Raw genomic sequence first — 144,179 nt, 5'->3', positions numbered from 1 at the left:
TTGAGTTCGGGGAGTGTGCCGGCAAGATACTTGCATGGAAAATTAAATCTGTCCAGGCATGAAACCACATCAAGCAGATTATGGTGGAAGGGGAGGCTTTGCCACGTTCATCTAACTCAGATATTGGGTCGGCATTTCGGGATTTCTTTCAAGCAATATATACTAACGATACCATTGAGGATCCCGAGAGCAGGAAGAGATGGCTTGAAAAGATCTGTCTACCGAGCCTTACTAACGAACAACAGGTAGGCTTAGACAAAGAAATTACCGAAAAAGAAGTTAGAGATGCAATCAACTTCTCCAAATCTGGAAAGGCGTCTGGCCCAGACGGCCTCCCAGGAGAACTATATCAGGCACTCTCCGAGTCTATTGTTCCAGTGTTGGTGAAGCTTTTTAATAACATTCTTGTGATAGGCGATCCCCCCCCTCGCTCTTGGAGTGATGCCACTGTTGTCTTAATTTTAAAACCTGGGAAAGCTTCAACAGATTGTGGCTCATACCGCCCTATTTCACTTTTAAATAGTGACTATAAAATATTTGCCTCAATACTCTCAAAAAGATTGGGGGCAGTAGTGGGTAATATTATTCACAAAGATCAAAAGGGCTTTATTCAAGGGCGCCAATTGGCAGAACTTACCTATGACTTAATAGGTGCTATTGATATCGCTTCTGCCTTTTCCCTCCCATTGGCGGTTTTAACATTGGACGCAACTAAGGCCTTTGATCGGGTCTATTGGCCATATCTTTTGGAGGTGTTAAATAAATTTAACATAGGAAAAGGCTTTCGTAAGGTCATTGATTTGCTGTATAAAGCCCCTATGGCCAGACTACTTGTTAATGGTATATTGACTGACTCTTTTGCGATTACAAGAGGCACCCGACAGGGTTGCCCCCTCTCCCCTCTCCTGTTTAACCTTTATATAGAGCCATTTGCACAGGCACTTAGAGACGATTTTAACATCGTCCCGTTTAAATTTGGAGAGTGGGAGAGGAAGGTGGCCCTGTTTGCGGATAATAGCTGGGTTTTTACAGCTGACCTTGATACAGCCTTTTCCAGTATCGTTACACGGGCAGAGGAATTCGGGGCAATATCGGGGTATGAAATCAACGCTAACAAGTCCAAGTTAATGGCCTGGAATATGGAGACCCCACATCATGACATTGTCACTAATATGAGGTATCTTGGTATAACAATAACTCAGAAGCTAGAAGATATCCCGGAAGTCAACCTTAAGCGCATATTTAAACAATGTCAAAAACAGCTCAACTCATGGCTGCATCTCCCTCTAACAATCTTGGGAAGGATCAACTTGGTTAAAATGTCCATCCTCCCGAAGATAACATTTCTTTTTAATTCAATACCACTTGCTTTTGATATAAAACAATTAGCTAAATGCCAAAGTATAATAAACTCATTTATCTGGAAGCACAGAGCAACTAGGTTAGCCTGGAAGAAACTTAGGCGGAAGAGGGAGAAGGGGCGCGTGGCATTTTACCAGATTTGCAGTATTATGCTTGGGCATTCCAGCTGACCCACTCTCGAATGCTGCTGAAAATGCCAACTGACACTGCGGTGGGAGTAATGTATCGGGCTATGTTAAGGGGATCCGACTTGTCAGAATCTGGTTTCTTGTTTAAATTTGGAGACCAACATTTTTTTAAAAAGGTTAAATTGAAGACCTTACAGGGAACCGGGCTGGGCTATTTCTCAACAAGGGCACCACTATGGGATTCCCTGGGCACTCCTGCATGTCTCCGTGACTCTCTGAGTATTCCGCTGAGAGAGTCTGGGCTTTTGACGTGGGGAGACTTGTTAAATGGGCCAGTCTTGCTTTCTTGGGAGGATCTTCGTGAGGTTGTGGGTCCCGGCTTATCTAAGTTTAAATATCTCCAATTAAATAGCTGGTTCCACTCACAGCTTAAAAGCAAGGTTCCCCTTGGGAAAGATAGCAATCTAGAAGATCAACTGGTAGTAAAACCTAGAGGGAGAAGAGAGATTTCATTATGGTATTGGGCCATAGCAGAGGAAGTGGATGGCGAATTTACATTAGCTGATGAACTATGGGGAGCACAGCTGAATAAACAGTGTGACTTGCTGTGGAGGGAATCATTTAATACTCTCTATAGAATAGTCAAACCTGCTTAGCTTAGGCGTAATCACATTTTCACAGCCCATAGAGCATACCTCTCCCCCCTTAAACTCTCGAAATTCCAGCCCGGAAAAGTCTGTAACAAATGTGGTTTCCCAGAAGCATCAGACACACATATGTTTAAAGACTGCCCCTTTTTATCTGAATTTTGGGATAAAGTAAGAACATCTATGGAATCAATCTTGGGAACCCCTTTGATTATCAGTTTACAGATTATAATCTTCGGCCTGGACGATAATATTGTTGGCCCAGCAAAATCACTGCTTTTCTACGCAATGCTTCTGGCAAGGAGGCAAATATGCAAGTATTGGACAGAACCAGCAGCACGGACGCATTCAGAATGGCTGTCTTCACTGTATGAAGTCTCCAAAGTTGACTTGGCCAGATCCTGTAATAAGAACAAATTGGCATTTTGGGACCTGTTGAGAAATAGGCAGTAGGGGTCGGGGTTTTTTTTTTTTTTTTTTCCCCAGGTCCTATGATTATGCCTGTATTGCTCCTCGGACTTCCTTAAAGGGTCTCCCGGTTATACTGTCCGACAGGTTTTGTGATAACCTAGATGGAGTAAAAAATTATTTTTCCCACGTGCCTCCCCCGAGTAAGTGAGTGTCTTTGGTTGTGGGCAGTAAACAACGAGAACACCAGGACACGTAAAGAAAGAGGGAGGTTACTTCTTTTTGTTGTTGTGGGGATAAGGCAAATGAGGACACAAAAAAAAAGGGCTGCACAAGTGCCTGCAGCCCTTTCTGTATTTTCAAAGGCCCCAGGGGCGTAATGTGGGAGCACACGCCCATTGCGCCCCGGGGCACTTTCCATAATACAGCCCAAAATCTGATATTAATGAAACTAAACTTCACTGACATTTTTATAATGATCCTTTGCCCTGGGTGGATAGCACAACATAACCAACTTAGTTATCTCAGATTTCTTAATGGAATATCAGACCTGAATGAACTCTACCTTTAAATACAGTGAAATTGGCACAAGTAATATTTAGAACACACTTGGGGCCCTATTAAACATAGGGGGCACTTTCCCTGTATGCGCCACAGCACACCCTAAAACAGGTGCACTTGACGCAAATAGGGAAAGTGTGCCTTATTACATTGAATGCACTGCCCCCAGGTCAGCCATGAAGTCATGCTGCCCTGGGGGTAGAGCATTCAAGTGAAAAATGAAGCAGCTTTGATGCAGCCGCTCCTTGCTTCACTGTGCAGGCAGCAACCTATCTGCACTTTTAACAGGGAAGAGAGATCCACTTGCAGGCGGGTGTAATGAGTGACTGCACCTGCCTGCCAGGACATGCCTGGGGGCTCCATAGGACTCCCTTACCCCCTCCAGATTGCTGCGATCAGGGCGCACACTGACAGTGCGCAACCTGACAGCTTATTTGCCTCCTTGCCCACGTCTATAATATGGCACTATATGTGCAACAGTACTGTCTATATTACAGAAAGGGCAGCGCGAGCGTCTGCAGCCTTTTCTGTAAAACAAAGTACTCTGGTAGCGTGCAAACCGGGCGCACATGCCCGTTGTGCCTCCAGGGCACATTACATAATACAGCCCTTGGAGTAGCACGCATAGTGGATCATGCCAGCTACTTGATGATCGTAAAGGTAAACATTATCTCTTTTGTGAATTGAGATAGGCTTCCCTTGCATCTATGGTGGTCTTGAAAGGACTCTTTTACAATCAATAATGTAAATAATCTAGGCCAACTTCAAAAGCTATTTTGGAAACCACTTCAACAATCATGTGTTCATTGAACTGTTTCGCTACATCAATTGCGATTTAAATTGTGATTTTCAAATAGATAATGTGTATCAACATGGTCAATAGAGTGTAGTATGAATGTGTGATGAATGAATGTAGTTAGGATGTTGTTTAATTGGTGGTCTCTGTAGGACTAGATTTATTATGTGTTTTATATGTATTACTATAATTAAGAAGTCTGAATAAACATTTTTTTTATTTTTCTAATCATTAGTGTCACTATTGTTTATTCTGACATGTTCTGAGAATTTTTTATATTTTGAAGTTGCCCTAAATTATTTACATTATGTATTTCCCTGTCTAGGTGAACTTCACATTAGTACCAGGGGGCCCCTTTTCTTTGCAGCTCTTTTACCATCAATCGCAAGGTTTCAGGTTAGACCTTCAAGGTCCGCAGTCTGATTTTGTTTATTTTACGTCTACTGCACTAAACCACCTGAACAACATAAACCACTATAACATTTTAGATGTGTCTTTGTCAATATATTTCTTGTTGGAGCATTTGAATGAAAGGAAAGGCAACTGAGATGGACATCTCTGCAAGTTTGTTAATGGACCGTGTACAGTTCATTAAAACTGTCCAGAATTCAAAGAAACAAACCAAGATTATTGGCTTGTGAAGAGTAACTTGTAAATATGCATAACTCATTTTGCAACTTGGGAAATAAATGGTAAAATTTACTGCTGAATTTGTTTTTGAAACCAGAAATGTATTGGATTAAATCTCAAATTGCAAAAATTCGAATTTAAAATTCAAAAATATGATGTGCACGCTTACAACATGCACAGCCAAGGTGATCTTGAATATTTTTTATACCAGCACCACAACACCTGCGACATGTTGGCACTTTAGTGGGAAATTTACTTCTGAATGGCAGTCTAAAAATTAATGAATTGGGTCACAGATATCCGACTTAATACCCAGATATTCAGGTTTCACTTACTTTTCTATGTGAAATTTTAACTGTTTACATCAACAGGTGCAGGATGCCAAGAAAATTTCCTCCCATTCAATAGTTTGGTTGTAACCAGCAAACATTTTTTTTTAACTTGAGTGTAACCATGAGAAAATCTCAATGATTGTGGTTTTGATTAATATTTTGACAAAACAGGTCGGAGGAACTTTTAAATCTGTGTCTAGTCATGCAATGTTAAACTGATAAAATACTCCATAGCTCCCACATATGTAGTAAGTGTGGCATAATTATTGTTTCATTTTTAAGCCTAGTTCTATAAACATACCTTTACTAGCAATTTTGTTAGGTTTTTGTGTTTTCCTATAATTTGTTGTATTTGTATTGGTTTCAATAAACTATGCAAAACATTTTTATGGATCTCATGCTCACATTTGCACAGTGAAATCCTGTTATAAGGTTTCTCCAGAACTGTTTTTTGTTGTGATGTCCTTTCCTGGTCAGGCATGAGTTGATTTGTCGGGAGGTAAGTTGTGATAATTGTGATGGTCTCTTTTACATTTTTCAGATTTTCTGTCTCAAGAGTAGAAACCTGCAGGATGCCAAAAGTAAAAGTTTGTTGATTATTCTTTCTGACATGATAAATGTTTCTACCTATGCTCTTTGCCCACGTTAGCAAAATAACTGTAATAACACTGCACGAGTGATCAATGGTAATACCAAGACATGCTACATTGGTGCTGCCATCAATTGTCTATGAGTCTGCTGGAGCTAACTAGCTGAGAATGAAGAACAACAATGAGGTAAGTGAGCTTGCCATACACAAAAGACACTCCAATTGCGGCCCGCTGGGTCCCACCCAAAAGTAAAATGTCACCCACCTGATGCACCTGATGCGACCTTTGACCCTGCCATCAGGTAGGTCGCCCCCCCAGCCGCCACTCGGTCCTCCTGTGGCGCTACCCCGCTAGTGTCTCGCTGCCGCCTGCCGCCTGAGCAAGTTCGCTGTGACCCTGCTCACTGTTGGTCTCCTGTTGTCCTGCCCGTTTTGTCATTCTGTGCCCTTGATCTCTGATGCCTCGTTTTCTTGTCTGCCCTGGCCCCTCCCCCGTTTTTATTCTGAAACCCCTGATCTCTGTTGCCTGGTTTCTTGTGTGCCCTGTGCCCCTCTCCCCGTTTTTTCATTCTGTGCCCCCGTTCACTGTGTGCGCCTCGTTCTTCGTTGCCCTTGTGCCCCCTCCCCCCCTCCCTCCGTACCACCATCTCCCGCCGATGCGTCCATAAGGCCCCGCCCCCCGCTGTCCCCATTCACCACCCCGCTCCCGCCCCCCAGCTGCTCCTCCCACCCACAGCCCCTCATATAGAGGCCGCACAGCGGACGCGCCACTCGCACCTGACTGAGAGCACCTGACTGAGATACGACTCAGCCGCCATCAACGCACTCAACACCAGACGAACACCCGCCTGCTACCGAGCCACCCCGAAGCGAACCCACGGACCTTTCACCTGTCAAGCCTGCAAATACACCTGCCTCCGAGCCTGCAGACCACCAACCGGACCTCACAACAACCACCTCAAGTGCATCCTTCTCAACACACGCTCTCTGTCCACAAACACGCCGTCGAACTGTGGGACCTTCTCAACACAACAGCACCAGACGTCGCCTTCCTCACGGAAACCTGGATGAACGCCTCCTCGGCCCCCGACATGGCCATAGCCATCCCGGACGGCTACAAGATCACCCGGAAAGACCGCGTCAACCAAACCGGAGGAGGAATCGCCATCGTCTACAGGAACACCATCAACATCACGACCATCACCAAAGACACACTCTCCGCCGCCGAACACCTACACTTCCAGATCCACACAGACCCCAAGACCACCCTTAGAGGAACGCTCATCTACAGAGCCCCGGGCCCACGCACACAATTCAGCGAAACCATCGCCGACTTCATCAGCCCACACGCCCTAGCCTCACCAGAATACATCCTCCTAGGGGACCTGAACTTCCACCTGGAGAAAAACAGCGACAACAACACCACCACCCTGCTCGACAACCTCGACAACCTCAGACTCAAGCAATTGGTGAACACCCCCACCCACATTGCCGGGCACACGCTCGACCCCATCTTCTCCGCCAGCCACCACGTCTCCTTCAGCCACTCCTCCGGACTACACTGGACCGACCACAGATGCATCTACTTCACCTTCAAAAAGAATACATCACTCCACCGCACGCAACAAATCCCCCACAGATGCTGGAGCAAAATCACCACAGACCAGCTCCACTCAACGCTGAGCCAGAACGCGCCAGCCGACGCCGCCGACACCAACGACGCAGCCCACAACCTCGCATAGTGGATCACCAACTGTGCCAACGACCTCGCACCACTGAAGAACCCCCCAGGCATGACCGGCAACAGGAAAACCTCATGGTTCACAGACGCCTTCAAAGAATCAAAGAAATCCTCCCGAACCCTCGAAAAAGCCTGGCGCCACGAACGAACTACAGAAAACATGACAGCCCTCAAGATCGCCACCCGCGAACACCACCAGCTGATCCGCACCCCCAAGAGGACATCATTCAAAGAGCGACTAGACAACAACACCCACAACAGCAAGGAACTCTTCAACATCGTCAAAGAGCTCTCCAACCCCGCCGCCAGCAACAACTACATCACACCATCACAAAAACTCAGCAACTCCCTCGCCACGTTCTTCCACCAAAAGATCGCAGACATACACGACAGCTACGGACCCCAGACTCTGCCTCCAGCCACCCAACCAGCGACCCCCACCACCACCCTCAACACCTGGACCCCAATCAGCACTGAAGACACCACCAACGTCATGAACTCCATCCACTCCGGCTCCCCCTTGGACCCATGCCCCCATCATATCTTCAACAAAGTGGACACCATCATCGCACCCCATCTCCGAAACATCATAAACACCTCGTTCGCGTCAGCCGCCTTCCCCGAGAGATGTAAGCACGCAGAAATCAACGCCCTGCTGAAGAAACCCACAGCGGACCCTAAAGACCTCAAGAACTTCCGCCCCATCTCTCTTCTTCCCTTCCCGGCCAAAGTCATTAGGAAGACCGTCAATAAACATCTGACTGCTTTCCTCGAGGCAAACAACTTACTCGACCCATCCCAGTCCGGATTCTGAGCCAACCACAGCACCGAGACTGCCCTCATAGCAGCCACCGACGACATCAGGACCCTGATGGACAACGGAGAAACAACCGCCCTCATCCTCCTGGACCTCTTGGCAGCCTTCGATACCGTATGCCATCGCACCCTAATAGCCCGCCTTTACAACACTGGGATCCAAGGAAAGGCCCTGGACTGGATCACCTCGTTCCTCTCCGACAGGACCCAGAGAGTCCGCCTCCCTCCCTTCCGCTCAGAAGCCACCAAGATCATCTGCGGCGTACCCCAAGGCTCCTCGCTCAGCCCGACCCTCTTCAATATCTACATAAGCCCCCTCGCCGCCATCACACGAAAACACAACATCAACATCATCTCCTACACCGACGACACCCAGCTGATATTCTCCCTCACCAAAGACCCAGCCACCACCAAAACCAACCTACAGGAAGGAATGAAAGACGTCGCAGAATGGATGAAGCTCAGCCGCCTGAAGCTGAACTCAGACAAGAGGGAGGTCCTCATCCTCAGACAATCCCCATCCGCCTGGGACGACTCCTGGTGGCCCCAGCTCTGGGCTCCGCGCCGACACCCGTGGACCACACACGCAACCTGGGATTCATCCTGGACTCCTCCCTCACGATGACCAAGCAAGTCAACGCCGTCTCGTCATCATGTTTCAACACCCTGCGCATGCTCCGAAAGATCTTCCGGTGGATCCCCACCGAAACCAGAAAGACGGTCACCCAGGTCCTCTTCACCAGCCGACTGGACTACGGAAACGCCCTATATGCAGGAACCACCACCAAACTACAGAAACGACTACAACGCATACAGAACGCCTCCGCACGACTCATCCTCGACATCCCTCGCCACAGCCACATATCCGCCCACCTTAGAAACCTGCACTGGCTCCCCATCAACAAGACGATCACATTCAGGCTCCTCACCCACGCACACAAAGCGCTCCACGACATAGGCTCCGAATACCTCAACAACCGCCTCTCGTTCTACACTCCCGCCCGCCAGCTCCGCCCCGCCAGCCTCGACCTCGCCACTGTTCAACGGATTCGCAGAACCACTGCCGGAGGAAGATCATTCTCCTACCTGACAGCCAAAACATGGAACTCCCTCCCCGCACACCTACGAATGACCCAGGACCACCTCACCTTCAGGAAACACCTCAAGACCTGGCTTTTCGAATAGTAGCAGCACCCACCCCCCCTCTCAGCGCCTTGAGACCTTCACGGGTGAGTAGCGCGCTCTATAAATGTTTCTGATTGATTGATTGATCATACCAGGAAGGCACCTGGACTTCAGTCTGTATCAAGAATGAGACCAACACCAACAAGGACAGCGACATTGGTCAGGTGACTACAATTCTCAAGCCTTATCTAGCGGTCAAAGCTCTAGTGGGGATCCCAACTACCCAGGAGAAGAATCAGAGACCACTGCCACTATTTCCTCACCCATCACTGCAACTCCCACAGCACCTGTTGGTGCCTCACTGCTCGTCACATGCCTCACGTCCCTCAGAGGAGCACAACTGGGAGCACGAACCAGGAAGCAGTGGGATAGAACCATTGTAAGCAGACACTGCTCCAGCATCTGCCTCCCATTGTCAATTTTTGAAAACCAATCTTATTTCACCAAAACAAAAGGCATATCTTTGTCATTAATAAGCATGTTTTTGTCCTGAAATACATTTTTTACTTTTTACTAATTAAACATTTTGTAACCAAACATCAGCTTGTATTTTTCATCAAATCTTTACATGTACTACTGACACACAGGAAGAGACGTTGCCTCAAATGACCTATTGTCTCCATCTCATGCAATGGATGCTGACAATGTAGAAAGAATTACCAATATTAAATCAGTACCACCATTATATAAGAAATTTAATTATTTAATGTTATTGCTGTCCACAATATTATCAGAATTTCTATTGTATTGCCAGGCTTAATATTATATTGTGTTGGACATTCACATGCCATATATTTCCTCATTTAGAAAGAAACAACACTTACCCTCATTATGCTGGGCCAGAGTTATATTAAAGGTGGCAACAATGATTAATGGATCCCTACCATCAGATCATCATTTTGCTTTGTTCACCCATTTTCATTTTTGCAAAAGTAAAAGAAGGATTTTTCCCTTGATTTGCTGGACACTTTTAATAGCATGGTCAAACGTTCTCCTATTTGCAGATTCAGCTTATATGCAACCTTTAGCAGGGCTTGTCACGGATCAAACAGTTGGCACCTTATGGTCCCAGGGAAATATAGGGAACAGAAGGGCATCTTTGTGACAGAGCCATCTGACCAGTTGAGACTGGACTTTGGTAAGGTTCTTGCTATACAGGGAGTGAATGAGTCTGTCTCCCACAGCTATCTGTTCCCCAGTATCCTAGAAGATGTCTCTGGCAGCCTGGGAGTTTCAAGAATGACTAGGATGAAAGTATATAGAGTCTTTAGTAATTAAACATTATTTCAGCCTACCGAGAACAAGTATAAGATGCCAAGTATGCTTGTGAAATATGCAAACTCATGTCATGCTCTACACTTCTCGCAGAAAAAACAAAGCTTCAGAGGGACCTCATTCAGAATGTATCTCTCCAAGGGAAGCACTGTTTGGTTGCCACTGCAGTTCTTGCTCCACTGGAGGATTTTGAATCATTCAAGGGGAATCATTCAGGGAATTCCCCGACTTGTGCAGCCGCAATAATACTATTGATTAATCTCCAGCTGAATGAATCAGCTGCTTTTCCGACATAAGGATCCATATATCAACTCAGAAGATCTCAAAAATTTTAAACGAGCGCTGGCTATACGAAGAATCCAACCTGTAGGTGGATTTGCGTGTGGAACAAAACCCCACCTTCATTGGCTGTCCTTCTTATTGTCCTGAAGAAGACCCGGTGTGACGTTGGTTTAATTACGGATGCTCCTGAGTCGAAACGTTGACGCCTCGCCGCAATCCATTTCCTACAGTCTCTTCACCCCAAAAATTTTAAACAAATTTAGATTGGGTTCTCTAGATTATTCTGTATAGGGACAGATGCTAACTGATTGAGACATTTTATACTTTTTCCTCACTTTACATATTTTATGCATTAGCACTTTGTCACGTATTAGCACTTATTTTCACCAGAAAGTCACACACTTGGGGGGGTGTGGCCAAGATGGCGACAGAGGCGGACGCTGCCTAAAGGAGCTCTGCGCCCGCCAGCATAAAAATCCTGCAAGATCCTACCCGTTCGTAGGCCCACACACCATATATGCCCCAACTGTTGCTGAGAGGGGCAGTGGCCAAGTACTGGGGGGTCACAGTCACTGTGGACTGGTCCAGAGGTGATAATTGGTGACGGTCTGGGCTGGGGCAGCATGTGTGGCTGCAGTGTACCTGCTGGGCTGCTGGTGCAGTGAAAAACAGGCCTGTCCCAGAGAAGAATGCTGTGCTGGGGGTGGAGGCCTTCCAGGTGGCGACCGCAGTCCCCCTCCCAGGGGTTCCTGGGGCCCATGGCCGGAGGGTAGAGAGGGAACCCGGTGCCGGATGCGGAGGAAGTGTTGAACCCAGGGATTGGCCAGGCAGACTGTAGCCCGGTCGGGGACTCCCCCGACCTCGAGGCCGAAACTCGCGTAATAGGCCACTCTTGTGCAGCGCAACACAAGCCTGAGATGAGCCTTGGCCCTGGAGACGATTTACAAGCTGGGGAATCAAGTGCCTCTGGGAAATTGATGAGGTCCCCCTCGGCGGCCCTGAAGCCAGTGGGTGGAGGGAGGACTTGGTGCCTGGATGCAGCCCCGGAAGTGAGCCCTAATGTCGACGGGGATCGGGTTGAGGCCTGGTCGGGGCATCCACGCCCTTGAGGCCACCTTGCAGTGATTGCCTTGCCTCCTATCTCCCTTCTGCTGGCCAGTTCTGAGGGAGTTAGAGACTCACCGAGCTGGCTGCTGCAAGTCATTCGTAAGCCCCATATGGTCACAAACGTAGCCCGTGGATCAGGGCCTGCCTGCTCCCTCTCACCCATCCCCCACTGGTGGGCAGGCAGTGCCTGGACCATGGTGCTGGCTCCCCGAGTGGAGATCATGAGGATCTTGGTCCACTGTACCTGATCACCTCACCCTACACTGGAAGCGCAAAAGATAATAGAACTTGTGGCGCCACTCAGACCAGACAAAAAGAGGGTTCAGAGGTGGGGCAGGGCCTACAGTCCTGAATGGCGGTTAGGAGATACCACTAGGGGGGGAAAGCTGGATGTGCTTGGCATGGAGAGCAGGTAAACATAGAGGAAATTGAGCGCTGCGCCTCCGCGTGGGACGCGGATGAACACTTGAGAGGGGCACGGGTGGTGCATGTGAGGAATTTGCTGGATCTGAGGACATTGCCTACCCCGCGGCTCCTGACCGCAAGTAGTTGGGGTGACTGCCTGCCCTGGCTGGGACACGCTGGCAGGTGCCCGCCATTCCTGGTGAAGGACATTTTACACAGCAGATCAGTGTCCCCGCACATGGGAGCCGGGTGATGCGGCCTGCTCACCGTGTACTGGTGATGGGGTGCCACAGCTAGGGACTGGTGGGTATGTCAAGCTGCATACCAAGCTATGGGCAAGGTTCATCTACAGAGGGCTGCTTAGCAAATAAATAGGGACCAGTGTACAGCCTAGGGTGTGCCCCCAAAGACTGCTCCGCTGCCCAGGATGTCGAGGGGGGAGGTGCGGCGCAACCTGAGACCACGGTATCTGAAATCTTGGCTGATATCGAATCCCCCAGCGCAAACGTGCAGGCAAAAATAGACATGGTCTCCCAGGATGTGGCACTGATGCGGGCGGACCTTCGCACGGTCGCAGAGCAGTCACTGGCCAAGGAGAAAACGATTAGTGAGCTGCAGGAGTAGGTATCGGCCCTGAAGGTGACACTTACTGAGCTCTCACAAAAACAATGTCCGTGAAGCACCGAGTGGAGGATGCAGAAAGACGATCCTGAAGATGTAACCTGCATTTTGTTGGCTTCCCGGAGAGGGCCGAAGGGAGGGAACCGGAACTCTTCCTAGAAAAATGGATCGGGGCACTGCCTACGCCCGAGCTTTCCTCCGTCTTCATAATAGAGCTTGCACATTGGGCGCTCATTGAAGTACCGCCGCCGGGGGCTCCATCCAGAACTCTCGTCGCCAGGATCCTCAATTTTAGAGATAGGGACAGTATCCTTAGCGCAGCACGACGGGATGGGGTTCTGACGTTTGAGAACCAGAAAAGTCTAATTGTTCCAGATTACACCCACATGGTTCAACAGCAGAGGGAATCCTTCCTTGGAGTGAAGCAGAAATTGCGAGCCATGAATCTTCAGTACATGCTTCTCTACCCAGCAAAGATGAAAGTCCTTCATGCTGATCGTACGCACTTTTTTACAACACCGGTGGAGGTATGGGACTGGTTGGAGGTCAATGGTGAAGGAAGGGTGCTGCGAAGGGCACGAGTGGTGGCAAGATCCTCGGTGAACCCTCAGGGTGGAACTGGCAGAGGCAACGCTGGAAAACCCAGCAAAAGTTCCAGATCGACACATAGGGTGGTGGTGCAGTGGGATGGGTCCTTGTAACTGAGGGGGGTGACTCAGGAGGCAAGGGCAGGAGATCCCCCAGGATAGACCTGGAAACTCAACAGGCTAAACAGGACACTGCCAGAGCTCTGGTCGAGGTGGTGACGGCCACAGGTTCAGACACAAGCATGGGTGAGGTCGTCTAAGACACTCCAGAGCAAACAAATCCTGCACGAACGCTTGAAAAGAGGACACAGTGGTGAACAGAGTAACCTAGATATGGGTATTGTTGGGATGCAACTTGTGCCTTCACCCTCTTGGGGGTGTGTGGGTTTGGAATCTGAAGGGGTCACTTTCTCCCCCCCATTTCTCCTCTTCTCATACTAGTGCAGGGAATCCGGATGGTCAATGCAAATGGTGCGAGTAGGCATTGTCTCTTGCCCACCGACCCTCTCTTTCTCTCTTTACTCTTTTCTCATCACTCTCCTGTATCCATAATATTCTAATGATCTCTCAACTTTTGTTCTAACTCCTTACTCTTTGGGAGGAGCTAATGCTTGAATGGGAACATAAACATTGAGGTGATTGACTATGAGTGACTGAGGTATGCAAGAGAGTGATTGTCGATTGGGCTAGGGTGGGCTCGGCTGATGGACGCCCCAGTGGTCCGGGCAGGGCACAACCCTTTGTACCAATAGTGGAGACAACAGAAATGTTAATGGGTGTTGGTTGTGATGGTGCGAGTGGCATGATGTCTGAGTGGAGTGTGTGTGTTTTTGTTATTGTTGGCATTTTTTAATGTTCAGATGGAAACTGAGCTACTGTTAATGAGGTGTACAATTGGGATGGGGGTGTGATGTTTGGGGATCATATGGGGATGCACGTCGGTTTAAAACACTGTCTAACCAGGGGGGTTGGGGGTCTGCAGTGTTCAAGATATGGGGTTGTTTGGCAGCGACGGCAGGGGACGGCAGGTCGGTAACATACAGGTTGCGACTGGTGGTTATTGTTGGTCATGGGGCACTATAAAATCATAACATGGAATGTGAGAGAGCTAAACTAGTTTGTGAAGCGTTATCGAGTGCATATGTATTTGCGGTAACAGGGTACACAGGTGGCTATGTTACAGGAGACTCACCTACTAGATACTGAAATACAGAAACTCCACACAAAAATGGAGGGCACAATTGTCTGCGTCCAATTTCTCTTCCTTTGCCAGGTGGTAGCTATATGGATAGCTCCATAGGTCGTGTTTACGCTCCGCAACAATGAAGCTGATGTAGTGGGTAGATATGTAATAGTGCATGGCGATGTGGATGGGATGGAAGTGTGTCTGGTGAATGTTCATGCTCCAAACCTGGATGATGCGGATTTCTTTGGTGAGTTGGAGAATCGTTTACTACCATACATTGGGATACCAATCGTATGAGTGGGTGACTTCAATTGCATGCTATATGGCACACTAGACAGACACCCCCTCTAAACACCAAAATGAGCTGAATATGTCAGTGGCCCTGAGAGGGGTAATGGACAAGCTTAAGTGTTTGGTCATATGGCGTGAAACGCACAGTGAAAATTAATAGTATATATGTTATACGCCGGCCCGCGCGGTCTACAGTAGGCTCGACAGGTTTCTGCTCTCCAGTGAGTTGTGTGGTAGTGTGGGTGGGGCCAAGGTACTGGGTCGCTTCCTATTGGATCATGCCCCTGTGCTGTTAGAACGGGGACCTGAGTAGATTGATATGGCGATTGCAATCATCTGCGCTAAGAGACCAAGTATTCAGAGAAGAACTTGGGAAAATCATACTAGATAATTTCAATGAGAATTGGTCTACTACTAGAACTAGAAGTAATACATTCAAAGTAGTCACTAGAGGAGACTGCCTGTCTAGGGTGGGGGGCACAAGGAAACGGCTAGAGACGGAACTGAGTGGGCGGAAGACACGTTGGTTAGGCTACAACTCAAGGGACGTGCATTAGGCGCAGATTGCCATGCTCCCCAAGCCTGACAGGAACCCTGAGGATCCTGCTGCATATAGGCCCCTGTCCATGCTGGGATTGGATGCTAAGTTACTGACCAAAGTCCTGGCTCTAAGACTACGGAGAGTAGTGAACTCATTGGTGCATGAGGAGGACCAATGCGGGTTCATGCCAGGGAGAGGAACACATATGAACCTACCTGGATTATCACATGTCGGCAGCAAACTGGGACCTCTGGGCGGCAGTAGTCACCCTGGATATTGAAAAAGCCTTTTTTACTCTCCGGTCAGACTACCTCTGGGAAGTACTGCGGAAAATGGGGTTTATAAGCGAGTACATAGCCTGGGTCAAACTGCTATACCGCAAACCGATGGCCGGAGTGAGGAATGGGAGACATGTGTCGCACTTTATAGAGATTGTGAGGGGCACAAGGCAGGCGTGCCCATTATCCCCAATGCTGTTCACTCTGGCCGTATAGCCTTTGGTGGTACAATTGCGCAGGGACATGGAACCATGGGGTATAGAGGTAGACAGTCATGCACATGTGCTTTCAATGTATGCATCAGAAAAGGGGGTGGTGATGAACAGAGTGTCTGAATTAAGCAGACCACTCTTACCCAGTCCAAAGATCAGGGCTTGATCCATCACCGTTATTTAGCTCACTGCCCCATCCCAGCTCAGAACCTGGCTATATGCAAATTAGTCTGTCCCTGGCCCAGTGCATCATGGGAACAGGGCAGACCAAACTACCAAGCCAATTCTTCACCAGAAAGGAGACAAGCTTCCGGGGACCGGTTTCTGCCATTTCAGGCGTCGTCGGCCCGGCTTGCTTGAATCCTGATGGAGCAGTGAGCAAGGGACTCATGTCTGAGTATACCCTTCCACGCTTATGGTGGACAAAATGATTCAGAAAAGGGGGTGGTGATGAACAGAGTGTCTGAATTAAGCAGACCACTCTTACCCAGTCCAAAGATCAGGGCTTGATCCATCACCGTTATTTAGCTCACTGCCCCATCCCAGCTCAGAACCTGGCTATATGCAAATTAGTCTGTCCCTGGCCCAGTGCATCATGGGAACAGGGCAGACCAAACTACCAAGCCAATTCTTCACCAGAAAGGAGACAAGCTTCCGGGGACCGGTTTCTGCCATTTCAGGCGTCGTCGGCCCGGCTTGCTTGAATCCTGATGGAGCAGTGAGCAAGGAACTCATGTCTGAGTATACCCTTCCACGCTTATGGTGGACAAAATGATTCAGAAAAGGGGGTGGTGATGAACAGAGTGTCTGAATTAAGCAGACCACTCTTACCCAGTCCAAAGATCAGGGATTGATCCATCACCGTTATTTAGCTCACTGCCCCATCCCAGCTCAGAACCTGGCTATATGCAAATTAGTCTGTCCCTGGCCCAGTGCATCATGGGAACAGGGCAGACCAAACTACCAAGCCAATTCTTCACCAGAAAGGAGATAAGCTTCCGGGGACCGGTTTCTGCCATTTCAGGCGTCGTCGGCCCGGCTTGCTTGAATCCTGATGGAGCAGTGAGCAAGGGACTCATGTCTGAGTATACCCTTCCACGCTTATGGTGGACAAAATGATTCAGAAAAGGGGGTGGTGATGAACAGAGTGTCTGAATTAAGCAGACCACTCTTACCCAGTCCAAAGATCAGGGCTTGATCCATCACCGTTATTTAGCTCACTGCCCCATCCCAGCTCAGAACCTGGCTATATGCAAATTAGTCTGTCCCTGGCCCAGTGCATCATGGGAACAGGGCAGACCAAACTACCAAGGCAATTCTTCACCAGAAAGGAGACAAGCTTCCGGGGACCGGTTTCTGCCATTTCAGGCGTCGTCGGCCCGGCTTGCTTGAATCCTGATGGAGCAGTGAGCAAGGGACTCATGTCTGAGTATACCCTTCCACGCTTATGGTGGACAAAATGATTCAGAAAAGGGGGTGGTGATGAACAGAGTGTCTGAAGTAAGCAGACCACTCTTACCCAGTCCAAAGATCAGGGCTTGATTCATCACCGTTATTTAGCTCACTGCCCCATCCCAGCTCAGAACCTGGCTATATGCAAATTAGTCTGTCCCTGGCCCAGTGCATCATGGGAACAGGGCAGACCAAACTATCACCACCCCCTTTTCTGAATCATTTTGTCCACCATATGCGTGGAAGGGTATACTCAGATGTGAGTCCCTTGCTCATTGCACCATCAGGATTCAAGCAAGCCGGGCCGACGACGCCTGAAATGGCAGAAACCGGTCCCCGGAAGCTTGTTTCCTTCCCAGTATAAGAATTGGCTTGGTAGTTTGGTTTGCCCTGTTCCCATCATGCACTGGGACAGGAACAGACTAATTTGCATATAGCCAAGTTCTGAGCTGGGATGGTGCAGTGAGCTAAAAAACGGTGATGGATCAAGCCCTGATCTTTGGACTGGGTAAGAGTGGTCTGCTTAATTCAGGCACTCTGTTCATCACCACCCCCTTTTCTGAATCATTTTGTCCACCATATGCGTGGAAGGGTATACTCAGATGTGAGTCCCTTGCTCATTGCACCATCAGGATTCAAGCAAGCCGGGCCGACGACGCCTGAAATGGCAGAAACCGGTCCCCGGAAGCTTGTTTCCTTCCCAGTATAAGAATTGGCTTGGTAGTTTGGTTTGCCCTGTTCCCATCATGCACTGGGACAGGAACAGACTAATTTGCATATAGCCAAGTTCTGAGCTGGGATGGTGCAGTGAGCTAAAAAACGGTGATGGATCAAGCCCTGATCTTTGGACTGTGTAAGGGTGGTCTGCTTAATTCAGGCACTCTGTTCATCACCACCCCCTTTTCTGAATCATTCAATGTATGCAGACAATGCTCTTCTTTATGTGTGTGAGCTGGAAGGGGGGATCCCTGCGGTTTGGGAAATACAGGATTCATTTGGGACTTCCTCTGGCCTCCGTATCAACTGCCAGAAAACAATATTGTTCCTGCTGGCTGCATTGGCATGGGGGCATCTCACGATCACCCCGTAGTTGGCATGGATTAGGAGTGCTATCGATTCCGTTACCTTGGAATGCAGATTGCTCACCAGCCGGAGTCCCAGTTTGAATTGAACATGGATAGTGTTAGAACTGGGGGTCTCTAGTTGGCAATGGTATACACCTTTGACCAAATAGGGACCCTTGCTTGTAAGTAAGCGAAAGGGGATTACAGTACTGGATAATCCCTGCTCACCCCCTTGGTAACTTGGCACGAGCAGACAGGCTTATCTCAGAGGCAGTGTGTTAAGCATTTGTGAACACACACAGTAATACAGTGAAAACACTACAGATGGACACAACACAGGTTTTATAAAAATAAGTACTCTTTATATAGACTAAACACAAGACCACAAACGACAAAAATCCACAATACTGTACTTAAAATAGACTTTAAAATGGTAGAAGTCACTTAGTTCAAGTTGATGATAATTGCGACACAGTTCTCACAAAAGTACCTGGATGCGTAACGCAAAATAAACAAAAGGCTCACGAGTTGGCGATGCGTTGGTTCCTTGCTTCGGGGGAGACGATGCGTCGCGCCTAAATGCTTGTGCAGAGTAGGGGATGCGTCTTGGTCCTTACCGGAGAGGAGGTGACGCGTACATTTTCATACTGCAGCCTGGTTACAATGTGGCAAGATGGCGCGATAAGATGGCGCCCGTGATGTGACTACATGAAGACGAAGCATGCAGGCCCGATGGCCGTGCGGTGAGCTCTGTATCTTTGGAACCGCGACAGAGCCTATGACACGCTTGTCCGGTGATGCGACGGCGACCTCTGCGGTGGCCACACGCTTTGCCGGTGATGCATCGGGTAACGGCTTTGACGAAGACACACTTCTCTGGGGATGCGGTGGCGACCTCTGCGGTGGCAACACGCTTCTCTGGCGATGCGACAGCAACAGCTGCGTCTGCGACACGCTTCTACTCGATGCGTCGCACTTCCAGCACCCAGCGACACGCAGGCTTCTGCAGACAGAATTCCCAGCAAGGAAATTCAGAGGGGAGCTGGTGGTGAAGTCTTTTGTCCCGGAGACTTCAGCAGGAGGCAATCACAAGTTCAAGCCCTTGGAGTAATATTCTGCAAAATGATGAAAGTTCTTTAAAAGTTCCTTCTCCTCTCCTTGGCACTGAAGACACCACTGTAGGCCAACATAGCTCACTGGCAGGGGGGCAGTACAACTCCTACAGCTTCCTTGGTGGTTCTCCTTGGCAGAGGTTTGTCTTGTTGTTCCAGAAGTGATCTAAAGTCTTGGGGTCTGGGTCCCCATATTTATACTAGCAGATCCTTTGTCCTCTGAAGGCAGAGGGTCCTGTACCCAGTCCAAACCAATTCTGTGCAGTCCTGGAGCACTTTGTTTACATGATGCCTGCTTTTCTTTGGCACAGTGGGCCAGGGTCATCAGACACACCACAGGAGGTGGAGCCAGCATTGTGGATGGCAGGCACAGCCCTACTCAGACCCAGGTGCTACTCCTCCCACCCACCCATCTGCATGCAGATAGGTCTATTCAACCTTCTGCTGACTCCCCCTGTCTCTTGGAATCCCCCAGCCACTGTCCCTCACAATACCAGACACACAATACAAAAGCTATATGAGGCAGGCTAGATGGTTAGGCAAGAAAATACCTACTTTCTAAAAGTGGTATTTTCAAACACATAGTGCCAGATGTGGGTCGCCCAATACCGGTCGGTAATGGCTGAAATTACCGCATTTCGGACGTTACCGACCAGTATTGGGCTTTTTAGATGTAGGCGACATTTTTTTAGGATTCGGTATTTTACCGAATCGGTAATTTAAGGATTCGGTAAAATACCGAATTCTTAACATAGCGATTCGGTAAATTACCAAATCCAAGATGTAGGGAGCACTCAAGTTAGTGCATTCCTCAGTTAAGGATTCGTTATTTACCACCAACTACAAGTTGGTGGTAAATAATGAAAACCTTTGAAAAAGCATTTTTTTTGCTTTTCCAATAGTGCGATGTGGCAGACATACATGCCCTTAGGGCATGTATGTGTGCCACATGTGCACCCTTACACAATTGAGGGGTGCAACAGGGTGTCAAAGTGACACCCTGCCACCCTTCGATCTTTCCCCCCTTTCACCGAATCGGTATTTACCGATTCGGTATTTGCCATTCATTCCTATGGGCCTCCAGGCCCATAGGAATGAATAGCAATTAACGGATCGGTAAATACCAATTCGGTAATTACCGAAACTTACCAATTCCGTAATTTTTAACGACAAATTACCTACATCCCATTTACCTATTCTTAAATACAGAATCGGTATGATTTGGTATTTAAGAATAGGTAAATTGAGATTACCTACATCTGGCCCATAATGTTAAAACCAACTACACTAAAAGATGTATTTGATCATTCTGAGTTCAGGCATACTATATTCGAATTTCTACCATGTTCCCTGGGTCAGTTAGGATTATAAGATTTTATAATCAAACTGCCCATTCTGGCCTATGGGGAACTTGTGGCCTTGCAATAGTGAAAAAAGAAAATGCCTGTAATTCACTATTAGGACATGCCACGCACATCAGGGCATGTCCTAGCTTATACTTACAATGCACCCTGCCCTTGGGCCCAGCTTAGGGTGGTCTGATATGAAGAAAATGGAAGGTTTAGGTGTTAAATATTGGACAGATTTGTTAGCATGAGCTGAAAGCCATTTTGTATTTCTGGCGGCCATTTTGTCTGCCATGTGCTCTGTCCTACCTTTCTGTTAACTGCTCTTGTAGTCTGCCTAGAGACAAACTATGTTTTGCATCCTCCACTTCGCACATGCCCAGAAGGGCCTAGCTAGTAGAATGCACCTGCCTCTCTAGTATAACTGTCAGGCTATTTTTGCTGCTGTATGGAGAAGTAACTCTCCTCCCACTTTGTTAAGCAAGTAGATCTTGCATGCCCATCTTGGTAATTTTGCATGCTTACATGAGCCGGGACTGCCCCTTGGTTTTATGCTGAGTATGTAACCCTCACATATATAAGGCCCCAGTGTTCTGTACTCCTTAGACTGCCTCATTCAGTTGCTAAGGCTTCTGTGTGACGTAGTCTCACCTCATTTGAGGTTAATAAAACTCTCTGTTATATTTCAGCTTCTGTGCCAGTTTCCTCTTTGTTGGTTTAAATGGACTAAGTATCAGTGGAACCCCTGAGAAGTGTATTTTTGATTACTACATAGGGACTGGCAAGTGGGGTCACTTGCCAAGTCAACATGGCAGTACTAGACTGCACACAGGCTCTGCAATGGCAGGCCTGAGACACACTTTACAAGCTGCTTCTGTGGGTGGCGCAACCAGTGCTGCAAGCCCAACAGCAGCATTTGATTTACAAGGCTTAGGCACACATGGTGCACTGTACTAGGGTCTGACAAGTAAATCAAATAACCCAATCATGGAGTCACTAATCAATACATCAATTTAACATAGGGAGCACTTGTACTGTTGTACTGAATAGCAGTGGCTCAGGGCCCAAAGCATCTAACCAGCTAAACAGATCAAAAACAGAGGAAGCAATCAGTACAAAATGGAAGGAAGACTCACGCCAATGATACCAGGTCTAACAGGTAGGGTCCTCGATGGACTGTGGGCATCAATAGCGTTTTGGAACAGGTTACCACTGTCGGTTATGGGGAGAGTGGCGGTATCAAAAATTGTACTTTTGCCCCGTTGTCTCTACGTGCTCCAGAACTCCTTTTGTAAAATCCCTAAGTCTAGTTCGACACATTCTCCTGACTTCCCTGGTCTTGGCTGGAACGCGGAGCAAAGCCAAACTGGAAACACTTAAATTAGACATCGAAGGGGGGGGTGCTGGGTTTGCCAGACTAACGGCTATACTATATGGCTGGCCTACTGCAATACGCCGCACAATGGTGCATGGGGGAACGCACGGTTGAGCCTGGACTTACTTGGATGATGAAATGAGGTGAGGCAACACAACAGCAGTTCCTAATGATGGGTTCTAGGATCTCTAAAGATTGCCCACACATAATTAGTCAGGTTACAGAAGTCTAGGAGCAGGCAGTGACCCTGGTGGTCTGAAAGGCCCATTTAAACAAAAAACCTGTTGCACACTAAATTATAAGAGTACAGAAAATGGGTGTCTCAATGGACAATTAAAAGTTCAAGTTTTCGCCGTTGAAAAAAGGGACAACCAGTAGTTCGGCTCCTCTTTAATTGTGTTTGAATGGCCAGCCGACACGTGTTTCGTCGCAAAGGAATACAATAATTCCGCGACTCCTCAGGGCTGGGGAGGATACAAGATAACAAGATGGAGTGCATGGTAACATTATACTACATAACGATTGTTTTGGTGACTTCATTTTGTGCAAGTGCTAGTGCTAGGTGAGAGTGAATGTTGTGACAATGAGCAACAAGGATGTAGTGGATGAACACAACACCGTACCCTCATTCCAGTGTAGATGTAGAGAGGTGGGGACGCAAGCAGGATTGTGGTTCGACGGTGGATGCGTATGTGACATGGTTCAATATTGGTTCTTGATGGTAAAAACGTCGTGTTTTGGTGACGCAAGAGGGAAAAAATTTGAGAATGTAAGTGCAAACGTGTATAGTTGACGAATCCTTATTTTAAAAGGGCATACAAATCAAGATTTCAAGGCATACGTAGGGAAATTCTCTATGAGTGACATTTGTTCAATCTAAACAGTTTCGTCGAGTATACCAAAAGGCGTGCGTCCTACCTGAAGTTAATGGGTGGTAAACCGCAGGTCTGTAGAATTACCAAAAAAGAAAGAAAGAAGGGAAAGGAGGTAAAACTAGGGGGTCCGGACGAAGAAAGTGAGAGTCTGAGACCCGACTAAAAAATCGTGTCCGACATTCAGTGTTTACACATGGCTAGTAAATACTATGAGGGGACCTCACCGCTTTGCCGGTGATAATTCCGACCCGGCCCCGCTCGAGACCAGGTTAAATGGGTCCAAGTTGTCGTCGAAATTGGTCCAGTGTAGTTCCTGCCCAATGGGAACAGGTAGATGCTAAAAGAAGGGGATTGAAAGTCGAGATTCAGGGGACTGAAATCAGTTGAGAACTTAATGTGTACATTGCCAAATCGCCCACAATTCAAAAAGGTTTGTTAGCATCTCACCTTCAAAACCAGGTATTGTTGCGGTGAGTTGACTTCTTTAATGAATTCTTTAAATGGTGTAGGCGTCCACTTGATAGATCACAGGGAGTGTGGAGGCTCCGTAACATTAGATGCCCTGGATAAGTGGGTGGGTTGATCAAAAGGAGAATATAAAGAAAAGGGAAAAGAAAGGACAACAGCGTCAAGTTAGATGCTCTCGCTGGTCATAATAATACATTAGTGTTTGTATTAGATCGTTGACTCGATCATGACCCTTATAACTCTCTACTTGGTGAGGATAGCTGAACGATTCTACTATACGATGTATTCTACTTGAGTCTAGGTTAGAGCCCAAATCCATATAGTTTCATTAAATGATCTCTTACCCGCGATACGGGGAAAGCCGGCAGGACGAGTACTCCTGTAGATTGGTTCCGGGTGCGGACACGTGTTCATTGACCCAGAAATGGATAAATAGCCTGAAAAGGTCCCGGATTGATGTGACTAGAACGTCAATCATGCCGGTGTTGTTTATAATATCCCTAACTATTATGGCGATGTCGTCGTAAAGGTATAGATAGCGGGGAAATTATAAAGTCAAAAGAAAAGGAAACTTGTCATGGGGAAGTGTAAAGTTACATGCACAAACTGTTAGTTTATGTGTTGTGCGTGGCGTACATACCATGCAGAGAGCAAAAACGGTCATGCATCATAACTGCAATGTTAAAGCCATGTCGATTACCATATCAATTTGATTAGCAGATCGTGCCTCAAATTACATTTCTCATTCAAATGGCAGTCCTTTACAAAACTTCTGGATCTCTTGATGCGAATGAGTAAAAATTCAGCAGTACATTTCTTAGTGATGGCATCTCAATAACAAAGTAATTGGTCACATTATGTACATTGTGTGGATGCTCAACCATTATACAAGTATTATAGTTGTTACAATACCATTACCTCGTGAAGGTCATTCTTACGAGATTACTCCAGGTGGTTGTTAATACATTTCCTCACGTGTGTCTCATTGAGGGTGCATTTTAGAGTAGGGAAGAAAATTCAGTTACAGTTTAAGAATACATTTGTTGACTGAAGAGTTGTTAATTCACAAATACAGAGGATGACAAATGTTAACGCATATCTACCCTGAATAGAGATACATGTGTGCAGTTGCATGGTTTATACTACTGAGGGAGATGACAGGAAACATATTGTGTTAGTCCCCTAAGAAGTATTGCATCTCCTGGTCAAAATTTAAACCATGTTCCACCGTGCGAAGGCGGAGGATCCACATCGCTTCCAGGCATCTTAGTTTCAATTCCCTAATCCCGCCCCGTATCTCCGGTGGTACAGTATCAATCCCAAAAAAGGAAATCCGTTTGTCCATACTTTGGTCATAGCATGCAGCCGCATGCAACGCTACCGGATACTTGGGGTCCTGTTTGTGGATGGCTCTTATGTGTTCGGCTATTCTTTCCTTGAGAGGGCGGATGATGCTGCCCACATAGAATTTCTTGCATACACACTCAATAATATACACTACAAAGCATGTAGTACAATTGATATTAGTCCTGATAACATATCTTTCTCCTTTAGTGTCATGGAATTCGAATGTTTTATGTTTAGCCCACCGGCACATAGAACAAAACCCACATTTAAAGAAACCTGTGTTGCGTGCCTTTAGCCAGGTATTGGTCATAGTTCCTCGGGGAATGGTGGGACGAAGTCTATTTTTTAGGGTCCTGCCCCTTCTGAAAGTGATCTGTGGATATTCTCCTATATATTCTTGAATGCTTTTTTCTGCTCTGAGAATGTTCCAGTGTTTAGTAAAACTCCTACGGAGCGATTGGTGTTGGCTATTGAAGTCAGTGATCATTCGGATTACCGTAGAATTAGTTTTTGTGTTTGTTTGTTTCTTCATGAGTGTGTCTACTCTTTTGATTTTCTTAACCCTGTCGGTTGCTCTGGTTAGTAGATCTTCTGGGTAGCCTCTTTTCTTGAAACGTACCTGCATTTCCCTCAGATTTTCATTAAAGTCTTTGTCATCACTGCAGTTTCTACGAGCTCTTAAAAATTCACCAAATGGGATGGTGCTGATCTGGTGGGGTGGATGGGCACTGCTAGCGTGTAGGACCACATTGCAGGCAGTACTCTTTCTAAAGAGCCTACTGTGTAGTTTGTTGTTAGAGACATAGATTTCCAAGTCCAGGAATTCTACTCTGTCTAAGCTGGAATCCATGGTGAAACTCATATCCCAAATGTTATGGTTCAAATGTTCGTGAAAATCCATCAAGTGTTCCTGTGTACCAGACCAAATTAAGAGACAATCGTCTATGTATCTTCCCCAAAATACTATGGAGTCTACAAATGTCGCACCTTTTGTGCCCCAAATTAGGTCCTTTTCCAGTGCACCCATAAACAAATTGGCGAAGGAAGGGGAAAATTTAGAACCCATGGCGACACCTTTTGTTTGCCTGTACCATGAGTTATTAAACATGAAAACATTGTTCTTCAAAATGAGTTACATCATGGAAACCAGCATGTTTGTATGTTGCCACATGGTGGCTGGTCGATTCTGTAAAGTCTTTGTTACTACTTCCAATCCTAGATCTGGTTTGATGCTAGTATACAGTGCTACCACGTCCATGGTTACTAGAATATTGCCTGATTGCCACTGTAGATCAGAAAGTATACTCAATATGTGTTTCGTGTCTTGAATAAATGATGGTAAATTACGTACCAGGGGCCCTAGGAATAGATCTACGTACTCTGCCAGTCACTCTGTCGGTCCGCCTATGCCCGATATATTGGGCCTACCAGGAGGGAAAGGGAGGTATTTGTACACCTTGGGCAAGGTATAGAGCCAAGGGTAAGATGGTTTAAATACTTTCAGATAGAGATATTCATCTTCATTAATTAGGCCATCTTCTTTCCAAGTCATCAGGAATCTGTTAATAGTAGTAGTGAGCGATGCTATAGGGTTGTGGTCAAGGCACTCATAGCATGTAGTGTCTTGTAGTTGACCTAAAATTTCATTTTGGTAATCCTTTTTGTTCATGATCACCACATTACCCCCCTTGTCTGCCTCTCTGATGATGATGTCATGATCTTTGATAAGGGTGTTTAGTGAGGCCCGTTCCCCTGTTGTCAAATTGTCTTTGTACCTAAAAGTTCGTAGGTCTCTTTTGTTGTCTAATTTTTCTATGTCCTCCAGAACTCGTTTATGGAAATTGTCAATAGAGTTACCCCCCGGTAAGGTGGGGATCCATTTGGATTTAGACTTCAGCCCACTTACGATACTGAAGTCCGACTCAATGTTGAGTTCCTCTAGTAACCTTTCCATATCGTATGGAGTTTGTTCTTGATCAGTCAAAGAGATGAGGAGTTGTGTGGTTTGAATGTCATTAATAGTTAAGACACCAGGTTCAAACTGAGTTGGGATGTTAGAAGATGTTTTATTAGACATATTGCGATTAGAAAAATGCTTTTTCAGTTTTAAACTGCGTACAAACTTAAACAAATCAATCTTTAGTCTACAGATGTCAGTGCTGGCGAAAGGGTTGAAGTTCAAACCTTTCCTTGGAAGGGAGATTATATTAGGGGTCAGAGTTTTGGATGATAGGTTGAAAACCTGTACCTCTCCCTCTTGTATGTCTGTTACTTCTGGTTGTTCCCTGATCTGAATTTCCTCTTGTAGTCTTCTACGTTTCCCCCTCCTGCCCCTGCGGGTTTTGGATCTTGTAAACGATTGCCCCTCCTGATTCGTTGTATTTCGCATAAAAAAGGTGTGGTCTCACTATCTGTTCTATTGGCATCGTCCTCGCTGACACTGACTGTGCTTAGTGATGTGTTGCTCGAAGAAATCGAGCTAGCGTCGGATTCATTAGGCTTGCCTTTTCTTTTCTGTGAGGGTTTGAGTATCATGTAATCGTATTTCTTGGCATATGTGAATAACCTGCCCTCAGTGTAGTCAGCCTCATCTCTCTTTAACTGTCTGGCTTTACGATTTTTTATCTCGTTCTGATGTTTAAGTAGAATTTCATCCAATATCGTGTAATTTTTTACAGTGGATTCAGGAAGATTTAAGTCTTTTATCTCCTGTTCTAGAATGGCAATTTCGGCTTGAAATTTCATGACCTTAATGTCAGAACTCTCAATGAGAATGTCCATGAGGATGTTGGAATTGTTGGTTAGCGCTTCTTCCCACTTACCTAGAAGATCGGTGTCTAGATCATCGTAACTGGGGAAGATCTGTGCCCTTAGGCCTCTGGGTATACGTCTTAATCTTGCATATTGCTTCAAAGTGGTGCCGTTCCACCACTTTGAGTTTTCTTGTTTTTTTAGTTTCTCTAGCCTTATGAATTTGTCCCTAAGACCTTCTTTCTTGGTGACACTAGGGGTTCCACTAGTTGTTGCTCTATGTGTGGACATACCCTTTGCGAGGTTGTCAAAGAGTTCCTCTGCAGCTTTATCTCTATTCATACTTAAAAGAAAGGGATGGGAGGTCTGAAAGGCCCCATATGCTAGTGCATTGCCTCTGCATTGGTGGAAGGGTTTCTAGAATATCCAACAGGTCATGGATATTTCAAAGTGGTATGAGGCGGGCTGTGAGACCGTGGGAGATCTATATCAGAACGGTATGTTCATGACCTTTCAGGAAGCTCAGGACTGGTTTCAAGTGCCACCGGGGCAATTTTTACAGTACGCCAAAATATCACACATTGTGCATGAGATATGGACAACATTTCTAGATGAACCGAAAGAGTCCTGTACATTGGTAACATTGCTAGATCCAGGTTCTCGTCAAGGGCTCATTTCAGGTATATACAAGACATTAAAAGAAGACCAGGAGTCTAATCTCAACATAATCACGGCGAGATGGGACAATGCCCTACCGGTCCCACTGATGGATGGCGAGTGGAAGAGAGCTCTGGCACAGGTAGCAGAGGCTACAAGTAAAGCGTGGTTCAAATGAATACAGTTTTATTACCTACACAGAACATACCTGATCCCACAGCGACAAGCGCGGTTCACCCCAGGGTGGTCTTCTGCGGGTCAGGATTGGGGACAAATGTTGACTGAAGTGTCCACAGTAACGAACAAGAGTGAGAATGACAGCACAAATAGTTCACCGAGCGCTGGGCCCACTTCATCATCAGCTAATGCAATGCCACCACACATGCCCTCTCACACTATGAACACATTAACCATAAACAAGTCACAAGTGCACCACCAGATTTCCTATATTAGAGGTACAGTAGTGCCTGCCTGTCACTGCCAAGGGGATTGGGGGAGGGGGTGGGTGGTTAGATAAGGGGGAATCTAGATTCCCTATTTTGGTTATCATTGTTACTATATTGTTTTTCACGATGCAGACCCGAATTTAACAAAAAATGTACTGCCTCTCAAAACAAAGGTAACTTGGCTCACAGTAGTGAGATCGAGCGGAAAAGTGGGAGGACATGCTAAAAGCTTTGGATGTGAAATGACTATAAATGCTGTAAATGGGCATGCATGTCCTTGTTATTGATAAGCTGGCAGCAGTGATTAATCAAAACAAGCTTTTTAAAAAAAAAAGTCTCACACTTGTCATTCATTGAGTGTAATGTTTATATGGCAGCCGGTCATGAAATGAAAAAAAATGAATAATACACTGACTGTGAAATCATGCAATAATATTCTTGGTGTGTTTCTTTATAAGTATTTATTATGAAACGCTAAGAAATTGTCCACCCGACAGAACCACTTGTAGTTTATTGTATTAACACCCAGGTTCTGAGGGACACAGGGCCACCCCATTACAGTTTGTGTATAATACGATGCAGGCACAGAGGCAAAGGGATTCCCTCATTTGCATGGGGCCACGCCCCCATGTAAATGAGGCAGCACCCTCTGGTGATAAGGATGGCCTCATAGGTGCACCGTTGCTACCTGTATTACAAAAAAAAAACACAAGCGCCTGCAGCCTTTTCTGTATTTTCAAAGTGGCGCAAAGTGGCCACACATGCCCATTGCAACCCCGGGGCACTTTCCCTAAAACAGCCCCAAATCTGATATTAATGAAACTAAACTTCACTGACATTTTTATAATGACCCTTTCACCTGGGTGGATAGCACAACATAACCAACGAGTTATCTCAGATTTCTTAAAATACCAGATCTGAAAGAACTCCATCTTTAAATACAGTGAAATAGACACAAGTAATTTTTACAACACACTTGGGGACCCTATTAAACATAGGGCAAACGTTATGTTATGTTATTAAAACTTCTATAGTGCACAGCTGCCCCAGCAAAGGGGCGTCCCGGCGCTTAGGACAGGCAGAAGAACATAACACTACAAAAACAACAGAAAGACCAGAGATCGAAAAAGCAAAATACTAAGGTGCAGGAGGGAAGAAGTAAGTTTTAATAGCCCTCCTGAAATCAAGCAAATCATCAAGAGCACGGATAGGGGGTGGAAGTGAATTCCAGAGTTTAGCAGCTAAAACACGAAAAGATCGCCCACCTGCTCTGGTATGTAACCTTTACAACGAAACTTTTACAACGACCTACCATTACAACGCAACTTTTACAACGCAAACTATTACAACGCATTGCTCTGGGGGGCGCTCTAGGATAGGGAATAGGTTAATTTACTATCCAATAACCTTCCCTACTATCCACGGGGACTGGAGTTGGAATAGTAAATTAAACTATTCACTATCCAGCACCCCAAAGCGCTATGCGTTGTAATGGTATGCGTGGTAAAAACCGCGTTGTAAAGGTAGGCGTTGTAAAAGTATGCGTTGTAACGTTGAGAGAGCGGAAATCAAGAAAAATAGAAGTGCACCATATTTACAAGCACGTTGTATTAGTTTAGTAAACATTATATAAGAGTGTCGAATCTATAGAGTGAAAATACATAAGAGTGTTTAATTGAAAATAGAATACTTATATCAAGTGTGAAGAACTAATGTAGATGTTTGTAGAGATGTTAGAATGATGTTGAAATCCCATGTTATGTGGCTGTTGTAGGGGAAAATGTAATTCTGCTAAACGTAGAAATGTGTAGGCCACATGGCAGTTCACATAGAGTACAAGATGCTGTTACACTCTTACACGATGATGGATTTTGATGTTGTTATAATTCAAGGTATTTTTGATCATAGAACTGAAATATATGTGTTATAGATGTTTCATATAATCATTGTGTGTAATAAGTTAGAATACTGTTTAAACTAAGAAATTAAAGGTTTGCAGAGTGCACAGGCCGTTCATGTAATTCTAATAGGCCTGAATAGACAAAGTCGTTTCTTTTGATCTGTATGTGCTCGTTAGAGAAAGGTCGTGCTAGGCACAATTTGTGGAGCTTGCTTGATGGTTTACGACTCAGAAGATACGGTGGAGGCCGGAATTTGAGGCCCACAGTACAAGTGTCTGTTTCCTGGGGGGTACCGTCTTGAAGGAGAGGAGCCTGAGAAGCAAGGTCAACGCTAACGATGGACCCAGAGGAGTATCAGCATGGAAAATGCCAGAACCAACACCACGTGAGGGGCGTCTCTAAAGGGTGTTTCTATTGTAAATGTGATTTTGTATTAGGGACAGCACCCCTGGGTGGAGTTAAGGCAGATGGTCTGAGGAACCTAAGAGAGCGGATGGGTAGGCAGATAGGTTAACTGCGAGACACCGATTTACAACGAAGATTAAGGGAAGTGAGTGATTTTCTTTGGAAGTCACCACTGCTGACACCTTTTTAGTTTAAAATCTTGCTAAATAGGGATGTCACTTAGTCTAGTGTAGGGACAGTCTAATCTGGATTTTCTTCCTTTCTGTAAATGACTCATAAGCTACAGCTTGTGTCTATTCTTGCAACTTTGATGATTTTTTTATTGGTTTTGGTAATATTCTTCTGCCGACTAAGAGCATTTAGAAAATGTATGTTTGTATTGATACCCGTATATCTTTTGAACCTTATATTGAGATGTTTGTATCTTCAGTTAAGTTTGGCTTTGTAATAAACTTTTAAACTTTTAAGCTTAAGTGGTTCTTTAGAGTGGACTAAGTCATTAACTGATTGACCTAGTAGTGGATTGCCTTTTACTCTATGACAGGTACCAACGGTTCAGTCGACCGGAGTTGGGATCTAGATCTATAACAATAGACCAGAAATCCCGCGTTAACAGTTGGTAGCAGAGTGAGGATGGTTACCTTCTTGAGGAAGGTGATCTAGACTAGGTTAAGTTTACCCCAAGGTCCCTAGAGATCGAGAGGTGGCCTGCCGAAGAGGGTGCTGACGGCGCGAGAGAAAAGCAGCAGAATCGGACGAGAGTGAGTATAACAAGGGTCATGCGTGGACAGATTGCGGTGTTTTGTGTTGTATCTGTATTGTAATGTCATGCGGAGTTGAATGCCTGTAGAGTGAATGAGAGAGGGTTGTGAGCGCGCGCAACCTGGCAGACTGGTAAACTGGTAACCTGGGAAACGGGGGGAATCGGTGAACTGGTGAAAATCTTACGTTCGGGGAAGAGCTTAAGTGGTCCGGGTGTATCGAACATCCAGAGTAGTTGTCGACCAGAGAAAAGGGGGTCATGAGGTACCATTGATCGCCCGCAGGACCGAGATAGGGGGAATGCAAGAGTGAGTGTGTGGGTAACGGACGCAGGTCGAAAGTTACCGTGTGCAAGTAACCTATCAGAGAAGGCGATTGTCTAGACCAAAGGAAAGACATTTCGTCAGTTAAGGTGACAATTACGGTTAGACTGTGGACGTACAGTCAAGGAAAAGTGATTGCTTGGTCGGAAGTAATCATTTTCCAGAGTATGAATGGGACGCATGCATGACCGGGAGACGAGCGGAGAAAGGAGGGAAACTGCTGCGAAAGGGGGACGAGTGACGTCAGCGAGAGCCGCGCTGTGATAGGCCGGTCGGTGTGAAGCCGCGCTGAGACGAGTGACGTCAGCGAGAGCCGCGCTGAGATAGGCCGGTTAGTGTAAAGCCGCGCTGTGATAGGGCGGTTGGTGTGACGTCAGCGAAGAGCCGCGCAGTGATAGGCCAGTTAGAGAAAACCGCGCTGAGATTGGTGGATTGTCATCAGGAAGTAAACGAACGCGGAGAAAATAGAAATTGTAAATTTTGAACATGAAGTGTTTTAAATGTTTGAGAGGGATTTTTAAGAGAAAAAGAAGAGAATCTTATTACGGGGAAGAGGCACCGCCGGAGGGTACACCAGCTCACTATATGGCAACGAATGTTGGGTTGCATACTATACTGTGGCTGGATGCTTGGAGTAAGATTACAGAGGGGAATGAGGAACTGACTTTTCCGAAATACGGAACGTTTAGACTAGAAGTGTTGCATCAACTGAAAGCAGTTATGTCCTCATTGAGACCTTTGCCTAGACCAACACAGTTTGAGGCCCTTAATGCATGGATTAGGGTGGCGCACGACAGGAGTCAGAACAGACGCCAAGAAAGGGTACGGCGATCAGTAAGGGCAGTGCAAGATGCCAAATGGGATGCGGAGGCTAAGAGATGGAGGGTACAGAAGATTGAAGTGGATAAGTTGTACCTAGTGAGAGAGGTTACAGGAGAAAAGAGACCAATAGAAGAAGATTATGAGAGCGAGTCGGAGGATAACCTAATAAATAGGTTATTGATAGATAGACCGCCTCCGGACAACAGGGAGATAGAAGGTACTGAACTCCCAAAGCGAGATAGGGTTGACATAGAAGAGAACAGGCCACTCCCTATAACGGATTGGGTACCTACCAAAGGTGAGGAGACACCTCAACATAGTCCTGTACAGAGAGTAGTCGGAAGGGTTGTGGTGCAGAAGATGCCAGCAACAGAGAGGGTTGAGTCTTATGGATTGCCAGATGCTCTTCAAGTACCCGTCACCATAGGTCCTATAGTGTCGGTTTATCACCCAGAGAAAGGGGGAGAGGAAGAACAGGTACGGCTAGACAGAGAAAGAGTTGAGATGGAAAGAAGGAATAACACGACAAATGCCTGGAGGAAATTGCCAGGACCGATAACGCGGAGCACCTCATTGGATTCAGCAGTGGATCCCGTAGTAGAACAGGGGGGTCAGAGAGGACCGATGGACCTGAGGGGACCACGGCCAAAATCCTATAAAGAGTTGAGGGCTGACTTGAGGGAATGGGATAGGTCCACAGAAGCACCGAGCAACAGGTCAAGAGCAGAAGCTGAATGGTAAAGTCGAGGCAACGGGACATTATCTCACTGCGGGGCTAGCGAAGGCAGTCAGGAGTGGTACGGTAAAAGTCAGGAGAATAGAGGAGTTACACGTCATATTGACGGTGGAAAAGTGCAGGAGAAAAAAGGCAGAAGTACGGAGTGTGGAGAGACGTCTCGTCTCATTCAAAGTGAGGGAGACCAAAGGACCCAAGAATACAGAGATAGGTTTAGGTGCACTCACCACGCGCCTAGTGATAACATACAGCACTGGAATCGTGAGAACACGGGGAACAGTGAAGGATCTTGCCATGCGTCGAGTGATCAGAGGTCACAGGCGAATTGTGAACACATGGGGAATAATGGAATGTCTTACCATGCACCTAGAGAAACCAGGCAGAATGGGAAATGTGGGACTATGGGAAATAGAGGGGTGTTTCACCATACACCCAGAGAGGATGGAACAGCATGGGACCTGGAGAGATGGGAGCATGGGAGGACTCCCCATAACTCGCCTGAGCCTAGACGTAAGACTCAGAGCTGTGATGGGAGAGATGTAAATAGACTCTCTAGAGATGGCATACTGAGAGCTGTAATAAAAGCCAAAAGACTCGATGTGACCAGCTTAAGATCTGATCTGGACGATATAATAGATGGTACATTGTCTTTAGAAAGGATCGACACGTACGAACAAGATGAGCTGCTGTTTATAGCAAAGGATATTACTCGGAAGGCAAGAGCAACTCATGAGAAACTGTCTGAACTGGCAGACAAGTATATGGTAGATTTGTCCAGAACCAAGGCATTACAGGGTAACCACAGGTTGCATTATTCCGATCAGGACTTAGATGAGAGGAGGACAACTGGATTAAAAACACACATAAGGGAGCTGATCACAGGAATAAGAGCATGGAGAGATCTGGACAAATGGGAAGAGAGGTGGTCGAAAAAGGGAACTGTTAGGCGGAGTGCGAATGTGATGTCTCCGGAGGGAAGGCTAATGCAGATGGAGGCATTCCCTTTGCGAGAAATAGCGAATGGGAATTATGTACACGTACCCTGGAGTAGGGGAGATTTGGCTGCATTTACAAGCTCATTTCCGAAGTTAAGGGAGAATCCTGTAGAGTGGTATAAGCAGGTAGAGAGGTTTGTCAAGATTTCAAAAGTATTGTGGATTGATTTGAACACCTTATTCAACATTGTGGTCCCAGGAGACTTGTGGATAGCATGCAAGGTTAGTGTCGAGTGGCCAACGGCAGAACCAGAAAGGGATACTCGTACTAATGGACCGTCAGAGAGTGTAATGGTAAAATATGAAAGGGTGATGACATGGCTGAAGGAGAAGGTGCCACCACAAGACATAGATTGGGTAAAAATAGACCGAACAAGACAGGAACCCAAGGAGACAGTTCATGAGTATTATGAACGATTGCTGAAAACGTTCAAACAATATAGTGGACTAGATGTAATGAATCCCAAGGATATAGGACAGTTTGTATCGAAGTTCGTTTTGGGGTTGAGACCCGATATTTGTTTGATGATTCAGCAACATTTAATTTGTTGGCAAAACAAACCATTGGATGAGATTTTGAGATACGCAAGGTATTGCAGTGATGAAATAGAGTCCAAAGCAAAGAAACTAAAGGAGAAACTGATGATGGTGCAGACGCAGTCAGCTGGAAAGGGAGGACAACAGCAACAGGGAACAGGGACAATGGGACGGAAATCAAACAGTCAGAATAAGGACAACGAGGAAAATCCGAGACCTAGAATAGACTTTGCTACATTGAAAAAAACGACAAAGTGCCACCAGTGTCACCAGGTGGGACATTGGAGACGCGAGTGTCCCTATAATGCTGAAAACGGAGAACTAGAAGTTCTAGAGGAGGAAGTACAGGAAGTTCCAGCCCAAAGGGTGACAGTGACAAAGGGCAAGGTGGCCAAATGGGGGACTTCGGCTCCTCGAGCTCAGTTCCCGCAGCCACCAAAGATTACGACAGGGGGAAAGGTCTATAGACAAATGCCTTTTTTCACAGGTGAAGAAGAGTGTTACTACGTTGATCCATTGACGGGACGACGTGTAAATAGAGAGGAGGACTGTACCCTCGGGGCAGTCTTAGAGGTGGATCAAAGAGGACCGTTTGTTGAGGCTGAGGTGGCAGGGTGTCCTACAACATTCTTGGTGGATACTGGAGCTACTCGATCAACTTTGAGATCGGCAGTGGTTCCAGATCTACCAATGTCGGGGGAAACGATTCAGGTGGTAGGAGTTGCAAATAGGAGAATGAATAGCCCTTTGACGGAACCAGTATCAGTGAAAATAGGAAACTACACCGATGAACATCAGTTTGTGGTATGTGATTCTAGTCCTGTGTGTCTGTTAGGAAGGGATTATTGTGCAAACTGAACTGCACAATATACTGCACACCTCAGGGAGTAGAGGTACAGACTACAGACGATGATGCTACCTTTAAAGTTGCAAATTCGAGAACATGCATAGAACTGTATCCTACCCTGACTGTGGAAGACCTTCCTTGGGACTTACGAGATGCAGTGTCATCAGAGGTATGGGATTTTACTGGAGAAGAGATAGGACTGATCAAAGGAGTAGAACCAGTGAAGATTATGGTAAAACCAAATTCTGAATATCCAAGAACGCCCCAATATAAATTGACCCCGGAGACGATTGCAGGAATAAAACCCGTAATCGACTCTATGATTCAACAGGGAATACTGAAGGAAATCGTGGGTAGTCCATGCAACTCCCCGATTATGGGTTTGCAGAAACCTAGTGGGAAATTTAGAATAGTGCAAGATCTTCGAAAGATTAACAACATAGTTGTTTCATGTTGTCCAGTGGTACCGAATCCATCAGTGAAATTGTTTCAGATACCATTCCAAGCTGAGTGGTTCACAGTGATAGATCTTTGTCAGGCTTTCTTTTCAATGACCATTAGATGAGGAGAGCCAGTACCTTTTTGCTTTTAAGCTGGAGAATCGTGTCCTAACATCGTGTCGTATCCCACAAGGGTATACAGAAAGCCCATCAATTTTCAACCAGCTATTGAAGAAAAATCTTGAAAGTCTAGTACTGCCACAGAACTCGGTTCTGGTCCAGTACATAGACGACCTACTTGTTGCGTCAGGAACGGAAGAGGCTTGTAAGATAGATACCATTGCCTTGTTGAACCATTTAGCTGAAAATGGGCATAAGGTATCTCCGAACAAATTGCAGTACTGTCTGACAGAAGTACAGTACTTGGGTCACAGGATAGAAAAAGGAAAGCGCAAAGTGTCACCAGACAGGATAGAGGCGATAATGAAGATGAACGCGCCTACAACACAGAGAGAAGTTAGGATGTTCCTAGGAATGGTTGGTTATTGTCGACAGTGGATAGCTAACTTTTCACTGAAAGCAAAACCTTTACAAAAACTGACGCACTAGGAGGTGAGTGATCCGGTACCATGGGACAAGGATTGTTTGATGGCATTTCTACAGCTGAGAGAGGACTTGTGTCGTGCTCCGGCTTTGGGGATGCCTGACTATGAAAAACCATTTTCACTTTTCTGCTGCGAAAGGGAGGGTTGTGCTTTGCCAGTTTTGGTACAGATTCATGGAAATGCCCGTAGACCAGTTGCATACTTTTCGGCTACTTTAGATCCGGTAGCCGCAGCGTTGCCCGGATGTCTCAAATCCGTTGCTGCAACAGGTGTCAGCATTGAGCAGTGTGAAAATATTGTCATGGGACACCAGTTAGTGGTGTATGTACCTCATTCTGTAGAACTGTTAATGACCAGGACCAAGACACAGCACTTGACCAGTAGTAGGCTCACGCGCTACGAGCAAGTTATACTTGCTGCGGAGAACGTGACCCTTAAGAGGTGCTCTGTTTTGAATCCTGCTACATTGATGCCACTTCCTAATGATATAGAAGGCGAGGAATGTGAAGACCACGATTGCCTTGATGTGACTGAACTATGCACGAAGCCAAGACCAGATATTGTGGATGAGCCGTTGATCGACCCTGATGAAATTTTCTTTGTTGATGGCTCATGTTTAAGAGACGATACTGGTCGGTTGAGAGCAGCTTATGCTGTTTGCACCATTACTGGAGTTGTAGAAGCCGCTTGCCTGGAAGGAGTACACTCCGCTCAGGTGGCAGAAATCATTGCATTGACACGTGCTTGTTTAGCAGGAAACAAAATTAGAGTCACCATTTATACCGATAGCCAATATGGTTTCGGTGTAGTTCATGATTTTGGGCAGTTGTGGTCTCAGAGAGGTTACATGACCTCCTCTGGTTCGCCTATTCGAAATAGGGAATTTGTGTGACTGTTGTTAGAAGCATTACAAGGTCCAGCAGCAATTGCAATTGTCAAATGCGTAGCCCACACCAAAAATACAGATTTTGTGTCACAAGGTAATAGATATGCAGATGAAGTTGCCCGCTATTGTGCGGAGCAAGGATATTCTTTCACGGAGGTGGAAGTGGGTGGGGCTCAGGAAAGGACCGAGTTAAACATGATGCTAGAAACAGTTGATACTTGGGAGGATTTAAAAAACATGCAAGAGAACGCACCTGATTCTGAGAAAAAGGCATGGGAAGCGGCAGGTTGCGTGAAAAGTGAAATGGATTTTTGGGTTTCAGCAGATGGAAGGGCAGTGTTACCTGAGGAATTGGTGAGTCCGATGGCATGACAGATACATGGTCCAGTACATTTAGGAAGAGATGCTATGCTGAGGGTATTCAGGCAGACCTGGTATTGTCCTAAATTCAGGATTGCAGCAGAAGCAGTGTGTAAGAGATGTGTTACATGTCAGCAATTGAATGTAGGGAAAAGAACACCAGTTACAATGAGTCACATTGGGAGGTCTGGGGGGGCCTTTCAACAGAATGCAATTAGATTTTATTGAAATGCCAAAAAGCAACCGCCTCAGGTATGTTCTGGTGGTTGTATGCATATTTTCCAGATGGGTCGAAGCATACCCTACACGCAGGTGCGATACACTCACAGTAGCAAAGTTGTTGCTTAGAGAGTTGATCCCGCGCTTCGGGGTGCCGACCTCCCTGGAATCAGATCGAGGAACTTATTTCAACAGTGAAGTTGTGAAGATGCTTTGCTCTGCATTGAACATTGATCAGAAGTTGCACTGTAGCTATCGACCAGAGGCTTCAGGTATTGTGGAGCAAATAAATGGCACACTCAAGTCCCGAATAGCCAAAGTATGTTCATCGACGTCCTTAAGCTGGCCTGATGCTCTGCCCTTGGTACTCATGAGTATGCGTAGCACACCAGACAGGAGGACAGGTCTCTCTCCACATGAAGTTTTAATGGGGAGGGCAATGAGACTTCCGTCTGTACCAACTACAGCTTTGTTGAATATTACAGATGACCTGATCCTGGATTACTGCAAGGGTCTGTCTGACGCCATTCATTCTGTGTCTCTTCAGGTGCAGGCTGCTGAAGTTCCATCTTCAAGAGATCTATGTCACAACTTGTGCCCAGGTGACTGGATTCTGCTGAAGAAGCACGTCCGGAAGAACTGCCTAGATGTGCGTTGGAAGGGCCCCTATCAAGTTATCCTGACAACGAATACCGCTGTGAAGTGTGGAGGGCTGCCAAATTGGATTCACGCTTCCCATACTCGAAGAGTTCCAGCACCCCTGGAAGAAACAGCTCCCCTCGCAGATGAAAATCCAGCTGTAGACGGTGAACCACTAGAGGGGATCAGTCAAGCTGTGGGGGTGTGGGAAGAAGTTGTGAGCGCTACCGAACTAGAAGAAGAGGGACAGGACGGCAGTGAAACTGAAGTTGCCACAGAAGGAGAAAGTTGCTGTGAATACGGCTCAGACACAGATCAAGTCCAGAGTGATCAAGAACCGAGTGTGAGGACAAGATATAGGAGAGCGAGGCGTGGAGAAGCTAATTGGCCAAGTGAAAGAAGAAAGAGGCCAAGCTTGAAGCCAGCTCCAGAGAAAACTCTTGCCCCTGTATCTGAAGACTCGGATTTGGACGAAAGTGCACAAGGACAGGAACAGAAAGGTCCGAGAAAATCGAGGAGGGTGCGAGTGCCTTGCAGAAGATATGCTACTCCTGAGTGGACCTACCTCGCTGCAGATGTCCAGTGTACAGAGATCCGGGAGGGTGAGGGAAGTGACCCTGACCAGTACTGACCCCATCATAACAGTGGAAATAGTGTTTCTGATACCGGGAGTGGAGGTCGAAGGCTTGCTGACACTCTATATCCCCTATCCTCCTTATCTGAGCGGGATAAGAGACCTGGTTTTAAACAGAATAGAATTTCCGATTTGTTGTCCAAGGAGGTCAATACTTGAGGAGGTCCTTCTTCGTTTGGAAATATTAGAAGCCGTGATTAGAGTCGCTGGAACACGTATAATTTCGGATTGCTAAAGGACTGTGTGAAAGACTTTGTAAATAAACAAATTGAGAGATAACCTAGCGTCAAGTGGAAGAAGAAGAAACTAGGGACTTCCATTTAGTGGACGGATAAGGGCTAGGGTTGTCTGTTGCTATTGAACACAAAGACTGATTTTGCGGAAAAGATTATCAGCTTCCAGGTGTGGTTCGAAAAGAGACATTGTACAAGGAAAGAGACATTGTGCTGTGAAAGAAAATCAGAGCTATACTGACTGGAGATCATGGAGGCTGGCAACCCGAACCGCAGGACCAAATGTATAGTAGGCACACTTTTAGTAGGAGTGATTTTTCTTATAGTTTTAGTAGTTACTATATCTTATGTAGTGGGACATGAAAATGAAGGGAAAACATCAAAGGAAGCGAAGATTGCATCGATACAGAAACCTACTACTGCTGGTCTAAAGGGGAACAATACAGAGAAAGACAAAGCTTTACTAGCAGCTGAGACTCGTAGGTTACATATAGATGAATCACAGGGACATTTTAAATCGAATGCATATGCTAGATTGCTTTATGAATACATTGACGCTATGGAGGCCAAGAATTGTTACGTTTGTATGAAATTACCAGCCTCTGTAGACGAAGGTATCAGATATCATCATCTTCCATTGACTTATGGAATCACATGTAGTTTGTTGCTTAGTATATTCTATGAACGTGATGGGTTTGAATACTATTTTTCAAACTTCGATGCTGTTTTACCAGAAGTGCCGAACTATAAGCATTTAAATAAGTGGGATTATTATAAGAGTGAAGACAGATTACAGAAATTTTTCCTTCCTTGGAAAACATTAGATACTTCACATGCCCGAAGAAATAATTTGACTTGTAAAGTGTCAGAAATTGAGAAAAAGTTTATAGGACAAGTGGATGATCGATACCGGAGACAGAAGATCTTAAAAGCTTCAGGTCAATGGAAAACAGATTGGACCGAGGAAGAAAGGGCACACCAAAGAAAGGGTAGCAATGGTCCAATAGCTTTAGACCGAGAGAAAAAGGGGAAACTGTGTATACATAGGGGTGAAACCTATTACGAGAATGTGTTTGTGGGAAAAGTAAGTTGTGAACATGCTTTCCAATTAGAGTACTACTCAAAAGACTTCTTGAAGGAAATGCAGGTGATCCCAAATGTATATTTTGTCTGTGGAAGAAATGCATACGTGAAACTACCAGATAATTGGTATGGATCATGTTATTTGGCAATTGTCTTCCCCAAAATATACCATGCTAAGGATTTGGAAATTATAGAGGGAGGAACTCAAGCTAGAGGAAGAAGGGATGTAAGCGCTGAGGAGGTAGTTGGAGACGTCTTTGGTGCTATGTTTCCTATTTTAGGGATAGCACTAAATGATGTCAAGATTAGAAGATTGGCAACAGTTGTAGATAGGTTGTCCGCCAGTACTGCTAGATCATTAATGCTGGTGGAGGGAGAGATGCAATCGATAAGGGCAATGGTTCTTCAGAACCGACTTGCTCTAGATGTTCTGTTAGCCAAAGAGGGAGGAGTCTGTAAGGCTTTGAAGGTCCAAGAATGTTGTACTTACATTCCAGACAATTCAAAACCTTTAGAAAAGTACATTCGGAACATTACTGAAATTCATCATGAGATTGAGGATTTGACGAAGGTAACAGTGTGGGAAAAAGTAGGTCAAGGAATGGGTAAAGTTGGAGGTTGGTTTGCCAACCTAGGAAAGGGTTTCCTTTGGTACATACTGAAACCTATCATCATAATAGTGATTTGTATAATCACTTTGTGGGGATTGGTGCGGCTGTACCAATGGTATAGATCAAACCGGTTGCAAAGAACCATGAGAAGGCAGGAGAGGAGATTGACTGCGATGCAGGATAATCAGTACAGGAGTCTGAAGGCTCTAGAGATGATGAAACGAGGGGGTACTGAAACGACTTCAGTTTGACTCAGTCCATACCTCAGGGATGGTGTTGTGATGGTGATGACTACTAAAAGTCATCAAAGGGGGGGTTGAGAGAGCGGAAATCAAGAAAAATAGAAGTGCACCATATTTACAAGCACGTTGTATTAGTTTAGTAAACATTATATAAGAGTGTCGAATCTATAGAGTGAAAATACATAAGAGTGTTTAATTGAAAATAGAATACTTATATCAAGTGTGAAGAACTAATGTAGATGTTTGTAGAGATGTTAGAATGATGTTGAAATCCCATGTTATGTGGCTGTTGTAGGGGAAAATGTAATTCTGCTAAACGTAGAAATGTGTAGGCCACATGGCAGTTCACATAGAGTACAAGATGCTGTTACACTCTTACACGATGATGGATTTTGATGTTGTTATAATTCAAGGTATTTTTGATCATAGAACTGAAATATATGTTTTATAGATGTTTCATATAATCATTGTGTGTAATAAGTTAGAATACTGTTTAAACTAAGAAATTAAAGGTTTGCAGAGTGCACAGGCCGTTCATGTAATTCTAATAGGCCTGAATAGACAAAGTCATTTCTTTTGATCTGTATGTGCTCGTTAGAGAAAGGTTGTGCTAGGCACAATTTGTGGAGCTTGCTTGATGGTTTACGACTCAGAAGATACGGTGGAGGCCGGAATTTGAGGCCCACAGTACAAGTGTCTGTTTGCAGGTGCGAGGAGGTTCCAATCAAGAAAGTGATGAATAGACTTTTGTTCAAGAGAACCAGGCACAGGCCTGGAGGAGGCTTCAGGAATTTCCTGGGGGGTACCGTCTTGCCGGAGAGGAGCCTGAGAAGCAAGGTCAACGCTAACGATGGGCCCAGAGGAGTATCAGCATGGAAAATGCCAGAACCAACACCACGTGAGGGGCGTCTCTAAAGGGCGTTTCTATTGTAAATGTGATTTTGTATTAGGGACAGCACCCCTGGGTGGAGTTAAGGCAGATGGTCTGAGGAACCTAAGAGAGCGGATGGGTAGGCAGATAGGTTAACTGCGAGACACCGATTTACAACGAAGACTAAGGGAAGTGAGTGATTTTCTTTGGAAGTCACCACTGCTGACACCTTTTTAGGTTAAAATCTTGCTAAATAGGGATGTCACTTAGTCTAGTGTAGGGACAGTCTAATCTGGATTTTCTTCCTTTCTGTAAATGACTCATAAGCTACAGCTTGTGTCTATTCTTGCAACTTTGATGATTTTTGAATTGGTTTTGGTAATATTCTTCTGCCGACTAAGAGCATTTAGAAAATGTATGTTTGTATTGATACCCGTATATCTTTTGAACCTTATATTGAGATGTTTGTATCTTCAGTTAGGTTTGGCTTTGTAATAAACTTTTAAACTTTTAAGCTTAAGTGGTTCTTTAGAGTGGACTAAGTCATTAACTGATTGACCTAGTAGTGGATTGCCTTTTACTCTATGACAGGTACCAACGGTTCAGTCGACCGGAGTTGGGATCTAGATCTATAACAATAGACCAGAAATCCCGCGTTAACAACGTCATACATCCTAAACCGTGGGATTACAGCCAGATTTTGACCAAGAGATCTCAAAGATCGAGAAGGAACATGGGGGTAAGGAGATTTTCAAGGATCTGAGGGGAAGACAATTTGAGAATCTTAAAGGAAAGACATAAAGTCTTAAAGTCAATCCTTTGTGCCATCGGTAACCAATGGAGTGCGCGAATAGTTTCTTTTACAGAACAGAACCTCTGTAGACCTACCAAGGCCCTAGCCGCAGCATTCTGTACACGCTGCAACCGGGCAATTTCCACCTGATTGGCCCCCAACAGGAGCGAGCTGGCGTAGTCAAGCCGAGATAAAATGGTTGCCTGAATGATCAACTGCCTAGTAGGGGAATCGAAGAATTTTAAAATAGGCCTCAGTCCACGCATAATCCCGAAGCAGATGTCTGCCACTTTTTTTGTGTGGCCACAGAAACTGAGGGTGGGGTCTAGCCAGACACCTACATTTTTGACCTCAGAAACCGGGATAGGAGTGACACCTAGCTCTGGGGGCCACCACTTATCACCCCAGAAGTTACTATGCTTACCCACGACCAGGACCTCCGTTCTCTTGGCATTAAGCTGAAGACAGTTAGCTGTCATCCAGCCAGTCACTGCCAAGAGACCATCTTGAAACCTGGGGGCATCAAGATCGGAATTCCCACTAAGAGCAACCGCCAGCCGCGTGTCGTCAGCATAGGAGACCACAGTCATGCCCCAACGCTTGGCGACCGCAGCCAGCGGCTGCACGTAAAGATGAAATAATGTGGGACTCAATGCCGATCCCTGAGGTACTCCCAGTTCTAAAGGGTAAGGTTTGGACTCAAAGGGTGGGGTAGCAACCCTGAATAAACGATCTGCCAAAAAAGACCGAAACCATTCAAATGCTATGCCAGAGACACCTGCATCTCCCAGACGTTGCAGTAATATCGTGTGAGAGACCGTGTCAAACGCGGCACTGAGGTCAAGTAACACCAGTGCCGCAGTTTGACCGGAATCCAACACAGACCGCAGATGTTCCGTCATCGAGAGAAGGTCTGTCTCGGTGCTATGGCCAGCACAAAATCCGTTCTGGGACGGATCCAAAATATTGACCCTCTGCAGGTGTTCAGACAGGATGCCATTAACATGGCCTCGGCAACCTTCGCGGCCCATGGGAGAAGGGAAATAGGTCCATAATTCTCTAATTTAAGGGGATCCAACGTGGATTTCTTCAGGATAGGGGTAACATAAGCCTGTTTCCATTTGGATGGAACTATGCCTGAAGAAAAAGATAGGTTTATGAGGTGGCGCACATGGGGAAGACATAGGATAGATGATTCTCTAAGCTGTGCAGGTCTAAGTGGGTCGGCAGGAGACCCAGATTTTACCTTAGTTGCCAATCTATCGAATACCTCCATCGACATGCCAGGGAGAATCGAAAGAACCACATCCGTGGTACAATTGGGCCTCTGGGCCTCGCTCAGAGGGGTGGAACTAGGAAAAGAGCGGTAAATGGTCTATACCTTTTCGAGAAAAAAGGCCGCTAAGTCTTCACCAGTGGGACACTGAACAAATTTCAGCTGCTGGGGCTCTCTTGGCAGTCAAGTCTTTGAGAACTTTAAAAATCAGCTTCGAAGGATTAGGGCTATTTTTAAACTCTTGGGAGTAATAGGCCGCACGGGCCCTACATATGGCTCTATGATAGGTTTTAACTTTGGTAAGATAAAGTGTTTTGTTCCCAGCCTCGTAGGTTTTACGCCAGCGCCTTTCCGCTTGTTTACAAGCTTTTTTCAAAGGCAATAAGGTACTATCGTACCAAGGACTGGGTTCTAGGGAACGATATTTGCTCCAGGTGGCAGGGATCAAAAGATCGAGAGCCCGAATAATCCAGTCACAAAAGAGATCATAGCCAAGTTCAACATCAGTAAGAGGACCAAGCGGATTTTCATCAAGTAATCTATGGAAATCTTCAAGCTTTAGTTTTTTCCAGGGGCGTTTGAGAACAACTCTATCTAAGGGTATAAAAAGGGGATCCTTGATCGTAAGATGTAATTTCACTAGAAAGTGGTCGGACCAAGCTACTGGGCTAGGCCGCGACACCTTAGCTCCTATTAAATTCGTAAATATATGTCCACCCACATGCGTAGGGTGAATCACCAGCTGACTTAGTTGCAGTGCCTCAAGATCTGCAAGAGTGCTGCTAATAGCTGGAATATGACAGAGATCAAGATGAAGATTAAGATCTCCAAGGACACTAAAATTAGCAGAGCCTATAGCGAGAGAGCTCACAAATTCTGGGAGAGCCTTCCTAAAAGCAGTATCATTTCCAGGGGGTCGGTAGATCAAAAGCCCAGAGAAGGTGAAATGGTGGCTAACCGTTATACTAAAATGAGCACTCTCGCAGCCATCCAGATTCAAAACGTTACAAACACAAGGAAAGCATGACTTAACTATCACGGCAATACCCCCACCCTTAGAATTACGATTATGGGTGTAGATGGAGTATTCCGGAGGGAGTGCAAGGTTCACTATAGCCGTAGCTTCATCCTGTAACCATGTTTCAGTCATAAAGAAAATATCCGGGGCCTCCTCGATAATGAGATCATGAATAACGGAATAATGTTTAGCCAGAGATCTGACATTGAGATTCCAGATTATAAGATCTCGAGGGGCCACAGACTCTGTATGTGGGGAAACATCCGAGGAGAGCTCAGCAAAGACTGAGATAGGGACTGATGTCTTAAGAGAGAAGTTGCCACAAGCACATTGGAAAGGACCGCACAGCGGATCAACCAATCCAGCAGCACAGTATGGAGACAGATGCCGAATACTCAGGAGCTCATCCCTCGAGTACATACCTCCATAAGACTTAGAAAGTACAGAGTCCTTGGCGCTAAGCGCCTCCTTAGCGCTGACGGGCGCAGACGGGCAGGACTCTGGCACGACTCCGGCGCGATGACGGCGCTCCCGCTGCGCACTTCCATTGCAGATTTAAATAAGGTTCGAGCGTGGCCGCCGGAGCACTAGAGCGCTCCCTGAAATGGCGCCCGCAAGACGTTCCTTTCTCCCCCCAAGATGGCGGCAAACTTTCCCTGTATGCGCCACAGAACACCCTAAAACAGGTGCACTTGGCGCAAATAGGGAAAATGCGCCTTATCAAATTGAATGTGCTGCCCCCAGGTCAGCCACAAGGTCATGCTGTCCTGGGGGGAAGGGCATTCAAGTGAAAAAAATGAAGCAGCTTTGATGCAGCTGCACCTTGCTTCACTGTGCAGACAGCAACCCATCTGCACTTTTAAGAGGGAAGAAGGATCCACTTGCAGGCAGGTGTAATGAGTGACTGTACCGGCCCTTGAGGAGATTCCTGGGGGGTCCATAGGACTCCCTTTCCCCCTTCCAAATGACTGCGATCAGGGCGCACACTGACAGTGCTCTACCTGACAGCTTCTTTGCCTCCATGCCTTCATCTATAATATGGCACTATATGTATGCCAGTGCTGTCTGTATTACAGAAAGGGCGGCACAAGCGTCTGCAGCCTTTCCTGTAATACTAAGTACCCCGGAAGCGTGCAAAGCGGTAGCACATGCAGGTTCTGCCCACGGGGCACATTACATAATAAAGCCCCTGGAGTAGCACACATAGTGGATCGCGCCAGCTACTTGATCATCGTAAATGTAAGCTTATCTAAACGCTATCTCTTTTGTGAATTGAGAAAAGCTGCCCTTACATCAATGGTGGTCTTGAAAGCACTATTTTACAATCAATCGCAGGGTTTTAGGCTAGACCTTCTAGGCTTTCTGCAGTCTGATTTTGTTTATTTTACATCTGCACCACTAAACCACCTGAATACCACAAACCACTATCAAATTTAACATGTGTCTGGGTTATTACATTTCTTGTTGGAGTGTTTGATGAAATGAAAGGCAACTGAGATGAACTTCTCCGCAAGTTTGTTAATGGACCGCTGTACAGTATATTAAAGCTGCTCAGAATTCAAAGAAACAAACCAAGATTATTGGCTTGTGAAGAGTAACTTGTAAATATGCATAACTTATTTGGCAACTTGGGAAATAAATGGTAAAGATTACTGTTGAGTTGGTTTGTGAAACCAGAAATGTATTGGATTAAATCTCAAATTGCAAATATTCAAATTTAAAATTCAAAAATATGATGTGCACGCTTTTGAATACCAGCACCACAACGCCTTCCATATGTTCGCATTTTAGTGGGGAATTTCCTTCTGAATGGCAGTCTAAAAATGAGTGACTTGGGTCACAGATATCCTACTTAATACCCAGATATTCAGGTTTCACTTTTACTCAAGTTCTATGTGAGATTTTAACTGTTTACATCAACAGGTGCAGGATGCCAAGCCAATTTCCTTCCATTCAATCGTTTGGTTGTAACCAGCAAACATTTTTTTTAAACTTGAGTGTAACCTTGAGAAAATCTCAATGATTGTGGTTTTGATTAATATTTTGACAAAACAGGTCGGAGGAACTTTTAAATCTGTGTCTAGTCATGCAATGTTAAACTGAGAGAATACTCCACAGCTCCCATATGTGTGGCAAGTGTGACATAAGTATTGTTTCCTTTTTTAAGCCTAGGTCTATAAACATATCTTTACTAGCAATTTTGCTAGGTTTTTGTGTTTTCCTATAATATTTTGGATTTGTATTGGTTTCAATAAACTATGCAAAACATTTTAAAGGATCTCATGCTCAGAGGGCGCTAGGTGGCGCACTGGTGTATGGACGCCTTCTCGTAAGGCTCTCACAGCCTGGCGCAATTGATCCTGTAATTTATCCTTGAACCGAAGTGTGATCGGGTTGATACTGCTACCACCTGCTGAGGAGACTACTCGGGTGCTCCGGTGAAGTTTCCAGGCCGATTGCTTATACCCCGAGGCTGGGAGAGGCTCCGTTGTGTCCAGCGACCTGGACTGCCGGAGGGCTTGATGCAGCTGGCTGGCCTGCTACACAACGCGAGGCCGAGGATCAAGCAACGGCTGCCGGGCCCTGGAAGGCGCGAAACTGACGGAGCGGCGGTGATGAGACGCGCTGTCAGAGCTCCTCTCCTCACAGCGGCGCATTGAAGATCGCGGTGTTGCTGCTCGGCCCATCTGTCCACGCAGGTACCCGTTACCGTTTACTAGAACTCCTGTGCAAACTGCATGCTGCTGTATGCGAACATCGGTCTGCTGACGGCGGTCGGTGGCGGAGGCCATCTTAGGGCCGGCTCCTCAGCCTATCCACGAGACCTCCGGGGGATCTGAATTCACCTACCCCCAAAGCGTGGAAGACATCGCAGTGCATGCTGCGCTGGATGCGTATGCCGTAGGCGCCTGGGAGCTACCGGGGACTCGACTGATCTCGGCGATCCATTTTCTAGCTGCCCCTTTGACAGCGGGGTGAGTGGAGCGCTGTGAAGGGTCTGCGGCTGTGGCCATTATTGGGGATCTACTGCTATTCTCCTACTGCTGGCGTTGGCTGGCTTCTAAAGTGAGAACGCACGGCGGTGTGCATGAGGCTAGAGACGCTGGAGGTACTGACCATTTGGGGACGGCTGGGGTTTGCCATGCACTAAGACCTTGACACTTGCTGATCCTTGTTGATTGTACCCACCGCCCCACACCGGCTAATTAACTTCTTGGGAGCGGATGCTGCTCCATGCGGCTGACTGTGCTGCACGTCTGATTCTTGGGCATTGACATTGGTGCACAACCGCCCTGACATCCTGAGTGCAATTGGTGCACAGTTGACAGCGGTGGGGTGGTCTCACTGGGAGACCCCCAAGTCAGAGTTTGGGGAGCGATTGGAGTACGAAGGAGACGACAGAAACTGGCATTTACCTTGATTTAAACCCCAATCGAGTGTTGATATCTACTGGCGCTTGTTGCGACGGTACAGTAACTGAGTTGATAGAGCTCTCCGAGCTTGCGTACCAGTGGCGAATTAGCTACCCACTTTACTGCGCACTGTGCTGCTTGTGTGTGGTTGGTGGTGAAGATGGGCCGACCTGACGCGCGTCAGCCAAAGCTTACATTTGATGCCGCGAAGAAGTCAACCCGTACCAGTCCGGAGCAACTGCAGCAGACAGACACCAGTAATCCTACTGGTAGTCAGACGACCAACTCCACAGATATCCAGGAAATACTACGCGAGATGCGACAGGGATTCGCAACTATTGCTGATAAGGTGGACAGAATATCGTCCAGGGTGGATGCTGTCGTGCACAAGCTGGATGTCCATGAGGGGAGACTGAAGGAGGCGGAACAGCGGATCTCAGACGTTGAAGATACCTCAGGCCAACATACAACACGACTAACGCGGATGGATGACCTACTGCGCACAATAGCGGCGAAGAATGAGGATTTGGAGGCGAGGAGTCGCCGTAATAACATACGCGTAGTGTGTATTCCGGAGTCCACCAATGTGGGCAAAATGGAGTGGGCTCGGAAGCATTCTCCCCCCAGTTCATCGTAGAGAGGGCGCACAGATCCCTGGGACCGGTACCCAAACCGGGCATGAAGCCGAGACCTATCATAGCCCGCTTGTTGAACTATAGGGATAGAGACACAGCGCTACGGGCGGCTCGGACCACCAAAGCACTTAACTATGATGGAAACAGTTTCACAATTTACCCTGACTTCACTCCTATGGTACAGGAAGAACGGCGCAAGTGGAGAAGCGTGGCTCAGTGGTTAGAGGCGGCAGACCCGGAAGCTGAGATCAGCCATGGACCAGGGTTCGATTCCCCGCCTCGGCGGGTCTTGGGCACAAAAATTCCACGGACTCGACAATTCTCGCTCCGGTGCCTACTCGAACCACGGGGTCACACTCTGCGACTCTGGGCAATAGCTTGCTTAATCTCCACTACAGCCCCTCGTGGCGGGATGCCTGGTTTCACCTTGTGAATACCCTGCCGGGGTATCTCACAGGGGAATACCAGGACGGGTTCCCTAAGCAAGCGCCTTGAGACCCCTGGGTGATTAGTGCGCTATATAAATCGAAACACATTTACATTTACATTTACATTCTGGACGTCAAGGCAAAACTTCGTACTCTTCAGGTCGATTACGCACTACTCTATCCGGCTAGACTGCGAATCACATATCAGGGTCGCCAAAAGTTTTTTACGAAACCGCAGCAAGTTGAGGAATTTATAAAACATTTCAAACGCACAGCGCTCCAGAACAGAGACGGAATGGCTGCACCTGACCGCGGAGAAGACCGCATGGAGGAAGAGGAACAGTGACCTCCTGACTCTTGCATTTCAGATATCGCCCTAGATCCTGTTTGTGAGTACTATGGTGTAGACTACTACGCGGCAATAGACATATTCATCGACCACTATATCTCTTGACTCTTTGTGGTGGGTGGGAGCGTTGGCCTGACACACACTGGTCTCGATCCTCATCGCCAGGCACCCCCCCCTTCCCCCCGATGGCTATGGGTGTCCTGCTGTGGGAAACTTGTGGAGGGGAGGGGGTGCTGTGCTGCCACCTAGAATGCTACCTAGCGGGTATTACCCATATTGTTACTGTTGTTACAGGGTGTGTTCTCACCCTCGGTTGTTGAAAGACTTGGGGAGGGGAAGGGTGGAAGACTGCACTGGCGAGTTGGGGATGCCTCTGTGGGTGGTGGGTGGGGAATGGGGGAAAACATGGGAGTTATATGATCTGGTTGAATGTGAAATACACGGGCAAGATGATGCAGTGATATGCTGGAGGGATGCGAGTGGGACTGTTGAGTATGTTGCATTGTGGCTATGGGTGCTCCATTGTACGATCCTAAAGCAGACGGAAATAGGTTACACTGGGCGCAGGAAATATTAATCAATGCACCTTTATATCTTGGAATGTGCGTGGACTGAAGGATGCACGGAAACGTAGGCAACTGTTAGCATATTGGGATAGACATGGTGTGCAGGTGGTCATGCTGCAAGAAACTCACGAACCCCCAGCGGCTGCTTCCACATTCGGCGCGAGATGGGCGGGTGTAAGGGCTTTCTCGAACTACTCCTCTTATTCCAGGGGTACAGCTATTCTTATACACCGAGCCCTCCCCTTTACACTGCAGGGTCAACTGATTGATAAAGAGGGTAGATATGTGATCGTGTGGGGGAGGTTGGGTGGAGAAACGGTTACCATTGCCAACTGTTATGCCCCTAATGTTGATGATCCTCATTTTTTTGCGCAACTCTAGGGAGGTATACTAGATGTGGGTTCCAGGCACCTGATCTGTGGTGGAGACTTCAATGTTGCCCTGCACCCGAGATTGGATAGAGCGGATGGATGTTCATCATACCATACTAAGGCGAGGGATTCCCTTAGGGGGATAGTTGAGGAGGAAGGATTGATTGATAGTTGGAGACAACTGCATCCTGACACATTAGATGGAACGCACTTTACTCTGCACACTGGAACATGGGCCAGACTTGATTATATTTTTGTATCCATAAATCTAGCACCACATATTTTACACTCCAAACATTTGCCCAGGACACATTCTGACCATTGCCCAGTCTTGACGACTCTAGACATGCCCGGATTTAATAAACCACGCCCACCTTGGCGCTTGCACCCTAGTGTACTGGTAGATACCGTCTTCCGCGAAGAACTTAGAACTGACATAGAAGATTTTTTTCCCCGGAATAAAGATACTGTGGATAATGTAGAAACAGTCTGGGAGGCTTTCAAAGTTACGGTGAGGGGATGGTGCATTGCTAAGAGCTCTGGGGTGCTGAGGGACATTCAACGTGCTCTTAGTAGGTTACACTCATACTGCCTGATCAGTCGGGATTTGTCCCAACGAGATCGACCTCACATAACCTCCGTACTGTCTTCTCCCTGATCCAAACGGTGCACCCTGAGATCCCTCTAGCCGCAGTTTTTCTTGATGCATCGAAGGCTTTCGATTCGGTGGAATGGGGGTTCCTATTCACGGTCTTGCGAAGGATGGGGTTCCCCCCGATATTTATAAACTGGGTACGGTTATTATACACGGCTCCAACGGCGAGAGTACTCGCGAATGGCCAACTATCTGACGCTTTTGCAATAACAAGAGGCACCCGCCAGGGATGTCCCCTCTCCCCCTTACTTCTTGCTGTGGCGATAGAGCCATTGGCCTGTCGAATCCGGCAACTTCATAAGGCTAGCGCCTTCAATTACCATCAGCGTCAGCTCTCTGTTTCCTTATATGCTGATGACGTCACTCTTTACGTTAAGGATCCCAACTCTAACTTGAATGCATTATTGCGGGAATTTGTCGCCTTTGGAGGCCTCTCTGGCGTTTCTATTAACTGGGGTAAATCCCTACTCTTCCCTCTGACGCCAGCTATATCGGAATTCCCGCTGGAGTACCCACTTGAGTGGTGCACCTCGGAACTGCGCTACCTGGGAATCCATATATCGAGAGATAGGGGAGATACCTTACGTGCGAACTACGGAGTAGCTATTACTAAGCTGGCGATTCAGTGACCAGATGGATTAAATTGCCCTTGTCGATGGCGGCGAGAATCTCCCTCATAAAAATGGTGGTTCTACCGCGCTTCCTATACTTGTTCCTCAACATTCCTTACTACCCAGGCGCATTCTTCTTCAAAACTTTATGCTCCGAGCTTATACGTCTTGTATGGGGGTAAGCAGGCACGCCTCCGCTGGGCAGTTATGACACAACCGTATCGTGTGGGAGGTTCGACGTGCCTGATTTTGAGGCATATTACTTGAGTGCTCAGGCACACTTCCTGTATTATTGGCTGAAACCGTCGCCCTACATGCCGCAGGTGGCAGCGGAGGGTTGGATAGCCCATCCGCTGCCGCTGACAGGCGTGGTTCATGCACCCACATTGGAACTGGATATGCATTCTAATACAGTGACCTGTACGATGGATGCATGGCATCGAATAGGGAAAAAATTGCAGGCCCCATTACTGTACACGGCTCGGATGCCGTTATCTTATCCCCCGCGGATGGCGCTCCTTCTGGAGGTGGGATTCCAAAGGCTGTGTCGTCGGCTACACATTCATACATGGGGTGATCTTTTCCGCGATGGACTATTTCGGTCTCGGGAGGATTTCTTTCAGGAAAAGGAACACACCCCATTGGAATTGTTTTATTATATACGTCTGCGGGAAGGCCTGAGGGTCGTGCTGCCGGAATACCCTCGCGAACCCCCCAGTGTGGCCCCGCTCACGGTAGTACTGAATAGCGCTGATGGTGCGCATTTAGTGTCTAATTTATATAGAAGCCTGCGAGTGGAACTGCCTGTTGTGGAGAGTACGGCCAGGGCACATTGGTCATCAGATCTTGGCAGGGAGATAACGGACGAGCAATGGGAGTATAGTTGTGACCTATCAGGAGCGGTGACGTCCAGTTGTCGCTTTAAAATAATACATTATAAGTTCCTACATAGGTTATACTACACGCCGGCTAGGAAATTTAGATTTGGTCTGATTGACTCGGACAGATGCGAGAGGTGTGGTCAGGAGGGGGCAGATTTCTTTCATTTAGCGTGGAATTGTCCACGAGTGCAGGAATACTGGTCACAGGTGTGTACAGGACTCTCCCTTATGATAGGAGATGCCTTGACCTTAGATCCACAGCTGTTCCTACTAGGATACACGGCAAAGATTGCACGAACAGTTAGGAAATATACTGATGTGGCAATATTGCTGGCACGAAGACACGTGGCGTGTAGGTGGGGCCGGGGTAGGGCTCCTAAATTCAAAGTTTGGTTGCATGACATGTTATACTGCCAAGAACAGTACGGGATATTCTCAGAATTGCTGCCTCTCAACTCTAGGCCAGCTGACATATGGGGTCCTCTGCAGGCTTATCTTCTTGCAACTACCACACAAGGGGAGGTGGACAGTGCCACTGAGGATATTACGCTAATGACTGAGCCAGTTTGAACCTGCATGACCTGTATTGACCAGGGATGGATGGGGAGAACTATGATATGTCTATGCTGTTTTCGGATTTCTGTCATACGAGAATTGTTTATGCATGTGATAGTGTCAGATATGTAGGTTTATGCCTGACAACTATAGTCTACTGTGACGACCCTTTGTCCGGTCCCCCGATCTGTCGGCTGTATACCCTGGTTAATAGTATCTCAAATGCATCAAGAGCTGGATGAGTACTTTTTCCCCCTCATCTACTGAAGTGTTGACCTGCTGATTGGTTCCGTTGCCCTCAACCCCATTTAGCAATAGCCAAGCGTTTAATTGCAGATACCCTAGTGCTCAGACCTGTTCTGCTAGGTCTTACATTTGATTATGACTCTGGTGTATACCCATGAACGATCCTTTCCTATATATGGCACTACTCGACAAAGCTCCACTGTGTTAATGTATGTGTATCGCTGCCGGCCATGTATGGTTATAGGCACACTGCTGTGTCATTATGTTTGTATGATCATAAAAGTTTATAATTAAAAAAAAAAAAAAAAAACTATAAAAAAAAAAAAAAAAGGATCTCATGCTCACATTTGCATAGTGAAATCCTGTTATAGGTTTTTCCTGAACTGTTTTTCGTTGTGATGTCCTTTCTTGGTGAGGCATGAGTTTGTTTGTCGAGTGGTAAGTTCTGATAGTCGTGATGGTCTCTTTTACTTTTTTCAGATTTTCTTCCTCAAGAGTAGAAACCTGCAGGATGCCAAAAGTAAACGCTTGTTGATTGTTTGTTCTGACATGATAAACATCTATGTTTCTACATATGCTCTTTGCCTACATATTAGCAAAATAAGTCTCTAATATGATCTAGATAGATATGAGGATTTTGTCTAAAACATCAGCTTTAAAGACAGACTACCATAATCTGGAAGCAGCTCCCAGGTCATATTGGTCTTGTGATATTTAACTACCAAATCAGGGCCCAATTTTCTAGCCACTGCTTTGGATCATTAGTGTTTGGAGACCCCATCAGGTGTAAGTGCATTGTAAATCAATCGGTCTCATATCTCTAATATCATCTACACAGATGTGAGGATTGTGGCTAAAATATATGTGCCAAAGCATAACAAATTGTTTACAACTCTGTTGCACCTCACCAAAGTTCAATACACATCTTTCTTGATACCGTGAGTCTGAAATCAGGACTAATGGCTATGAGGGTGGTCATGTAATTGTAGTGTAGTGGATTCATCTCAGAAATGTGATGACTGCCACTCTGGACTGTTGGATGTTCAGAGCATGGTATGCACATCCCTGATGAGATGTAAGTGCCATGCTTAAAGGGGACATCCGTTGAAGACGTAGCAATGTATCTTAAGACCCAGTCAGATATATCATAAAAAATGCAACATTCTACACTGCTTATGGATAGCGGTTGTCAGTGATAAAGGCCTGGGTAAAGATAACAGTTTTTTCCTCTTCACTGCGCTGGACTTTAGGAGTACGGCACTGTCGCTTCTGACCTCCTTTCTATAAAACAGGCAACAGTGGGTTGAGTTGGGTGGGGTTAATTCTAGCCCCTGCTCTCTCCCATGTGGGGTCCCACAGGGATTAGCACTCAGTCCAATGCTTTTTAATGTTTGTTACCCCTCTGGTTCAGCTTATTGTGAGCTTTGGCCTGTCCGTACTCTCTTATGATGACGACACACGGATTGTGGTGTTGGTAACAGCCAGGTTGAGAATGACGCTTACAACTTCCGCAGCTGCATTACCGCTGTGGCAGGCTGGATGGACAAAAATTGTCTAAAGCTTAATTCTGGGAAGACGGAGGTGTTGCTATTCGGGAATGAAACCTCCTTCTGGAATGCGTCGTGGTGGCCCTAGGAGTTGGGGGATCTACCGAAGCCAGTTCTGAAGTCTAAAAATCTTGGAGTAATTTTTGATACCAAGCTATGCTTCAGTGCGTATAAAACCAACTCATGCTTTTGTGTAAATAAAATAGGCCACATTGATCACAGTAATGTTTAAAAAATGTATTTTGTAGTGGGTGGCCATGATGGTGGTACAGTAGGACATGGATCCCGACACTCCGCTGTTGATCCCGCCACATCAGTGCACCAAGGGTCCCCTTGACGGCTTCACCCAGCAATCGAGCGAGCCGATTCCACCAATGTGACAATCTGATGACCTGGAGGACGAATTTGCTTCCTTGCTCCTGCAATGGCTCTTGAATCGTTAGAGCTAAAGGAAACCAAGAACCCCAAGATGCCGGACCCAGAGGCCTCGGCTGTGGTCCTTGCTCTCTCCAGCCTCACTGGCTTCAAAGTTTGGAGACACACTGGTGGGGAACTTTCACCCTCCCCCCACCCATCAGACGGCTCTCCTTGGAGGGCAGTTAAAAATCTGCTTGCGGCGGGTGTCGGGTAATCAGGACTGGATCCTGGTCTTGCAGCCGACACACCACACAACGTCGTAGCTGCCTGGTGGACCTTGTGGTGGGTGATCCAGCCTTCTGCTGCCAGAACACGGAGCGCTGGGCTCTCCACAGCAGCCACTTCAATGCTTCCCCAGGACAACTCAGAAGATAGACCACCCTGGCCCCCGGCCTAGCACTCATAGTGCCTACTCCAGAGCCACTGGGGTTATTTGGCCCAGGTCTGAGCCACTCGGCCAACTTAAGTCTTGCAGGGGCAGCAGCTGGGGAGCGGCATATCAGGCCTTAAGCACTCAGGGAACCCCTTCCTCACTGACGACCGCCCTACAGGCTCCCACTGGGGACTGGAGATTACGGGCCCTAACTCGATGCAGGCCCAGCTCCACAAGGCCCAGCCGGCATGCAACATAGATTTTGGTACCTGCCGGACCATGGGGTGGCTGGTGCTGCAGCAGACTGAGCCTCCAGAGAATCTGGTAAGCCCTCATCGCTTTACCCTACAACGACTCCTATTCTGCACTTAGCGTTCACTTACCGGGTCCTACCTCAAGACTTTGACTGTACCCTGCTGCGCTGCCACTCACTGAATGTGGCCTTGGCCCTCTTTGGCTCTTGAGTCTTACACTTGCTGTACATCCCTGTGGCGGATGCTTCCAGGCACGTGACCCTGAGGTGTTTCCCTTGGCAGAGACCTATCCTGATCTCTGGCGTAAAGGCAACCGGGGGCAACCAGCCATAATAAGGCTCAGGGGTGGCGAACAGCTTTGCTCTTTACAGTCCTCCTACTCTCCAACAGCTTCTGCCCACCTCCAGGGCAGGACATTCACCCTGCTGGTTGCCTAGATCTAACTCCAGGTGCATCCTGCCCTCGGCTCCTGCTGCGCACTGATCTGCACAATGACATCTTCAAAAAGCAAACAGGACCAATAAGTCAGAGAAATTCTCACCCGCTTCACCCCAGTCCTGGCCAAATACTCAGCACTAAGTTCTCAGCCTGTTACTCATTCTGAATCAGATGGACCACTGGATGCAGATCAAGCCCTGGTGGTTTTCTTGGCCTCTCTCTTTGACTCACTGAAGACAGACCTCTAAGCCCTCAAAAATGACCTCTCACACCACATGCTGGAAATGTGTCAAGACCTATCCTTACTCAAAGATCGTGTTTCTACACTAGAGGACAACTAGACCTCAAAGAGAGAAGAGGTAGAGAACCTAAGACAAGAAATATTATGCCTGCATGAACAACACAACAAGTTCAGGGCCCAAAGGATCTGGAGAACAGGTCCCTACATAACAACATTTGTCTCAGGGGTGTCTCGTCAGTGGAGGGCTCTGACATAAGAGAGTATACCCAGACACTCTTTCGCTTCATTCTAGAGTGGGAAGACAGCACTAAACTGGACCTCTAAAGGGACCAGTGGGTCAGCTTGCCTGGGAGCATAGCATTAAAGTCATTGGACATACTAGCTTGTGTTCACATCTTTCAGATAAAGGAGGACATACTGAGAGCCACCAGAACGAAACAACCCATCAGTTTCAGAGATCACACCACGGGCCTGTTCCAGGACATCTCCCTCCTTACTCTCCAATGCTGTAGGGAGTTCAAGCCAGTAACTGATTTCTTATGCTCCAAAGAGGTGTCCTATGGCTGAGGGCACCCCTTGAGACTAATCTTCCACTGGGAGGGTCAGCTCCATCAGCTGAGATCATTGAAAGAAGCCAGGTGGATCCTGGACCTCCAAGTTGAGAGTATTTTCACGCAACTATGGGTTCTCCCCGTATCTTTCCCACGTGACTATTTGCATGGTAGACGATAGGAAGCTCTGGCTACTCCCTGGCGCTGAGGAGTGGGCGCAGGAACATTGAGATTTCCTGGATATACTAGCCTCTGGTGAGGGTGGCACATCCACATGGCAGCACCCCTCACTGGTTACTCTGCCTGCTATACCTATCCAGTAGTTCTACAGCATTGAAGGTATCTTCAGATAGCAGGGAGGCATCTACAATCTCGGAGACCCATTCCTGCTTTCTCCACTCCCAGCCTAATCAACTATGTGAAACAACATTATTATAGGTCTTTTTTTGAATTGTTTTAATTATGATGTTATTTTCCTATACCTGTTTCTGGGGTTATCATTCCATCACCCTTCATGGATAAACTAAGACAATTTGGGGTTGGGTCCGGTGCCAGAATTTTCCCCTGGGCTCCTATTCTGCATACTTTTGCCACATCTCCTGCTGCCAGCCCAGCCTTAGCACTCCCCTAACATATGGTCTTGGAACTTAAAATCATAAGCCTCAATGTCAGAGGCCATACTAACTCTGTCCAAACACGTACATCGCATGCAATCCCACTGGCTCCCATGCCAGCTGTGGTCTTCCAAATCCTAAAAGTTAGGTGGGGTAGCTATTTTGTTTTCTACAAGGATTAGGAGACACTAAGGGCCATATGTATCAAGCCTGTTTCCCGTTTGCAAACGGGCAGATTCTCAGAATCTGCCCGTTTGAGAATTGGAAAAAGCGTTTTGGGATGTATCATCCCAAAAGGCCATCGCAAAATGGAGAACTGCAAAATGTTCGATTCTCTATTTTGCGAATGCAATTAAGGAATTGCAAATTGCGGGGGTGCTAGGTGGCGCACGAGCGGAATGGCCGCCATGAAGTCAGGCTCCCGCTGACCGGCTGCATGATCCTTCAATTATCCTACTCTTCACCTGCAGTCTCAGTGAAAAATTAGCAGGAAGTGATATCAGCCGACTTTGTGCTCCCAGCGGTACTGATACCGGAGCCGCGGGTGAAGTTGGTGCGAGTTAATCGGCAGAAGTGGTGGCGAGCGAGCTGTCGTCTCACTGTGCCTGGAACTGCTGTGCGGGGAGCTCGGCCACGGGAGGTCCCGGCCTACCACGAGGAGCGTAGGCCGTAGGTACCAGCCGACATCGGACCTGCAGAGGAGGTTAGCGCTGAGACGGGCGACCATCACTAGAAGTCGTGCGGAGGTTGCCTGGTGAGTGCCTTGCACTCATGACCAGTCAGTGATTGCTCCAGGCGCTCTGAGGGGAACGGACCGGTCTTCTCCCGTGAGCACGGTGCGGCCATTTTGAGGAGGATTGAGGCAAGTTCTGCGGGCGCTGCTGCCCGGACAGAGTGCGGCTCTCCCCGCCGCTGCCTATATGGGCTAGCAGCGCGGCGAAGACTGATCAAGGAAGACACCTGCGGCCTTTGGGGGGGGGCGCTTGCTGGCTGCTGCGAAGGTCTGGGAGGTGGCGGTGACGGACCTACGAGGCCGCCGCCATTTTCCCCTGTCCATGGTGAGGCCTGCCATCGGGGGAGCATCAGCTGTGGTGAACAATGCTGCGGAGACATCCTGTCTAGCGGAGAGACAGAGGCTGGATCATGGCTCCAGGTGTACCCTCCCGGGGACTGAGGGGTAGAAGGTGAGCAGAACGGTGGAACTGCTGCCCCGGTGAAGAGGGCCACGGAGGCCTTGTGCATTGGGTGCCCCCCCGGGTTTCAGGAACTGGGAGTTGTAGGGTGAGCTGGAGGATACAGGTGGCTGGTGAACTGGATGCATTGCTGGCTGCCTGTAGATTATCTCTGACGGGGACATTGAGGCAGGAAAGGTTGCCAGGAATAACATGCAACTGGCGGTGATACCGGACAGAAGAGCCGCCTGCTACAAGGGATGCAGACTGGGCACCAGGGGGAGAGGTGCCTCGAGGATTTGGCCCCGGATTCTCTGGCTGGCGGGGTGGAGAGCAGCTGCGTGCGACTAGTGGTGAGGTGACGGGGGGCACAGCGACACTGAGCATATTGATCTGAGCACTACTAGATAGCAGCGCGTACCTACCTGGCCTGCCCATCCACTGCGATCCTGGTGAGGTGACAGAGACGGACACCTTGACGTGGGTAGAGTGGTTCCCGGATATATTGGGGGGCACGTCTAAATGCAGATCTAGGATGGGGCGGCCGGATACGCGGCAACCAAAGCTTACATTTGAGACTAAGAGGCCTAATAAACAGCAATCCGAGGGAGAGAGTGCTGGTGCGGAGGCCCCCCAGCAGGACTCATTGCAGGCAGCGGGCGACGACCTCAAATCGCTTCTTACAGAAGTCAGACAGGGGTTTGCGACCATGGCGGACAAAATCGATACGGTCTCTACCAGAATGGATGCCATAGTGCGCACAATTGAGGGGCATGAGATGCGTATTAAGGAGGCGGAACAGCGAGTCTCGGATGTGGAGGACACTACGGCCCAGCTTAAGAAGGTGACTTCGAAGATGGACAAGCTACTCAAGATAATAGCGGCAAAGAATGAGGCCATTGAGGCCCGAAGTCGTAGAAACAACATCCGGGTCCTTGGAATTCCAGAGAGTACAAGCACAGGACAGATGGAGGAGTACATTGAAAAGTTACTCAAAACTGTGGTGGGTACTGAACTGTTGTCTTCTCAATTTGTGGTGGAGAGGGCGCATAGATCGATGGGGATAAGACCCCCCCTGGCAGCCCTCCCAGACCTATCATCGCTCGCCTCTTAAATTATCGAGATAGAGATGTAGCTCTAAGGATTGCTCGTGAGAAAAAACAGCTGACGTATGATGGTATCTCTTTCACAATGTACCCGGACTTCACCATACACGTGCAAGAGGAACGTCGCACATTTTTGGGAGTAAAACAAAAGCTCAGGCAGGATCAGATCGACTATGCCTTACTATACCCTGCCCGCCTTCGTGTTACTCACCAGGGGACACCAAGATTTTTTACCAATCCACAACAGGTAGAGGACTACTTGAAACAGGTCAAGAAGCAGCAGAATTCGCAACGTACACTGGAAGACTCTCCTGGATCGCAGTCTTTGGTTAGAGGAATGAGTATATTAGAACAAGGCGCAGTTGTAATGTGTAAAAAATATTTCACGCCTTGCTGATATGGCTGATGTTCTGTCTGATAATGGGAGGGTGGTTTGAAGTAACTTGCATATTCGGTATATCATCATTGAGATGTGGGGATTGCGGTGAGTGTGAGAGCCAATTGAATTGCTGGTCACCCTCAGGTTAGACCCTGCAGGTTGCGTGTTATAGACGTGACTTCTGGGCTTACTAGGGGTATCAGTAGGCTAACTAGGTGCGCTTCCTACTAGGGAGTACCCCACTTTTGTTACTGCCTTGATGACGTTTCTCAGGAGTCTTCCCTTACGGTTGGGGGAGGGTGATTTGGGCCCTTTTGGCCTACCTGAGAAGAAGTTGGGGAACTGGGAGGGGGGTGGGGTGTATACTACTGGCATGATTGGGATGCTTCAGTGGGAGGGGGGATGGATGGGGGGAGTCGGTGGTTATTGTGAAGATGCTCATATGCCAATCATTGATGCCATTCATGTTTTGTTATATGTACAACTAGTGCGATGTCCCTATGGGCTGCAGATCAACCAGGTGATGAACATCTTGCTGGATGACTCAGGTGGGGGGAGTTACTCTTAGAGTTCTTTCATGGAATATACGGGGTCTTGGGGATCGGAGAAAGTGGAGGAAGGTGCTAGCCTATCTAGATAGACAGCAGATTCACATAGCACTCCTACAGGAAACTCACCTTGCACCACGAGTAGTGACCTCATTTGCTAGCCATTGGGCGAGTTGTCGAGTGTTTTCTTCCTTCTCCTCCTATGCCCAAGGCACATCAATACTCTGTAATAAACTCACACACTTTGAAAGGTTGGGGGAGATGACAGAGTCACAGGGCAGGTACTCTATCCTCTGGGGGTGATTAGGTAGAGATACCGTAACAATAGCTAACTGCTATGGCCCTAACTCAGACTGCCCTGAATTTTTTACTGACTTATGGGGGAGGATTCTGGCAATTGGGTCATCTCATGTCATCTGGGGGGTGATTTTAATGCGCCACTTGACCCACAATTTGACAGGTCCAATACGGGCCCGCAGCATTACACTAGAGCACAGGAGGTTCTGCAGGGAATTATGCTGGAGGGGGGGTTGATTGATAGCTGGAGGCACTTACATGCCGCACATCGGGAGGGTACACACTTTACATCCTATAGGGGGTTTTGGGCTCGCATAGATTATTGTTTGGTCACAAGGGGTCTTGGGCTGGCCATTGGGACTGTGACACATTTAGTCCGACCGTTCTCGGATTATTGTCTGGTCAAATTATCGCTGTCCCTTCCGGGGTACGATAGACCCCGACCCAGTTGGCGGCTTCAGCCCACGGCACTGTTGGATTCAGCTTTTAGGGTAGGATTAGGTGAGGAGATTGAGGATTTTTTTGCCCGGAACAGGGGTTCAGTGGAAAGCGTGGAGATGATATGGGAGGCGTTAAAGTAACGATCCGAGGATATTGTATGTCTAGTAGCTTGGTGTTTTGCAAGATATTCAGAACACGATACGAAGACTGGATCAAGACCTAAAGGGGTTGGAGAGACGGATGGGGCGGGGTGAAGTGGGGCAGGTACAAACTGAGTTTGCGCACACTGTTGACCAAGTACAAAGAGGTCGCGCACAGAGGTGAGGTTCAGGGGGAAGTACTGGACAGCGCGCAAATATGGGGAAGGCGACAGGCCAGGGAAAGTGCTTGCTGCACTAACGAGGGACCCTCGCTTCATCACAAATGTGCTGGAAATACAAGGGCCATACGGGGAGACACATAGGGACTCGCTACAGATACTGGAGGTATTTGTCGTCCATTACACCGACCTATACACCTCACAGAGAAGGGATGCCATAGATTTGAACGACTTCATGAAGGATGTTGCAGTAGGATGGCTTGGGCCTACACAGCAGGAGTTCCTCAGCATCCCTTTTGAGATTGATGAAATTAAGGAAGCTATTATGCAGCTTCAAAATGGAAAGGCGCCGGGTTCAGACGGCCTTCCGGCTGAATTCCACAAGGCCTACATTGATATCATGGCACCAGTCTTGAAGGAAGTTTATGAAGAATCCTTAGAGATAGGTACACTCCCCAATTCCATGAGAGAGGCGGTAGTTACTTCACTGTTGAAACCGGGAAAACCCCCAGAGTTCTGTGACTCCTTATAGGCCATTATCGCTGATGAACTGTGACACTAAAATAAGGGCAAAAGTGTTGGCTAATAGATTGTCCCTCCTCCTTGATAAGTTGGTACTCCCTGACGAATCGGGATTTGTGCCTGGTAGGGCGACCTCCCATAACCTTAGGACCTTGTTCTCACTGCTGTAGCACCAGATTTCCCACTTGCCGCAATTTTCTTGGACGCTACCAAAGCGTTTGACTCGGTAGAGTGGGATTATTTATTTGGAGTGCTATGGAGAATGGGTTTCCCCGAGGCATACCTTTCCTGGATTGTGCTGCTGTATCATCGGCCTGTGGCTCGAGTACTGGTTAATGGACATCTGTCACAGCCCCTTTGCTATATCTAGAGGCACTCGTCAAGGGTACACACTGTCTCCGCTTCTTTTTACTCTAGCGGTAGAACCCCTGGCTTGTAGGCTGCGACAGATACAGCAAGGAGCGGGGTCTCATACTGTGTCCTGAGCCCTGCAGATTGGCAGGGTGTCTCTGCCAATTTGGATTAAGTTTCCTTTTTTCAGTTGGTGTGGGTATACATGGAGTGAGGGTATGATTGTGTGTGTATGTTGTGACAGACTGTTTATTACCAGGGGCAGAATTAATTGGGTGAATTGATTGTTTTATATATAGTTATGTATTGTGTTTACTTTATTGTGTTCTGTTTCTATTTGTACGAATTATAAAATTGTCCATAAATCTAACACTGAAAAATGTTTCTTATGAAAAAGAGAAAAAATTATTTTATTTTTGTATAATTATAATTAAAAAAAAATGATCGAAATGATAAAAAAAGAAATGATAAATTGAAAATAAAATCTAATACCTTGTGAAGAAAATGTACAAGAATATTGTGTATTTGTCACCAATATTTTATTAAGAGTTGGATATACATTTGCATTGAATTATTGTGGCCTCTGAGGGAAAACTGTTCTCCTTGCTGTGTTTCTTTACTCCCCTCTTTTCCCTGGCCGTATTTAACTTTGAGGGGGTCCCATCGTACTTGCTTCTGGCTGCGACAGATACCCCAAGATAAAGCATTTGGCTGCTGCCTACGGCAAATTCTAGTCTCGCTATATGCGGACGAAATTACACTCAATATTAGAGATCCGCAGCAGAACATTAATCCCATCTTACGTGAGTTTATAAAGTTTGGCCGATTGTCGGGCATTAGTATTAACTGGAGGAAGTCGCAGTTCTTCCCTCTTACCCCGGCAGTAAAGAAATTTCTGATGGATTTCCCCATTGAGTGGTGTGGCTCGGAGCTACGATATCTCGGGATACAGGTTACCCACGACAGAGACTAAACTATACGTGAGAATTATGGTACAGCGATCACGCGGCTCACTTCTTATGTTACGCGTTGGATATCACTGCCTCTATCGCTCGCCGGGAGAACTTCTCTTATCAAAATGATTGTGTTACCTCAGTTCCTTTACTTATTTCTTAATGTCCCCTATGACCCGGGGCGCTTTTTCTTTAAGACATTGCGTACTGAGTTGCTTCGACTCCTTTGGGGGGTGGGGGGACCAGGCACGACTTAGTTGGTCGACGCTAACGCGACCATATGAGCCAGAGGGGTTTTATGTCCCGGATTTTGAGATTTATTTTTTAAGTGCGCGGGCGCATTATGCCTATTACTGGATCTATCCTCCTCGCTATATGCCACAGGTGGCTGTCGAAGACTGGCTTGCTGCTCCAATACCATTGACTGGCGTGATATATGGGCCTCCCAGTACAAGAGCGAAGCTGCCTACGACTGTCACTGGTATGGTGGATGCCTGGCATCGGATTGCCAATCTGCTGGACGTGCCTCTCCTCTATTCCCCTTTGCTCCCGTTGTTATACCATCTCAAGTTATCACTTTTACACGAGAAAGGATTTCAGAGTTTATGTGCGCGGGCACATGTTGCCACCTGGGGGGATATTTTTAATGATGGGGTGTTTCGTTCCTTGAATCATCTCTTGTCAGGGATGCAGCCTACGCCATTAGACACATTTCTATATATTCGGCTCAGACAGGGGATGCGGTCCATTCTTCCTGACTTCCCACAAGAACCAGCATGTCTTTTCCCCTTACATCACATGTTAAGCTCTTCGGAAGGGAAACGTCTAGTGTCTAGATTATACAATAGCATCTGTACACACAGGGAAGAAATAGAGATCACATACCGAGCCCGATGGGGGGAGGAACTAGAGCGGGAGATCACTGACGAACAATGGCAATACTGTAGTTTGCAGACAGCGCAGATTTCTTCTAGCTGCAGGTTGCGAATTATACATTACAAGTATCTGCATAGGTTGTATTATACGCCGGCAAAGAAACTGCGCTTCAACATTGCGGACAATGATAGATGCCTACGATGTACGCAGGCAGGAGCAGGGTTTTTACACGTGGCCTGGGACTGTCCCTCTATTCGTAACTACTGGGAACAAGTTTTTTTATCTCTGGGCACTATGATTGGCCAAACATTGGAACCGGATCCGCTGTTCGCATTGCTGGGGTACACGGCACAGATACCTGCACAGTATAGAACATTTGTTGCTCATTCCCTATTGCTAGCCAAACGCACAGTGGCTTGCAGGTGGGGCAGGGGTAGAGACCCAAAATTTAAGGAGTGGATAGCGGACTTAACTTATTGTCAAGAACAATACACCACATACGCTGAACTGCTGCCATTGGCCTCTAAACCCAAAGATATCTAGGGGCCGCTGCAGGATTATCTCCGATTGCAGGATGCTGCGGACACAGAGGACGAGAATTGTGTTGATTGATAAGACTCTTCCATATGACTGTGTAGAATGAAGACCCTGACCATTGATCAAGTGTGAATTACATATTGTTTATTGCCTTGTACCATGTCTATCACTAAGGGCATTATCAGCACACGAGTGTCCATTCCCATTGTATGATGTCTGGTTGACATATTCTGAATGGTAACTTATTGATAACATTGATTTGTGATGGCTGGGCAATGCATCATCGTGACAATGTTCAATGTACTGTGTTGTGCAATTAACATGAAGCTATTTGGCCTAAAGGAATTGCAAATTACCACTAACTTCAAGTTGGTGGTAATTTTCAATTTTCTTTAAAAAAAAGCACTTTTAGAATTTTAGAAGTGCCATATGTCGCACATGCATGCCCTTAGGGCATGTATGTGCGCAAAATGTGCACAGATGCCTATATTTCAGGGGGCTTTGGCGCATAACTGGCTCACTAAAAAAGAGTCGGAATTCCTGGTTCAGAAAAATCCCCGCACCCCCTACTTCTACACAATACCAAAGGTCCATAAAAGCCTAGAAAGTCCACCAGGCCGCCCGATTGTGTCCGGCATTTCGTCCATTTTGGAACCACTGTCTAAGTTTGCCGATGCCTTTCTGGGACCTCTCGTGCAGGCGACAGACACGTATCTGAGGGATACTAAAGCGGTCCTGCAATTACTACAGAACCATCCATTTGACCCAGACTCACAGATGTTGTTAAGTCTTGATGTGGGGAGTCTCTACACGAGCCTCCCACATGATGAGACACTACTGATCATTGAGGAGGTACTACATTCTGACCGATGGAAATATCAAACCCCCCGAGGAGTGGTCATGGAGTGTATCTCGATAGCACTAACTAAAAACTTTTTCGAATATGAGGGCACTCTATATTGGCAAAGTCATGGAACCAGTATGGGGAGTACATTTGCGCCGAGCCTGGCGGGTTTGTACGTTCACCATCTAGAATCCACCAAGATTCTCCACCCTAGTAACCGCTTCAGGGGAAGAATCCGCACTTGGCGACGCTATATAGATGACATCCTGGTGATTTGGGAAGGGGATGGCCAATCAATCACTGAGTTCATGAATTGGCTGAATACACAAAATCTTTTTCTCAAATTCACCCACCAAATGTCCAGTGATTCGATGGTGTTTCTAGATCTGAATATCTATCACGAGGCAGGTCTGTTAAAAACTGAGACTCATTTCAAACCAACGCCGAGGAACTGTCTCCTCAGGTTTGACAGTTTCCACCCACGTCACCTGAGGGAGAATTTACCGTACGGACAGTTCCTACGCCTACGCCGCAATTGCAGCGACATAGCCAAATACAAGACCCAAGCCCGTGATCTGAGTGAAAAACTGAAACAAAGACGGTACCCAGACAAGGTCATTCAAAAAGCAATGAAAAGGGCAAGAAATAACAACCGAGAGGCTCTCCTTGAAGAAAAACCTGCCAGAGAAAACACACCCAGTAGAACAGTCTGTGTTACAACGTACAGTTCAGTTTCAAACCAAGTCTCATAATTGGTAAATAAACACTGGCGCATTTTGACGAGCGGTTCGCTCGATTTGGAGAAACCTTTGTTTGCCCACAGGCGGGGCAAGAATTTAAAAGACATTCTTGTTCACACTAGACCACCAACCACAGAAAAACAACAAACAAGGTTGCAGGGGCTACATGGACACCATCCCTGTGGGAACTGTAACAGCTGTCACCTAACTAAAAAAAGCCAGACCCCCACTTTCATGAATGGCACCAGATGGGAACAACGAACGTTCACTAACTGTAATAGTAAGAACGTTGTTTATCTAATCACATGCCCGTGTAACAAGGAATATGTGGGCATGACCACAAGGGCTGTCAGAATCAGGATCAATGAACACAAGAGCAACGTAAGATGTAAGAAATCAACAACAAAAATGGCAGCTCATTTCCTGGAGTATCAACACTCTGTGAACGAATTACAGTGGACAGTGATTGAACAACTACCAACGGATGTTGGTTTGTTCAAAAAAGAGCAGAGATGGGTGTTCCGTCTGGGTACGGACACCGCTGGACTGAACGACTCTATTCCTTGGAGCCAATTGCGCTGATACACCTTAACCTATTGGGCTCTTCTTTAAAATGCACACCCTTTTCTGGCTCTTTTTGTATAAGCTGAAAAAGAACCCAGGCATAACATCCAACCGCATGAACACCTTTATTTTGGTTGTTTTTTGTCTTTGATCCATAGTTGAGTATTTGATGTGAACCAATCAGTGTGTGCAGATTATGTTTAGTTAACCACTTTTTGGACGGTTATTGAGGTTCCAAACAGCTCTAATCATATGAGCACCACCATGTCCATCTGAGTACATCAACAAACTATCGAGCCTAGCATGTGCAGATTCTACATAGTTACCTCTGCCCGGGTAGCTAATAAGATCGCAACAGCTCCCATTTTCTTAAACGCGCATGCGCGAATGACTAGCATCTCCACATAGGCTCGCAGACATCTAAACTGGCTTCATACGCATGCGCCTGGGAAACGCGTGCGGGCCTTTCCTGTCAGTTCCATTCGTTTCTCCGCATACGTTACGGGTGACACTGGTTACTGGGCAACTGCGGAGTCCGGAACATTTACTTTAAGCGCATGCGCCTTATCACTGCCAACACGCCCCTGTCCAGCGCGCAATACCGGACCTTGTGGAGGGACTCTGTCCTTCTTTGGGCATCATTCCGCTTCTAATTACCACCTAATTGAAGCAGTTTTGGCGGTATATAAGGAGACAGGCTAGCACGACTCGACACTTCGTCGGAGCCGCGTTGAGAGGAAGGCAGCCTACTAGGTCATGCAGTAACCGTGAGTTTTGTTGGTTAAACAAGGGGTACCCACTAAGAAATCCAGGGTTACTGTATTGTCTTGAACCTAAAACCAACCTTTAACATCTTATAGGTTGCAAACTTGAGCAGTGAGGAAGGAACCCCCAATACTACGCTAAGACTCATGAGGTCAGCTAACCTTGATCCATAAGTAAGCCACATCTATGAATTTGCTTCCTCCTTAGTACATATCTGGGAAGAGAGTTGGCGTATCTTCCATCAGTGTATGTCTGTGTCTATTGTGTGTCTTTTCTTTTTCTTCCTTTTTTTCCTAGGGTCCTTGAACCTTATTTTTGGTTCAACATTACCCTCCCTTGTAAGGAATATATTTTTCCTGATCCTGGACGTCCGACTGTGATGTTTTATTATGCTTTTGTTTATCCTACAGGTTCTGAACCTTCAACGCCAATTGGGCGCAACAGAGCTTATTCACACTATAACACCCATAGGTACATTTCACCTTGTGCTTTTTTGTAGAATACACTTTTACATTCAAATCCCCATGTGAGTAAGGTGAGGATAGTTGTGCATATCCTCGTCCTGAAGAAGGAGTTCCCATACTCCGAAACATGTCGACACACTTCCGAGGTTGATATACCCTACTACGTATAACTAACAACCTCATCTTGCACCCCTTTTAATAATACCAGCCGAGGACGTAATAAATATTTTTTCCTACGAGCCAGGTATTTTTTAACCTCCACTTTTCACCTCACCACTCACTCTCCCTCTCACACATACACATAGTTCACTATCAGTGCTCCTGCGTATTCGTGAGTCGCAGCACGCCGCATCCCGTAGAAGGGTGCGAAGGCCCCGATGATGAAGCATGACACCAAGGGGCCTGTTGGTGTGTGAGGGGTATTCAAACAACACTGTGTGCTCCCCACCACTGTAGGGATCACTACCACCTTCAGAGTGGATTCTATTTTGTTTAATCGCATTATTGTGGGAGACCGAATCCACTTCCTCCTCTCCCTCCCTCCTCTTGTTGAATTTATATATTTCAGGGGTGCAACAGGTGTCCTTTTGGCACCCTTGCAACCTTGAAATTGCATTCTCAATTTCCGATTCTCTAATTGGTAATCTCAAATTGAGAATGTCTTCCCATTCATTCCTATGGGCCTCCCAGCCCGTAGGAATCAATGGGAAGGTATTCCTTTATTGTGAATCTCAATTTGCGATTCCCAAATAAGGAATATGTAGGATTTGCAAAATATTTAGCAAATCCTACATACAGTGCATTTTGCGATTCTCTAATTGTGATTCGCAATAAATCGCAATTTGAGAATCGCAAAACTCTTTTTTGATACATATGGCCCTAAGTCTCTAAAGTGACTGAGAATAAGGCATGCATCCTGGCATACCGACTTCGACTTCTCACCTTCCATTTTACTTTTGCAATCATATATGCACCTAAAGACCAGCAAGAATCCTTTATCACTTAAGGCCTCTTTCCCATACTTCAGACCCAAGATGCTGCTATACTGGTTGAATGAGACTTTCATCTGGTCATGGATAATAACCTCGACTGTTCTGGCCAACGCTTGAACCAAATGGGACTTTCTCAGCGCAGGGTATCCATTGGTTTGCAGAATGTGGCCTGGGCAATATCTGGCACGCAAAACACCATAATACGATGGACTACACTAATTTTTTAACAGTGCTTAAAACATACGCCTGTATCAATTACTTCCTAGCGGCTAAGCCCTCAGGATGTTAGTGACTCCTTCATAGACCCCCGATCGCTCTCTGAAACACGCACCTTTGACTCTCATCATACATACGTATTGAAAGCAGACAGGCAAACCCCTCATGATGGAGCCTTAGAGAATCCCTGCTTCAACTTTTTTTTTCTTCTCGTTTTCAAAAACCTTTATTAACAGTCGCGCAAAGGAACACAGCTTGGTGCCTACAACCATAGTATGGCTGGCAGCGTGTTACTGCAGTCTTTAAGCATCAATGAGTGATTGACAACAAATAACAAATTAACACAGCAAGCCGCCTACAACCACTTCGGGCCCGCTGCGTATTAGCCTAGTTTCAGTATATCTATAATAGCATAGGAGGCAAAGACAGAGGTCCCAAAAGGGCAAATACGAAAACCATAAATCAGATGTGCGGTTCATGTAATCAACATTCAACATTGACTTTCCCCTCATTACACAATGTATGTCAGATATGTACGCCTCAGTTACGTTTGCAGTGTGTCTGTGTCTGTGCAATCCCCTACGTGTATATATATCGCCGTTGCAACAGGGTAAATATAGGTTACCTGTTGCGTGTATTATCGTGGTTGAGTGACATCTCAAGGAGTGTCGTGTATGTATTGCATATGTCTGGAAGAGTGTTGTTACTAGCCTTATGTACTATTTAGGTATTCTCTCCTACCCAGAATATAGCTAATGCCCTTGCGGTGTGGCCCCCAGATCTGCCCGATGCACGCCGTATGAGAGGGTGTTATATTGCCCTAGCGGCTCTCACTCGTATATGTGGCAATTATCAGCAGAAGAAAGTGATTATGCAGGGGTATTTCTACCCTCTGGGTCTGGCAGGATGCTATCAGTGGTCTGTGTTGCAGTCTGTATCAAATATGTGTGCAGTGGACCCCATATATCCGCCGGCCTAGATGTCATCGGTTGCATTTCCGAGTATATTCCATATTGCTCCTGACAGTACACCATGTCTTGTATCCACTCCTTAAATTTTGGGGCACGCCCCCTCCCCCACCTGCACGCCAGTTGTCGTTTGGCCAAGAGGAGTGCTACATCAGTGAAATTCCTGCTACTCTTCAGGATCTGCGCTGTGTAGCCCAGTAAAAACATAAGAGGTCGATATCTACAGTGCTATCCGTCATGAGCTCTAGCACCTCATGGACCTGCCCCCAGTATGTACTAACTTGCAGACACTCCCATGCCAAGTGCATGAAGCCAGCACCAGGCTGCCTACAGCGTTCACAGCAATCTGAGTCTGTTAGATGGAACCTGTATTTTCGAGCCGGGGTGTAATACATTCTGTGTAAAAACTTATAATGGATTATCTTGAAGCGGCAACTTGACATCAATGTCCCCGCGAGTCCACAGCAGTACCCCCACTGCTCGTCCGCCACCTCCCTGCCAAAATCTGCAGCCCAATGCGCCCTGGCCGTACCCATCACTGCCGACACATTACCACGAATGCTGCTGTATATGCTAGACACCAGGTGTGTGCCATCCGCGCTATTCAGGACCACGTTGAGAGGAGCCGTGCAAGGTGGTTCTTTGGGGTAATCTGGGAGCACTGTTTTCATTCCTTCTCGCAACCGGATATAATAGAACACCTCCAAAGGGCTGGGGGGGTGTTCACCAAAGAATTGCTCCCGAGAGCGGAATACTCCACCAGGAAATAGATCACCCCACGTAACTATATTAAGCCGGTGACACATAAGTCGGAAGCCCACATCTTGAAATAAAGCCACCCGAGGGTGGTAGGAAAGAGGCATTCGGGGCGCGTAGAGCATCGGTGCCTGCAATCGACGCACTATCCTCTGCCAGGCATCCACCGTGCACTGTACTGTGGTAGGAGGGGTGTCTAGAACCTCAGCAGGACCATAGACAATACCATTTAACGGCAACGTATGAGCAATCCAGTCCTCAACAGCTATCTGCGGCATAAAGCTAGCAGGTTTCACCCAGAGATATAAATAGTGCACCTGTGCACTCAGGAAATATGTCTCAAAGTCCGGTATTTCAAATCCCCCCATGTCATAAGGCTGCGCCATGACAGCCCGTTTGAGTCGCGCCTGTCTACCCCCCCCACACCAATCGGATCAGCTCAGACTTCAAGGTCTTAAAAAAGAAGGACCCTGGATAGTAGGGAATGTTAAGAAAATAATAAAGGAATCGGGGCAAGACGACCATTTTGATGAGTGATACTCTGTCAGCCATTGATAGTGGAAGACCAATCCAACGCATCACCGAATCTGTCAGTTTAGTAATGGCCGTACCATAATTGAGCCGGAGCGTCTCATCTTTATCTCTGGATATTTGGATGCCTAAGTATCGCAGATCAGTGTGGCACCACTCCAAGGGGTAATCCAATGAAAATTCCGCCACTGCGTTAGTCAATGGGAACAACTGTGACTTCCCCCAGTTTATCGTTACACCATACAGCCCATCAAAGGCTACAAACTCCCTCAGCAGGGTATTCAAGTTATTCCCTGGGTCCTTGACATAGAGCGTTACGTCATCCGCGTAGAGTGAAACGGAAAGCTGTCTCTGAAAACAACGAAAGGAGCTGTCTTTGTGCAATTGTCGTATACGACACGCCAATGACTCTATCGCGATGGCGAACAGGAGGGGGGACAGCGGACATCCCTGACGGGTGCCCCTCGTGCTTGCAAAGGCCTCTGATAAGCGACCATTCGCCAGCACCTTAGCTGTAGGATCAGTGTATAGTAATCGTATCCACCCCTCAAAAACCGGGGGAAATCCCATCTTATGCAGGACAGTAAACAGATAGCGCCATTCCACGGAATCAAACGCCTTGGATGCGTCTAAGAATATCGCAGCCAATGGAAGGCCCGGGGCTACCGTTTGTATGAGTGAGAAGACGGTACGTAGGTTATGGGAGGTCGCCCTTGTTGGGACAAAACCAGACTGATCGGGGAGTATAATTCTGGTCATGAGTAGGGAATGTCTCGTAGCCAACACCTTGACAAGGATTTTAGCATCACAATTAAGTAACGACAAAGGACGATAAGAGTCACATTGTGTAGGGTCTTTACCCGGTTTAAGAAGGGACGTGATCACTACCTCTCTCATAGAGCGGGGCAGTACCCCCCCTCCAAGGAGTCTTCAAACACTTCTCTTAACACCGGAGCCATGATGTCGATATAACATTTATAAAACTCAGCCGGGACCCCGTCTAGACTGGGCGCTTTCCCATTGCTAAGGGACATTATGGCATCTCGGATCTCATCCAATTCGAACGAGGCGCTGAGGAACGTTCTGTGGACGTCGCTCAGCCAGCAAAGTGCCAATTCCCCCAGAAAGCCCTCAAGATCGATATCCCAGAGGATTGAGTGGTGTATAAGTGCTTATAGTGTGTCTGAAGCGTAGCTAAAATGGAATCATTATCCCTACAGACCTCCCCTGTGGCGTCCACAAGTTCAAAAATGGTGTTAGCACCCCGTGCACCTCACACCGCCATTGACAGCGTCCTACCTGGCCTCTCTCCTTCATTATATTTGCGAGCTTTCCAATACTTGTCCCTGAAATGCACCTCTCGCTGCGCCTCTGCCTCATACTCCGAGAGTTTGGTTCGAAATTGTTGATGTATACGTCCCGTACTCTCCCTCAGCATCTGCCGCTCTAGTCCCTTCAATTCCCCTTCTAGCTTCCGCATCGTGCGGTGTATATCCCGTAAAACACCAAAGCTCTTAGCAATGCACCACCCCCTAACGGTGACCTTAAAGGCCTCCCAGACCGTCTCCACGCTATCCACAGTGTCTTTATTGCGGGAAAAAATTTCCTCTATGTCTTCCCTCAGTTTTTCACGGAAGACAGTGTCTAACAGGGCATTCGGCTGTAGCCGCCAGGGTCTAACAGGGCATTCGGCTGTAGCCGCCAGGGGCGCCGGGGGCAATCATAACCTGGCATGGCTGGCGTAATCTGTACCGGACAGTGATCTGACTGAGTCCTGGCTAGATGCCTTTCGGCAGTTATACAAGGAGCCAGATCTCTGGACAGAAGGCAGTAGTCTATCCTCGCCCACGTGCCTGTGTAAGAGGTGAAATGTGTCCCTTCTCTAAGCATGGGGTGCATATGTCTCCAGCCATCTACAAGTCCTCCATCCTCCACGATGCCCCTTAGTGTCTCTCTCGACTTGGGATGATATTGGGCCTGCCCATTGGCTCTATCCAGACCAGGTGTCATAGCTACATTGAAGTCGCACCCATATGACGTGGCGCGATCCGATATCTCATCATCAAAGCTTTATTCGAGAGTTATACTCATAAAAGCACAAAAATACAGTTAAAATAACCAATTAAAAAATTGTATCCTAAATATGCAATACATTTTAAAACAGTTACACAAACATAAACAATAGTAAAAAAACTTTGATGTATGATTACACAGAAACCACAAAAAATTTCCCAATCAATTTGCTTTAGTGGGAATTGCCCTCCGTCTAATAGACCATGCCCACCCCAAGTACTTTGCTGTTGCTAGGACAACAGGCATATCGGTGGAGGTACAGAGTATTCGTAGTGCCTCAACACCGCTGGATGTCCCTAAGTTTCTACAGACAGGGACTAACCAGACTTTCTCGGAGTGGTGTAAGCTTTGCACAAAAATAGAAAGTGGCCTATACTTTCGTCTGCTACACCACAGGCTGGGCAGCAAGAGGTGGAGGAGCTCCTCCACCTGCCTGTCAATGATCTCAAAGGAAGGGCACCTGATCTTAACTGGAAGAAGAGCTTCCTATCCCCTGGGTTAGTAATGCTGTCCCAATATGGTTCCAAGGCAGGAAACGATTTAACTTCCCAAAAACGCCCCGTCATAGAGTCAGATCTGGTTTTGTTCCAGAGTCTTCCAGCTACCCAATCCCAGTATAGGCCTTTAATCGTATTTTTACTTGGGAAGGGTTCCCCAGATGGATTGTCCCGTACATTTGAAAGGCCAAGATCACCTAGGGCAGTCCTGAGATTTTTTAGCCAAACTATCTTGTGGAAAGTATCAGCATTAATTATGGCCAAAAACCCCTCAGCATAATGCCGGATCTCCGGGGTAGTCCAAAGGCATCTCCAATAGAGAATTGGGCGCAACCTCGCTAGGTCGCTAACTGATCTTCTCCCTAAATCAAGGCCAAGCGGAATTAATGGTGTGCTCTGTGGGAGTCCTGTAATTCCCCTGAAAAACCTATTCTCAGATATCTGCAAAGGGAGGAGCTTCCCAAATCCCCATAGCTCTGCCCCATAGAGGGCAGACCGAAGAGCCTTGGCGTCATATACAGCCAAGACAGGTTTTATTGGCTTGGACTTCGATTTTTTATGTTCCACCCGAAGTGCCCCCAATATCTGATATTACCCCCATACCGCTGTAAAAAATACCGGTGTTGTTCACATTGGGAGCATAACAATTAGCGAAGGTAACAGTATCTCTGCCCAATCTCCCCAGAGCACAACATATCTCCCCGCCTTGTCTATCCGTTGCCCAGAAGTGTGAAGGGAGTTGCGGTGTATAAGAATGGCTGTGCCTCTGGCATATGACGAGTAGTTGGAGAATGCTCTAACACCTGCCGACGTGTTAGCAAACGTAGAGGCAACTCGTGGGGAATATGCGTTCCTGCAGCATTACTACATTTATTTTATGACTGTCAAAATAAGCTAAAATTTGCCTACATTTGCGGGCATCCTTAAGACCCCGCACATTCCACGACAACACCGTGCATGTACTTGAGTTTAGCACACCCATTGGGAATGATCAATATATATCCAACAGTTATCAACATTGGCCACAACAATCCATCCTGCCAGAGTGATCAGATCTGTCAAATGTCTCCCCTTGCGTTGCAATTCCTCGTGAAAGTCTATACTCATCCTAGGCCGCCATGCATGCATCCGATCCATCTCATTTAACAGTAACATGCGCAATCTCGAAGCAAGGCTGTGTACACCGTCCACATTCGAACTGTGCAACCCCCACACATTCTCCCACATCCCCCCTCCTCCCACTGAAGCAACCCCAACCTGCCAGTGTCGTTCCCCCCCATCCCACCCAAGAACTCCCAGAAACAAAGGGCCAGATAGCGCCCTTACTAGAACGTAACAGCAACAGACCATAGGGTAATTCCCGTTGGGGGGCTATAACCAGGTGTCAACACGACAACCCCTCGCACCCATAGCAGCTATATCACAGTTCGCAGCCACCCCGGGTGATATAGAGGGGTGCCCAGCGAAGATATACTAGGTACCATGGGGACAGTGCAACACCCCCATCCCCCCGCAGCCCACCCCCTCACACAGCAGCGTTACTCACATAAGAAGCAATTGAGTCAATGATCATCGGTCAGGACACGAGGTTCACTGCTCATCTTCTTCCATATCCTCATGCGGTGAATCCACAGGCCCCTCTGCCCCCCCCTTCCCGGTCTATTGGAGCGCTTGAGATGCTTGATAAAGTCGTCTACTTGCTGCGGCCTAGTGAAGAATTTCTGTTGACCTTGGTGTGTGACCCTCAGGCGCGCTGGATAGAGTAGGGCATAGTCAATTTGCAGATTACGAAGTTTGGCCTTCACATCCAAAAACATCCGTCATTCGTCCTGGACCATAGGAGTGAAGTCGGGATATATGGTAAAGGAGTTGCCATCAAATGAAAGCGATTTCGCGCTATGAGCTGCCCGCAAGGGGACATCCCTGTCCCTGTAATTCAACAAACGGGCAATGATGGGCCTAGGAGCAGTGCCAGGTTTAGGTCTGGGGCCCAGGGAGCGAATCAGGGGGGCGTGCAAACCCCGCAGGGGAAGACAATAGCAAAAGTTCCTCCAAGCGTTCCAGACCCCTTCAGCAGTCTCCTCGAACGGAGTGCAGTTGGAAATAGCGCTTCCACCGGTTTCAGGTACCTCCTGCTAGGCGCTACTCCCTCCTCAAGGATCAACGATATGCGCGCAGCCTTCACCCGCAATTCTCGCCAGGCCACAGCCCCCCCCCCCCCAGAGGGCCACACCCCCGCCCCGCTCGTATGGCAGTCCAGATAATATAGGGGTACCCCAGAGTTGGCAGTGCGCGGTTTCTCACCACGGCCGCGACCGATGTCGGCGCAGTCTCCGTGAGCAGCTGGACAATCTTCTCCCAGTGTGGCAGATGGTTTCTCCCCCGGGGCATCCAGACGCCTCACGCTCTGTTCGGGCCGCCGGGGGCAGGTGATTGTACGAGTGACCCGCCAATGGTGTCGGGGCGGGCAGGAAGGGATCCCAGCCAACACAGGGGATATCGCGAAGTTCAATGCTCCAAACAGGTTGTCTCTGCAGGCCCCAAAGTCCGCTGTCTCTTGTAGTGCGGCGCCGCTAAGGGGGGGTGGGAGGGGAGAGAAAGGCGGCAATGATGTGTCTATAGATGCCGCAGGTCGTCGGTATTGTGTTTCTGGGGATTCGCGCCACAACCAGAAAGTTCGCGCCTCCAGCGGCCTAAGGCCACGCTTGAAGCCGCGGCCCTGCGTAGATGGCGTAGCCGGCCGCCGTCACTTTCCTTTCCGGCTCAGTAAATCTCCTCGAGCGGCTCACAACCCCACTTTAGCTCCGATGGGTCTGCAACTTTGCCAGGATGCGTTGGAGGTCTCTCGCTGCCGGAGGACACGGGCACCCCCCCCCAACTAGCACCTAAAAAAGGATATTTTATCGGATAAATGCGCTGGGCGGCAGGAGCCTCACGCGAAGGCCACTATTCGCTAGTGCGCCACCTAGCGCCCCCTTAATCCCTGCTTCAACTTTTTCGATTTCAGCCATACATAAGATGATCCTAGACCGCCTACAGACCAATGATACAGGCCAGGTCATACTGGCTTCTCTCTGGGAAACATTGAAATTAGTAGTCTGAGGGGCATTTATTGCCATATCCGCTTCTGAAAATCGTATGCCGAAAGAGACACAGTGTAACCTTAAACTGAAAGTTCAAGATGCTAGAGGCTATACACAAATGCATTATGGCCCCGCGGGTGTGGAGAGAGCTGGAACGAAAGCGTTCCCTCCTCAAACGATTAGCTTTAGCCAGATCAGAGTAATCCGTAGTTTGTTTGAAGCATAAGTTCTCCTTGGCAGCAATCACTGCAGATGACTGTTAGCAGACAGCCTGTAGACCACGATTCATTCTGGGTCCATTCAAGAGAATATTCCCACCCGACTACAGAGATGTGTTCAGATCAACAGATTGCAGATGCATTCCACAAGCTTTATAAAACTCTCTATACAGAAACAACAGGGGCTTCCACTGATCTATTGGATGCCATCAAAGTCTTTCCACCAAACCCACTTCCATCGCAGGCAGGTGACTCCCTTTGCATTAAAGAGGTAGTCTTGTCCGTAGCTCACCTCAAGCTCATTAAGTCCCTGGGCCAGATGGCCTCCCCTCAATATTTGACAAATCTTTTTGCCAAGAATTAGCCCCAGTACTCTCTTGACTCCTTAACTCCTTTGCCTCTTTGCTTCCTCACAGGTTCCATGCTAGAAGCCTCAATCTCAGTTATTCCCACACCCGGCAAAGATTCCGGTACTATTTGGGTTGATGATAAATTATTTACAAGCATACTAGCCCACCGATTTAATCTTTTCTGGTTTCAAAAGATTTTATTAAGAGATTTTAACAGAACATGTGAAGTGAAGGCAGTACTGTTGTCTTATGCGCCATAAGGTTACAGTGGGCATAAGGTTGACATAGTTAGGTGCATGTTACATTCGTTGTCTGGCATGGTACTGGCTTACATTGGCACATGGCCGTTCTGAGTACTTTTCATGCCAGGATTGATCTCCCAGATAAGGCTAGCTTTATACCAGTGTTTCAATGCAGAGACAACACTAGACGCATCTATCACCTGCTTGACAAAGTGTCGAGGACACGAGAGAAAGCGTTCGATAGGGTCTGTTGGCACTACCTCTTCAGGAGCTTTTTGGCTTTCAAAATATGTTCCTTTGATGGATTAAAAGCATCTACAGCTCCCCTAGGGCAGCAGTGCATGTCAATGGACTCTCATCGCAGCTTTTTTCTTCACCCGTCATGGGACACGACAGGGCTGCCCCCACCCCCCTTCTCCATTTTGCCCTGTAAATGAAGCCCCTGGCCCAACACATACGAGCACAACCAGATATCACTGGTATCCGGTTTGGGGGAGAACAGCACCTCATCAGCCTTTATGCGGACAATGTGATCCTGGCAATCTCGAATACACATATATCTCTCCTCATGGAACTACAGACTTTTAGAACCTTCTCTGGCTTCAAATGCACCATGCAGAAATCACAAATGTTGAAAGGTTTTGTCTCACCTCTAACTGAAAATTCCCTATGTGCCTATTTTCCTTTTGACCAGGCCTCTCACTCTATCACTTACCTTGTGATCAAACTAGCAAATTACATTCCCATAACCATTTCACTCAACTACAACATGTTAGCCAAACAAATCCAGTCAGACTTTCTTGGTTAAGCAAAGTTGCGAGCTTTAAAATTACCACAATACCACACATTCTTTACCTTTTTCAAGCCTCACTGCTGACTCGCCTAATCATGCATTCCGTTCAATGCAAGTTGATATCAGTAGGTTTGTTTGGAGGGGAAAGAAACCTTACCTCCAAAAGCATCTAATTTATCATCCAACTTGCGAAGGTGGCCACGCAATACCCTCCTTACAGCGCTATTATCAGGCCTCACAACTATGATTCTTGGTAGAATGGAGCCGCTCACCAAAAAGCATTGGTGCTTCATTGATCAGGTAGTGGTGGGATCCTACATCTGGAAAGAACCCTGGCTTCCTCGAAGGCATAAGGCATAAGGAAGAGGTGTGGCGCCGCGGCTAGGGCGACTGACTTCGGAATCTGGGGATCACGGTTCGATCCCCGGCACAGGCGGCAGATTAGCCCAGAACCATGTGACTCTGGGCAATAGCTTGCTTAATCTTCCCGACGGCCCCCAGCGCCTAGAGACCCTTACGGGTGATTGTGCGCTTTACAAATGTGGATTATTATATATTACTCTACACTCCTCCGGTCCTGAGCTCTATCTTCTGAGTATGGGATGCAGTGGTGACAAAGCAGGGTTAACCTCCTTCCATCCCCAATGGCATCTATCCTCAATAAAACAGATTTAATTCCAGAGCTTTGCCCCGACCGGTTCCCACATTGGCACGATAGCGGCTGTAAGTGATTTGGCTGCATGTTTGACCCTCAAGAGATATTCCGTGCGGCCTCATGTAGAGTGACCCGTGACTTATGTTGAGAAATGGTTAGTACTTAAGAACTCAGAAGGTGACTCATCACTGAATTGTATGTCATCCTTAGTCAAGGGGAGACTGACACTTGCTCTGTGGGACAGAGGAAGTGAGACAAGGAAATTGGTAGAACACTCTCTGATGTTGGATTGAGTGACCTTTTAATAGAGCTCGCCACACTGAGCACAAAATGTCCAGTACAGAAACAGCATACAAAATCGTGTCCTACTGGTATTTGACACCAGCACAAAAAGGCTCCTGGAACTCTGAGCGCTCGAACGAATGCTGGACGGGTTGTGGAGAGATAGGTTCTCTGCTCAACCTTCTATAGCACTGCCCCAAACTCACTCACTCCTGGGACCAAGTACTAGATGGCATTGACGGTGCGTTTCAGACTTCTATCCCTAGGTTTCCAGCAGACATGATCCTTGGGCTTCCTAATTCACTGACGTTTCCACTTCACTCGCAACGAGGGAAGCACATGGCATTAACTTTAGATGCGGCACATCAGGCGATCCTTCCTCTTTGGGGAACTGACAGGAGCCCTCAATACACAACTTGGTTACACAAACTCTGGCTCATCCTGGGAACGGAAAAGTTGTCATTAACAGTGGACCAGAAACCAGACGACTATGCTCTAGAGTGGGCTCCCTTCATACGCCTTCTGCAAATCAAAGAACTGCCATGCCCAACCTACCTGAAATTATTTCAGCTCCTGCCTTCATCTGATCCCCCGTTGGCTATTACCTCCACCTAATCTCCTGAGACTCTGACCCTAACACTCGTTGACTTTTTTGACACGACCGAATACCACCACTGACAACTTAACCACACTTTATGAAGGAATGGGGGGGGGGGGGGGGGTGTTCTTGGGGTTTAACATGTTTTCATATGGCTAGTTGCTTCAGTGCTGCCGCCGATTCCAAGTTTGTAGGGAAGGCACTGTGTATATATATTTCTATCTGGCCTTTACATGCTGCTGCCTCCTGGGGATGTAGATAACTAAACTAAATGCCAGTACTGCAACAATTGTTTCAAAAGGGAAAAATGAATCGCCACGCACAAAGAGTTAAACTAAGCGCGAGAGGGGACAGTTTTGTCAGAATAAATCACATTTATTTTTATCAAAGTTTGTAGTTATTTATTGGTTCAAAATTCACCACGTGATTCAACACAACAATAATGCGGACAATACAAAGTACAATTATCATAAGAATGACATCATCACATTAAAATACAAATTTACTAAACAGGCATCATTCATACACATTTGATCAATATACTCATTCGAAGCTGACTCTTTCACACATACCAGGCACAAACAAGACGATATTTACAATCTGAAATGTCACAAATTGAATTGAAATAACAAAAACACCAAAGACACTCTTTCAATATAATTTTAAATGATTTGTAGAATCGTAGAAAGCTATTTAAAAAATAGCGGTCTTAAGGTGAGAACAGTGGTCTACGCGTTTCGAACCCCTATTAGATCTGGGGTTCTCATCAGGACCTCAACACTAGGGGAAAGAGAAGGGAACATGTATCACTGATTCTGCATCGTATTGCAAACAAACTAGCTGCCAGCCTCATATTCAGCCTCTTACCTTCGGTATGTGTATACAAACAGCCGGGCGATGACACTCTAAAAGACAAATAAATGGGACCAACAAGTCACTTCACCCCTCTAGAAAATCAACAGGCAGAGGACTTACGTGATTTGTGTGATCGGGTGTGTTAGATCTGGGAAGGTAAGAGGCTGAATATGAGGCTGGCAGCTAGTTTGTTTGCAATACGATGCAGAATCAGTGATACATGTTCCCTTCTCTTTCCCCTAGTGTTGAGGTCCTGATGAGAACCCCAGATCTAATAGGGGTTCGAAACGCGTAGACCGCTGTTCTCCACCTTAAGACCGCTATTTTTGAAATAGCTTTCTACGATTCTACAAATCATTTAAAATTATATTGAAAGAGTGTCTTTGGTGTTTTTGTTATTTCAATTCAATTTGTGACATTTCAGATTGTAAATATCGTCTTGTGTGTGCCTGGTATGTGTGAAAGAGTCAGCTTCGAATGAGTATATTGATCAATTGTGTATGAATGATGCCTGTTTAGTACATTTGTATTTTAATGTGATGATGTCATTCTTATGATAAGATCATAGGGTATGCAGACGATACCCAACTGCTGTTTACCTGGCCCGATGCCGATCTGGATACATCCACGGTCCACCTGTGTTTGTCCTCTGTATTTCGCTGGTTAACGGAGGCCCAGCTGAAGTGCAATGAGGACAAGTCAGAGGTGCTCTTTTATGGCTCCTTTCCCCCCTCGTTCAAGAGCTCACTGTGGCCTTCTAACATTCCCGGCCCTAGTGAGATGGGGAGACCTGCCAAAAATCTTGGCATTTGGTTCACGGAGGACCTAAAATTTGAGCATCACATTAAGAAGCTTACAGGCACCTGCTTCGCCACTTTGAGAATGCTACGCAAATTCTTCCCCCTACTTCCTAGGAATGCGAGGGAGTCGGTTGCTCGGGCGCTCATCTTGGCTAGGTTGGACTATGCCAATGCACTGTTTAGTGGCATACCCGCCTATTTGGTGCAGCGTCTGCAAATTATTCAGAATGCGGCCGTCCGTCTACTATTTAACATACCTAGATGGAAGAGCGTGCGCGTGGAGATGCGCACGCTCCATTGGCTCCCGGTCAGACAGCGCATTATGTTTAAATCTCTGGTGCTGGCTTTCCGGGCAACCCATGATCAAGGCCCCATCTATTTGAGAAAGAGATTTGTCAGATATGTCCCTGCACGTACCCTGAGATCTTCTACTCTGTCTAAATTGTCTCTTCCACGCTTTAAACGGTTCAGACTTGGTGGTCAGTCGATTTCTGTGATTGTGGCCCGGGCCTGGAACGCTCTCCCTTTCCATCTGCGTTCCTTGCCAACAGTGGCTGCATTCAAAAAACATCTAAAAACTCACCTCTTCAATAGTACAATCTGATGTGTTTTCTTTCATTCTCTGAGTCTTGATGTCTGTTTCTTTTTCCCTTGTCTCGCGCCAGGATACTCCCCAGTAATGGAGCGCGTTATAAAATGGTTTAAAGTAAAGTAAAGTAATTGTACTTTGTATTGTCCGCATTATTGTTGTGTTGAATCTCGTGATGAATTTTGAACCAACAAATAACTACAAACTTTGATAAAAATAAATGTGATTTATTCTGACAAAACTGTCCCCTCTCGCGCTTAGTTTAACTCTTTGTGCGTGGCGATTTATTTTTCCCTTTTGAAACAATTGTTGCAGTACTGGCATTTAGTTTAGTTGTCTAGTGATATTGAGGCTTGGCCTTACTGTGGGGAGCCCACACCCAGTGTCGTTCTTTCCTGGGGATGTAGGCACTTCGTTGTGTTACAACTTTGCTGCGGCATCAATAAAAATAATTGATCCATGTAAACAGGTACAATTATAAGGCATGCACAAGCTATGGGACTTGTAAGAAGCTTTTTGTAGCAGCTATGTTATAGGTAAATTAGGCATTAAACCTAATGAGATAATGTTCCTGAGGATACGTCTCACCTCTGTTTCCTCGCTTTGTGAATCTCCAAAGAAGTCAGACTGGATCAGTAAAACATCTCTGTAATAGTTCCTGCATGCTTGTAGATAGTGCGATTAATCTCTGTTGCAAATTCGTTCATCCCGGATTCAAATAGGGCCCCCTCTGCGTGCTGGTGTCAGATCATCATTTTTGGACCCTTCAACTCAGATCCAGCATTTAGCACCAGTAATTTTTTACATTTCTTATCAAAATTTTAAACAATTCTTCAAGAGTGGGCTAGGAATGTCTCCCCCTAAGATGACATATTTAAATCATACTGCATTCATAAAAGCTGGGGTTCTGAGGCCAATTATAGGCATCAGGATCGTGAACACCTCCACGAAGTAGGAACATTTCAAGATGCTGAAGTTTAGCTTAGGTTTTTTTGACCTTGTAAACATAGGATTTAATTATGTCTTTGTGCTTGCCTAATGTGTACTTCCACCTGCTGATTATAGTGTCTTGTTGGCAGTACCTCTGCTTTGTGATGGGGTCGGTACATTACAAATGAACAGTCTGGCACCCCAACTTTATCTTGGCCCCTCCAGAGGTCACAAAGGTCACATTAGTTGTTGTGGCCCATGTTTACAAGTTTTTTTGTTTGAATGTTTTTATTGTTATTTCAACTTATAGTAACAATACAGAGCTGTATACGGTACAGGGCGAGACAACAATGATTAATAGGAATCACAGCTAGGAGCAAACACAGTGAGAAAATTGTATCGTGCCACCAGCACAAGGTTCATCCAGTGTCTCTGTGGAGAAAGAAATTGGAGGGTATAGGGGAGGAGAACAGTGGTGGTGACACAGAACAGCCCTACTCTGCATTTCCCACCAGTACGTGGCGTTCGCATCTATGGCCACCCCCATCCACCCACCAAGGCAATGGAAGTCTCCGAAGGCCGAGGCAGCAACACTTGCGTATGTTAATGTGAGTGTGGATCTGCACTAGTCGCGGGGGCGCGGCCAGTGGGGTGTCATATAGGCAGGGCGCCACCGAGGGCCATGTATTGCGCAGGTCGGGCCAGTCCTGGACTGGCCAACACGTACCGGTGGCGTGTGGGGAGGAGGTGTGCAGAGGCCTGTCCCACTAGTTCCCAATGCATAAGGGTGTAGGTGAAGTCTCGGTGCGTTGCGTACTGTGTCCCTCATTGCCACTCGGCAATTCTCGGTGTGGTCACATCAATGTCATTGCTGTCTCATGTGCTCCGTTACATGAACTGGCGAACAGGGGAGAGCGAAGGGGGGGGGGAGGGAGGGGCTGGGTGCCGCCAGCAAGGTCAGCCATGTGTCTCACGTGGTGCCGTGGGGATGGCGCAGCAAGAGCGGGCGCTAGGGAGGGCAGCTATCGTGTCGGTCGGTGGATGTCCGTAGTGCGTAGTGGGGGGGGCGCGGGGAGCCCCGCAGGAGGCGCGAGGCGCTGGAATGGCATGCCGGTCATCCCCTCGTCAGCCAGAGTGCGAACTGACTGGTAGCGAGATGAGTGCCATCTCAGGGGGGTGTATGAAGGGCCGTGGAGGAGACGTCAGGGCTGTCATGTGTGTCGGCTTGCTCCGCTATCGTGTCCCCATCCCTCTCTGGGGAGCTGGCGGGTGTATGGTCTCCCAGTGGGTGTCTGTCGCTGTGGAAGGCGCTGAGCATGTCATCCCATAGTGTTGCTATTGGGAACTGTCGCAATCTCGCCGTTTCTTCGTTGTGTAGAACTATGCTTTCCGCCCTCGCCCAGGTGTCTAGAGAGGTGCGCCAATGTTGTATCAGGGGAGGGGTCGTGCGTTTCCAATGTTTAGTGAGTAGTCTCTTGGCAGTGATGAGGCCCAGATCCCAGAAACGGGAGGGGACTTTGTTGAGGGCGGTCCTCTTATAGAGGCCCAGCAGGCATGTCTCCCATGTGTGCTGTAACGGCATAGCGGTGCAGCGGTCAAGAACCATTAGCACTGACTGCCAGTATGTTCGTATCCGTGGGCATAGCCATAGCATATGTAGCAGATCCGCTCCAGTTAGCGCACACCTTGGGCAGCCAGCTGAGGCACCCGGGAAATTTTGGTTGAGTCTGTCTGGTGATAGGTACGCCCTATGCAACACATAGAATTGTATCACCTTGAAGCGTGCGTTACGAGGGATGTTTTTGGGGCTGGCGAGTACCATCATCCACTCCTTGTCCGTCCAGTCCCTCCCTCTGTCTGTTGCCCATTTAGCACGCAGGGGTTGTAGGGTATGTTGCGTGTGGGTCAATAAGGCCTGAGTCAACCAATGTACCACGTGCGTGCCATCCCCCATGACATGGAGGTGTTGTATCAGTTGATGCGTGGGGGGCTCAACTGTGATGTTACCCCATCTTCGGGTGTATGCCGCTACTATAGATGCGTGCTGTAAGAATTGACCCGCGGGAATGCCCGTGTCGTCAGCCAGTGTCTCAAAGGGAATCAGGGTGCCATCGGCATATAGGTCCGCCATGGTTTCAATCCCTGAGCTCGTCCAGTGCTCCAGCGCAGCTGCCGTGACTATGGTAGTCGCTTTAGGCGTGCCCAGGAGTGGGAGCGCTGGTGCGTAAGGTGTGACGTGCTTAGTGAGCCGTATGCTTCTGTTAAAGCATTTCACCGCCACGTCCATATGTAGCTGTGGTCGGTGTTTCGTACTTGCTAATGGGTGGGAAAACGAGTGAATTTGCAGGAGGGTGAGCGAGTCCTCGTGTGAGGTCGTGTCCGCCAGGTTCCTGCCCGAGAGCCAGGCGGTCACCCACTGGAGCTGCGCCGCTAGGTAGTAGAGTTCCAGATTTGGCACCGCGAGGCCGCCCGCCTCAATCGGTGCGTAGAGCTTATTTAGTGCCACCCTGGGTCGTCCAGTATTCCAGACCAGATCCCGGAGTATAGACTCCAGGTCCTTAAATGTACGGGCCGGGACATACTCTGGTATGTTGGCAAAATAATAGAGAAGCCTGAGCAACACTATCATCTTTGTCAATGTGATCCTGGCCGGGACAGTGAGTGGGAGAGTCTTCCAAAAGGATATCTGCGACCTGATGGATGTGACGGCGCGTGTCAGATTGCCATCTAGGATTTCAGGGTGTGTTCTGTATACATAGATTCCCAAGTATTTGAACACGGTGTCATGCCATGGCAGCGGTTCCCCACCAATGCTAATTCCTGGGTTCGGGACGTCGGGCGCGAAGGAGTATGCTCCCGACTTCGCCCAGTTCACCCTGAGCCCAGACATAGTTTCAAAGGTCTGGAATATGGCCAAAAGGTCCTGTGGCAAATTCGCAAGGTCTCTGAAGTACAGCAATAGGTCGTCAGCGTACAGCGAGACCACATGTGTGCCGTCTGCCAGCGGTATACCCCAGTTCGCCCCACTTCCGCGCAGTATCTCAGCGAGAGGTTCGATTGCCAGCGCGAAGAGTAGCGGGGACAGCGGGCATCCCTGTCTGGTGCCTCGCCTGACTCTTATAGTGTCCGAGAGTAGCTTGCCCGTGCGGACGCGCACTTCCGGACTCCTATATAGCAGGCCGACCATTTCGATGAAGTTATCGCCCAGGTCAAACTTGCTCAGTACCTCCCGCAGATACGGCCATTTGACCGAGTCGAATGCCTTTTCGAGATCGAGAATTAGGCACCCCGATCTCGGCCAGTCTCGCACTGCATATTCCTGCACCCGAAACAGCCTCCTGATGTTGTGGGAGGTGCACCTAGTGGGCACAAAGCCGTTCTGGTCGCTGTGTACCAGGGATGGTACCAGTGGCGCCAGCCGCCTTGCCAGGGAAGACGCTAGGATCTTGTAATCCGTATTCAGGAGTGCTAGAGGCCTGTACGAGCCCAGGAGCGTGGCGTCCCGGCCGGGTTTGAGAAGAGACACCAGTGTCGCCTCGTTCATGGATGTGGGCAGGGCAGAGTCATCCAACGCCGCCGAGTACATTCTAATGAGCTCCGGGATCAAGATGTCGGAGCAAGCCTTGTAATATTCAGCTGGGAGGCCGTCCGGTCCGGGTGCTTTACCGTTCGAAAGGGCAGAGATGGCGTCGCGCAGCTCATCCGCCTCCAATGGCGACCCAATGTCGTCTTGCTGGTCTGTCGTAAGGGCGGGAAGCATGAGTCCTTCGAGGTAATCGGCAATGTTCGGGTGCGGGTTCGAGAGATGTGACTCATATAGTGCTCGGTAGTGCGTTATAAAGGCGTCATGGATCTCCGCTTGAGTGTACACCGCGGTGCCAGCGGGCGGGTGTATCGCAGTGATGGGGGACGTTCGCTCCTCTCGTTGAATTAGCCAGGCCAGCAGCCTGCCAGGTTTATCCCCAGTGTGGTGTGTGCGGGCCGAGTGTGCTGCGTAGTTAACATGTTTCAGGCTGTCCATGAGTTTGTCATGTTCCGCGCGTGCTTCCAATAGTTTGGCGTCATCGCCATCAGCCGCTGCTCGCTCAGCCTGCAACAGGTCTGTTTCCAGGCGTTGAAGGTCAGTTTCTATGCGGCGGCGTGAGAGGGCTTGTGTGCCCAGACATTGCCCTCTGAGGACCACTTTAAATGCGTCCCACTCGATCTGCGGGGATGACGCCGTGCCAGTGTTGTCCTCAAAATACTGCGCTGTCGCGCGACTCTGGAGGCTGCTCAGCTTGGAAAGAGTGGCGGACATCTTCCTTGGCCAATTTAAGAACTTCCAACACCAATGGGGTCCATTGGTTACTTTCCTCTCTAAGGGGTTACCCTCGGCTGTATGCCCTGCGTCTTTGCGGTCACTACACCTCTTTCAAGTATAGTATGGTTGCGGTATGAATGTTGGTATGATTGGCGTCACCACCTGGGGGGGGAAAGGGAGGGGGGGGGAGTTTAACGTGTTGGTTTCCGGGCTGTGGTGGTGTTACTATTCGGGTGCATAGCCTGACTACCTAGATATGCAAGTTCGAGGGCCGGCCAGTTATTCTGCTGTCTATCTGCATTGCACTGGTCCAATTGTCAGGCTTTCCGGGACTTTCTACGCTACCACATTGGCGCTATGGTTCTTCGCTCTCGGAATGGATCTGCTTATGTTGTCTTGGGACACTATTGCTATGTGATTTTTGATTTGGCCCCGTGTGGGGTACTATGCTGCGCCTCCGCAGCCCCATGTTTGTTCTTGTCTGTAATTCAAAATAAAAATTTTACAAAAAAAAAATAAAAATACTGCGCTGTCTGTGCGCTAATGGAGCTTCGGAAATGGCCGTCTAAGAGCAGGTCAGGCTGGAGCCGCCAAGTGGGCGCCGGGGGTCGGGGGCAGTCCCATGCTATACTCAGGGTGTGGGGATTGTGGTCTGAATGTGTGCAGCCCATGTAGCAGGTGTCTACGACGTGCGGCAAAATGTCTTCAGTGACCATGTATCTGTCTAACCTCACATGAAGAGCGTGTGCCCCAGAGTAGTACGAGTAGGCCCTAGTATGTGGGTTATGGCTACGCCAGGCGTCTCGCAAGCCCCATTGTGTGGACCATGCCTGGAGGGTGTCTGCAGCAGCCTGTGCATGTGAGTTGGGCGGTGGGGGGTGCGAACGGTCTAGCGTCACGTCCAGTGTGCCGTTATAGTCCCCACCCAACACCCACGGGACACCATGCCAGGGAGTTAAAGTGGTGGACAATTGTGCCAGGAAAGCCGCCAAGCCCGTGTTGGGTGCATATATCGAGGCTAGCACCAGTGGGTTCTCGTCCAACCTGCCATGGACCACTACAAATCTTCCTCTGGGATCTATGTGTGTGTCCAACATCGCCCAAGGTGTGCCTGGTCTGACCCATACTAGCGATCCCTTGGCGTATGACGAATGGCGTGTGGCGTATAGTTGTCCCCGCCATCGGCGGCGCAGGGTGTCAACTTCAGAGTCACTGAGGTGCGTCTCCTGTAGGAGAGCTATCTGTATGTGATGGCGCTTGAGGTAGGAGTATATTTGGTAGCGCCGGGATGGCGTGTGCATGCCCCTGACATTCCACGTGCATATCTTAATGGCAGACATTACAGCAATTCGACATCAGTCCTCACCTTGCCGCCCCGTCGCCACCCCCGCGCCCCACATCATCGTCAAACAACTCACTCCAGCACCTCATCACATCAGCCTCCCCGTGGCCACAAGTCCCAGCAATGGAAGGGGGGGGGGGCAAGGGAACAAAAAAAGGGGGAACAATGAACTTTCGAACTTGGTGAACATATAGAATACCAAAAGGTCGGTGCGGAACGTGCTCCCGTCCATACTCTCAAGGAGAGTAACCGTATCTAAGACTGAAGGGGGTAGGTGTGCAGCGCGCACCCTAATCGTGGTAGCAAACCAACAATGTCTGTCCATGGAGATCCTCCACCCACCCGGCGAATGTTCGGCAGCACAATAAAAAAAGGAAGAAAAACATCGATGTAAATGCAAACGCGGGCCCCCATGCACACATGCACCAATTCACTATACGTTACGTGTCCCAGGGAGGCAGTGTTCAGGAGTGACTTCTCCGGGCGTGTGTGCTGGCCGGGAATGGGCGCCGGCAACATGTCCGAGGGTCAGTATCGCCATAGGGGTCTCCGGGTGCGCATTCACCCCTCAAGCAAAATGCAAGGCCAACACTCTCACCCGGCATGTGGTGAGTGCATGTCTATCCATTCCTCCACTGCTGTGGTGGCGTTGTCTAAGTCGTGTCCCTTTTCCCTGTGGCGCGTTCAGCTGATATAGTCCGCCGTCTGGGGCGTGACGTCCGGTCTTTCCTCCGAGCCTTGTGAATTCGGTATGCCATAGATGGCTTCATCGTCACTGGGAGGGTCTTGCTGGCTGCCTCCCGCTGTCGCACTCTGCACTGGGGAAGAGCTCAGTTCCATGACCAGGCGGAGGGCGTCTTGCTTCTCCTGCTGCCGAGCGTCCTCCGGGGGGGTAGTCCTCGCCGCTCCTCGTGTGGCAGATCGTGATCTCCGGCGCGGTCTGCGTCTCCTCCGGGCGTTTCCGTTCTGCCTTCTGGGCGCAGGACCAGCCATGGTCTCAGGGTCCGTGCCCACGCCGCTGTCCAGCCACGCCTCCACCTCTGACGGGTCTGTGAAGAAATGGGTGCGTTCTCCAGCCACCACTCGTAGTTTCGCAGGAAACAACAGAGAGTATTGCAGGCCCTGCTGCCTCAGGCGTTTTTTCACCTCCAGGAAGTCGTGTCGCCGCCTCTGTACTTGAATAGTGTAGTCCGGGAAGAACATCACAGACGCGTTCTCAATTCTGACCTCTTGGAGCTTGCGCGTTTCTCTCAGGATGGAGTCTCTGTCCCTGTAGTTCAGGATGCGTAGTAGCATGGGTCTCGGATTAGAGCCTGTTGCTAGTGGTTTGGTGGGGACGCGGTGTGCACGTTCAACCACAAAATGTGGGGACAGCGAACCCTCTGGTAGTAGGCCTCGCAGCCATTGTTCCATGTGCTCCTCTGGGTGTCTCCCTTCCCATTTTTCCGGTACGCCTACAAGGCGCACATTGTTCCTTCGCGCCCTGCCTTCCGCGTCCTCTGCTCTATCCTCCAAGAAGTCCACCCTGTTCAGTAGGTCTTGGATGTGTTTAGTCGATTGGCTGACCTAGGGTCGGAGTTCCTGCACGTCTTTTTCCAGGGATACAGTGCGGTCCGCCAGCTTCTTATGATCTGCTTTCAGGTGCGTCAGATCAATGACCACTCCATCTATTTTTGTGGCTAATGAGGTGCGCGTCAGTTGGATGGATTCCTCCAGTCGTTCCATCGCCGCCAACATGGTGTCCAGCTTAGCCGTCGTTTGATCTGGGTCAGAGCCTTTCCCGGATTTGTCCATCTTGCCTTTGGGGATGGTTCCGCTGTTCCCGGTTCGGGTCCTGGTCCCAGCAGACATCTGTGCCAGGGCGCGAGTATTACCTCAGCAGGGAGGGCTGTGCCAGTGGGGTGTGATAAAGCTCGGGTCCGTGGTCGTTTAGGCAGGTCACGCTGCAGTGGCGGTCTCCCGACTCCGGGTGTCAGCTCGCAAGCAGCACAGAGTCCCGTGTCAGGTGGGCCTTCGTTGCCACGCTGGAGTGGAGTGTAGGTGCGTCGTCGTTACAGGCGGCCTCCCAGGATCTGGCACACCTCGTGTGGGGTCGTCGGCAAAGGGGGTGTCACGGGTGTCTTGCTCGCATGCCCGTCTCGTTAGGGCTACTCCCAGTCCCTGGTGGTCGGGCCCTCTCCTCGCGGCCCGTCAGACGGTGCACGAGGTTTCGCCAAGGGTCGTCGCCAGTGTTCTTGACCTCAGCTGCCTTCGATGCCCGGGTCCCCTATGTTCCCTTCCAGCCACTTGGCCCGTCCGTTCTGTCCGCGGGTCAGGGGACGCTCTTGGGCAGCGTGTGTGCCAGCCGTCTAGTGTCGGCCTCGGTGGGGGACTGCCCTCTCGTCCCTCGGGCCCCAGCTCCTCCGCTAGTGTCTCGTGGCGCCGGGGTCAGCAGTGGGCAAGTGTCCAGCGTCCACTGCAGCCGGCAGGGGGTTGTATGGGGCGAGGCCGGTGAGCGCGGCTAGCGTCGCAGTCCTGTCGCGTAGGCCTCTCCTTCAGGCCTACCAGTGCGCATCGAGCCCCGGGTTGGTCAGAGCGCTGTCTGGGTACCAAGGCAGTATGCGCGGCCCACCGGTAGCAGGTCCGGGGCGCCGGTCTTGGCAGGTGTGGTGGGGCACCGCAAACGCCGTCCGGTCCCGTCGGGCAGCAATCTGCGTCGGGTGGTCGGGCTTCTCCTCCGCAGCAGCCACCAGTGGCGGTCGGCGAGTGCCTCCGGCTCCTGTCTTCACCCCCGCTCAGGCCCTCGGCGCTCACCCTCGCTGGTCGTCTGTACAGTGGCCGCCCCGCCGAGGAGGCTGATTCTGTCGGCCCCGGGCCCCAGCGTCCTTACCGGTCCCGCGTGGTGGCTCAGCGCCGGTCAGCTGTGCAGTTCCGAGCCGTGCAGGCCCGGCTTCCGCAGTGGCGGGGGGGGTGCAATGCGTGATGCCCAGTGCCTCCGGCGCCTCGTGCAGTTCACCTTCCTGCGTGTGTTGTTGTTCCGCGGCCAGTGCCGCTTGTTTACACTGTTTCGGCCCCCCGGGCCTAGTGGCAGTCCTGGAGCCCCGGGCTGTCCTGGGCGCACGCCGGACGTGGAGGCGGCTTGCGCGGCTGCTGTCCAGTGCCGTCCTCGGTGCAGGTCAGGCGCACCGATCGTCCCCAAAGTTGGCAGGGGGACGGATGACCACACTCCACGGCGGCGCCGGCAGTTTTCGCTGGTCGTGGCCCGCGCTGGACAGGATAAATGCGCCGGGTGGGGAAGCTCAGCGCGGAGCTCTACCCGGAGGCGTCCATGTCGTTCGCGTGCTTAGCCACGCCCCTGGCCCATGTTTACAAGTTGTGGATCTAAGAATTCTCATACCTTGACAGCTGGCTGCAGAAGGCAAGCGCACCTCAGCTATTCTTAGACTATGTTAAAGAATTATATTGTTCCTGTCCTTCCTGTGAATCTCCATGAGAAAGCTAAATTTCCATGCTTGGCCCTTCCGGAGAATTATTTCTATAGGGGCAATTTTGGACAAAGCAGAGTTAAATACCTAGACATTCTTGCAGCGAGTCTTGGACATTCAGACGTTGATCCCGATGTTTTGTTGCAGCCTTGATGGATCTGACACTTCTGGGGATCCTTGCTTCATACATTCTGCAGATTCCAAATGTCAGTTAAAATATGCAGGCGCTCATGTTTTAATATGTATTGTTAAAGGGCTCAACAACGGGGTGCCTTTCGAACAACATCTGCCTTTCTGAGAAAGTGGCTCAGGACGTACAGATGGTTATGTCAGAAGACAGGGCCGGACTGGGAACCAAAACCGGCCCTGGCAAAGTGCTCGGCCGGCCCCCCCCCCCCCCGCCCCGGGGGGGGGGGGGGAAAGGGGCGAGCGCTTTGCCAGGGCCGCTTTTCAGACGATTTTGTTACAGGGCCGATTTTGCAGCAATGCTGCAAAAACGGCTCTGCAACAAAAACGGCCCCCAGGGCCCAAAACCGGCCCCCACCCTTGCGGCCGACCAGGGGATTGCCCGGTGCCCACAACGGCCAGTCCGGGCCTGTCAGAAGATAACCTGTTGTGCAGCAGGTCATTCTCCTTGCCGCATCTGGAGTTCACAGTTGTGACAAAGGCATCATTGCTGGGCTACCAAGGTCACGTGGACAAGGTGAAAATCACAGACCTCGGTTGCCAGTGGAGCAGTTCCATCATATCAGTCTTCTGGAGCTGTCGGCCACTCAACTAGTTCTAAATGCCACTCTGCCCTCAATTGAGCAATGTGGTCCAGATACTGATGGATAACACAATTGCCGCATGGTACTGTAACAAGGAATGTTTTGTGAGACCTTGTGCTCTGGCTGTAGACTCTTCAAGAGATTTCTCTAACAGTCAATCATTGAGTAAGACTCCTCAACATCTGGGCTGACATTATCAGCGACCATCATTTTGCCAATCATGAATGGCAGCTTGACTCGGAGGTGGTTGGAGACATCTTCTCACAATGGGTAATAATAGTCTTTATTTAGATATAAAACATATCTTTAAAAGAATTTACAAATTCGCAACCTAACCAAAGATTAAGATAAAAACTTCTAAGAAATAACAACACAGTATAGATATAAAAACACAATCCAATACAGTCTTATAAAAACAGGGATTTTGTCTCATAGTATGTTTTAAAATCACAAAAATTGAGGCAGGGCTCCAGCTTGCATTCGGTAACCAGATTATGTCTAACATTACTGAAAATAATGTCAATTATTATTCATTTCGATGGGAGAAAAATTGAAAATTAAGCACTTTAACATGGTCTCCTTAAGTTAAAGGTGTGATATGCTTGCTGAACAAATTTTGTAAATTTTATGTTTAGCACAGTGTTTTCCGGGTTTATAGCTATCTTAATCTTTGGTTAGGTTGCGAATCTGTAAAATCTTTTAAAGATATGTTTTATATCTAAATAAAGACTATTATTACCAGGTCACAATGGGTACCCCATTATTAGATCTGTTTGCTACCACTGACAATATCTTCTGTCCCACTTTCGACATTCTGGAGTTTCTTCCTTGAAGTTCCCTCAGAGACATGTTTTGCTACTGGCTGAACTCCAGCCTATTCTACGCCGTCCCACTCTTGTCATTCATTCCGTGGCACCTGAAGAAAGTCAGACAGGGCTGAGCGCAGCTCATTCTGATTGTCATTCAAATTAAAGTGTGGAATTTCCTACTGAGTGGCACTCTAAAAGTGGCTAATCTCAGTCACCTAAATACTGCTTCTACCCACATATACAGGTTTTGTTTTCACTTAAGCTCTATGTGAGATTTGAACGCATTTACACAACCAGGTGACATGATGCCAAGTCGATTTCCTTCCATCCTGCCATTTGGCTGCAAACCAGCAAACACATTTTTTATGTAAGTCTAGCTTGAATATTTTGATTCATTTTATTTTGCTCATACTCTTGCCTTAATTGTACACACCCAAGAGATTATGAGCAAAAAATGTCTTATGGGAAATGAATGTGCCCCAACTGCATTTGCTGCAGCACCAGTAATTGTTTACATTTCTTATCAAAATGTTAAACAATTCTTCATGAGTGGAATAGGAATGTCTCCCCTAAGATGACATATTTAAATCATACTGCATTCATAGGGGTTCCGAGGCCAATTATAGGCATCAGGATCGTGAACACCTCCACTAAGTAGGAACATTTCAAGATGCTGAAGTTTAGCTTAGGTTATTTGACCTTGTAAACATAGGATTTAATTATGTCTTTGCTGCAGTAAGGACCATGTGACCAAAAAAACTGAACATATGTATATCAATAGATATCTCAATGATTCTGCGCAAGAGAATACATTAAATATAATAATTAGGCAGAGCCATTTATGCGCGAGGGCTGTATCTCGATGGTTTTGAATACCGGTGCTGCCTTTTCAGATCTATCTGCTTATCATCCACTAACAAAGCTAAATACAGATATGAAGGTTCTTTTTAAGGTTTTGGCGCTCAGGCTGCACCCAGTGGTTTCTCGTTTGGTCCATGAGGTTCAGTGTGGTTTTATCCTGGGACGTTTTACCATGAACCTGAGACAACTGATGCATGTCCTGCATGAGGTGGAGGGTAGGGTAGGTTAGGTGGTGGTGGTATATATCGATATTGCTATGGCATTTGAAACCATGGATTGGCATTATCTCATGAGGGTGTTGGAGGAAATAGGCTTGGGTGTGCAATTTCAGGCATGGGTGCGACTGCTGGATGCTGCACCAATGGCCAGGGTAAAGGTAGGTAACTTGGGCTCTGACTCATGGATGGTGGGTAAGAACATGTGTCAGGCCTGTCCCCATGGCCTTTTCTCTTTGCCATAGTGCTAGAGCCTCTGGTGATCCAAATTTAGCAGATGATGTTAGAATGAGGAATGCGAGTAGGGGGGGTTAATAATGTGGTGTCTCATTATGCAGATGACGCCTTCTTTTATCTTGTGACCCCTCAGGTATCCTTACCCCTTCTCTTTCAATATTTAGATGCTTTTAGGGATATATTACGGGCCTTAAAATCAACCATGCAAATCGCTCTTGTTTCTGCTGGGTACGTTGGCTGCATGGGAGCCAGCGCCCCTGCCCATCCAGTCTTGGTGATCATCGAGGCGCACACATCCCAGCGATGAAAGTGCTATAATATTGATAGAATCACCGAGAGTTTGAGTGGGTCGGTTCAATTTTTGAATACCCTCCCTCTGTCCCTAATGGTTCAAGTGGTGGTGGCCAAGTTGGTTTGTTTGCTGCTGTGTCTGCATGCTATTCAACATTTGTTTGATACTATTCCCCAGGTGGCCTTTTAGAGATTACATTCTCTTTTTACTGCATGAATATGTGCTTGATGCAGAAGCAGGGTAGCGTGTTATTTTTAGTTTTTGATCGTGTTTTAGGGTGAGTTGGTGGCCCCCAACCTGGATCTGTATTACCTGGCCTCCAGATTACCGCATGCCACCCATTGGTTGTCAGATGGTGAGGACTGGAAGACATTTCTTTTGGTGGATGAGACATGTGCTCTTATTATACCACAATTGTTATCATGGGGGTGCAACGCGTTTCTGGTATCATACCTAATTAGGCACATAGTGTCCCCTTGGGAGCGTGCTGTCAAGGTAATTCTTGGTAGAGCCCCTTTTGCGCAAGAGTTAGATTTTTTTAATTTACGAGCATTTTGCACAGTTGCTGAATCAGCGAATATCACTTATTTGGCAGAGGGGCGCTTGTGAGACTATTGGTGACTTGTACCCAAATGAGCATTACTTTTAGGCGGCACAAGAGGCCTTCTTTACATTGGGCAATTCTTAATGCACCCCAGCATAGCTGACATAGTTCGGCAAATATGAGCCATGTTCCCTGCTGCTCCGTCCATGACAGTACTGTTTCAAGGGTTATCAGAGTTAAGGGTGCCCGTCATCTGGTTTTGCACTTATTTAGAGCCATGGTAGCTGACAGACCCCGGACCCCGTTTCCTGTCAGGGCTGCTTGGAAGGAGGACTTGGGGGTGTCTTTGGAGGATGAGCAATTGGGTAGGTCCTGTGCATTAGTCCAGTCTGTTTCTAGTAATGGATGATTTAAATTGGTTCATTTCAAGTTCCTGCACACGTGCTGGTTATCAGGATAGATTCTAGTGGGTCTAGTGGTTGACAGGCTCAGGTGGCAACTTTCCTACACCTTGCATTGTACTGCGAACTGGTGACCCTATTCTGGACATCTGCTGTAGTTCGAGTGGCCACGGTAATTAGGATTCCATAGGGATGGAACCAATTGTTTATCTGCTGGGGATGTTTGGCAGCGTAATTGGAAAAAAAATAGAATTTAATTTCCTGCATATGCTGTTGATATTTGCAATAAGACTTTTTGCAATTACCTAGATGAGGCAGTGTGGAGGGCTGGGTGAGTGATCTAGATGAGTGGGTGGTTGCGTAGGAAGTACTCCTCTAAAAGTGTTGGCATAATGAGAATGTGGAAGAGGATCTGCAAGTTTGGGGGGCAATGCTAAGTTTGTGGATCAAAGGGGGGGGTCACAGGACACTACGCCAGATGACAAGGCACACATCCCATACACCTCTAGTGCTGCAGCCCTTGTAGTTCTTTCAGTGGAGAATGCTGGGACATAATACATCTGTATTAATGTGGGATTTATAATGTGATATCCTGTTACTCTAATAAAAGATGTCTTAAAAAAAGTAATCAGGCAGTGTACCACTCAAGCATAATTTGTGTAATGTGAATCATTTTCATAAAAATTACCCATTATTGACCTTAGTAAACAATTATGCAATTTTGTCTTGGCTTAGCTGTGAAACTACAGCACACACATACACACAAATGAAGTAACACATTCATGTGCCCTGTCAAGAAACAGTTAGAAGAGGAGTCTAAAACAATTACTATTCAGAAACTGGGAAGCAGTTCAATGCTTAGGTATATAGAAAGTGGTATTAGGATATCCGACCAACTCAAATGGAAACCCCATATCGAAAAAATGGCCCTAAACCCAAAACGGGTCGTGGGCGCCATAAGCAGGGAGCATAGATCTTCAGTTTCTAGACCTATAGCCCCTGCCCTGGAGATCTATTCAGCAAAAGCAGTAGGCAGTGCACTGTACGGGGCAGAGCTCTGGGGGTTTAGTAATGTTGACCTGCTAGTAACGGCTGAAAACCAATTTTATAAAGAGCTGCTGTCCATCCCCAGGAGTTCCCCTAGCAAGCCCATTCAATACGATCTTGGACGCAGATCTATCAAAGACCTTATAATTCTGCGTCCGCTTCTTTATTGGGCTCGCCTGTGGGGTACACCTGAGCTAGAGTGCTATGCAGACGGCCTCAAAGAAATCATGAGCTTGCAGGGGTCACACAAAATAGCCTGGCTCTTCAAAATAAAGGAACTCCTGTTGGCCATCGGCCTTTGGGTGGCATGGGAATCCGGTGCTTCATTGTCCAGACTAGAAGTCAAGCGGGCATACTGGCGGTGGGTCGAGGCCCAGGAATCTAGAGCGGATAACTTGGGCTGGCTCACCGATGAGTTTCGACTGCACAAAACTGTTCCCTTTCTTGAACCCTATATGGACTTTATTTGAAAACCAAAAGATAGGGCATTGTATGTACAGTTTAGAATAGGAACCCTACCAGTCCGTGAACGCACCTCCAAATGGAAACCCCCTTACCAGACGCCTGCCACCTGCCCGCACTGCAGCACTGAATTGGAAACTATTCCACATGTTTTCTTTGTCTGCAGTGCCTACAACAAGCCCAGATCCAAATGGTTAAAACATGTTTGTCTCCTTCTTGAGACTAGATGTTATGCCCCAGCTTTAAGAATATTGCAATCTGATCCTAACACAGTACTGGCGTGTGGGGTAGCCAAATTCCTTAGTTGGGCGTGGGTGATCAGATGTAAAGCTATGTGACGAACCCTCTTTTAGGCAATCCTTGGCTTCTTGTCTCTTTTAAAAATTCAAAGCTGCAAATTGTTTAATACTGTTTTAAATTGTCTTTTTAACTATTTATTGAGTGTTTTTAATAATATGAATTGTATTTTAACTGTCATGTGCTTTTAAGATATTATTATATCGAAATAAAGCTTTGTACTACTACTATAGAAAGTGGTAGAGATAGTGGTAGAGATAGTGGCACTGACCTAGTCACCAAAGGCAAGTTTGCTGTCCATAAGGACGCCAAGATTTCTAACCTTCTTAACAAGAGATGGGAGTGGCCCTAGATTTTGTGGCCAGCAGGTCAAACAGGAGATAGGGTTCTATTGACAAAGTGAACTGCACAGGACAATTTGACCTGACTGAAGCCATAGTAAGAGCAAGGGATTCCTTCTCATATTGCAGTTATCTGCAAAAGGCTGCTTTTGTCCAAGTAAGGTCAGCCTTTTTAATGCTTACAGGGGAGCTGAAAAGGAAGAGTTGCCCTAATTTAAACAGGCAATCACAGGTATAGGTGATCCAGGGTATGTAGGAGATACTATTCAAACCTTCACAGTTCTTAAGTATTTCCATGTTAAGTGCTAGTTCCAGCTTGATCCAAGCAGTCAGCCGGACTATGAAAGGGCTCATTTGTATTGTGTCTGCCAGAAACGCCTGCCCCAACTCTTCGTGGGCAGTGAATGTGGGTGAACTATTGGCAAGTGAAAGTAGCCTTCTGAGAAACGTTTAGCAATCATAAGGAGATGGTTACTTTTGATCTAATCACAACTCCTAACTATGACACAATGCTTGGAATACTCTGGTTGGAACAATATAATCCATTTGTCAAATGGGAAATCAGAGTCATATCTCTATCATCGCAGCTCTGAAGGGATAAATATTACTTGAATAGGAATTTCTGGGCTCCTATGGTACAAGAACTTTCTGAAGACCAGTCTCAGCTACTTTTGGTCAGAGTTTGTCCATTCCATTGGCTGGTGTCTGTCACAAGCCTAGTTCTGTGTCTGTCCCTCCTTATAGAGATCTAGACCATACCCAGAGTCATAATTCCCTATGATAGAAGACACCTACTGTCTCAGCACAAGAAACAGGTCTTAAAAGAATATTTGGACAAGAAGCTTCAAAATAACCTGATTGTACCGTCTACATCACTTGCTAGATAGAGGTCCACTTTTGTTATCTCTAGACCTTGCATCAATTATTGTGGGTTAAATAAGGTTTCCATTACAGACTGATATCTGCTTCACATCATCAAAAACATACTTGTGTTATTTTGTGGTATTTCACAAAGTTATATCTCTATGAAGCTTACAATCTACTCCTGATAAAGGCAGGTGATGAATGGAAGACGGCCTTTCAAACACCCTTCGGACACTACAAATATTAGAGTGACCCTTTGGCCTTGCAAATGCTCCAAACAGTTGTATTGAGGTACAGCAACAGCATACTCTTGGGCATCCTGAACCAGTTTCTTCTGGTAAACTTGGATGACATTCTGAGCTTCTCTCCCTACCTTCCGGAGCATCAAGTCCATGTTCATTGAGTGCTTATTCGTCTTAGGGAAAACCATCTATCATGTAAGCCTGAGAAGTGTGAATTTGAAGGAACAGAAGTGGAGTATCTCGAGTATTGGCTTTTAGAGGGTAGATTATCTATAGACCATTTTAAGATCTATTGTGGACTAGCCAACCCCCAAGTCCATCAAGGAGAACCCTCCAAAGGCTCAGGAGGCATTTATCAAGCTTAAGAAAGCTCTCACTCAAGCCCTGTTCTAATGATGGAGCAAGGTCTCACAAATGCAGAGACTTGCTTGGATTCAGCCCTCTTGAAATAACACATAATTAACCAATATGTTTTGTTAACTAATATTCGCATTACACAACATTTCTAGTATCTAGGGGAAGCTCTCCTATGTGCTTTTACTAACATTAAGCTGAGTGTCTTAATATGGCCGTCGAAAACGCGGGAACATTACTGTGCATGCGTCTGCCACATCTACGTGATGTGACGTATTTCTGCTTTGGAAGGAACTTCTCGCTTCTGCTCACTAGTGACAGAAATGGCCGCTTTAAATCTCACATGCTAACGCCTATGCAGCAACTTGTACTAAGCTTGTTCGTTCTGCTTAAATATTAATGCAAAAGTAAAAATAAACTAATGGGGTTAGAGTAGAGATAAGTGGTATTCAGTGCATTCATTTATTTGTGTATTCTAATGTGTCTCTCTTTGATTTTACTGCTAGCTCGTACTTGGGCCTCAATACTGTGAAAAACCCCATATTTGAAAAACTGCACATGCGCACTCAAACTCTGAATTTGCTGAAGCATTGCCATTGAACCTCGGCCAAGAAGCATCTTACCCGCGATGCGCCTGAGAACCTCACCCATGACCTGGGAAAAGGAAGAAGACTTACCAAATGTTGTGTTAACATTGTATGCAAAAATGAAATAATGTTGGCAGGCGGAATAAAGACGTGAGAAAATAAATGATGAGTGGGAACTTGATCAATTCAAGTCAATTTAGATTATCTCATTTTGGTATGGTGTGATGACCTCTCCTCGTCTTTCCAACCAATCACTGAAGGGGAACACATAGATTTGCAACATTTAAGGGTGGTGCATTGCCCTCAAAATGGTTTAACTAAGATAGGTTTAGAACGAGAAATTGTCTGACTTGTCCCAGTAGCTGACCTGTCACTGACACAACGACTGCTATAGGAGATCGAGAGCAGAGGTGCTGGCGGAGCACTCTGTCAGAAGATTCGAGGTGTTGGTGGGAAATTATCGATTACCCAGTCAGGGTACTAGTTGGCTTTTCCGAGAGAAAGAGAAGGGTGTGACGCTGGCGTTGCACTTCGCTGAGGTCACCTGTCCTGATCTGCACCTGTCTTGTCCCATGGGCACCTGATTAGTCGGGAGCCTAGTCCATATTTTGCCCAGCCCGTGGCCAGGATTGGTCATTGCACCATTCTAGGTAAATATAATCCATGTGGCATGTCCTTGTGCTATTTCCCTTTCTCACCCTTCACAGGTACCAATGTTTAAAGGTGTTACTGTGATTTCTTACAAACTTTACGTCCTGCTGGTTATATTCTTGCTTGTAAAATGTATGGTCACAAGATTGTGGCCTTTTTTATTTCGACTCAGAAAATCTTTCATAGATAAAGGTTTTAAAACTTTCCTGCGTCTGTGGTTATTACAGGAAAAGTAAATGTGTTTAAATATTGCCTGTTTATTCTAACTCCCTTTTCGATCCCTGGGACTTATAGCAAAGGTGACAAGGATTGTTAAGTCATGGTGTAGAGGTATAAGTCCTAAAACGGGCCTAAAGGCACTGATAGGCGATTAAATAGCAATTATTTAGGCACGACTGCTAGTTCAAGGTGTGAATATTATATGGGCCCAGGTGAGTATGATACATTTTTAACTAGTGGTCCCCGGGCGCTCTATCAGTATACTTTTCTGGTAGCAGTATGATGGTTGGGGATTAGTTAAAAATAGGTAGTTAGTTGTGTATTGACTATTGAGTATTGATTGATTTTTGATTTTTATGTACTAACCAATATCCGCTCGTGTTGTTAAATGTTGTCTGAAATATCCCGGGATAAAGAAAGTGGGTGGCAAATAGAAGCCATACTGCTGTGAGGTTACTTGACTTGAGTTCGGTAAAACTTGAAGCACTAGTTAGGATTTATTTTTCCTAGTATAAAAGTGAGAGTAATTGGTTAGCAAAGGAGTTCGCTGGTGAAACTTTCGTTTTATATTACCTAGTAACTAAGTCTGAAGGAGTAGCAGGTTCTTTTTGCTTAAGTGAAGAGTAAACGGAAGGTTGTTTTACTCGCAGTGTGTGAAGAGTAGACGGAATTAGGTTTACTTGCTGTGTAAGAAATTGTCTTTTCTTTTGAATTTAGTCAATCAGGCACAGTAGCGAATGTTTTCATGTTGTCAATCAATGAAATGTGTAATAAAATGTTTAAAGAAATTGAATTCTCGTATTACCTTCCAAAGGAGGGAGTTAGTCGCGGGTGCTGTACTGACGTCATAGAGACCCGCGCTGGGATTGGAAGAAACAGCGGGTGTGTAGCCGTGAGAAAATTGTAAAGGAGGGGTGAGGGCAGAGAGTGAGATTTACGTCACAGAAAAAGCCACGCATTCATTGGTTAACACTGCTTGTAAGTTTAAACCTCATTGGTCATTAAAATTAAGAGACTGGCTGGTATTGGAGAAATATTTCTGCAAAGTAAACAAACTGAATTAATTGAATGTATTGACATTACGCACAAATTTAAATAGCGGTATATGTGGCGTTTAGATCCAGCATTTATAGGAAACCGTCATGATAGGAAATATTTAGGATTTGCAAGAGACAAACAAATTAGAGGGAGACCTGATATCTTGTTCGGAGAAAGTAGAAAAATGACGATTTTCAAGAAAATAAAGAATTATTTCAAAAAGGACAAGGCTATTAAAACAAGAGAAGTGATTATTATTCCACCACCTAATACGCGTGCATCATACATGATGGTAGAAAGGGACTACCACACGTGTGTGGTTAGGAAACTGGATAGAGTACACTAAGGAAGACGGTATATTGGCATTTCCAAAACATGGTACTTTCAATGGTAGAATTTTGTATAACTTAAGAAATCGTATGGTTAAGTTAGATCCCAGACCAAGATTAACACAATATGAAGCTCTAGAAGAGTGGGAGACAGAAGCGTTTGAGCAAGACAGGTCTCGAAGTGACAGAAATTGGAGTAAGTTTTATCCCAGATTTCCGAAAGAGACAAGAGTTAAGCAAATGAAAAAGTGGAGACAGTGCATGCTAGTGGAGGGATTACATCCTGTTTTTACCACAGAAGTCAGGAAGTAAAAGTACAGGAAAAACGAGAAATTAGATGACTAGTGGTGATTCGGATGATGATTATTTAGATGACTTGTTAATGAAAAATCCGCCACCTTACCAAGAAGAAACACAGAGAGTTACTCCTAGTGCTCCGTTCCGGCAACCACCTTTAGTTCCGCAAGTTATACATGAAACCTCATTAGAAAAGGTACTTCAAGAGAGAGAAAAGGAAGCTTTAAATAAACAGCATAGTGAATTAATTCAGAAAATGTCCCAATTAAATACGAGTCCTGAAGCCTTGACAATACCTGTAACCATAGGTCCCGTAGTTCCTTTATATGTAGATAAGCAAGCTAATCCTCAAGCTCCCGTTTTGACTACCCCCATAGTTCAGCCAAAAAAAGAAACTCTAATAGTTGATGATCAAGCAAGTGAATGTGAGTCGGTAATTTCCTTAGTGGATTTACCTATACGGGAACCAGTAAGTGACTCGATCAGGAAAATTACACCCCCATGTTCGAAAGAGGTACAGATTGAGACATCCTCAGGAACGATGCATGCAACTGTAGTAAGTCCAGAAGAATTAGATAGATGGAACCGAAACATAGAGAAGCCTAAATCACTGTCAAAGGTATTGGACATATTCAAATTGAGGGTGGAATTAGAAGAAATGGTAGTAGGAAATGCGGGACTAGACAGACTAAATTCATTCAATGAAGACAAATTATTGTTTATATGCAGAAGTATTACTCGAAATACAAAAATATATCATGAAAAATTAATGAATTCGGCTTTGGAAATGGGAATTGACACTGGTAAATCAAAGGTATTACAGAAACCGTATAGAGCTGAATTTTCTGACAAAGATTTGGAAAACATTAATGCGTCAGGTCGTAAATTGCAGATAAAGGAACTGTTGTCGTTGTTAGAAAAATGGGGAGACCTAGAAAAATGGAAAACTAGATGGACAAAGAAAAAGGAAGAAGCACAGGCAACTAAAACTACATCTGAGTATTTACTAAAAGAAGCAGAAAAAGTTGAAAGGTTGTGTCTGATGAAAGAAGTACCCGGAGAAGGTTATCTACATGTCCCAAGGTCCCGACAGGATATTTTATCATTTACTAATGATTTCCCGAAGCTTAGAGAAAAACCTGTAGAATGGTATCAGCAAGTTGAGAGGTTTGTGAAAGTGTCGAAAGTACTGTTAAAAGATGTAGATGGTTTATTTGACATTGTTGTTCCAGCTGATTTGTGGACCGAATGTAAAATTACTGTATATTGGCCAAATGATAAATGCCCTAGAGACCCAAAGACAGGAGCACCATCAAATGATGTGATGAAAAAATACAATCAGGTAATAACTTACTTAAAGGGAAAGATTCCTCCAAAAGAAACTGATTGGACTAAAATAGATAGAACCACACAAAATAAAGATGAATCTGTACATGCATATTATGAAAGCTTTTGCAGGTATTGAAACAGTATAATAGTTTAGAAAACATTGATAATAAGGACATAACACATTTTATTTATCGTTTTGTGTCTGGACTAAAATCTGAAATCTCCCAAACAATTAAACAGCATAAACTGTGTTGGCATTGGCAAGCAAAGCCAGTCAATGAAATTCTCAAGTATGCAAAATACTGTGAGGACAAAATTGATAATAAACTAAAGAAATTAGAAGAAAAGGTAATGTGGACTCAAGTTAAAATGGCAGAACAACAGGAACTTCAATTAAGTCAGCAAGCAAATAATCAAAAAAGAGGGGAAGGCCAAAGTGAAGGAAGTGGGTGCAAACCCAGAGGGAAAATGAGTAAAGAAGATGTCACGAAGACCTTCACCTGAACTTCGTGTAGCTCCTTTCTTGATGCTGCTAATCCCCAACTCCCCTGGAGACCAACCAGGAGCAGCAAGAGTATGGTTAACTTACTACTCCCAACTGACCCCCAAGGGAAAGGGGGAGTGGAGAGAGAGAGAGAAAGAGAGAGAGAGAGAGAGAGAGACAAAACACTGCTTGTTGGTTTTGGTAGTCTTCAAGCGGATGCCTCTCGGGGGAACAGGGAACTAATTTTGGACTTCGGGTACTAATCTTTGTCAATGTAATAGGTGCTACCTGAGAAAACAATAATAGAAAGTACACTTATGTCCTATCAAAGAACTATTGTTTCACAACATGAATATGAACTACTACAAACATACCCTGCGTAGGATTGCTGAACACTCGCACTTCTATTTATTGTTCTTTGTGTTTAGTTTCTTATTTTGACCTATGGCATATAAACAACAATCAATAACATTGTCAAATATTCCAAGCTTTCATTATCATCAATGTTCTATAAATGCATATACCTTATTTGTACCAGTCACCAATTCTAAAAAGGGGGTTCTGAAAGGATATTTAAATAATATGAACAATTTGCTGACCACATAAATTGCTATGGTTCATGAAACAGGGTGGCTTACATCAGCCTATTAAAGAGAGCTCCTAAAGTTTTTCAATGAAAGTCATTTCAACATTAAGTCTCCAGGGAGCTTGTTCAGAAGTTCCAAAAGTCTTTAACAAAGTTCTTTACGATGCAGAGCTCTCGGGGGGACAAGAAATATTGAATGACTATTGTTCTGCAACTTTTTAAAAGCCTGTCCTAGTTGCTTTCAGGCGTTGATTTAAAGGCTCTCAGGAAGTCTCTTTAAATGTGCAGTCAAGCGTTTGTAATAACGTTCTTTAAATAACTGAAGTGTCTATTTTTAGCAACAACCAAAAAGGTAGTATTTCTATCTTACCTGTATTTAGTTGTTGAAGATATGCAAGCGTTTCCGGAGCTCGAGCTGGTTGCCGAGCAACAAAGTTGTTGACACTTGTTTCTTCTTTCTCTTTTCTCTTCCGCAGGAAACCGGATGCAGGATCCTCGAGGGACGTCGACAGAAGAACGCCGGGCGAGCAAAGATGCCCGCCGGATGCCTTCCGCCGCAATGGAGCTTGGGAAACAAGAAGGCAGGTAAGGACTCGCCGAAGACTCAAAGCGAAGTTTGGATTTGTTATTTTGACCGAGCCACGCCACTCACCACGGACCTCCTCTGATTCAGCCTGCTGAACCGCTGCTGCTCGCCGGACCCGCTGCGCGGGTCCCGCTTCGCGGTGTCAGCGGCTGTTTGTATCTTTGCAAGGGCTTTCAGCTGGTGACCGGCAGGGCTGCGAGGAAACTGCGGGTGGACTCCACGGACCAGGAGTCCCCGCGTGCCCGTTTCCAGCTGGGCTCCTCTCCCTGCCGGCCCCGCCCCCATCCACCGCATCTATTTAGTGGCTCTCTGCCCTTCCCTCGGCGGATTTGTTATTTTGACCGAGCCACGCCACTCACCACGGACCTCCTCTGATTCAGCCTGCTGAACCGCTGCTGCTCGCCGGACCCGCTGCGCGGGTCCCGCTTCGCGGTGTCAGCGGCTGTTTGTATCTTTGCAAGGGCTTTCAGCTGGTGACCGGCAGGGCTGCGAGGAAACTGCGGGTGGACTCCACGGACCAGGAGTCCTCGCGCGCCCGTTTCCAGCTGGGCTCCTCTCCCTGCAGGCCCCGCCCCCATCCACCGCATCTATTTAGTGGCTCTCTGCCCTTCCCTCGGCGGATTTGTTATTTTGACCGAGCCACGCCACTCACCACGGACCTCCTCTGATTCAGCCTGCTGAACCGCTGCTGCTCGCCGGACCCGCTGCGCGGGTCCCGCTTCGCGGTGTCAGCGGCTGTTTGTATCTTTGCAAGGGCTTTCAGCTGGTGACCGGCAGGGCTGCGAGGAAACTGCGGGTGGACTCCACGGACCAGGAGTCCCCGCGCGCCCGTTTCCAGCTGGGCTCCTCTCCCTGCCGGCCCCGCCCCCATCCACCGCATCTATTTAGTGGCTCTCTGCCCTTCCCTCGGCGGATTTGTTATTTTGACCGAGCCACGCCACTCACCACGGACCTCCTCTGATTCAGCCTGCTGAACCGCTGCTGCTCGCCGGACCCGCTGCGCGGGTCCCGCTTCGCGGTGTCAGCGGCTGTTTGTATCTTTGCAAGGGCTTTCAGCTGGTGACCGGCAGGGCTGCGAGGAAACTGCGGGTGGACTCCACGGACCAGGAGTCCCCGCGCGCCCGTTTCCAGCTGGGCTCCTCTCCCTGCCGGCCCCGCCCCCTTGGTAACTCGTGGTCATTATTAAGAGGTGTGGACATACCCGCGGCGCGGGAGCGCGCGGGAGCGCCGGGAGAAGCCCGGGACAAGGACGGGACCGTCTGTGGCCGTCCGGGGCCGTAGGAGGCCGGGCTGGGCCAGGTCATTGACATTTTGTACTGTATTTATTGCCAGCCTATCCTATTGTGTTTTTAAATAACTGTTGAAGGGTTCTGTTATGAGTCAGTCTGCCCCCCCTGGTGTAGGGAACTCGGTTCTCGGTCCACTTGATAAATTTTTTTAAAAAACTACAAAGGATCTTGATATGGACTTACTCCTAGCCGAACGAAGAGCCGAGCGTCGTCGCTCAATTGAGCATCTGAAGAGAAATTCAATGCAGTCTCTAACTGTCTCGAATTTCACCCATGATATGGTTGGGGATGGGCAGAGTTCAATTGACGCTGATGTCACCGACATCAATCAAAGCCCGAGTATATTTAGATTTCCAACTATCTCTCCGCTCTGTGTTAATGCAACTAGTGGCGACCGGTTAGGTTGCCCGCCGGTTGACCACTCTAGCTTTGTGGAGTCTAACATCCCCTCTACCAATCTTATTGACTTGGATTCATGCTCCACGCTGCCCTCCCCTCCACAGTTTGGTTTGGCACCAGGAGATGGTATACCCCCCAAGAGTGGATGCAACAGTAGAGCCAAACCTGTTGTGGCCAAAAGGGCTGCGCAATCACCACCTAGAAAAAGAAGGAGGAAGGGGGGAGTAAAAAGAAAAGGATATAGTGGTCGACCTCCCACACCAGCACCACTATCACCACAACGGGCAGTAGAATTGGCCCCTCCATCTATCATAGAGCCTAAGGCTTTAGACACACAGGGATTGGAGTCCAATGAAATATGTAGTGAAGGGGTTCAGGAGGTGTCTCTTGCCAACCTAGAGAAGCTTATTAAATCGTATATGCTTCCTGTGTTGGAGCGTGTTAGGATACTGGGGGACAAACTGGATCGTTTGCTGGCGACAGTCGAACCCACCCACGCTCCTAGCGGAGACAAGGTAAAGGGACCCTCCAAGTTAACTCAGGGTATACCGCATGTTGCTGCTAACGTGATTACCTCTTCCAATAGAGCTAATAAACATGCCTCTACTAATGAGAATGCTTCTGCAAATAACAAAGCATTGGTTTCAGCAGATAAACAACCCCCTGTAGTTAGTACTGCTATAACACACGCTAGGGTGGGTGTTAATAACAAACCCCCTGAGAAGGTGGGTGTATCTCAGCAAAGGACTGGGGCGATTAAATCCGCCATTCCCACTAGCAAAACTAGTAGACCCCTCCCACATAAGAAAAATGTTGATCTGCCCCCGGACTCTACGAATTATGTTATCGTTTTGACGGGTGTGCCTCCACTTGCGGAAGGGGACAGGGAAAACTATGCTAGTTTAAAAAATAAAGTCATCTTCTGGCTGAAAACAAATAGGCCCCTTCCTTCACATCTAAATGGGGACATTGTTACAGTCAGAAGATGCCGGTGGGTAGGGGTACGCCCCAAGGATATAGAGGGGGATATAGTTATTATTAACTTTAGGGACCACAAAGTCGTATCCCATCTCTCAGACTGGTATGTAGGTAACAATGAGGGTGGGATCTCAACTAGGAACCTCACCTATTTCTACCCTGAGACTTTGCTTAAACCTCCAGATCATCCACCAGTTATTAATAGCAATAATACCAATAACCTCCTTAAATGGACCAATTTCACCCCAAATTTCCATGGCTTTCAGTTTAATCCGGAGGTGCAGTATCGATCTTATATCCAATCAAATTACTATTGCCCTGACCAGACGCCGGGTTGGGCTAAGATCAATACCCAGTTTAAGGGCCCTCCAGTTTTACCCGACTCTTTATTCCCCAATAGGCCTCAGTATCCACCTGTTTCCAGAGCATTTGATCCTATTCAGACTCAGCAGTACCCAAGTTTTTTCCCAACACATTCCTCTTCAAATATGTCTACTCAGCCTAAGGAGTCTTGGAAGATCCCTCTGAGAAACCTTTACGATCCATTATCCTGGCTGGCGACCAATGATTGACCAGCACCCCCACCTGGGGGTGTTGTCTCTAACTCAGAGTGTGGGGGGGGGGTAGAAGCTCTGGGTACTCCATCCTATGCTGTTGAGAAAGGGGTGTCCAATGAGGTCTCTTCATTTGTTGAATTTTCCCTGCAACCCTGTGAACAACTCCCCAAGGATACAACAGTCCAGTGTGCTCAAGCTTGTGTCAAGGGTACTACTTTGGGATGTTGGAATGTGGCGGGTATAGAATCCTGTTTATGTATACCTGACTGGGCTGACTTCATCAGTAATGGTGATATTTGGTCTTTTCAGGAGACATGGTCAATCCATCCAGTTTATTTTCAAGGATTTCTGTGCTTTAACAAACCCGCAGTTAGAGGCCAAAGAGGTAGAGCAATGGGGGGCCTCACCGTTTGGGTTCGCCAAACTGCAGGGGTTTCTGTGAAGGAAATTTATATTGACTGTCCTGATATCCTTATAGTTAATTTGAAATTTAATAGTGGGTTGGATGTCTTGCTGTTTAATGTTTATGCCAGAGGAACCGCGGGTGGTCGTGTATCTTCCACCCTAACACGTTTAGATGAATTCCTTGGCTCTACAAATTCAGTGGGTCAGGTGGTTGTAATGGGTGATTTTAATATTTGCTTTGAACCTTTAAGTGGAGAAGACGGGATGTTAACTGAGGACGAAGATTTGATGTGGGGTATTCCCCAACTTGAGCTTCCTCCTATTGCTAAGTGGTCCCAATGTGCTACCTTTGTCAAAGGTTTATGTCTGAACTGGGGGTTGCGCGCTCTAAACGGCCGCACCAGATCGGACAGATTGGGCAGCCCAACATTTTTCAACGGCAGGCATAGTAGTCGAATTGATTATATCTTAGTTGATATGTCCCTGTGGCCCCTGGTGACGGACATGGCAATTAGACCACGTCCTGAAAGTGATCACGAACCACTCATCGCTGAACTGAAGGACTTTCGTTTTGCTGGGCCTATTGTGCGACACTCTAATCCCGTCCAAGGGGCCGTTGCATTAACTAATGATATGAGGAGGGTTCGTTGGCCAAGGGTTGCCGTTGACGGGAGTGCACGTAGTAAAATAAGAACACTGGTTTCAAGTTCGCTAAGGGAACTAGAGAAGTGTGTTGATTCGAATCAGACATATCCTAATATTTTAGACGTTCATGCAAGCCTGTTTGCATCCCTAAAGAAACTATTCGTTAAAATTGTAGCTAAAAAGGGCTTAGGTAAGACGAGGAAGCCTGCGAACTGGTTTGATGAAAATTGTGCCAATTCCCACTCAACCCTGTTTAAGGCATTAAAATCTAGGAATCCAGCCCTTATTAAATCCAGCAGGAAGGCTTATAACCAAGCTAAACGGAGGGCTAAAGCCGCATGGGATGATGAGCGCTGGGCTCTCCTTGTTGATGCCTGCGGCTCTAGGAACCTCACGCAATTTTGGCACCTCCTCAAGTGGGGACAGTCCCAGGACGATCGTCCTAGTCCTGCTTCTGTTGACCCTCGTGCTTGGGTGTCTTATTTTGAGGAACAGTTTAGGTGTGTTAGGGTGGGGGTTGCTCCCATTGGCTGGCCACTGACTAGTGACATCCTTGTGTTTTCTGCTAAAGAGGTTGAAAACGTTTTGAATGCCATCCCTAGGGGCAAAGCGCCCGGCCCGGACTGCATCCCAGCAGATATTTTCCAAGAGGACCGGGACCTATGGGTTCCTTATCTTCTGTATTTGGCAAACTCTTTGGCTAGGGGTGCAAAGGTTCCTGATTCATGGGCTGGTGCTGAGATTCTGCCCATCTTCAAGAAGGGTGATCGGTCGGTTCCTTCCAACTACCGGCCGATCAGCCTTATTGATGCGGTACAGAAGATAGTTTCTCGCCTTGTCTTATCTAGGGTCCAGGCATGGATTGAGGAAATTAATGTACTCACTCCTCTCCAAGCTGGGTTTAGACCTCACGTAAGCACCCTGGACCAGGCTTTTCGTTTCATGCTTTTACACTGGAAGACGGTCACCCTGGGCAAAGGAAACTTATTTGCGGCATTCGTAGACCTTCGGTCTGCGTTTGACCTTGTCCCGAGGGCTGGGCTCTGGAATAGCCTTCTAGAAATGGGTATGCCTCCCTCTTTGGTCCGCATTATAGTTAATCTCCACACAGAGACCTATGCCTTTGTAAGATGGGGCAAACCTGGTGAGGTGACTAAGAAATTCCCCGTGTCGAAAGGTGTCAGACAGGGATGCGTTTTGGCACCAACCTTGTTTTCTCTATACATTAATAGAGTTACCAAGTACTTCGACGGATTTCCCACTGATGCTCCGAGTTTGGCTGGCATGAAAATCCCCCTGCTCATGTTCGCTGACGACACTCTCCTGATTTCACGAACCCGACAGGGCCTCCAGCATGCACTGTCGAGGTTTGAGAGTTTCTGCAGCGAACATGAGCTTGAGGTGAACGTAGCCAAAACCAAATTCATGGTGATGAGGGGGCACAAGCAGGTCAACGCTAGGGTTGTTATGGGGGACACCCCCCTGGAGCAGACCAAGTACTTCACCTATTTGGGTGTTACTTTCAGTGACACCCTTAGTTGGACTCATCAGATTGAGCTCATGACCCTGAAACATCAGCAGCTGGGCGGAGCCTTGATTAAGGAACACAAGGGGTCATTCACGAAGCCCATGTCACCGCTGATGAAGATCTATGGAGGGAAGGTACTGTCAGCGGTGTTATATGGAGCAGAGCTCTGGGGTGGAAGTAATCTGGATTCCCTGAAACATGCCCAAAATAGGTTTATAAGGATGGCAACAGGTCTGCCCCAGTCAACTCCTTTACTCCCTTTATTATTTGATTTGGGCTGCCACTCGGTGGTTGACTATGCCAAATATCGGCCCTTATCATTCTGGCGACGCCTGTGGACGACGCCTGATTTACACCACTACGCGGAAGCATGCCTGGAGGTAAAAAATAGTCCTGGAGCCACCAAAATTGGTTGGTTTAAAGATCTTAGGGCCACCTTACTATCTTTGGGCCTTAACGAGTTGTGGTTTTCGCCCGAGACAGCCAAATTCCCATCAAAAAATGAGCTCAAAAAATGCTATTGGGAATGGGTGACGCACAACATTTTCTTAAATACGAGTACGAGCAGTCTTTCTGGCCAATTTATGGTTCATAAAGATTCTCCTAGGTTAGAAAGGTATTGGGAAACCATCACCAAACCATTGGACCGCAAACTTTTTTTTCAATTCAGATGTGGTACTCTCCCTCTGGGGGATTTCACTAAAAAATGGGGAACGGGCAGTTTGGGGCTCTGTGCTAACTGTCAGGGCACAGGGGAAAGTCTCTCTCACCTTTTGTATGTGTGCCCCCTATACACAGCCCCTAGAACTAAGTGGCTCATACCAATATGTAGACTGCTAGGTACCAGATCAGCTGCTGAAGCCTTGAGACTGTTAAAAACTAATCTGGATCCATTTATTGTTGTGGGGGTTGCTAAGTTTCTTGGGTGGGCATGGGTGTTTAGATGCAGGTTTATTAAACACAATACAGCAGAGACTGCTTAAACCTTTTATATGTATTGTGATAATATGGTATACATGACAATATTTTAAATTTTTGTATAGTTCTGTATGAAGTCAACTCGATGCTGATAATTTAATACTGGTTTTATATGTTTTTGTGTAATTGTATTTATGTCTTTTATGATGAATCAATCGAATAAAGACTTCTTGAACTGAACTGGACTCAAAGCGAAGCATTGGGAATCGGAAGGGTGGGGTTTAAATAGGGTCCAATCACGCGCTCAGACACATTGGAAACGCTCGAAACGTTTTTAATTAACATACACGTGTCTAGGGAAAGAAACCAGTGCCTGAAACTAAAACTTGACTCAGAAACATTCTGAAACAAGCATTGGTATAAGCCTTTGGCTAAAACAATAAGGTGCATTTTGACACTGATTCTACACCTCTATCCTGATGTGTTATAAATTAAACAGTTCACTGAGGTTGTTTTACAACAGTTCTCCCCCCAAAGGTCTTCGCACTGGGTGGGATTTGTCTGGGTATTTAGCATGAAAAGATCCTACAAGGCGTGGGGCATGACATGTGCATCAACCTCCCAGGAACGTTCAGAAGCATCATATCCCTTCCAATCTATCACACAGCGGAGGCGACCACGGATACGTTTTGCATCCAAGATGCGATTTACTTCGAGCTCTAGATGGTCCGCTACAACTATTGGTGGAGGTGGATTGTCCTGTCTAGTATATGGGTCATGTGGTTTCAGGAGGGATACGTGGAAGACTGGGTGAATGGAAAAATCTTTTGGTAAGGTCAATTTGAAAGAGACTGGATTTAGGATCTTTTCAATAGGGTATGGACCAATAAATCGAGGTTTTAGTTTCTTAGGACCCTCAATCTGAATGTTTCTGGTGGATAACCTAACTAAATCTCCTATCAGTCAGGTGTTGGGTTCCTATGTTTATCAGCTGCAAGTTTCATCTTTTGTTTGTGTTTAGCTAAACTCTTTTTGGCCTATTCTTGTATGTCATACAAAACTGAAGTCTTTCAGTTATAGATGGAATTGTGTGATTGGTGTCTGGCAGGATGGTAGGGAGGGATCGAGGATGTACACCAGTAAGGAAAAAGAAAGGAGAACAACCTAAAGCTGAATGATGACCATTATTGTACTAGAATTCAGCTAGGGGCAACACCTCATCCCAATTTGCTGAGACTGTTGAGGTCAGACATCGTAAACTCTGCTCTAAATATTGGTTAAGCTTCTCAGTCTGACCATCTGTTTGGGGGTGGAAAGCGGATGACAGAACGACCTCTATTTTTAGGTGTTTACAGAGCAGGTTCCAAAATTTAGATACAAATTGAGGGTCCCTGTCCGAAATAATCGTACTTGGCAATCCGTGTAATCAGATTATGTTCTTGACAAAGATCTCGCTGAATTCTATGGCAGAAGGTAATTTTAGTAAGGGAATGAAGTGACCCATTTTAGAAAGCTGATATACGACTACTAAGATTGCGGTACATTTGTGGGATTCTGGTAAATCCGTAATAAAATCCAGACTGATTGTGTGCCAAGGAGAGGGTGGAATGGGAAGAGGTTGTAAAAACCCGGTAGGGGACTGATGGGAATCTTTTTGTCTGGCACAAGTTGGACAAAGTTTTACGTATAATTGGACATCCTGACTGATTTGTTGCCATCAAAAGTGTCTTTGGCATAATTCTAGGGTTTTGTTCATCCCAGGATGACCTGCTGTACTAGAATCATGATTCCATTTTAAGATTTGTTGTCGTAAGTCTTTAGTAGGAATGAACGTCTTATTTCTGTGAAAGAAATATCCTTCCTGAAAGGTATTTCCCTTTTTCTGAAGCCATCTTGGTTTATCAATTTTCTGGGAATTTGATTTTACTTGGGCTAGAAATGTCTCAGCTGTAGTAACCGCTATTATATTTTCTGGAGGGATTATGTTGGGTGGATCATCCCTAATCTCTTTGTTTTTGTCACAGGTTAGTCTTGATAGAGTATCTGATAGAAGTTGTTTCTCACCTGGACGATATGTTATGATGAAGTCTAATTCACTAAAGAAAAGCAACCACCGCATTTGCCTGGGGGTCAAAGCCTTTATGGTTGTAAAGAACTGCAGGTTTTTATGATCAGAGAATATGGTGATTGTGTGTTTGGCTCCTAATAAATGATGCTTTCATTCAAGAAAAACAGCTTTTATTGCCAAAAGTTCTCTTTCTGCAATGGTATTGTTTTGCTCAGCAGTCAACAACTTGCGAGAATAAAAGACGATAGGATGCAAGTGTCCAGTATTGCTATCTTTTTGTAACAACTGTTTGAGAGGCGTCAGCTTTCACAAAGAATGGTTTATCCGGGTCTGGGTGAATGAGAATGGGTGCTGCAGTGAAACCCTTTTTTAGTTTTGAAAAAGCCACTTCAGATTCAGGATTCCATTGAAATGTTACCCCTTTTTTGAGCAAACGAGTAATAGGCGTCGCAATTTCAGAGAAATTGGAGATGAAACGCCGATAAAAGTTGGCCAAGCCTAGCACTGTTTGAATATCTTTAACAGAAGATGGAGTTGGCCAATTCAGGATTGCTTCAATCTTTTTTGGGTACATAGTTATGCCCTCTGGTGAGAGCCAATAACCTAAGAATTCGATCTTCTGGGTGTTAAATACGCATTTTTCAAGTTTTACATACAAAGAATTGCCTTTCATTCTTTGAAGTAATGAACGGACATGGGCAGGATGTTCCTCAACTGTTTTAGAATAGATTAGGATGTCATCTATGTAGACAATGACACACACGTCCAGTAAATCGTGTAAAACCTCATTGATGAAATATTGGAATGTGGCAGGCGCATTGCAGAGACCAAAAGGCATTACTGCATATTCATACCAGCCAAATTTGGTACGGAAGGCAGTTTTCCACTCGTGACCTTCCTTAACTCTCACAAGATGGTATGCACCACGCAAATCAAGCTTAGTGTAGATACTTGATCCCTTAACCTGATCTAGCAATACAGGGATTAGTGGTAAGGGGTAACGATTTTTTATCGTGGCTTTGTTTACAGTGCGATAGTCAATGCACGCTCTTAAATTGCCAGATATTTTAGCCACGAAAAAGAGCGGCGAAGAAACAGGTGACGTGGAATGTCTTATAAACCCTTTTTCAAGGAGGTCCTCCAGGTAAGTTTTCAAGTATTGATTGTCTGGCTCAGTCAAGGCATAAATCCTGCTACATGGCAAAACTGCGCCAGGGATCAAATCAATTCGGCAATCATATACTCTATGAGGTGGTAATTTTCTTGCCTGTACAGGATCAAATACCTCAGAGAATTCTTGGTATTCAATTGGTAGAAGTAAAGGAGGTTCAGATTCGACTGCTGAACAAAACAAAGGGGGTATTGGATCTTGAGTGCCTGATAACAATGTTTTCTACAAAATAGTGAGTCTAAAGTTACCGTTCTCTTAACCCAATCAATTTTGGGGTTATGTAGTTCCAACCAGGGAACTCCCAAAATAATACCAAAGGTTGGGGTGTCTATGAGGTAGAAAATTGTTTCTTCGGTATGTCCATTGTCACTAACTACGGTTAGAGGTTGAGTATGAAATTTAATCAAGCCAGAAGACAAAGCCGAACCATCAACAGCTCTTACTACTTCAGGTTTTGACTTAGGGACTCGAGTTACGCCTAGTTTACTAGCTAACCCAAGGTCAAAGAAATTCCCTTTGGCCCCTGAGTCTATCATCCGTGAGAAAATGTGTCTATGCTGAGGAGAAAGAATGAAAGTCAGTCTCAAGGTTAAGTGTTTAGGTGTTTTTGTGATTACATTAGTGGCATAATGAGAGATATTAGAGTCAAGAGTACCCGAAGAAATGATCTCAGCTTTCCCCGGGGAAACTAGTTTTCCGAGTCTATTATTCTGGAATCACTTACTGCAACTACTTTCTTTTTATTTGGTTTATTTGGACAATCTTTGGCATAATGACCTGCTTTGCCACAGTAGAGACACAGGTTTCCTTTTCTCCTGCGCTCCTTTTCTTCTGAGGAGAGGGGCCCTTTCAATACTCCTATCTGCATTGGTTCCGAATGGTTACTTTTGTCTTCCGGGTCTTTTTTCTCAGTTCTAAAATGTAAGGTTCTGACGTCAGTCTTTGGCTTTTCATTTTTTCGTTCACCCAACTGGTGATCAAGTTTTACTACTAGGTCTAGAAACTCGGTATAATCATCTGGTAGATTCACTATGTGGGCCAGGGAGTCTTTTAGATCATCCTGTAGCACACAATAGAACTAAGAGATCCTCTTATCATCTGGCCAATGCGTCTCTGACAATAACCTATTACAATTTGTGACATAAGTTACACGGTCTTTGGAACTCTGACGAAGATTTAATAGCTCATTGTCAGAGGCATGGATAAAGACATGTTTGGCAAAAAGACCTGACATTGCGTTCTTAAAGGCAGCTAGATTGTGTAATAAGGGGTCGTCTGCATCGACAAGGGGCATGGCCCAGTGTGCTGCCACACCACTAAGTAAGAAATAATAAATGCTACCTTTGATGTATCTGTAGTAAATATCTGAAGTTTACACATAAAATGTAATTTGCACTTGCTCATGAAGGTGGAATAACGATTGCTATCTCCAGTAAAACGCTCTGGGTTGGCTAAGGATACAGGACTAGGGGAAACTACAGTTACTTGTAAATTCTGTTCTGCACCTGCAGTTGCTCCTGCGGAAACTGAAGGAGCAGTTAAGTGGGGATTACATTTGGCTGAGGAGATAATGGGTTTAAACGGACCTGGGTCAGATTCCCTCCAACTAGTAAGCCCTGTTCTAGTGTTATCTAATTCTTGCTTCAAGGCCTGGTTTGCCTGTCTTAAACCATCCATTTCTGTTGCTAATTTTCGGACCAGGGCTGTGAGTTGAGATGCATATAATGTGTCTCCCTCACACTCCATGATGCAGAATCAAGAAAGGATTTGTTTTTTTTGTTTAGCTTCGCTTTCTGTCATGAAGACCTTCACCTGAACTTCGTGTAGCTCCTTTCTTGATGCTGCTAATCCCCAACTCCCCCGGAGACCAACCTGGAGCAGCAAGGTTAACTTACTACTCCCAACTGACCCCCAAGGGAATGGGGGAGTGGAGAGAGAGAGAGAGAGAGAGACAAAACACTGCTTGTTGGTGTTGGTATTCTTCAAGTAAATGCCTCTCGGGGGAACAGGGAACTAATTTGGACTTCTGGTACTAATCTTGGTCAATGTAATAGGTGCTACTTGAGAAAACAATAAAAGAAATTACACTCATGTCCTATCAAAGAACTATTGTTTCACAACATGAATATGAACTACTACAAACATACCCTGGGTAGGATTGCTGAACACTCGCACTTCTATTTATTGTTCTTTGTGTTTAGTTTCTTATTTTGACCTATGGCACATAAACAACAACCAATAACATTGTCAAATGTACCAAGATTTCATTATCATCAATGTTCTATAAATGTGTATACCTTATTTGTACCAGTCACCAATTCCAAAAAGGGGATTCCTAAAGGATATTTAAATAATATGAACAATTTGCTGACCACATAAATTGCTATGGTTCATGAAACAGGGTGGCTTACATCAGCCTATTCAAGAAAACTCCTAAAGTTTTTCAATGAAAGTCTTTTCAACATTAAGGGGCCGATTAGGATGGCGGTTTTTCCGCATCCTCCGGGCCGGCGGAAGTGTCCGCCGGCCTGGAGGATGCGGAAAAACCGCGGCGGAGACTCCAAAGACCCACTGCCAAATTAGGATGGCTGGTGGGTCTGGAATTCCGTCCGCCACTTTTCCGCTGCGGTCGGCTTCCGACCGCGGCGGAAAAGCTATAACATGGCAGGCGGTGTCTATGAGACACCGTCCGCCATATTATGATGTTGGTGTAAATATGCTTTTCCACGGCGGCTTTTCCGCCATGGAAAAGCATACGGACATTCACTTTGGGGGCCCGTTGCGGGCCCCCTGGGTGAATGGGGGGTGGGGGGTGCACCTGGGGGGTACCTATGGTACCCCCCTGCATTTGCGTACACAAAGCAGCAGGCACCGTGCGGTGCCTGCCGCTTTGTGCATGTAAATGCAACACATGCATTTTAAACATTGCGGCGGGTGCAGCTTGAAGCTGCACCCGCCGCAATGTTAAAAATAGAGGATGTGACCGCCACCCTGGCGGTCACATCCTAATTGCCATGGAGGGACCGCCGCTGCCCATGCGGACGGTCCCTCCTACTCAGGGGTGGCGGACGGACGCAAGTCCGTCCGCCATCCTAATCGGCCCCTAAGTCTCCAGGGAGCTTGTGTAGAAGTTTCAAGGTCTTTAACAAAGTTCTTTACGATGCGGAGCTCTCGGGGGACAAGAAATATTGAATGGCTATTGTTCTGCAACTTTTTAAAAGCCTGTCCTAGTTGCTTTCAGGCGTTGATTTAAAGACTCTCAGGAATTCTCTTTAAATGTGCAGTCAAGCATTTGTAATAACGTTCTTCAAATAACTCAAGCGTCTATTTTTTAGCAACAACTAAAAAGGCAGTATTTCGATCTTACCGGTATTTAGTAGTTGAAGATATGCAAGCGTTACCGGAGGTTGAGCTGGTTGCCGAACAACAAAGTTGTTGACACTTGTTTCTTCTCTCTCTTTTCTCTTCCGCAGGAAACCGGATGCAGAATCCTGGACCGACGTCGACAGAAGAACGCCGGGTGAGCGAAGATGTCAGCCGGATGCCTTCCGACGCAACGCACCTAGAATGGAGCTTGGAAAACACGAAGGCAGGTAAGGACTCGCTGAAGACTCAAAGCGAAGCAATGGGAATCGGAAGTGTGGGGTTTAAATAGGGTCCGATCACGCGCCCAGACACATGCGGCCCCAGACTGTTGGAAACGCTCTAAACTTATTTAATTAACATACACGTGTCTAGGTAAAGAAACCAAATGCCTGAAACTAAAACTTGACTAAGAAACATTCTGAAACAAGCATTGGTAAAAGCATTTGGCAAAAACAATAAGGTGCATTTTGACACTGATTCTACACCGCTATCCTGATGTGTTATAAATTAAACAGTTCACTGAGGTTTTTTTACAACAGAAGAGGCAAAGAAAAAGTTTCCCTGTCATGGGTGCGGAAAATTGGGACATTGGAGAAACAAGTGTAAATTAATACAGAATAATAATGTCCAAAATCAAAATTTAAATCCACAGACGCAGTATGAGGTGTCAATGAGACAGCTGCAACAGGTAATACAGAATCAGTTACCTCAAGCCCCTATGCCAGATTTTGTGAGTCAACCCAAATACAGTGTGAACACCGGATTTTGTGAGGGAAGTGGTAAGAAAAATACGGTAACACCACAGTTTCCTTTACAGGATATATTTTTCGAGGATGATACATACTGACGGTGCCTGAGAGGGGGGGAAGAGGATTGCTGTCGCGGGGCAAGCATGAGGCTGTAGTCAATCAATCAATCAATCAATCAATCAATCAATCACAGCATTTATAAAGCGCACTACTCATCCAGAGGGTCTCAAGGCGCTAGGGAGGGGGGGTCTGCTACTGCTCGAACAGCCAGGTCTTGAGTTGCTTCCTGAAGGCGAGGTGGTCCTGGGTCCGGCGGAGATGGGTCGGGAGGGAGTTCCATGTCTTGGCGGCGAGGTAGGAGAAGGACCGTCCTACTGTGGTGGCTCTTCGGATGTGGGGGACGGCGGCGAGGGCGTGGCCGGTCGATCGAAGCTGGCGTTTGGGAGCGTAGAAGTTGAGGCGGCTGTTGAGGTATCCCGGGCCTTGGTTGTGTAGGGCTTTGTGTGCGTGGGTGAGGAGTCGGAAGGTGATTCTCTTGTTGACCGGGAGCCAGTGCAGGTCTCTCAGGTGTCCGGAGATGTGGCTGCGACGGGGGATGTCCAGGATGAGACGTGCTGAGGCGTTCTGGATCCGCTGGAGTCTTTTCTGGAGTTTGGCGGTGGTTCCGGCGTAAAGGGAGTTGCCGTAGTCCAGATGGCTGGTGATGAGGGCCTGGGTGACCGTCTTCCTGGTCTCAGTGGGAATCCACCGGAAGATCTTACGTAGCATGCGCAGGATGTTGAAGCACGACGAGGAGACGGCGTTGACTTGTCTGGTCATGGAGAGGGAGGAGTCCAGGATGAAGCCCAGGTTGCGTGCGTGGTCCGTAGGTTGGGGTGCGTTGCCCAGGGCGGGGGGGCACCAGGAGTCATCCCAGGTGGAGGGTGAGGATCCCAGGATGAGGACTTCCGTCTTGTCCGAGTTCAGTTTCAGGCGGCTGTTCTTCATCCATTCGGCTACCTCTTTCATCCCTTCGTGTAGGTTGTCTCTGGCGGTGGCGGGGTCGTTGGTGAGGGAGAGGATCAGCTGGGTGTCGTCGGCGTAGGAGATGATGTTGAGGTTGTGCTGGCGTGCGATGTCAGCGAGGGGGCCCATGTAGACGTTGAAGAGGGTTGGACTGAGCAAGGACCCTTGAGGGACGCCGCAGATGACTTCGGTGGCTTCCGATCTGAACGGAGGGAGGCGGACTCTCTGTGTTTTCCCGGCGAGGAAGGAGATGATCCACTCCAGTGCCTTCTCCTGGACTCCGACGTTGCTGAGGCGCTGTACTAGGGTACGGTGGCAGACAGTGTCGAAGGCCGCGGAGAGGTCTAGGAGGATGAGGGCCGCTGTTTCTCCGTTGTCGAGGAGGGCCCGGATGTCATTGGTGGCTGCGATCAGGGCGGTCTCGGTGCTGTGGTTTGCCCGGAAGCCAGACTGCGAGGGGTCAGGGATCCGTTCGTCTCGAGGAAGGCGGCCAGCTGCTTGTTGACGGTCTTCTCGATGACTTTTGCAGGAAACGGGAGCAGCGAGATGGGGCGGTAGTTCTTGAGGTCGGTGGGGTCGGCTGAAGGCTTCTTGAGTAGGGCGCTGAGTTTGGCGTGCTTCCAGCTCTCCGGGAAGGTAGCGGTGTCGAAGGAGATGTTGATGATGTCCCGCAGGTGGGGTGCGATGACAGCGTCGGCCTTGTTGAAGACGTGGTGAGGGCAGGGGTCGGTCGGAGATCCGGAGTGGATGGAGTTCATCGTGCGGATGGTGTCTTCGGTGTTGATCGGGGCCCAGGCGCGGAGGGTGGTGGTGGGGGGCGGGGGTTCGGTCGTGGCGTGCGTCGGTTGAGTGCTGAAGCTGTTGTGTATGTCCGCGATCTTGTTGTGGAAGTAGGAGGCGAGGGAGTTGCAGAGGTCTTGCGAAGGGGTGATGTCGTTGTTTCCGGCGTTGGGGTTGGAGAGCTCTTTGACGATGTTGAAGAGTTCCTTGCTGTTGTGTGCGTTGTTGCCCAGTCGTTCCTTGAATGCGGTTTTCTTGGTGGCGCGGATGAGTTGGTGGTGCTTTCGGCTTGAGGGCATCCATGTTGTCCGGAGTTGGGTCTCTGCGCCAGGTTCTCTCGAGGGCTCGGCAGTTCTGCTTGGAGTTCTTGAGTTCGTCGGTGAACCATGGGGCTTTCTTGCTGCCGGGTCTGCTAGGCGGGGTCCTCAGGGGGGCGAGGTCGTCTGCGCAGTCGCTGATCCACTTGGTGAGGTTGGTGGCTGCCTGGCTTGGGTTCGGTGTGCTGGTGGGAGGGTTCATGCTCAGGGAGGTCGCGAGTTGGTCGGCTGTGATCTTGGTCCAGCTTCTGCGTGCAACCTGTTGCTGGTGGTGGTGGATCGTGGTCCTTCTGAAGCTGAAGTGGACGCAGCTGTGGTCCGTCCAGTGAAGTCCGGTGGCGTGGCTGAAGGCGATGTCCTTGCTGGATGAGAAGACGGGGTCGAGTGTGTGTCCGGCGTAGTGGGTGGGGGTGGTGACCAACTGCTTGAGTCCCAGGTTAGCGAGGTTGTCCAGCAGGGTGGTGGTGTTGCGGTCGTTGTTGTTCTCCAGGTGGAAGTTGAGGTCCCCGAGGAGGATGTAGTCAGCAGAGCAGAGGGCGTGCGGGCTGATGAAGTCGGCGATGTCTTCGCTGAATTGTGTGCGTGGTCCCGTGGGTCTGTAGATGAGGGTGCCTCTGAGGGTGGTCTTGGGGTCGATGTGGACCTGGAAGTGAAGGTGCTCGGCGGGTGCGAGGGTGTCGTCGGTGTTGGTCGAGCTGCGGATGGTGTTCCTGTGGATGATGGCGACGCCTCCTCCTGTGTTGTTGATGCGGTCCCTTTGGATGATCTTGTAGCCGTCTGGGATGGCGATGGCGATGTCGGGCGCTGAGGAGGCATTCATCCAGGTTTCCGTGAGGAAGGCGACGTCTGGAGATGTGGTGTCGAGGAGGTTCCAGAGTTCGACGGCGTGTCTGTGGACGGAGCGGGTGTTGAGCAGGATGCACTTCAGGTGGGTGCTGCTGGTGTTCGGCTTGGTCTTGGTCGGTGCTGGTGTAGCGGAGGTCTGGATGCAGGTGAACTTGCAGGAGTTGCAGCAGAAGGGTCCGTGGGTGCGTCTCGGGGTGGCTCGGTAGCATCCAGGAGTTCGGCCGGCGTTGAGTGCGTAGAGGGTGGCGGCGTCGTACGTGCGGCGGGTGGGCTGGGGTCTGCGGGGGCCAGGGGTCCTGGCACTGGGCGCGGTCCAGGCGCGGACGGGCGCAGACGGGCTTACCTTTGGCGCACCTTCGGCGCTCAGTCGGTGCTCCCGCTGCGCGCGTCCGCTGCGTGCGTCCGCTGCGCGGTCGCTGAGGGGGCGTCATAAGAGGGGTACGGGAGGGCGGGTCAGATGGGCTGGGCTAGCGTCTGGGCCAATGGGCCGGTGGTGGGCGGGGCCGCAGGGGGCCAGCGGCGGGAAAAGTGGCGAGCGGCCGGCTCAGCAGTGGCTGGGCCGCTCGGGGGGCTGGGGGGGCGACGGTGTCGGCGTCGGCGTCAAGGAGGCAAGGAGGCTGGCGATCAGCAGGCGTGGGGAGCAAGGGGGTGACCCGGCCTTGAGAAAGGCACAGCGGTCAATATGATGTATACAAGTGATTTATTAAGCCAAGTCTCGGTCTGTTAATACCACAACCAAAACTAGGAGAATTAAACAAAAGAAAGTTTCTTCCTTGATGCCAGGCATAGGGACCGTTCTCAGATTAACCTCCGCTTCCGGTGAGAGTTCAATGGCGTCAGGGGATTTTACGGTCGGAGAACTCTTTGCCTGTCCAGCGTCCGATGGTGTTATGAGGGAAGAAAAACAAAAGAATAGAGGCCTTTAGTCATCAGGCTCAGATTATGCAATTAGGGAAGGGCAGTGAGGGATCACCCAGCGGTCCTAGGGGGTGTACGGAGGATGGGGAAACCGACACTGGGAGTAAGCAAGGATGAGCTACCCCGAGGAATCCCCACCGTCTCCACCCGCAAACAGCCTATCCTACCTCTTCCCAGGGCCCAGGAGTCTTGAACGCACCTGTTGAAGCCACGTTCCTCCGTGAACGTGGCGGGGCAGCAAACGAGGTTGGCCTCCTGGCTCTAAATCCGGGGGTCTCCTTTTGGCATCTCTGATCTCCGGTGTCCCACAGCATAGCTCAGGTCCTGCAGCTTCGCTTCCTGGATCCGCAGCAGCTGACGCTTCCTGCTTCTCGACGAACTCGTAATCATTGACTGACGACTCTTTGAGTCCTGTCCTCACTCGAGGCTCCGCCTCCAAGGTTGGGGTGAAGACTGATTCTTGCTCCCAGTTAAAGGGCCAGTAACACGGAGGCCACTCAAGCTCAGTCCCAGGGATATCAGCATCAGAGGGCTGGGAGACAAAAAAAGGGGGGCTCCAGAGGGAAGACATTTGGCTTGGAAGAAGTCCGTTATGGCCCTCTGACTTCTGACATATCCCTCCCCTAGAGTCGTCCCGATCGGGGACGCAAGGCACCCTGGAGAGAAAGTCAGCGTTGGAATTGGCGGTTCCTTTACGATGCCGAACCGTGAAGGAAAAAGGCTGAAGGGAAATAAAGCACTGCATTACCCAAGGGTTGTTACCCCGGTTACGACACATCCAAACCAGGGACGCATGGTCCGTATTAAGTGTGAAATGTACGCCCTTGAGATAATATCTCAGTTTTTCCATTGCCCATTTCACAGCTAAACACTCCTTCTCGATAACAGGAAAGTTCATCTCCCGGGGAAAAAGTTTGCGGGTAATAAAGAAAAGAGGTTTTTCCAGTCCCTCTTCTGTGACCTGTGACAATATCGCCCCAATCCCTAAGTCCGAGGCGTCAGTCTGAAGGATGAAGGGGAGATTGAAATCAGGGGAAGCCAACACAGGCCAGCTGGTAATGGCCTGTTTCAAGTTGGAGATGGCTTTGAGACTCACTGGGGAGAGATGCACGGTTCCGTTCTTGTGGGTTCCTTTTAACAGGTCCGTGAGTGGGGCCGCTATAGCTGAGTAGTTAGGAATGAATCTCCGATAATATCCTAGGAGACCTAGAAATGCTCGTACATCTTTTTTTGTGTGGGGAAGAGGGGCGTCCTTGATAGCTCTGATTTTCTCCCCTTGTGGTTCAATACAACCATATCCCAGAAGGTATCACAGATATTTCACCTGATGGAACCCCATACAAGGCTTCTTGGAGTTGATGTGCAGGCCTGCAGCACACAGATCCCGTAATATCAGATGAAAATGATCAAGATGGTCCTTCCAGGTAGGACTAAAAATCACGATGTCATCCAAGTAGGCGGAGGAAAATGCCTGGTGTGGTTGCAGGATCCTGTTCATCAGCCTTTGGAAAGTCGCGGAGGCTCCTTGTAACCCAAAAGGTAACACGGTGAATTCGAAGAGGCCTTCGGGGGTTGAAAAGGCTGTTTTTTCCTAATCACTACGTCTTAGGGGGATTTGCCAATACCCTTTTGTCAGGTCTATAGTGGTTATGTATTTGGCCTTCCCTAGTTTCTCTGTTAGTTCGTCTACTCGGTGCAAGGGATATGCATCCAATTTTGAGATGGAATTCACCCCGCGAAAGTCTATACAGAAACAAATAGACCCGTCGGGTTTTGAAACTAAGACAATGGAAGAGGACCATTCACTTTGGGATGGACGGATGACGCCCATGCGTAGCATATTGGACACTTCGTCAGAAATGGCTTTGCGGCGGGCGGCTGGAATCCTGTAGGGTCTTTGTTTGATGATTTCCCCTGATCTGGTGTTTATGTGATGCTCGACTAGGGAGGTTTTCCCAGGTATGTCTGAAAACATGGACCTGAAGGGTAGTAAAAGAGTCAATAAGTCATTTAACTGTGGATGGGAAAGAGTTTCATTAACGACCAGGTCCTCTAAGGTGCAGGACTCAGGACAGGTTAACTGGATGTTTTGTGGGAGGGGGCCTAGCCACTTCTTTAGAAGATTGATGTGAAATGTTTGCACATGACTGGGTCCCATTTGTAGATGGTATGTTGTTTTTCCAAGGACCTCTACTACCCGAAAAGGTCCCTTCCAGTTGCTTTTTACTTTAGTCAAGGTGTTGTGTAGGAGCACCAGGGCCTAGTCGTTTACCTGCAAAACCCGCCACTTTTTCCCTTTGTTGTAAAAATATTCTTGACGTTTTTGGGCTTTCTCTAATTTGGTGTGGGCTAAGTCACGAAGTTTTCCTATCCGGGATTTAAGGTGTTGGGAATACTCCAGGAGTTCTTGGGAATCATTTTCCTCCTTTTCCCAAGCCTCCCTCATCATATCCAGCAAGTTTTGAGGCTGCCTTCCATACAGGAGCTCAAAAGATGAACAATCTAGGCAGCTCTGAACTTGCCCTCTTATAACGAAGAGGGCCAGAGGTAAGAGGTGGTCCCAATCTTTCCCTTCGCTTGTCAACATCTTTTTCAGGGTCAGCTTGAGAGTTCCATTGTACCTTTCCACCAGGCCATCGGTTTGTGGGTGGTACACGGACGTTTTGAGGTGTTTTGCGTCCAGCAACCTACAAACCTGGGCCATGAATTTCGACACGAATGGAGTGCCCTGATCTGTCAGGATTTCCGGCGGAAATCACACTTGCGAGAAAGAATCCACTAATTTATCAGCTATGGTTTGCGTGGTGGGAGCTCAGAGGGGAAAAGCCTCAGGGAATTGTATACTATAGTCGACTAATACCAGGGCATACTGGAAGCCTCTTGTAGAACGAGGGAGGGGTCCTATAAGATCCATCTCAATCCTGTCAAAAGGTTTTCCTATGATAGGCATGGGCTGCAATGGTACTCCAGGGGGTCGATAGGGATTCTTCATTTGACAAACATGGCACTCCTAGCAGTACCGTTTTATCTGGGCATATATTCCCGGGCAGTAGAAATGTCGCAATATGGTTTGGGTTGTCTTGTCAGCCCCGGCATGTCCCGCTAGGAGATGGGAGTGGGCAAAGTACAGGACTTGTTCTTGGAACCCTCAGGGAACATCTAACTGGGAGGTTGCATTGGGGTCAGCGATCCTATATAGGAGACCATTGTGTATCTGGAAGGATGGATAGGACCTCCCTATGTTTGCTACTGGTGTGCGTGCTTCTTGCCAGGCATGTGATAGAGTGGAGTCGTTAGCTTGGGCCCAGCGAAAGCACTTATCAGAGACCCAGGGGTCAAGGGATAAGAGGGCCGGGGCTACACCCTGTTGTTGGTTTAGGAGTTGTTGTTTCACTGAGGATAGAAACGAGGGAAGAAAATCTGGGTTGTCAGTACCTAACAGGAGCTTCTCTGGTAAGGTGGGTAAGGCCCCTACAACCGCAGTGGACCGGAATCCGCCCTTGCTTTGCAGAGTGATCCGGGCGGTGGGGTACACTTGTACGTCCCCATAAACGCACTGGATGGCTACCTGTTGGTCTGGGATTTTCTGATGGGGTTTTACAAGGGTCCCTTGTATTACTGACTGTTTACACCCTGACTCTAAGAGGGCCGTAATCCAGGACACATTGACTAGGAGACTTACATAGTAACTGGCCCCCATCTCGGTGGTGTACAGAACGTCTCTAGGAGCACAGCTCACAATCATAGGTTCATCGGTCTTTTTCCTGGGGCAGGCCCTGGCAATGTGGCCCCACATAACACAATCAAAGGGGAAGATTTTCCAGTTTCTGGGGGCTTATTCTTTCCAGGTCTTTAATGGGTCTTAGGGGCTTGCGCGGAGTAGGTACCCCTCTGTTTCCTTTTTCTTGGTCCCATGGATTTATCCTTGGCTGTGCTCTTGAAAACAAGGTAGCCATCTCCACGACCGGATCGGCTGTAAGGTTGGAGTGCTGTCGTAGCCACCTTTGGGTAGGAATGGGTAGTGCCTCGAGGAACAGTTCCAGGTATATAGCACTCATGATCTCTTCCTTGCTCTTCTCCCCAGGCTTTAACCACTTGCCAGCTGCTAATTTCAGCTTAAAGAAGAGCGTTTTAGGAGTATCCCCTGGAAGCCCCTTCTCTTTCTGAAACCTTACTCTGTAGGCCTCGCTGTCCAGGCAGAGATGATCCAATACAGTGATTTTAATCTCCTCATAGGAGGTTACGCCCCCTGAGTTGGCCACCTGATAGGCGGCCTGTGCTTCCCTGGTTAAAAGGGGTACAAAAGGGGGTGGTGATGGACGGAGCATCTGAATCAATCAAACACTCACACCCAGTCAAAAGATCTGGGTTGAATCCATCACCGTTCTTTAGCCCACTCTGCCACCCCAGTTCAGACATGGCTATATGCAAATCAGTCTGACCCTGTGCCTCATGGGAACAGTCCAGCCCGAACTGCCAAGCCATGTCTTCCCTGGACCGGAAACAAGCTTCCGAGGACCGGTTTCTGGCATTCCAGCCGTCTTCAGCCCGGCTTGCTTGAATGCAGTGGCAAAGTGAGCAAGGAACTCACGTCTGAGCATACCCTGCCACACTTATGGCAGCCAAAAGCGGTACAAAAGGGGGTGGTGATGGACGGAGCATCGGAATCAATCAAACACTCACACCCAGTCAAAAGATCTCGGTTGAATCCATCACCGTTCTTTAGCCCACTCTGCCATCCCAGTTCAGACATGGCTATATGCAAATCAGTCTGACCCTGTGCCTCTTGGGAACAGTCCAGCCCGAACTGCCAAGCCATGTCTTCCCTGGACCGGAAACAAGCTTCCGAGGACCGGTTTCTGGCATTCCAGCCGTCTTCAGCCCAGCTTGCTTGAATCCAGTGGCAAAGTGAGCAAGGGACTCACGTCTGAGCATGCCCTGCCACACTTATGGCGGCCAAAAGCGATACAAAAGGGGGTGGTTATGGACGGAGCATCTGAATCAATCAAACACTCACACCCAGTCAAAAGATCTGGGTTGAATCCATCACCGTTCTTTAGCCCACTCTGCCACCCCAGTTCAGACATGGCTATATCCAAATCAGTCTGACCCTGTGCCTCATGGGAACAATCCAGCCCGAACTGCCAAGCCATGTCTACCCTGGACCGGAAACAAGCTTCCGAGGACCGGTTTCTGGCATTCCAGCCGTCTTCAGCCCCGATTGCTTGCATCCAGTGGTGAAGTGAGCAAGGGACTCACGTCTGAGCATACCCTGCCACACTTATGGCGGCCAAAAGCGGTACAAAAGGAGGTGGTGATGGACGGAGCATCTGAAACAATCAAACACTCACACCCAGTCAAAAGATCTGGGTTGAATCCATCACCGTTCTTTAGCCCACTCTGCCACCCCAGTTCAGACATGGCTATATGCAAATCAGTCTGACCCTGTGCCTCATGGGAACAGTCCAGCCCGAACTGACAAGCCATGTCTTACCTGGACCGGAAACAAGCTTCTGAGGACCGGTTTCTGGCATTCCAACCGTCTTCAGCCCGGCTTGCTTGAATCCAGTGGCAAAGTGAGCAAAGGACTCACGTCTGAGCATACCCTGCCACACTTATGGCGGCCAAAAGCGGTACAAAAGGGGGTGGTGATGGACGGAGCATCTGAATCAATCAAACACTCACACCCAGTCAAAAGATCTGTCCATCACCACCCCCTTTTGTACCGCTTTTGGTCGCCATAAGTGTGGCAGGGTATGCTCAGACGTGAGTCCCTTGCTCACTTTGCCACTGGATTCAAGCAAGCCGGGCTGAAGACGGCTGGAATGCCAGAAACCGGTCCTCGGAAGCTTGTTTCCGGTCCAGGGAAGGCATGGCTTGGCAGTTCGGGCTGGACTGTTCCCATGAGGCACATGGTCAGACTGATTTGCATATAGCCATGTCTGAACTGGGGTGGCAGAGTGGGCTAAAGAACGGTGATGGATTAAACCCAGATCTTTTGACTGGGTGTGAGTGTTTGATTAGGGGAATTAAACAAAAGAAAGTCTCTTCCTTGATGCCAGGCGTAGGGACCGTTCTTTGTTTAACCTCCGCTTCCGGTGAGAGTTCAATGTCATCAGGGGATCTAACGGTCGAAGAACTCTTCAGTGTGTCCAGCGTCCGATGGTGTTAAGAGGGAAGAAAAACAAAAGAATAGGGGCCTTTAGACATCAGGCTCAGGTTGTGCGATTAGGGAAGGGCAGTGAGGGATCACCCAGCGGTGCTAGGGGGTGTACGGAGGATGGGCAAACCAACACCGGGTCCGGGAGTAAGCGAGGGCGAGCCACCCCGAGGAATCCCCTCCTCCACCTGCATACAGCCGATCCTCCCTCTTCCCAGGGCCCAGGAGTCTTGAACGCACCTGTTGAAGCCACGTTCCTCAGTGAACGTGGCGTGGCGGCAAACGAGGTTGGTCTCCTGGCTCTAGATCCGGGGGTCTCCTCCTGGCGTCTCTGGTCTCCGGCGTCCCACAGCACGGCTCGGGTCCTGCAGCTTCGCTTCCTGGGTCCGCAGCAGCTGATGCTTCCTGCTTCTCGACAAATTCGTGATCTTGGCTGACGGCTCTTTGAGTCCTGTCGTCACTCGAGGCCCCGCCTCCAAGGTTGGGCTGAAGACTGATTCTTGCTCCCAGTTAAAGGGCCAGTAACACGGAGGCCACTCAAGCTCAGTCCCAGGGATATCAGCATCAGAGGGCTGGGGAGACAAAAAAGGGGGGTTCAAGAGGGAAGACACTTGGCAGTGTACCCAAACATTCGACAGTACAAAATGAGTCCCGAAATAAAAGCAGGAGTTGCACAAGAAATAGGGCGTTTGGTTGAACAAGGCATTCTGGAAGAAATAATGAGCAGTCCTTATAATTCACCTATAATTGGCATAAAGAAACCAAACAGAAAGTACAGGGTGGTCCAAGACCTCCGAAAAGTTAATAAAATTGTTGTCCCATGTTGCCCAGTAGTGCCAAATCCAGCTGTAATTCTGTATCAAATACCATGGGGAGCAGGATGGTTCACTGTAATTGATTTATGCCATGCTTTTTTTTCCATCCCGCTGCATCCAGATAGCAAGTTTTCATTTTCGTTCAAATTTGACGAGCATGTTTACGTTTGGAACCGTGTTCCTCAGGGGAACACGGAAAGTACATCCATTTTTTATCAGATTTTTAAAAAGTGCCTTGAATCACTAGTGCTGCCCGGAAAATCTGTCCTGGTGCAGTATATCGATGACCTATTGTTGGCATCGAGAACAAGAAATGACTGTGTGATTGATTCCATTGCATTGCTGAGCCATTTAGCAAACGGTGGACATAAAGTGTCCCCAAAGAAATTGCAATACTGTGCAACCTCAGTTAAGTATCTAGGACACCAGATAGAAAGAAAGGTCAGGAGAGTGACATCTGAAAGGATCAAAATAATTCAAAACATGAAACTACCTCAAACTGAGAAGGAAATCAGAATGTTTCTCGAAGTTGTAGGTTACTGCAGGCAGTGGATTGTGGGATTTGCAGTGCTTGCAAAGCCATTAATTCAAATGACAAAGAAACGAGCAAAGGACCCAGTCGAGTGGGACAATGAAAGCATGACTGCTTTCTTGAAACTGCGTAACAGTCTATGTGAAGTTCCAGCATTAGCGATGCCAGGCTATTCAAAGGATTTTGCACTATTTTGTGACACAAGACACAATTGTGCTCTATCAGTCTTAACCCAGACCCATGAGTTAATGCGATGACCTGTGGCATATTTTTCTGCAACATTGGACCCAATGGCAACTGTACTGCCAGGTTGTCTAAAAGCAGTAGCTGCAACATGCATGAGTCTTGAGCAAAGTGAATCCATTGTCATGGGACACCCTGTAACAGTGTATGTTCCACATTCAGTCGTGATTCTATTAACTAGAACACAAACTCAGCACCTAACACCTAGTCGGATGACTAAATATGAAAGAATTATCCTTGGTTCAGAAAATGTGACTTTGTAGGTGGCTCGTGTATGCGCCATGAGGAAGGAGGACTAAGCGCTGCTTTTGCTGTATGCACACTATCAAATATAGTTGAAGCATCCTATTTACCAGGAGTCAAGTCTGCACAAGTAGCTGGATTGATTGCTTTAATAAAAGCGTGCGAAATTGGGAAAAATTGGAGAGTAACCATTTACACTGATAGCCGGTATGGTTACAGGGTTGTGCATGACTTCGGCCAGCTATGGATGCAAAGGGAGTTCATGACTTCCTCAGGAACTCCTATCAAAAATGGACAATATGTAAAAGAATTACTTGAAGCAATTAAATTACCTAAATAATTGGCCGTGGCCAAATGTGCTGCTTACCAATCTGGAACTGACAGAGTGAGAGCCAGTAACCAATATGCTGACCAAGTGGCCCAACATTGTGCCAAGAATAAAATGGCAATAAACAAGAAAATTGAAGCATGTGGAAAGAGCTGCCAACTTATGCTATTGAGTGGTGTGAATACATGAGAAGTAGTGAGAGATTTACAAGGTGAAGCAGAACCCAAAGAAAAGGAAGACTGGCAGAAAATAGGGTGTCAGGCAAGACCTGAAGATGGCATAATAGTCTAACTAGATGGGAGACCAGTGTTACCTGACTGTATGCTTGCACCAATGGCTAGAATGTACCATGGGGACACACACATAGGGAGAGATGCTATGGTGAGGTTGTTTAGAAGGGACTGGTTCAATGCGAAGTTCAGGGACCTAGCAGAGAGTCTTTGCCAGAGATGCCTAACATGTCAGCGATTTAACCCTGGTAAGAAAATTGTAGTATGCCTGGGAAAAATTGAGAAATCAGAAGGTCCCTTAATTAGATTACAAATTGACTTCATTCAGTTACCTGCTTGTCGAGGATTGAAGTATGTCTTGGTCATTGTCTGCCTATTTTCAAAATGGGTGGAAGCATACCCTACCCGCAGGAATGACAGCTTAACTGTAGCCAAACTCTTGTTAAGAGAGCTCATTCCTAGATTCGGTTTTCCAGTAACGATTAAGTCAGACCGAGGAAGACATTTTAATAATGAAATTAGTCTGATCTGTGAAACATTCAAAATTGAGCAAAAGCTGCACTGTGCATACCGCCCAGAGGCTTCTGGAGTGGTAGAACAATTGAATGGCACGATTAAAGAAAGATTGGGAAAGATGTGTGAATCTACCCAATTAGAATGGCCTGATGCATTACCTCTGTTCTTGATGGGACTCAGAAGCATTCCAGACAAGAAAACCGGCTTGAGTCCCCATGAGATTCTCATGGGAAGGGCAATGAGGCAAGCATGTGTGCCAGGACATCAGCTGTTAACTATATCTGATGATTCACCAATCGGGAGCACACCTAGTCTGTAAACTATACAGAATGTGCAGTGTTTTATTCCCCACCCTAGATGCCAAAGTATGTGCTGCGTGGGAGGGGGATCTGGGAAAACCCATCCCCGACGATCAATGGGCACAGTGCTGCAGAGCTACGAAGGAAGTTTCCCTAAACAGTAGACACAAACTCATCCATTTTAAATTCCTCCGCAGGCTATATCACACTCCGGCACGTTCACACAAAATAGATCCAAGTCGTCCCCACGTGCATGGCCCCCTTCGCCGACTTCACCCATCTTTCTTGGACCTGTCCCCTTTTGCATGATTATTGGTCTCAGATACACCACACTTTCAGTGACATGTTAAGTTTAGACCTGATAACCACCCCAGAAATTGCTCTGCTGGGCTATGTTTCCAACTTCCCACGTAATGTTCGAAAACTTGCAGCATTGGGATTCCTGCTGGCAAAGAAGGAAGTTGCGTTACTCTGGTGGGATAGACAGCCTCCGAGATTGAAGTCGTGGCTCAGGAGTATGGCTTTTTGCAATATTAATTGCGTGGAGTACTCAACGCTGGTCCCCTGTCAGTCCCGTCCTATTGATATTCGGGGGCCATACCACTCCTACATTGCCAAGACCATTGCTGAACATCAGTCTCAGCTAGAAAACCACATAGTTCCGGAGGTAGTGGGCTGAGGAGTTGTGCTTTTTTGTAATTATGCATTTGTATTTTATTTATTTGATTGGGTTTCTTTTTTGTCCGATTAATTGTTCTGTGGACACATGCGGGATGCCATTTCAATGTGATTATGTATGCCGTTGTTATGCCGCTTTTGTTTTTTCCATTTTTCCACGCTGAATTATACGCCTCAAAAGTACCTCCAATGGTACAGTCTACTGATTCTCAGTTGCCTGAACACCACAATGTGTTTTAATATGTGTTATGTGCGCAGGTTCTACTCTTCTGACATTATGTACATGTTATAATATGTAACAAAAGATGCATCATTGTTTTCTTATTTGGAAAATGATAAATAAAGTGTCAAAAAAAACTATATCTGATGATTTAGTGTTGGAGTACTGCAAAGAGTTGGCTGACCAAGTGCGTTCTAGGTTGGGGAAGACGCAGAAGCCAGACATTCAACTCCAGCACATTATTTTGAGCCCTGGAGATTGCGTAGGGATAGAAAATCACACCGGGGAATCTTGCCCAGCACCAAGGTGGAGAAAGCCAGAACAAGTGATATTGGTCACCACCATAGCTGTAAAGTGCAAGGGAATCCCCAACTGGATCCATGCAAGTCATACCAAAAGGCTACCAGAGCCTGACGAGGTGAGGCTGAAGGTTGTGCAGCTGAAGGGTCTCAAGAAGTTGATCCTGAAGTAGTTGATGAAGAACAACCAAGCACCAGTCAGGATGAATGGATCCCAGTGGTTGACATACCTGAAATCAGAGTGAGAACAAGAAGCCAAACATATTTAGATAGTCAGACTGATAGTGAGGACGAGATAGGTATAGAAGAACGTACTCAGATTACAGAAATCCAAGCTAATGGTAATCGTGAGGAGGACCAGATAAGGAAAGAGCAATATACTCAGACCAACGAAACCCCTACCAGAACTCCATTGTCTGAGGAGGGACAGATAGGTACTAGTCAAAACGCACAGGCGGAAGACAGTCAAGAATCTGCAAGACCTGTGCAAGACCAGACAGGATTAGTAAAACGGGTTCAGGATGAAGAAAAAACTCCAGGCCCAACAAAGTCATATCCTGAATCAGGTCAGATTAAACTAAAGGAATCTATCCAGGCGGAACAGTCAACAGTAATAAGCCCTGGATAAGGTGAGTTAGAGAGGAAACCTGAAGCTGACGAAAACCAAGTTGTGCCACAACTTAAAGAAAACAAAAGCACATTTGAAGAATCAGAAAGCACAGTGCCAGTTAAAAGACTTGAAAAAGGCGATAAATGGCCTGGTTTCTTTAAAAGATTGAAATATCGGATAGTCACAATAGATGAAGAATCTGAACAGGTGGACGAAGTAACCAGTCCAACTAAACCATCCACAAGCAATCAAAGAAGGAGAAGTCAACGCGTGAAAAAGCTGAACAATAAATTCAAAGGCCCTGAATGGACATACGTCAACATTGAAGATTTCGAGAATCTGGAAATCAGTGATGAAAGTGATGAAGAATTGATTGCTGATTAAGATATTGAAGAAGTGAGGCCAACTTGAGATAAATCACAGGTGTATTCTGTGTAAAATTCTCAAAGAGGGGTTAAGCCTCCTTAGTAAAAATGGCTGATAAAAGAGTTACTGGAAACTCGAAAATAAATTGTATAACGACATGCTGTAGGATATGTATATGTAGTGTACTCATAGTACTTGTAGTATGGTTAGGACTGACAATAGCAATACCGTACTTGATGGCTGCTAAGCAAAATGACACTAGTATACACAGAAAGATAGCGCACCACAAACAAGATAGAGTAGACTTAGAAGCACCAGATGAGATAGAATTACATCACGTTAGAAATAGAAACGAAACTGAAATGAATGTATTTGCTAGCCTCGATTTTTTGACCCCTTTGTAATAATCAACTAAATCAATCCCATTGCCTTTAGGCTCTGTTTTCCTAACTCTTGGAAATTTCACTCTACTTTTCATGTCTCCCAGTTGAAGCCTTTTGTGCCTGACTCTTTCTGTCAGAGTTCCCCTCCCTCTACTGTTATAGTAGATGGAGAACAATAATACAAAGTTGGTAAGATCTGTGAATCCGAGATCTTTAGACGTAATTTACAGTTCTCCATTATCTGGAAACGCTGTCCTACTTTTGAGTGTTCTTGGGGTTTGCCTCTTTAATACATGACCCTTGACTGGCTTGTTGATTTGTTTCTGGCTGTTCTTCACAAGGCAGAGGCCTCAAGAAGGGGGAATACTGTAGTGTCAGTGGCGTCTCGCCCACCTGGATATCCCAGAATTGCAATTTCTTGTGGGTCCTTTGGTTGCTGGGACTCAGACGCTACTGCAAGAATCCGCAGCTGTGAGCCTTTTTCACCTGGGCCTCTCTTCTCTGGAGCTCCTCTGCTCTTTGCTCCTCCAGATCAAAAATGGCAATCTCTTGTCAAGGGATTTGTAGCTGCCTTTAAAAGCTGCTGCACATCTCGTCCCCTTAAGTTTTTCATTCTCTTTTCTTTTTCTTTTCTATCATGACTTTTTTTTCCCTTTGTTTCTTCCTTACTTTTCCCAATCCACTATGTTACCTATCGGAATATTGATGTAATTTTCTTTTCCTGGTCTTTTACTATATGTTGGTTTCTCTCTGGCTGAAGGATGTGTCACAGCAAAGCTTTCTTCCATTGCTTGTTTCCTTCTATATCCACTTGTTAGCCCTGACTCTTCACTCCTGCAGAATTCCACTTTTAGACTCCAAATTCCTACTTTTCTTACTTTTTTTAAAGTTGTTTTGACTTTTTCCTCATGAGAAGGTGGGAATTCTTTTGGGGCCACTAGCTTACAAAATATTCCAGTGGATGGTGACATTATGGCTTCCAGGAACAGTAGACTGTAAATCAGACATCAGAAGACCCAGACTTGATTACGGCTAAATGTCCAGATCTGAGATATTAGAATTAGCGATTGTCCTAGTAATTTTCCATTTCTCAGTAGACCCTCAGACTCCCTGTCAATTTTGCATTCTTTGAGATAACTGTACTGTTACAGGGTGCTTTTATGAAACTCGAACAGGCCGTCGGAGAAATGCAATGCAAATGAGATGAACACCTAACTTTGCCATTACAATGAAGACTTGTAATTCATGTCACACACACTTACAATTTGAACCTGATTGACCTAGGCTTAAGTGGATTAGAAAGTGTGGTAGAGTGGCTACAAGACTCATATTTTTGTGGAGTCCATGGGGGGAGACTTTGAATTAAACCCCATCGTCATATGAAGAAAAGTATTACATCAAATGCTATCTGTGAGATAAGATAGTTTTCAATCTCCAGTACATGCAAACATTCTAACAGAAACTGCTGATAATGCAGGTTATTGTATTTACTGTATGTACAGTTTGCACACCACAATTCTGAGAGTAAAGAGCAGAATTGGCATTTTTACATGTGATATCATCAATTTATTATTTTCAATATTAGGGAATTATGACTGGCCAGGACTTTGCAATGGTAGGTCTTTCCATTCCATAGGACTGTATTAACCAGGAATGGAACGATATTCAACATTTAGATTTGGTAAAACCCAATGCTAAATAGTGAGCTGCCATGAGCCAAAAGGTATCAAGGTAATATTCAAGAATTTAGATTTCAAAGGGCCTGACTGCACGTGGGCAGGTAAATTATCAGGGATTAGGATTGTGAGCTATTCTGAATTAACTACACCCATTAATTAGATGGTATGATAAAGTTCTCAGCCTCTTGATTGTTAGCCCCTGAATATTAGCTTACTACACTTGCATACTAGACATTTGAAATGAGGATTTTAGTCCATGAACGTCTACATGTTGGGCCCAATTTTTATGGGCCTAACGTTTAATATTTGGCATTTATTGAACTCAATAAATATCAAATCCCTGGGGTATTGGATTTTATAAGGTGCAATATAATATAAAGTAAAGTTTATTGATTGATTAATTAAAATCTTTACAAAAGACAATTGCTCCATTAAAATAATAGTAAATCATTAAAATTACATTTTAGAATAACAGTAAATCGTAAAATTGTGGACATTCTTTAAAAACTACTTAAAAAGCAAATTCATATGTTCAGAACTAGGGAAAATATATGATCATTGTAATTTCAAAATAGCATATTATTCCAATTTTTTCCATACTATTGTTAAAAATTTTGTCAGGGCAGAGTTAATGGATAGATCGTCTGAGCAAAGGCATCGAATCAAAGCTTGTCTACATGTCCTTATCCCTCTCTCGTTAAATAACCTTTTTAGTATTGATAGTCTTTCATTTCTCAGTTCTGGACAGAGACATAAGAAATGTATTATATTTTCCCCACCAAATTTGCACAACCTGCACATTTTGTTATTATCGAGTTTTTTCCATGGTGGTGCGTGGGCTTCACCCGGCCATACTCCAAATCGTGCTTTGATGAAAAGCTGTTTGCTTTTCAACGACCATGCCGTGTCCAAATATTGTTGTGGTCTCTTTTTGTATAGCCATTTATTATGGACCACGCATGTTTCCTTTTGACAAAGGTAGCTTTGTCACTTATCATTGATAGGTAATCAATTGTTTTATTCACACCTTTTTTGAACAATTCCTGTGTTATAGGAGACGTCCAAATTCCTCTAACCTCAAATTCTTCCAGAGCCACGTCCAAGTATTTCCAGGCAGGTGATTTATCGTTTCCTTCAATTTCTTTCCATAAAAGCTGAGAAATTAAGTTCTCCTTATCATTTTTTACTCTGTTTCATACTTTAATAGCATTACCCTTTCGTGCGATCAGCTGGTTATTCAGACCGAATTCCAGCCTGATCTGGGCTTGTGAAGCATTTTTTGAAGACGGAAAAGGGATTTAAAAGTTTTTGAAATAGCGTTATTAATGATCATTGCATCTTTCCCATTTAGGGCCTTGCTGCCATAAGTTATAGATGGTAATAATTTAGCCGATATCACCTTAAGGAGAGGTTGATAGGTTAGGTTACTCGTTGACTTTTTGATGATTCCAAATGCAGCTGTTAGGGCATTTGCTTTCCTAGTGATATCAAGTTCTTGGGGGTAAAGTTGCCGTTGTCGTTAAATATGACTCCCAAATATCTATAGGTTTCAACTTGTTCCAAGTTCTCCTTCCCCAGAAACCATTTTCATTTATATTTACGTCTTGAGTTTTTTGTAATAACCATAACTTTAGATTTGGTTTCATTTATTACCATATTCTTTTCTGTGGCATATTCCATTGTACGAGTTATTAAGCGTTGTAATCCCACCTTTGTGTAACTTAAGAGAATGACATCATCTGCATAAAGTAGATTTGATATGGTTTTATCAGCAAGCTTGGGCGAGTGAGCATTTGTGTCATTCAAGGCCTCAGTCAGATCGGCTAAAAACAGGTTAAATAGTAAAGGAGCCAATACGCACCCTTGCTTCAGGCCTCCTAACATAGGTATTTCCCTAGTTAGTGACTGACCATTACCGACACGTACTCTAGCCCAAGTATGTGTATGTATCAGACGGATCAGGTGAAGTAAAAAAGGAGGAATCCCTTGTAGGCATAGTTTTTGCCACAAACGTTCTCTGTCCACACAATCAAACGCTGATTTAAAGTCGATAAAGCATAGGTACAGAGGTTGCCTTTTTGTAATTGCCTTGTCGATTAGGACTGATAGAGCTAAGATGTTAGTAGCTGTTCCTAGACCTTTTATAAAGCCAGTTTGATTAGGTGGAAGAATGCAGTTGTCCTTTGCCCAGTCTGATAGTTTTGTTAGCAAGATCCCTGCAAAAAGTTTTGCGTCGGTATCCTGTAGGGTTATTAATCGGTAATTTCAAGGCAATGCCCAATCTCCCTTTTTATAGATCGGGGATATTAGGGACCCTCAACAGGTTTCAGGTATCCTGCCTTTCCGGACTACATCTTTAAAAACCCTAACAAGGGGGGTGTGGCTACGAGCCGACCGCGATGGCTGCGTAGCGAGAGTGCTCTGACACCGAGGCGGCTCCTTTGGCATTAATCCGATTGCTAATCCGCCTCCAGTGAACCATCAGATGCGGATTCAGAGTGAGGAAATTCAGCGACGCCGGCTGGCGCTTCCCCGGTCGAAATCGAGCACAGATAACTGGTGGAGCTCCTACGGTCTGGTAGGGGCCCTGCCGCGTGAGCAAGCACCGACCTGCCGCAACACCGCACCCCGACCGGAAGTGGCCGTGAGTCGGGCGACTGGGCCGGAAGGAGGCGCTGGCGACGGCGAAACTCGCCGGAGGTAGTTTTTGGTCCGCCAGCAGTGACGAGCCATACCGGACGAGGGTTCTCCCTCTGAGCAACCTCGCTACACGACCACGCTGCCCTGAGGTGTGGAGGCCCTGCGAGTGGCCCGTGACCGGCTCTACAGAAGGTACGAGGCCGGGAAGGGGAGAGCATGATCTGAACCCGCGCTTGGCCTGGCGGTGCTGTATGAATAAGAACTCGGCTGGCCGACCTGTGGCATTGCGCGCATTGCCGCTCTTCTGGACACACGAGTAAAAGACTGCTTGGCTGCAGGTGGAGCGCCCTGGGGCGGAGGACGCAGTTGACTGGCTGACAAGAAGGAGCGTGAAGTGCCACCGGCCCCCAAAGCAGATAGTGGCAGCATTTCCAAATACTGTGCCGGGGTCCCTGAGTGCAAGGCGCGAGGGCGGCAGCTCTTGCCCTGCGCCGTGAGCTTCGGGAGCGCCCATATCCAGGAGCACGTCTGCAGCCTCCGTACCGGCTGCTGCTCGGCTCTGGTCCCGGCGGTGCACGGCGAGGGGCTGTGGCGATATCAGCAGACGGAAAGCCACCTGGTGCTGCACAGGAGCGGAGGCTTAGGGGTCCAGCAGAGTCCCTTGCGAGACGGAGGAGATCGGACTGCACACTGCCCCCTGCCCAACGGCGTTATTGTACTACACACCTAGTGGAGTGGGGGAGCCGTAACGATCGGCGCCATCTTGTTACTGAGGAAGTACTCTGAAGCGGCCCCTCACGTGCTGACGACCTGGAGCCATGGCAAACAGAGGTCCCAGGAACGCAGCAGCACAGGCGAAGCTGGAAAAATATGCCTTCGACAAGAATGCCGCAAATCTCTCGGAGGGTTCCCCTCTGCGGGCAAGAGTCCGGAAGGTGAGGGCACCAAACGAGTGACATTGGAGGACCTGATGAAGATGCTTACGAGTGTGCAGGCGACAGTGGGAGCAATCTCTACTGATGTTGGGCTGCTGAGGGCGGATTTCCACAAAATAACGGAGCGGGTGGCCCAGGTGGAAGTGGTAAATAAATCATTGGTGGAGGACACCTCTGAACTGCAATTGACCACTGAGCGACTGGAAGCGATTGCCAAGAAGCTGCAAGACCGCCTGGACGATCAAGAAGGGAGGTCACGGAGAAACAACGTCCGCATCCTGGGCATACCGGAATCGGAGGGCAAACGTTCGATGGATTTGTACGTGGAAGAGCTGATCACGACGAAGTTTCAGCCGAAGGGTCTCTCCCGATTCTTTTCTGTCGAAAGAGCGCATAGGGTCCCCGGGGGGACGCCAAAGCCAGGGGCGGCGCCACGACCGGTGCTGGCAAAACTCTTTAATTTCAGAGATAGAGATGCCATACTTCAAACGGCCAGAAATTCCGCCCCAATCAAGGTGCTAAACTCTACTATAGCGTTCTTCCCTGATTACACA

Source organism: Lissotriton helveticus, chromosome 3_1 (genome assembly GCF_964261635.1).
Source record: "Lissotriton helveticus chromosome 3_1, aLisHel1.1, whole genome shotgun sequence".
Classification (NCBI taxonomy): Eukaryota; Metazoa; Chordata; class Amphibia; order Caudata; family Salamandridae; genus Lissotriton; species Lissotriton helveticus.
The sequence above is the reverse complement of the archived record's forward strand: the minus strand, read 5'-3'. Positions refer to the sequence as shown.